General features: G+C 41.6%; 2 protein-coding genes across 3 annotated transcripts; both read right to left on the bottom strand.

Annotated features, from left to right (window-relative positions):
* Positions 1-24,622: 24,622 nt before the first annotated feature.
* On the bottom strand, positions 24,623-78,753 carry atp9b (ATPase phospholipid transporting 9B). 2 transcript variants are annotated; one of them, XM_031793786.1, is made up of 30 exons: positions 78,643-78,753; positions 75,760-75,933; positions 73,085-73,235; positions 71,849-71,962; positions 71,558-71,666; positions 70,180-70,238; positions 69,848-69,899; positions 67,247-67,341; positions 65,703-65,783; positions 64,559-64,634; positions 62,717-62,793; positions 51,678-51,838; positions 48,603-48,745; positions 45,041-45,153; positions 43,301-43,573; positions 39,896-40,057; positions 37,191-37,283; positions 36,293-36,376; positions 35,865-36,035; positions 35,536-35,634; positions 35,325-35,414; positions 32,780-32,924; positions 32,376-32,440; positions 32,055-32,210; positions 31,905-31,969; positions 31,643-31,751; positions 31,417-31,474; positions 29,082-29,285; positions 28,600-28,632; positions 24,623-28,196 (listed from the first exon to the last, which is right to left on the bottom strand). In XM_031793786.1, the coding sequence occupies exons 1-30, from the start codon at positions 78,720-78,722 to the stop codon at positions 28,060-28,062; spliced, it is 3,429 nt and encodes a 1,142-aa protein (XP_031649646.1). In that variant the 5' UTR covers positions 78,723-78,753; the 3' UTR covers positions 24,623-28,059. The 2 variants fall into 2 exon arrangements, with proteins under 2 accessions (XP_031649646.1, XP_020361315.1); XM_020505726.2 differs by lacking the exon at positions 28,600-28,632 and having other exon boundaries at positions 25,084-28,196; positions 78,643-78,734.
* Positions 78,754-80,094: 1,341 nt separating this feature from the next.
* sall3b (spalt-like transcription factor 3b) lies at positions 80,095-92,342 on the bottom strand. The gene is made up of 5 exons (XM_020504759.2): positions 91,566-92,342; positions 91,358-91,492; positions 81,272-84,301; positions 80,722-81,065; positions 80,095-80,545 (listed from the first exon to the last, which is right to left on the bottom strand). Exons 2-5 carry the CDS (start codon positions 91,437-91,439, stop codon positions 80,174-80,176), a joined length of 3,828 nt encoding a protein of 1,275 aa, XP_020360348.2. The 5' UTR covers positions 91,440-91,492; positions 91,566-92,342; the 3' UTR covers positions 80,095-80,173.
* Between the last annotated feature and the right edge of the window lie 39,264 nt (positions 92,343-131,606).

The raw sequence follows: 131,606 nt of genomic DNA, 5'->3' as shown, positions 1-131,606 counted from the left end.
GTTGACATTAATCTATTCTCTACAGTTGCAGGAAATAGATCCACATCAAATATACGGACCCTGTCCTTTCCATGTACTTGATTTTGTGTCCATGAGAATATCATATACCTATTTACAAGCTTGTCTCTTGGGCTGTAAAAACAGTGGGCAGGACCAACATTAAACTTTAATACGGCGATACCCTTAACTAATATTTTCAATGCTTGTATTATTTTCACTCCCCCAGATACCTGGGTCATTCGAAACCCTCCCTGCTCCGAGTCATAATTCACCCAGCATCGTTCCATCTCTTCCTTCTGGCATCACACACAACGTCTGAGCAGTCATTCATGCCTCATGGTATGATGGAGCGTGACATTATACAGAAGGAACGTTCTTAATCAAGATTTGCAAGCAGCTTAATCCTGGCAAATGTTTTACATTTCAACCACTGCCATGTTCACCCTGATACAGACATTCATCACATGGCAGCAGGCAGGTGCTTGTCTGTTCAGTTAAAGAGCTGCATTAAAGAGCCCCGTCTGCTTACCTCCTCCAGAGGAAGGAGTACAGCGCAGTATGAGGACCAGCTGAACCAAACATGCATGAGCTTCGCTTGGCTCTGATCTGAAGCTGAAGATAAAGATAAATCTGAAGATAAAGATGGCTGCTGCATCTTCAAACATCATACAGGATGACTTCCTTTGGATTTTCTTATGGACGTTGCTGAACTTACAAGACCATTCCCACTTCCTTTGACTGAACAACTAAGTGTATATCTGCTGGGCAAGAAACCCATCATTATCTGTAGTTACCAACGGTATAAGGGACGTATAAAGTTAGTGCCATACCCAGTCATTTGGCATTTGGAATCTTCTTTTTTTCTTATTTCCATAGAGAACTATCTATGGTGGTGTACTGTACACTTATCCAACCTCATAATGCAACTTCATAATGCAGTCAGATGTCGTTGGCAGGTCTGGACATCTCAGGGCTTTGGGAACTGCTTCTGTGACAACACACAACATTAGTCACGTCTATCACATGGTGGCTCTCAAGAGTCTGTGTAGGCCTTCGTGATGCAGAGGTGCCATGCAGTAATCACCTTCAATAGACACTATGTGGGTGTCTTTCAGAACACAGCACAGCTTGCCAACAACGTTTGCCTCATTCAGATGTTGAAGTTGCACTTTTCAGAGTAGGTTATGAAAGTGGTACTTCACTCAAAGTATTTCTCTACACAACAATGCGCTGTGAATGCCAAATGTACAACAACAAAAATGTTGGGTCAATTATGACCCAATTTGGGTCCTTTCTGTGACCCAACACTGCATTATTTTAACCCAGCACTGTTGGGTTATGTGAATGACCCAACAAATTGAGGCATTTCTTATTGCTCAGAACATGTTATACTCCTATACAGTCTATTGCTCAGAACATGTTATACTCCTATACAGTCTATTGTTCAGAACATGTTATACTCCTATACAATCTATTGCTCAGAACATGTTATACTCCTATACAGTCTGTTGCTCAGAACATGTTATACTCCTATACAGTCTATTGTTGTGTGCAGGATGTTGATATGCATTGAGTTGAGTCCAGCCACTTTGTGTGTTGTTTACAGCAGGGGTGGGAAGAGTAATGAAATATCCTACTCAAGTAAAAGTACTGTTACTTCAATGAAAATGTACTCTATTAGAAGTTTTTAAAAACTACTCAAGTAAAAGTAGCTAAATAAAAACATTGACCTTGACAATTAGCACATTTCACTAAGGTTACCTGAATGTTGTTACACGTGGTCTTTTTCATGCATTAAATTGAAAAATGGAGAGGAAATGAATGTACATTAGGAACTAATGTTGCAATTAGACATCTATCTGTATGTCTAAAAAACAAAGAATTTGTCCAAAATAAACTATTAACATTTGAAAATAGAATAAACATTCAAAGAAATTACAATCAGTGGTGGAAAGAGTACTGAAATATCTTGCTCAAGTAGAAGTAAAATGGCTGACTTTGAAAAAGACTCAACAAAGTACAAGTGCTTAGAAAAGCTACTAAATTACCACCATTACGACCAGGAATACGTCTTTCCTGAAGCGGATCCTTTGTTCGGACCTCCATCCTGGACATGCGATCTTATCCCAGAAGCCGACCACAAACAACGCGGTCGCCGGAGGAGAGGCAGACGGCGCGGCCTCCTGGTCAGACTCAGAAGGCGAGCACACTATCCACCGCTTCTGAGAATATTTCTCACCAATGTCCAGTCTCTAGATAACAAGGTGGATGAAATAAAGGCACGAGATGCCTTCCAGAGAGACATCAGAGATTGTAACATTCTCTGTTTCACGGAAACATGGCTCACTCGGGATACGTTATCAGAGTCGGTATAGCCACCCGGTTTGCTTTCTTTGAGGACAATACAGTGCCACTGACAAGGCCCGCTACCAAAGCCTGTGGGCTCTCCTTCACCATAGCCAACGTGAGTAAAACATTTGTTAACCCTCGCAAGGCTGCCGGGCCCAGACAGCATCCCTAGTCGCGTCCTCAGAGCATGCGCAGACCAGCTGGCTGGTGTGTTTACAGACATATTCAACCAATCCCTATCCCAGTCTGTTGTCCCCACATGCTTCAAGATGGCCACCATTGTTCCTGTTCACAAGAAAGCTAAGGTAACTGAACTAAATGACTATCACACCTCGCAAGGCTGCCGGGCCCAGACAGCATCCCTAGTCGCGTCCTCAGAGCATGCGCAGACCAGCTGGCTGGTGTGTTTACAGACATATTCAACCAATCCCTATCCCAGTCTGTTGTCCCCACATGGTTCAAGATGGCCACCATTGTTCCTGTTCACAAGAAAGCTAAGGTAACTGAACTAAATGACTATCACCCCGTAGCAGGTAGGGACTAGTCAAGGACCATGTCACCTCCACCCTACCTGATACCCTAGATACCCTAGACCCACTCCAATTTGCTTACCGCCCCAACAGGTCCATTGACGATGCAATCGACATCATACTGCACACTGCCCTATCCCATCTGGACAAGAGGAATACCTATGTAAGAATGCTGCTCATTGACTACAGCTCAGCATTTAACACCATAGTTCCAAACTCGTCATTAAGCTCGAGACACTGGGTCTCGACCCCGCCCTGTGCAACTGGGTACTGGACTTCCTGACGGGCCGGCCCCCAGGTGGTGAGGGTAGGTAACAACATCTCCACCCCGCTGATCCTCAACACTGGGGCCCCACAAGGGTGCGTTCTCAGCCATCTCCTGTACTCCCTGTTCAACCATGACTGCGTGACCATGCACGCCTCCAACTCAATCATCAAGTTTGCAGATGACACAACAGTGGTAGGCTTGATTACCAACAACGACGACACAGCCTACAGGGAGGAGGTGAGCACCCCCCCGCCCCCCATCACGGCAATTGTAACGCCCTCAACCACTTGGCTCTCCAGAGGGTAGTGCGGTCTGCACAACGCTTCGACGGGGGCAAACTACCTGCCCTCCAAGACACCTACAGCACCTGATGTCACAGGAAGTCCAAAAAGATAATCAAGGACAAAAACCAACCAAGCCACTGTCTGTTCACCCCGCTATCATCCAGAAAGCGAGGTCAGTACAGGTGCATCAAAGATGGGGCCGAGAGGCTAAAAAACTGCTTCTATCTCAAGGCCATCAGACTGTTAAACAGCCCATCGTTAACATAGAGATGTTGCTGCCAACATACAGACTCAAATTTCTGGCCACTTAAATAAACTGACTTAATAAACGTATCACTAGTTACTTTAAATAACGCCAATTTAATCATGTCTACATATCCTACATTACTCATCTCATATGTACATACTGTATTCTACACCATCTACTGCATCTTGCCTATGCCGCATGCCATCACTCATCCATATATTTATATGTACATATTCTTATTCACTCCTTCACATTTGTGTGCATTTGTGTGTATACGGTAGTTGTTGTGAAATTGTTGGATTTCATTTTGCTACACTCGCATTAACATCTGCTAAATATGTGTATGTGACCAATAACATTTGATTTTATTTTATTTGAAAACGGCAGATGTTTAATGGAATATCTACATATGTGTAGAAGCCCATTATCAGCAACCATCACTCCTGTGTTCCAACAGCACGTTGTGTTAGCTAATCCAAGTTCATCATTTTAAAAGGCTAATTGATCATTAGAAAACCCTTTTGCAATTATGTTAGCACAGTTGAAAACTGTTGTTCAGATTAAAGAAGCAATAAAACAGGCCTTCTTTAGACTAGTTGAGTACCTGGAGCATCAGCATTTGTGGGTTCGATTACAGGCTCAAAATGGCCAGAAACAAAGAACTTTCTCTTGAAACTCATCAATCTATTCTTGTTCTGAGAAATGAAGGCTATTCCATGCGAGAAATTGCCAAGAAACTGAAGATCTCGTACAACGCTGTGTACTACTCCCTTCACAGAACAGTGCAAACTGGCCCTAACCAGAATAGAAAGAGTAGGAGGCCCCGGTGCACAAGTGAGCAAGAGGACAAGTACATTAGAGTGTCTAGTTTGAGAAACAGACGCCTCAGCTTCATTAAATAGTACCCACAAAACAGCCTCCTATGAACCCAAGCACCCAACCTTGCTCTGTTTAAAGAAAGCTACACATTAACCAATGCCTGCAACCAAGCAAATGGGACATTCAAAGTAAAACTACTTGTGTAAAAAAATATATATATATTTTTTTTTATAGTGCAATATTTCCTCTCACCCATGGGGAGGGGATCCCATTTCAATTGAGTATATTAGAGTATCCTTATGAACGACAACCCCTGTGTTGCAGCCTGGTCTCATAAAGTAGACGTAACATAGTAAAGTAAATCCAGGATCTCAAATTAGTATAATATGTTATGTTTGGTATGGTTACATAAGACAGATGGTTACTTAAGGCAAAAACGAAGGGGATGAGTGGGTGTATAAGGTGTATAAGATGAACGTCTAGCAACCCAATGGTTGCGAGTTTGAATCGCATTATGGACAATTTAAGCATTTTAGCTAATTAGCAACTTTCCAACTACTTATACTTTTTAGTTACTTTGCAACTACTTAGCATGTTAACTAACTCTCCCCCTAACCCTAACTTTAACCCTTTAAGCTAACCCTAACCTTAACTCTAACCTAGATAACGTTATCCAGATAACTATAATTTGTAACATATCCTACGTTTTGCAAATTCGTAACATATATTACTTTTTGGAAAATCGAATTCTAATTTCTAACATATCATACAAAATGGGTGATGAACACAAATTAATACAAACCATATGAAACGTAACACTAAATGGACTGGCATGGATTTATGTACAGAATAATGGGGAGGCAGGGTAGCCTAGTGGTTAGAGCGTTGGACTAGTAACCGGAAGGTTGCAAGTTCAAACCCCCAAGCTGACAAGGTCCAAATCTGTCGTTCTGCCCCTGAACAGGCTGTTAACCCACTGTTCCTAGGCCGTCATTGAAAATAAGAATTTGTTCTTAACTGACTTGCCTAGTTAAATAAAATAAAATAATACAAAATGCTCTGAGACCAGGTTCCAGCCAGCCATGAAATGGTAGCTGTCTATTTCATCATGGGGTCACTTCCCCATTCATTAAAAGAGCTCCCCTCTTATTTCTTTGACCTCATGGAAATCTCTCTCCCAAAGCATGGGGCCTAATTGTGGCAGAGGGTATCATTGCTCCCTCTGCTCTCAAGCCATGTGTCACTGAAACATGTGCTGCAGTAAACACTTCCCCATCTGCAGTTAATAAATAGCACCACTGTTGCTGATTGACGCGCAGCTCCAACTACGTCAGGGCAGCGTCGGATCACTGTGGTTTTCCCACCCATGCCTGCTCCTGGTTAGCAGGCACTCTGGTCAGGACCATCCCTGAAAGCAGGATACTGTAACTAAGAACAGATCATCAAAATCAAAGCAAATTTTATTTGTTACATGTGCCGAATACAACAGGTGTAGGTAGACCTTACTGTGAAATTCTTACTTACAAGCCCTTAACCAACAATGCAGTTTTAAGAAAACAGAGTTAAGAAAATATTTGCTAAATAAACTAAAGTAAAAAATAAAAAAGTAACACAATAATACAAATAACGAAGCTATATACAAGGGTACCGGTACCAGGTCAATGTGCGGGGATAAAAGTCATTTGTACATGTAGGTAGGGGTAAAGTGACGATGCATGGGGAAATACAAATAGTCTGGGTGGGCATTTGATTAATTGTTCAGCGGTAATGTCTTGTCTTAGTGGCGTAGTCGGTACAAGACCCAATACTTTGTAAACATTCTGATGTAGTAGTAGGTCTACCCCAGCAGACCCACCACTACATTATCAAAGTTCACTTTCATTAGCTGTGTCTTATGGGCTTGATACATACATTACTTACATTCCAATAATTCATGTGGATTTTGCAGATCAAGTCAAGTGCATTCCTCAAAAGTGGGACCCTCACATCTGTGAGATTTCGTCCTTCAAAAGGACTGGGACCCTCACATCTGTGAGATTTCTTCCCCAAAACTACTACACACTACAGCTCAGTATGGTTTATGGAGAATATTTTGGCTGAACCCTACAAGTGATTATTACAGATAAACAGTGCCATGTTCACAACCCCAAAACCTCCCCTTACCCACCCCTCTCTCCCTGACAGCCCTTCAGTCTGGACAGAGTAGGGCCCTTTGAGGGGGGTCTCTGATGTCACAATCCTAATCACCTCGCCTGCTGTTCCATATCTGGCCTCAACCATTTGGTGGGTTAACATCCCTGGTTATGACGTGGGTTGGCCGGCACATAGTGGAAAAGACCTTGACTCGCATTTCTTTCCATAATGCTTGCCTTAAATCCAGTGCCCGGCTTTATTTGTCTATGGACAAAAACATGGTAGAAAATGTCAACATTGAACAGATTTCCAAACAGAGCTATGATCAACACAAATGTTGGCCATGATGCTGAATCACCTGTTTGCTTTGGAAATATGATTTGGTAGGACATTTAATATCCCTGATTCTGTGTTTGTGTGCAGAGAGGTTTTCTTTCCATAACTAGCAATAAATTCATCATGACTGGGATTTTATGATGTGTTTCTTGATTTAATATCATAAACATTTTAAATGATCTTTCCACTTATAAGTACTTTAGGAAAGTTCAAATGGTTACAGCCCAATGACCCTAAAAATAGCGTAAAATGACATGTTATTTTGTCATCTGGATGGGGAGGGGATGTGGGTTAGGAGTGGATTGGAAAGGCTGGTAGATGGATGGAGGGGCTGGAGGGTGCCCTGCCCACCCTCCGACCTCCCTCCCACTCAGCCTTCCTGTCTCCCATCAATGTGCTCCATTTTTCTCTGGCGCTGTTACGGAATCCCCCAGTTAATTTCCTGTTGTGTAGGGTGGTTGCCAGGCAACAATGGCAGGCATCCAGTGGAGAGGGAGTTTTCTGAAGCAGCGATTCCCCCAAGGCTGAGAGAGAACTCACAGCTCCCTAACACTGCACTAAACACAACCTCCACTAAACACACAGTATGCTTCAGCATTTTAATAGGTGTTTAGAGATCTTCCTTTCCTTGAGCACAAAGAATGACCCTATCTTACAAAGAATAGTTTAGATACTGGCAATGTCAGACTACTATACTGAGATATCTTCTTTAAGCATCCCTAAACTGAACTCCTGCCAGAAGCCTGGACATTATATCTGGTCATTTTACTTATTTTGTACATCATTTTGCTGCTACCATCTTTTATGTGGCCGGGGACTTTAATGCAGGCTCCCTGTTAAATTCGATTTACCTCATTTCTACCAGCATGTCACATGTGCAACCAGAGGAAAAACAACTCTAGACCACCTTTACTCCACACACAAAGCACTCACTAGCACTCCATTTGGCAAATCTGACCGTAATTCTATCCCCCTGATTCCTGCTTACAAGCAAAAACTAAAGCAGGAAGTACCAGTGACTCGCTCAATACGGAACTGGTCAGACGACGCGGATGCTACGCTACAGGACTGTTTTGTTAGCACAGACTAGAATATGTTTCCGGGATTCATCCAATGAGCAATGACGAGCATACAACCTCAGTCAGCAGCTTCATCAATAAGTGCGTTGCCGAAGTTGTCCCCACAGTGACCATGCATACATATCCCAACCAGAAGCCATGGATTACAGGCAACATCTGCACCGAGCTAAACGCTAGAGCTGCTGCTTTCAAGGAGTGGGACACTAATCCGGAAGCTTACAAGAAATCCAGCTATGCCCTCAGATGAACCATCAATAATGCAAAACAGGACTAAGACTGAATCCTACTACAACAGCTCTGACGCTCGTCGGATGTGGCAGGGCTTGCAAACTATTACAGACTACAAAGGGAAACCCTACCTGACGAGCTAAATGCCTTTTATGCTCGCTTCGAGGCAAGCAACACTGAAGCATGCATGAGAGCACCATCCGTTCCGGATGACTGTGTGATCACACTCTCCATAACCAATGTGAGCAAGACCTTTAAATAGGTCAACATTCACAAGGACACGGGGCCAGACGGATTACCAGGATGTGTACTCAGAGCATGCGCAGACCAACTGGCAAGAGTTTTCACTGACATATTCAACCTCTCCCTGACCAAGTCTGTAATACCTACATGTTTCAAGAAGACCACTATAGTCCCTGTGCCCAAGAAAGCAAAGGTAACCTGCTTTGACTTCCGCCCCATAGCACTCATGTCGGTAGTCATGAAGTGCTTTAAAAGGCTGGTCATGACTCACATCAACGCTATCATCCCAGAAACCCTAGACCCACTCCAATTCGCATACCGCCCCCAACAGATCCACAGATGACGGAATCTCAATCGCACTCCACACTGCCCTTTCCCACCTGGTCAAAAGGAACACCTGTGTGAGAATGCTGTTCATTGACTACAGCTCAGCGTTCAACACCATAGTGCCCAGAAAGCTCATCACTAAGCTAAGGACCCTGGGACTAAACACCTCCCTCTGCACCTGGATCCTGGGCGGGCTGCCCATGGGTTGTAAGAGTAGGCAACAACACATCTGCCAGTCTGATCCTCAACACGGGAGCCCCTCAGGGCTGAGGGATTAGTCCGCTCCTGTGCTCCCTGTTCACCCATGACTGCGTGGACAAGCACGACTCCAACACCATCATTAAGGTTGCTGACGCCACAACATTGGTAGGCCTGATCACTGACAATGATGAGACAGCCTATGGGGAGAAGGTCAGAGACCTGGTAGTGTGGTGCCAGGACAACAACCTCTCCCTCAACGTGATCAAGACAAAGGAGCTGATTGTGGACTAGAGGAAAAGGCTGGGCCGAACAGGCCCCCATTAACATGGATGGAGCTGTTGTGGAGCGGGTCGAGAGTTTCAAGTTCCACATCACCAACGAACTATCATGGTCCAAACATACCAATACAGTCGTGAAGAGGGCATGACTCCATGTCCATGTCATCTACAAGACCCTGCTAGGTAAAGTCCCCCCTTATCTCAGCTCGCTGGTCACCATAGCATCTCCCACCTGTAGCACACGCTCCAGCAGGTATATCTCTCTAGTCACCCCCAAAACCAATTATTTCTTTGGCCGTCTCTCCTTCCAGTTCTCTGCTGCCAATGACTGGAACGAACTACAAAAATCTCTGAAACTGGAAACACTTATCTCCCTCACTAGCTTTAAGCACCAACTGTCAGAGCAGCTCACAGATTGTTTGTTTTACTCCATGTTTAACTCTGTGTCGTTGTATCTGTCGAACTGCTTTGCTTTATCTTGGCCAGGTCGCAATTGTAAATGAGAACTTGTTCTCAACTTGCCTACCTGGTTAATTAAAGGTGAAATAAATTAAATAAATAAAATGACAAAACCTTTTTCACCTCAGGAGACTGAAAAGATTTGGCATGGGTCCCCAGATCCTCAAAATGTTCGACAGCTGCAGCATCGAGAACGGTTGCATCACCGCCTGGTATGGCAACTGCTCGGCATCCGTAAGACGCTACAGAGGGTAGTGTGTACGGCCCAGTACATCACCAGGACCAAGCTTCCTGCCATCCAGGACCTACATACTAGGCGATGTCAGAGGAAGGCCCAAAAAATTGTCATAGACTCCAAGTCATAGACTGTTCTCTCTGCTACCACACACCAAGTGGTACCGGAGTGCCAAGTCTATGTCCAAAAGGCTCCTTAACAGCTTCTACCCCCAACCCATAAGACTACTGAACAATATCAAATGGCTACCCATTTGGTACTGGCCAATTTACATTAACAATGGTCAATTTACATTGATACCCCCCTTTAGTTTTACACTGATGCTACTCACTGTTTATTATCGATGCATAGTCACTTTACCCCTACCTACATGTACAAATTACATCGACTAACCTGTACCCCCGCACACTGACTCAGTATCGGTACCCCCTATATATAGTCTCGTTATTGTTATTTTATTTTGTTACTTTTTATTTTATTTTTTACTTTATTTATTAAGTAAATATTTTAACTTGGTAAGGTCTACACCTGTTGTATTCGGAGCATGTGACAAATAACATTTGTTTTGATTTGTGTTCATCTTGCCTACTTAATTCAAACAGGTTGCATTGGAATTCTAGAACAAACCCAGTCAAATGGAATAAGGCATTTGGCCATTTAGTAACAAGCTACAGTAGCATAATAGCATAATGGTAGGTATTTCCAGCGTATAAAAAGCTGTCATCGAAAATACACATTTGACAAAATGTTTCTCCACACATCTAACATTTCTGTAATGTTTTAGTATTACACCCAGGGTATGGCTAACATCATTTTGTCAAGAAATGTCAAATAGATGCATCATCCTGCAGCATTTAAAAGGATCTCACTCACAACCATCTTACAAATTATTGAAAATATGAATTCTCTGTATACCTTAAAATCCAATTTGGACACTTATTACAGCTCTTTGATAATTTGCTCCAATGAGCCCTTAGTTTGTGCTGATCATTGACTAATACTCCCTAGTACCTTCTATTTCATTATTCTTTGTGTGTAATTTTCACCCTCTAATGACCCTAATGAAGGTTATTGGGAGTAATGGGTTTACAGTAGCTTTGGCATTGTGCACTCACCCGTGTAGACATTCCACAACACGTACAGAATCTGATTTGAATCTGCCAAACCTGTTGACTAACAAAAAAAACATCCAAACCAGGGAGTCATAGAACACATGAACTAGTTGTGTTATTAAGCAAAAAAGGTCACAAAATAAACAAGCTGATTTACAGTGCTTGAAACTCTGTATTTATCTTTAGTATACTGCAATGTCAAGTAAACCAGCGGTATTGCCATTTTCCAAATAACCTCATAGAAAAGGCTATTCTTTCTACTTACAGTACCCTTTCCTCTTTGTGAATGTGAAGCTGTGTGTGAAAACAAGGGGGAGATGCAAGTGAAGGTTTCCTAACAAGAGCCATCAGACCATCATATTCATCGCTGGGTCACCCACCATCCACAGTGTTTGCTAGTACTCTCGAGGGGGGAAATTGACAACACATTGTTTTCTGCTTAGTAAGCAGCTCAAACCTGAATACTGTTTTTACAGTATATCGTAACCCCCCTCTCTGAAGGTAAAATATAAGAAAGCAGTCTAATTACTGCTTCCGCATAATGATGAGTTTTCTATTGATCAAGTCATTCCTTTGTATTACTATACATTCGGAATCAATTACTGCTTGGGAAAAGTTGATTAAATGGTTAGTCTGATTATTTGGAGGTGCCTAAGGAGGAATAGATGAGCCCACAGACTAACATGAGGCAACCTGATGGGCCCATGAGGGATGGGTACCACAGAGATCGTTGCAGAAACGTATACCACACCACAAATGTTAAGAGCATAGTCCTGCATACACTTCAGTTGCTTCGACCTCAACGAGCCATTGTTTAGAATGGCTCGTTGCGGGACGAAGCAAACACCTCAACAGTCTTCAAGTGTACTGGATTCTTAAACAACCTTTTTAGATTAATTGTCATATCTTTCCAATGTCTGGTCTTTGCCACCATCTTGTGGTCAAAAATGATTCTCCATCAGCATGAATACAATACTGAGGGTTACCAGTTTTATAACCAAAGACAGTACAGTAGCTAGGTTTTAAAAACTCTCTGATACCACAGTTACCACTCAAATCAGACAAAGTTTTCACGAGATATAAAATATCCACTTAGTTCCTTGAGCATGATGACATTAGGGAATTGTTTTTAAAGTGTGCCAATCTAAGTGACATAATACAAAACCCCATCCAAATCTGTCAGTTTAAGGTAGAGATACACTACATGTCCAAAAGTATGTGGACACATACTCGTCAAACGTCTAATTCCAAAATCATGGGCATTAATATGGAGTTGGTCCTCCATTTGCTGCTATAACAGTCTCCACTCTTCTGGGAAGGCTTTCCACTAGATGGGTCTTGCTTCCATTCCCTCGATCGGACTGCCAGATGGTGAAACGTGATTCATCATTCCAGAGAACGTGTTTCCACAGCTCCAAAGTCTGATGCTTGGCATTGTGCATGGTGATCTTAGGCTTGTGTGCTACTGCTCGACCATGGAAACCATGAAGCTCCCGACAAACAGTTATTGTGCTGACGTTGCGTCCAGAGATAGTTTGGAACTTGGAGATCACCATCGTGTTCGTGAGTTTCCCCTTTCCATAGTGGGTTCATATTAGTTCATTTTAGAATAAGGCTGTAACATAACAAAATGTTGATAAAGTCAAGTCTGAATATTCAGACCCCTCAGACGGGACTCGTCAGAAGTCAGTAACGCTGATGTGCCAACTTCTGTCTGCACTGTTTGAGCTAATATGAGCCCACTATGGAAAGGGGAGACTCACAAACACGGTGGGGTTCTCCGTTTTGCTCTCTGACCCCCACAAGTGTCATTGGACTCGTCTGAATGTAACCCATGCAAACGAATGGAAGTATGGAGGTAGTTTTGTGCCAATTTTTGAAATACATTTTAGAATAAGGCTGTAACTTAACTCAACGTGGAAAAAGTCAAGGGGGTTCAAACTGTCAGCAGGGGTTCAAACTGTAGAACCCAGTTCCTACATTTGAATATTAAAATAGATTTTATCAAACAAACTTTGCTACATTTTATCTCTGGGACCCTCAGGAGGACAAATCAGAGCAAGATTACTGAATGTAAGTATATTATTTACCTTCAGAGGTGAGTGTATCAAACCAGTTGCCGTGATAAAAGTTTTTTGTTGTTGTGCACTCTCCTCAAACAATAGCATGGTATTCTTTCACTGTATTAGCTACTGTAAATTGGAGAGTGCAGTTACGTTAACAAGAATTTAAGCTTTCTGCCCATATAAGACATGTCTATGTCCTGTGAAATTTTTGTTGTTACATACAACGTCATGCTAATCACATTAGCGCACGTTAGCTCACCCGTCCCGCGGGGGCAACACCGATCCGGTATAGATTAAACAAATGTGGTTTCTACTGACAATTGAGATGTACAAACTATTGCATAAGGGGACAACAAGCGGATAAGAGGCAATTCGTAATTTCGATTTAGACAATAATGAGCGAACTAGGACGGACGTAGTGTGACGGCCCTGGATTTTTCTGAACCGTCTCAGTGCTTCTCCTTCCAATAGGGTGTTTTCCCTTTAATTCCCAATTAAATAGCCAGCACCAGCTGTGCAAAAGTGGGGTTGTGATGGAGACGTGAATGAGGATGTGTTCAACCCTCAGTTCCGAAGCTTCTCTATTCCGTTTGTTTTGTTGCCTTTAAACGTGTGTTTTGTAGCCTCATAGAGTTTACCCAGGATCGGATGCACTCTTTGCGTCCGTGGACTACACCTCTCTGTTCTTCGTGGCCTTTCTCCGCTGGAGATCTGTTAGCGGATTGGATTGTCTGACTGACCGACTACAACCTTATTGTATACGGTATTTCATTTGTTTTGATATGATGTATACTGTGATGATTTATGTAGTTAGTTGTAGTTGAGAACTTAGTAAGAGTTGATACGCTTTAAAGTTCTGTGGTAAAATAATATTGATTGTATGATTAATACTGGGTTTACGCTACACTTGTAGGAATGGACAAACATTGCTTGACTAAGGTCACTTGAGTTCCCTGAACTTCTTTGTTGTATGTTGTAGTCTTACAACTTCAAGGTGACATCCTTGATATTCGTCGGACTCAACAACATCTCCAAACTCTAATCCACCATAAATTCAAATGTCTGAGTGAAGAGCAACAACAGAGTGCCATGGAATTCAGAAACTCACTGAGCACTCTAACCCACACACTGACAGAGCTCAGTGAGAGTGGAAGACGGGAAATTACTGGTGCCATGGACAGGCAGTTTGACTACCAACGAAACCAACTCACTGCCACTCTCCAATGGCGCCTGCAACATCACCACACTGAGGTCCTCAAAGATGTTAATTCTGTTTTTTCTCCCATGGTTAACACTGTAGACCACTTGCAGACCGAGCTCTCTAATTGTGTTAAAATGTTGGATGACATGTCTGTGGACATGGCCTCCATTAGGCACAACTCCTTGCACAGAGTTTCTCTGGTGTCCACTTCTGTTCAGACCACTGACGGCCAAGCTGGCACCTCCGAACAGCCAAGACAAGGCCATGCTGCAACCACCCCTTGCAGGATGCAATCCACCATGCATCCTGGTGTTCATTTTCATGGTCCGATAACTCCCTCCCCCTCTACTTCCTCAATCCCTCCTAGCTCGTTTGTTCATGGTGATTTGAGTAGACGTCATGTGGGGGCGATGCCCATTAAATTGCAATTTCACACCTTTGGGGAAAAAAGATGACAGTCCTGATCCGCTAATGTATCTGGAAAGATGTCGTGACTTTCTTGCCCTCAATCCCCTGGCTGACGAAGAACTCCTTGCCACATTGAGGAATGTGTTGCATGGGACAGCTCGAGACTGGTGGGATGTGGCACGTCTCACCACTACCTCCTGGGCTGACTTTGAGGCCAAGTTTTCCTCTGCATTTCTGTCTGAGGACTACACAGATGAGTTGGCAGGCAGAGTCAGAAATCGAGTGCAAAGAGAGAAAGAGAGTATCCGTGACTTTGCATACGGTTACCACTCCCTGTGCAGAAGGTGGAAACCTGGAATTGAGGAGGAAGAGGTCATTAAATTGATCTTGAAGAACATCAACCCACTACTAGCCAGTCAACTCCGAGAACGAGTCACCACTGCCGATGGACTGGTTCGCTTGTGACAGCAGTTTGAGAAGGACAGAGAATGCCAACAGCAATATGACAAAAGAAAGAAACAGACCCCCAAACAGTTACCAAAGCCAGACCATCAACAACAGCCAGAGTCTCCAGCCAAGACCCCTCCCATGTTCTGTTGGAGATGTAGCTTAAAGGGACATTCTTCAGCTACATGTCCAAGACCGTATCAAGTAAACCCTTCCAGAAACCACAAATCACAACAGGCCAACACATCTAACTCTCTTCGCAGGAATGACCATCCTACTCTGGGTGCTTTAACCAGAGCTGAAACCCCAAGAGTCACTGCCAACGCCCCCCCATCGACATCCCTTTCCTTTCAGTTAATACCGCACCAACTGGTGTTACCCCGGTCATCCTGCACACTGCTCAATGAGAAACTATGGAAGGAGGTTAAAGGTCCACAATAGAACTTGAAGCCGTGGACAGAAGGTCCACTCTATCTGGCTGATAGTGAGGCTAAACGACCACTTGGATGGAGTGAGGTAGAGTTCCGCCTGTGTAACCGCTCCTATATGATTCCTTCTGTTATCCTACAAACCAAGAACCTTGCTTTTCCTGTCGTGTTGGGAATTGATTTCATGTACTTCAGTGGTGTCCAGATTGATATCGCATACAATTGCTACTGGTTTCCATACAATCCGAGCAAGAAGCATTTCTTCCAATCAGAAGCTACAAAGTTACATGATTGGGGTTCAAATGTGGCAGTCTTCTCTGCCGTTGCTCCGGTACCACTAACCCTTGATAATCCTTCTGATGATCTCTTTTTACAGGGTGTGAGAAGAGCTCAGCTGGAACAGCCAGAGGAGTTAAGGCTGTTGGAACAGCTGCAGAATAATGCAGATGTATGTACTTCAAAGCTAGGACGCACTGGGCTCCTGAAGCACAAAATATTCCTTACACAGGAAATGCTGATCAAGCAAAAGCCATATCGTTTGTCCCCAGCGAAGCTAATCATCCAAAAGGGACTCATTAATGATATGTTAACACAAGATATAATAGAACGTTCCTCCTCTCCCTGGGCTGCTCCTGTTGTCCTCATCCCAAAAAAGACCGGTGGTCTTAGATTTTGTGTGGACTATAGGAAGACCAACAATGTTTCCCAGACTGATGCCTATCCTCTTCCCACCATCCACGAGATCCTGGAGTCATTGTCTGGCGCTGTTGTGTTCACTATCATTGACCTCAATAGTGGATATTGGCAGGTTCAGATGGACCAGGAAAGCAAGGACAAGACTGCTTTTGTCTGTGCTGAGGGCTTGTTTTCCTTTAAGGTGATGCCTTTTGGATTAAAGAATGCACCTACAGTGCCTTGCGAAAGTATTCGGCCCCCTAAAACTTTGCGACCTATTGCCACATTTCAGGCTTCAAACATAAAGATATAAAACTGTATTTTTTTGTGAAGAATCAACAACAAGTGGGACACAATCATGAAGTGGAATGGCATTTATTGGATATTTCAAACTTATTCAAAGTTTGTGTCTTTTGATGGCATTCATGTGGATCCTGAAAAGACCAAGGCGGTACAAGATTTCCCTGTCCCAACCACACTCAAGGCCCTTCAACGGTTCCTTGGGATGGCTGGATGGTACCATCGGTTTGTGCCGAACTTCTCCCAGGTGGCAGAACCCCTCAACGCGTTGAAGTGAAAAGGAGCGAAATTCCTATGGACGGCAGAGTGCCAGACCTCCTTTGAAACTCTGAAACGACACCTCGTCACACCTCCCATTTTGGGTCATCCCAACTTTGATTGCCCTTTTGTTGTTTACACTGATGCAAGTGACGTTGGACTTGGTGCTGTCCTAGTCCAACAGACTGGACTTGGCACTGAAGAAGTGCTAGCGTTCGCCAGTCGGACATTGAATGGAGCAGAACGGAACTACTCCACAACCGAGCAAGAGTGCCTTGCAGTTGTCTGGGCTTAGGAAAAGGGGAGGTACTACCTGGAGGGAAGACACTTCACTGTGGTCACTGACCATTCCTCCCTTGTGTGGGTGTTCAAGACCAACAAACCATGTACCAGACTCATCAGATGGGCTCTACCGTTGCAAGAGTTCACCTTTGCAGTAGAATACAGGAAAGGAAAATACAACACTGTTCCAGATGCCTTATCCAGAGCTCCTGCTGGTGGTAATGGTGGCCCTCATCTTACATGTGCTACTGTCCTGTCAAGCAGTCGAGACTCACCCAAAACTGACTTTCCCATCCCTGATGAGACCACTTGGAAAGCCCAACAGGATGATCCAGAAGTACAGGCTTTGTACCAGACTATCCTGGAAGATGGAGAAAAGATGGTCAATCCTACCACAAAGCTGACCATCATTGAAGACAAAGTCTACCGAGTTGTACAACTACCTCACAGAACACTCTACCAAATGTACATACCTGAACCTCTGCGCCTTCAACTGCTTTAACATTTCCATGAAGACCCATTAGCTGGTAATTTGGGCAGGTTCAAAACCTACAAGCGGTTGCAAGCATTACTGTACTGGCCACATCTGAGCATGGATGTGAAGTCACACATCCGAAACTGTCAGGTTTGTCAAATGTACAAACCAGAAGGTAGAAAGCCTGCTGGCAAGTTGCAGCAAACGGTGGTTACCCGACCTTGGGAAATGTTAGGAGTGGATTTGATGGGTTCATTTCCTAGAAGCTCCAATCAGAATGTGTACATGCTTGTTTTTGTTGATTACTATTCTAAGTGGGTGGAGCTCTTTTCCCTGTGTCAGGCCACAGCAAGGACTGTCTCTAACATCCTTACGAAAGAGATCCTGACTCACTGGGGAGTGCCTGATTACATCCTGTCTGATCGAGGTTCCCAATTTGTCTCTGATCTCTTTGAGGAGACCTGCCAAAGCTGGAACCAGAGACAGAAGTTGACCACGGCCTATCACCCACAGACCAACCTCACTGAGAGGGTAAATCGAACCTTGAAAACGATGATTGCTTCCTATGTAAGGACCCAGCACAAACACTGGGACAGGCACCTTCACGAGTTTTGATTTGCCTGAATTCTGCTGTGCAAGAGTCCACTGGAGTCACACCTGCAGAGCTGAACCTAAGTCGTCCCCTCCGAGGACCCTTGGATATGGTGCTACAGCCCCAGTAGTTTACTCCAGACGCTGCTTGCTATGACCAGGTAGTCCATCTCCATGACTTGAGAGCTCTTGTCTCAAAGAACATGATCCAGGCTCGACTCAAGCAGAAGATAAATTATGATAAGAACAGACGAGACATGCAGTACCAGCTTCGTGATCGGGTGTGGCTTCGCTCTCATCCCTACTCGAAAGCTGAACAATTCTTCTCGGCCAACCTCACTCCTAAATGTCAAGGACCATATAGGATTGTGGAGCAGATGGGCCCTTTGAACTACAAAGTGGTGAAAGAGGACACAGGTGAAGATATGCGCATTGTCCATGTCTCACGCCTTAAGGTCTGTTACCCCTCGGCTGAGGAATTGGAGGCGATTGAGCGCCGCAAGGTCCTGGATATCTTTGAAGAGGAAAGTGAGGATACTTTTCTCCGATTCCCAGACCCAGAAGTCTCACACCTTAAAGCCTGTGACCCCTCAGCTGAGGAGCGTGAGGTAGTAGTTCTGTGGTAAAATAATTGTTATATTGATTGTATGATTAATACTGGGTTTACGCTACACTTGTAGGAACGGACAAACATTGCGTGACTAAGGTCACTTGAGTTCCCTGAACTTCTTTACCTGGCTGGACTCTTTTTAGGCCCGAGGTACAGGAAATTTCTGGAGGAACCAGAACTCATTGTGTTATATTATTATATGTGTGTGTAATCATTTATGTTGGTAATACAACCCACGCAAAATAATATAGTTGTTTTTAAAGTTCTTTCCAATGTTTTAAGGGTTTATGAAAAGTTTATTTCCATCCTGACTTTTACATAAGTCCTTTTTATTGGTGTAGACTTGACGGACCAGATGAGACTCATTCCCTCCCAAACTAAAAGGAGAAACCAATGTTTTCTCTGGTAGGAACAACCTACCTCCCTATAAATAATAACCTCAAGTCAAAACCGTTACAGTAGTCAATATAACTATTTGTTCAGCACTTTTGAAATGTACAGCGACAGAATTCAGAACATGGGCCGTTCTTACAGAGTACTCCTGTACACCAAGTCAGAACCGTAGGATAAATAAAGAGGTCATATAAGCAGACAATGAAAGCTCTTACAATATTCAACGATTACATTTCTCTAAAACAGGTTATGTGCACCACCAAATTAGAACAGTAGGCGAAATTAAGAGATACAAATAGACCAAATTATGAGGGTGAGGCACATTGAACACATTGAACGCTATTATAGAATGCTGCGTGTGCTGAATTTGCATATGCAAGCCAAGCGCCACTACTACAATCAGTAGCAGTAGGAACTCTGAAAAAAAACACAGCCACCCCATTAAATAGCAGGCTAATGATTGCTTTGCAATACTTACAGTTAGCCACTGATTCCTTCCAAACCACTCATTGTTGAATTAGCGATTTCCAACTTGTTGTGTAATGTTTATGTCCAATGGCCGATGAGCACCGATACGTTTCATCTATAATTTTTCTTCCTTATTTATCTTCATATGACAAGGATTAAAAAGATCTGCCAGAAGATTGTCGACTTGATTCATGATGATGACTGCTACCTTACTAGCTAAGACTTTGAAAGAAATTACATGATCAATCCAATCAAAGCTACTGTACATATTTTGTATTTGTATTTATTATGAATCCCCATTAGCTACTGCCAAGACAGCAGCTACTCTTCCTGGGGTCCAGCAAAATGAAGGCAGTGTCTACAATTTAAAAAAAAACATTACAATACATTCACAGATTTCACAACACATTGTGTGCCCTCATGCCCCTAATCCACCACTACCACATATCTACAGTACTAAATCCATGTGTATGTGTGTATGTTTGTGTTGCTTCACAGTCCGCGCTGTTCGATAAGGTGTTTTGTAATCTGTTTTTTAAATCTAATTTTACTGCTTGCATAAGTTACCTGATGTGGAATAGAGTTCCATGTAGTCATGGTTCTATGTAGTACTGTGCGCCTCCCATAGTCTGTTCTGGACTTGGGGACTGTGAAGAGACCTCTGATGGAATATCTTGTGGGGTATGCATGGGTGTCCGAGCTGTGTGCCAGTAGTTCAAACAGACAGCTGCATTCTACAATACCTCTCATAAATATAAGTAGTGACAAAGTCAATCTCTCCTCCACTTTGAGCCAATGAGAGATTGACATGCCTATTATTAATATTAGCTCTCTGTGTACATCCAAGGTCCAGCCGTGCTGCCCTTTTGAGTCAATTGCAATGTTCCTAAGTCCTTTTTTGTGGCACCTGACCACACGACTGAACAGTAGTCAAGGTGCGACAAAACTAGGGCCTGTAGAACCTGCCTTGTTGATAGTGTTGTCAAGAAGGTAGAAACTAGGGCCTGTAGGATCTGCCTTGTTGATAGTATTGTTAAAAAGGCAGAGCAGCACTTTATTATGGACATGCTTCTCCCCATCTTAGCTACTGTTGTATCAATATGTTTGACCATGATAGTTTATGGTCCAGAGTTACTCCAAGCAGTTAGTCATGTCAACTTGCTCAAATTCTACATTATTTATTTCAAGATTTAGTTGAGGTTTAGGGTTTAGTGAATGATTTGTCCCAAATACAATGCTTTTAGTATTTGAAATATTTAGGGCTAACTTATTCCTTGCCACCCACATTGAAACTAACTGCAACTCTTTGTTAAGTGTTGCAGTCATTTCAGTCGCTGCAGTAGCTGACGTGTATAGTGTTGAGTCATCCGCATATATAGACACTCTGGCTTTACTCAAAGTCAGTGGCATGTCATTCATAAAGATTGAAAAAAGCAAGGTGCATAAACAGCTACCCTGGGGAATTCCTGATTCTAACTGGATTATATATGAGAGCCGTCCATTAAAGAACACCCTCTGTGTTCTGTTAGACAAGTAACTCTTTATCCACAGTATAGCAGGGGGTGTAAAGCCATAACACATACGTTTTTCCAGCAGCAGACTATGATCGATAATGTCAAAAGCTGCACTGAAGTCTAACAAGACAGCCCCCACAATCATTTTATCATCCATTTCTCTCAGCCAATCATCCCTCATTTGTGTAAGTGCTGTGCTTGTTGAGTTTCCTTCTCTATAAGCGTGCTGAAAGTCTGTTGTCAATTTGTTTACTGTGAAATAGCATTGTATCTGGTCAAACACCATTTTTGCCAGAAGTTTACTAAGGGTTGGTAACAGGCTGATTGGTCAGCTATTTGAGCCAGTAAAGGGGACTTTACTATTCTTTGGTAGCAGAATGACTTTAGCTTCCCTCCAGGCCTTTCTAGTAGGCTTAAATTGAATATGTGGCAAATAGGAGTGGCAATATCGTCTGTTATTATCCGCAGTATTTTTCCATCCAGATTGTCAGACCCTGGTGGCTTGACATTGTTGATAGACAACAATACTTTTTTCACCTCGTCCACACTGACTTTACAGAATTCAAAAGTACAGCTCTTGTCTTTCATAATTTGGTCCGATATACTTGGATGTGTAGTGTCAGCGTTTGTTGCTGGCATGTCATCCCTAGATTTGCTTATCTTGCCAATGAAACAGTCATTAAAGTACTTGGCAATATCAGTGGGCTTTGTGATGAATGAGCAATCTGATTCAATGAATGATGGAGCAGAGTTGGCCTTTTTTCCCAAAATGTCATTTAAGGTGCCCCAAAGATTTTTACTGTAATTCTGACCTATTCTGGCTGTGCCGGGTGGAGATTATAACAGATAAGATGTTCATAGATGATCAGCAAGGTCAGATAACAATAATCACAGTGGTTGTTGAGGGTGAAATAGGTCAGCACCTCAGGGGTAAATGTCAGTTGGCTTTTCATAGCCGATCATTCAGAGTATCTCTACCACACCTGCTGTCTCTAGAGAGTTTAAAACAGCAAGTCTGAGACAGCAAGTCTGAGACAAGGTAGCGCGACCGGTGAACAGGTCAGGGTTCCATAGCCACAGGCAGAACAATTGAAACTGGAACAGCAGCACAACCAGGTGGACTGGGGACAGCAAGGAGTCATCAGGCAAGGTAGTCCTGAGGCATGGTCCAAAGGTTCAGGACCTCTGAGAGAAAGAGAAAGAGAGAGAAAAAGAAAAAGAGATTGAATTAGAGAGAGCATACTTAAATTCACACAGGACACCAGATAAGACAGGAGAAATACTCCAGATATAACAGACTGACCCCCCCCCCCCCCCCCCAGGATATAACCCCACCCACTTTGCCAAAGCACAGCCCCCACACCACTAGAGGGATATCTTCAACCACCAACTTACTACCCTGAGACAAGGCAGAGTATAGCCCACGAAGATCTCCCCCAAGGCACAAACCAGAGGGGGGGGCGCCAACCCGGACAGGAAGATCACGTCAGTGACTCAACCCACTCAAGTGACGCACCCCTCCTAGGGACGGCATGGAAGAGCACCAGTAAGCCAATGACTCAGCCCCCGTAATAGGGATTGAGACCAGAAAATCCCAGTGGACAGCTGGGAACGGCCAGGCAGAGACAGCAAAGGCAGTTCGTTACTTCAGTGCCTTTCCGTTCACCTTCACACTCCTGGGCCAGACCAGATGAACCTGTAGCCATATTACTTCAACAGCATTTAACATTAGATCGTCTCTAAGATTTACAGGAATGTGGTTCTGAATATAGACCGCAACACCGCCCACCGTTGACATTTCTGTATTTTCGGTAGATGTTATAACCGGCTATTGCTACCACTGTATCGTCAAATGTATTATCTAAGTGATGTTTCAGAGATAGAATATGAATGTCATCTGCATCCTCCGGGTTATGATAATATGAGCTATTTTTAGCACTTTTCTTTTGCTTGGTTGTTTTTAATGCTCTACTGGGAAGCTTATCTGAAGTAGACTTACTCATGTATTGGAGCTGATAGTGCAGGGTGAGCTGCACAAAGTGGTCTTCCTACTAGGGCACACCGCCTCAGTGCAAACAGTCTAACTCTGGTTCATAGGCTAATGATTACTGCATACAATAACTGTAGGATAAACAGAGGTATTCGTGCAATTAGGGGCACATAAATTATGTTACTTACATTGTGTTTGCCAATGCCCCTAGGATCATGTACAGTTGAAGTCGGAAGTTTACATACACCTAGGTTGGAGTCATTAAAACTCAACATTCAACCACTCCACACATTTCTTGTTAACAAACTATAGTTTTGGCAAGTTGGTTAGGACATCTACTTTGTGCCAAAGCACACCCCCACAAGTCATTTTTCCAACAATTGTTTACAGACAGATTATTTCACTTAAAATTCACTGTATCACAATTCCATTGGGGCAGAAGTTACACACACTAAGTTGACTGTGCTTTTAAACAGCTTGGAAAATTCCAGAAAATTATGTCATGGATTTAGAAGCTTCTGATAGGCTTATTGACATCATTTGAGTCAAGTGGAGGTGTACCTGTGGATGTATTTCAAGGCCTACCTTCAAACTCAGTGCATCTTTGCTTGAAATCATGGGAAAAATCTAAAGAAATCAGCCCAAAATTGTAGACCTTCACAAGTCTGGTTCATCCTTGGTAGCAATTTCCAAACACCTGAAGGTACCACGTTCATCTGTACAAACAATAGTATGCAAGTATAAACACCATGGGACCACACAGCCGTCATAGCGCTCAGGAAGGAGATGTGTTCTGTCGCCTAGAGATGATCAATCCCAATCAATCCCAGAACAACAGCAAAGGACCTTGTGATGATACTGGAGGAAACCGGTACAAAAGTATCTGTATCCACAGTAAAAATGAGTCCTATATCGACACAACCTGAAAGGCCGCTCAGCAAGGAAGAAGCCACTGCTCCAAAACCGCCATAAAAAAGCCGGACTACGGTTTGCAACTGCACATGGGGACAAAGATTGTACTTTTTGGAGAAATGTCCTCTGGTCTGACGAAACAAAAATAGAACAGTTTGGCCATAATGACCATTGATATGTTTGGAGGAAAAAGGGAGGGGCATGCAAGCCGAAGAACTACTACTAGCCAAGATGATTTTGGATGTTAATCTATGCCAGGACCCAAAGGGCTTAAATGTTTGATGTCTACCCTTACTAAGGACTTACACTTGGCCTGTGACGTAGTGTTCCCATAAGTGACAGAACACTGAGCCAATCACAGCGCAATGCTCCTATTTTCTGTTGGCTTGACCCACCACCACAGAAAGCACTGAGCTAGGCTGAAACACCTGCATTTTGGAGCCGCCTTACTCAAGTAAGCAAAAAAAGAGACCATGTTTGTATGCAGCTTTATTAACTCAATGATATATCCTTTTTTACATTGTTTACAAACTTCATGTGCGACAAGTATTAATGCCAAAATAACATGCAAAATTGTCAAGACCCCACTCCCCAAAAATATATGTAGGGCTCAAAACAGGTGGGACGCTGAATGTTGGTCGCCACTGATTCTGATCTACTTTCTTTCCGGCTGTCTTTTGTAGCCATTTATGAATGCGTTTCTATGGGCTAAAGTAGTAAAGGACAAATTCAAGATTATATAAAATAAAATATTTTATACCTTAAGGTTGTTAAGCAATCACACCATATGAAGCAATTATTTGTTATAATGTCAATTTATTGCTCATTAATCAATAGTAATACCATAAATTGCAGTCTGACATAGAATGCAAGTCCTCAACAGATTAAACCTGATTAACACCATACAAACAGAGCATAAGTATCAACAGAAAACACATCATTAAACAATTGGGATCAAGTTAACTGAAAAAATATATATTTGTATTACAATGACAGCCATGTCCATACTTCACTCATAAATAAACACAACAGCCCAGTCTGCCTCATACAGCGTTGCCGTGTACAGTATGGTTGCCACAATTCTATTCAGACTATTCAGGACATACAGGAATGATTTACCTGAGATCAACTCAAATGGGATACAAAAACATGGCAACCTCATCCACAGAGAAATATACAACACTTACTGTACAGACAAAGACAATCAGGAAAATAGATCAGTGTGAGCATCGTGATACATGTATTCAATTGTGTTTGGACTAGGCATTTATATCTAACTAAACACACACACTCACATGGCAAGAATGATAAAACTCATTCCCCCAAACCACTGTCAGGTTTCGTCTTTGCATCCATAGCAGGGTGAAGTCAGCTTCATCTCAAGCCCAGAAGACATGATCAGAGGTTCATAAAGATACTGTCATATTAGTAATTGTCAGAGTATGCCTACAAAACTACAGCCTTAATATTATGTGGTTGTTTAAGATTGAGAAAGAACAGTGGTCATTGTGAAATATTGTCAGAAGTGAGTGGTTACAGCAAGGTATATATATCCCTTGTGGTCAAGCTGCTGGCCCAGGAGATCTTTCAAATAAGAAACAGAATACTCTAGCTAGTCTATCTAATCCTGTGATTGACAAATCGGAGCTATGAGAGCCGTTTTCCAAACGCAACAATCAAACAATGAGGCACAAACGCAAACTGGCATGTCCAGCAACCAGGGCTGGCAGACAATGACAAATACACATCCCGATAGCGTAATACACTATGTTCAAGGCCAGGATGCAAGGAATACAATTGCCTAAATCGAATTAACTATGGAGTGCTGGTTTCTACTCTCAGGAATTCATGAAGATATTTGATATGATATTCAGCATCTGGAAATGTAAAGGACTTATTGTACAAAGAGAGAACATCCAAAGCCAGTTGGGTGTTGTTCCCAGAACAAATAATTTGCACTTTTATTTGCAAAATGTAGCTTATTTTGGTTAGTGTACGTTTTCCCTAAGCACACTACCGGTTAAAAGGTTTAGAACACCTACTCATTCAACGGTTGTACTTTATTTTTACTATTTTCTACATTGTAGAATAATAGTGAAGACATCAAAACTATGAAAAAACACATAGGAATAATCTAGTAACCAAAAAAAGTGTTAAAGAAATCCAAATATATTTTATATTTGAGATTCTTAGCATTCTCTCAACCAGCTTCATGAGGTAGTCACCTGGAATGCATTTCAATAAACAGGTGTGCCTTGTTAAAAGTTAAATTGTTGAATTCTTTCCTTCTTAATGAATTTGAGCCAATCAATTGTGCTGTGACAAGGTAGGGGGGTTTACAGAAGATAGCCCTATTTGGCAAAAAACAAAGTCCATATGATGGCAAGAACAGCTCAAATAAGACTAGAGAAAATACAGTCCATCATTACTTTAAGACATGAGGGTCTGTCAAAGCGGGAAATTTCAGAGTTACTTCTGCTGCAGAGGATAAGTTCCTTATAGTCACCAGTCTCAGAAACTGCAGCCCAAATAAAAGCTTCACAGAGTTCAACCGGTCAGAGGAGACTGTGTGAATCAGGCCTTCATGGTTGAATTGCTGCAAAGAAACCACTAGTAAAGGACACCAATAAGAAGAAGAGACTTGGTTGGGCCAAGAAACAGGAGCAATGGACATTAGACCGGTGGAAATCTGTCCTTTGGTCTAAGGTCCAAATTAGACATTTTTGGTTCCAACTACCATGTCTTTGTGAGACGCGGTGTGGGTGAACGGATGATGTCCGCATGTGTATTTCCCACCGTGGCGCACGGAGGAGGAGGTGTGATGGTATGGGGGTTCTTTGCTGGTGATACTGTCTGTGATTTATTTAGAATTCAAGGCACATCTAACCAGCATGGCTACCACAGCATTCTGCAGTGACATGCCATCCCATCTGGTTTGCGCTTAGAGCCACTATCATTTGTTTTTCAACAGGACAATGACCCAACACACCTCCAAGGCTGTGTAAGCACTATTTTGCCAAGAAGGAGAGTGATGAAGTGCTGCATCAGATGACCTGGCAATCCCCCGACCTCAACCAAATTAAGATGGTTTTGGGATGAGTCGGACAGCAGCGTGAAGGAAAAGCAGCCAACAAGTGCTCAGCATGTGGGAACTCCAAGACTGTTGGAACAGCATTCCAGGTGAAGCTGGTTGAGAGAATGCCAAAAGTGTGCAAATCTGTCATCAAGGCAAAGGGTGGCTATTTGAAGAATATCAAATAGAGAAATATATTTGTTACTACATGATTCCATATGCGTTATTTCATAGTTTTGATGTCTTCACTATTATTCTACAATGTTGAAAAAAGTAAAAGAAAGAAAAACCCTGACCGTTATTGTAAGCGGCAGGGTACAGTAGTAAAATGGTGCATGCGTTAAGTTCGTAGGAATCAAAGTTGTAAATCACAAATTAAACCATCATACTGGTATCTCTACTCAGCACAGAGATGAATAAAGGTGAATAAAACACTTTTTAATGCAGAACTACATATTCAAAAAGTTCAACGCGGAAACCATAGTCATAGAGTTATAAAAAAAATAAAAGACACTTGAAGCAATTGGGTTGGAAGTGCAGAAGGCAAATTGACCCGAGCCTTCCCGTCCAGTGCCTCAAAGGGTTATTTGTTCTGTTTTTATCCCTTCCCTGTCCCTTTTTAGCATTTGTGTGGCGCTGTCTTTACAAGTATTACCACATTCCAGTGACATGAATCCATACAATACTCTACTCATGTTGTTGCTTCTGGTGACCTCTTTAGGTTCCCTGTCTGTCAATCACTGTGGACCAGTTCAAAAAGCGCTGAAAAGGTTGGAATCATAGAGAGCATGAGAAAGATAATTAGGAGAGTTGTGTGAGCAGGATAGAGCTTAAAATGGCTCATGAGGACAGCTTGGAGTAGCTGGGTGGTGAGAACTTGCGCTTCAGGTATTTGATGATATAGAGAGGGAGACAGCTGACGACAGTGATCACTGACACCTTCCAAAGGAAGGCTGGTGTCGTGATGAAGCCCAGGTCTGGGATAAAATAAAATAAAAAACACAGGTTAGAAATCTGTCCAAATAACGGCACATACAATATGTGCAAGGCACTAACATGTTGATATACATTAATTTATTATCACTTTATTCAAAAGATTTGGTTGATAATTATGGATCCATGCTATCTGTTTAAAAGAGCTTTGCACACATGCCTGGAATGAGACATCACTGAGTGGAATGGTAAAACAATATAAGTAGCAGGAAAATATGCTCAATACGTCACATCAAATATGGCTGCAAAAGACATGGTCAGAGTCTGGTCACTAAAGGAACGTGAACAGTGCTGAGCAGTCACAGCACGGTCAAAAACAGTGATGAGAAGAGAGTGTGAAAAGGAAGTGGAAGAGAAGAGGTAGTGTTTCCAGTGCTGCACACCTACCCAGAAATGCTCCAAAGGACACTCTGCCTATGCCTGTCCCAAGGACACATACAGTAGCAAAAGAGAGGATGAGCAGCAGAGAGAGAGAGACCAAATGAGTGCATGAGAGAGAAAAAAACAGGGAAAGTAATACAGGAGCGAGCGAGGGAGAAGGGGAGAGGGAGAGAAAAGATGGCAGACACGAACAAAGCACAGACCTCCAAGGTATAATTGGGTTAACTCATAAACATAAGTGCATCAAACTAAAACACACAAGCTGTAGTGCAAAGGGTGAGACTGTTCCACTACAAGATTAAAGTGTTCGTAAAAAACTGCCCTCCACATAACAAAAAGCAGAGTAACATCAAATAATTTCCCCTCAACACTTATCAAAACAACAGCAAACAGCATAATATTTTTAGTTTTTTTTACTTTGGCCCTAAGGGGATAAATAACATTTAATTGAGTTGTTTTTTCCCCTCAGGTAAACAACATTTGCTTACCGAAGTACTCATTGAGGAAGGCAAGCGAGGCTATGTAGCAGCCCAGACTGAAGAACTCTGCTAGCACCATGAGCCAGTGCCAGGTACGGATGTTGAGTGCCACCATGAGCAGTTCGGTGAGGATCAGCGCAGTGAAGGAGATGGCCACCACGTGCACAAACTCCGACTCAAACAACACCAGTGCGCCGTACATCAGGATGCCACCTGGGGGCGCCAAGAAGAAGTGTTAGTGACGTAGTACTGGTTGAGTAACAGGTTAACTTCATTGGCTGTTGGCAAGGGATTCCGCTACCAGACAGGTTAACCAGCTTGAGAAAGAAACTAGAGAATGATCAACTAGAATGAATTCTAGTCATCAACTACAATCAAATTGTTTCTAGTTAATAACAATAAGACCTAACATAAAATGTACCAGCTTATTATTTTAGGGAACCAAATATGACAAGTACATTAGGCCTTTGATTTGGTTTACTTCTTAAGTTACTTTGATCCCCATTGCTCACTGAAAGTCTGTTATTCAAAATATGTATTAGGATTCAAGTAAGTCTTAAGACACAGGATCTGACTCAATTACAGTATTTATGAGGGCAAACAGACAATAGGTCCAAGTGTATCCAAAAACCAACCAGGTAAACCACTGAGTACTGTAGCTTGACACTCATTCATCAATTCTATAGTGGTGCCTACTGTATTTTGATAGCCTTTCATTTAATTATAACACGGCGCAAATTGAGCTTAATGGCCTATTACTGATCACATAATTGCCTTTTCCATACAGTCTACATACAGTGCATTCCTGGGAGTTAAACTCTGTAATAAATTAAAACCGACGATCGTGGCCTGATATTTTTCTCCCCCCTCATATCTCCCTGTTTTTCATTGGACTTTGGTAATAGACCTTTAATTAAAAAACGAGAGCTGTCAGGAAGTGACGCTTCAGTGAGAACATAGATCTTTCTCAATACGCTGCATGGCTTAGCGATTACAGAAATATCGATTTACTGGACAGACAAAAGCCTGCGTGTAACTGCAGATGATGCTTGGAAACCTAAGCTACTGAGAAACAGGACTGTCTGAGAGTCAGGGAGCCAGGGGACTCACGGTATCGCACATAGTAAAAATGATGAAATATAAGTGTGGTGCCTGGACGGTCAGTAATAAAAGGTGTTTAAGCTGCGCTTCGTTCAGGTTGCTTTCAGAAGAGCTGCCTTACTGTGCGGATGGATCATTTGGATATAAGAGTTGTGCACCTGGCCAACATCTTCATAATATCCATAATGTTTAGAAGCACCCTCCACTGTGTGTTTAGTATCCATCATCTTCATTAATATCCATCATGTTTAGAAGCACCCTCCCCTGTGTGTTAGTATCCATCATCTTCATAATATCCATAATGTTTAGAAGCACCCTCCCCCCTGTGTTAGTATCCATCATCTTCATAATATCCATCATGTTTAGAAGCACCCTCCCCTGTGTGTTAGTATCCATCATCTTCATAATATCCATCATGTTTAGAAGCACCCTCCCCTGTGTGTTAGTATCCATCATCTTCATAATATCCATAATGTTTAGAAGCACCCTCCCGTGTGTTAGTATCCATCATCTTCATAATATCCATCATGTTTAGAAGCACCCTCCCCTGTGTGTTAGTATCCATCATCTTCATAGTATCCATAATGTTTAGTAGCACCCTCCCCTGTGTGTTAGTATCCATCATCTTCATGATATCCATCATGTTTAGAAACACCCTCCCCTGTGTGTTAGTATCCATCATCTTCATAATATCCATCATGTTTAGAAGCACCCTCCCCTGTGTGTTAGTATCCATCATCTTCATAATATCCATCATGTTTAGAAGCACCCTCCCCTGTGTGTTAGTATCCATCATCTTCATAATGTCCATGTTTAGAAGCACCCTCCCCTGTGTGTTAGTATCCATCATCTTCATAATATCCATCATGTTTAGAAGCACCCTCCCCTGTGTGTTAGTATCCATCATCTTCATAATATCCATCATGTTTAGAAGCACCCTCCCCTGTGTGTTAGTATCCATCATGTCCATCATGTTTAGAAGCACCCTCCCCTGTGTGTTAGTATCCATCATCTTCATAATATCCATAATGTTTAGTAGCACCCTCCCCTGTGTGTTAGTATCCATCATCTTCATAATATCCATCATGTTTAGAAGCACCCTCCCCTGTGTGTTAGTATCCATCATCTTCATAATATCCATCATGTTTAGAAGCACCCTCCCCTGTGTGTTAGTATCCATCGTTAGATTTCCAGGTATACAGTTCTAACTCAGAAAGCTGCAGTATCCTGTCATTTCTCTTACCTTGGTAAATACTGATCAACACCCAAATGAGAAAAGTCTTGAAAGACAAGGAACGACCCTAGAAGAGAAAAATACAGAATTGCAGACATCATAATCTAATTCCTGTCAAACCACAACTTTTGAATTCACTTTAACCTGTTAAACCCTTCATGTATAGAGTAAATTGAGTAAATTGACCATCCATTCCCCGTCAGCCTGTATTATATAGGAGAGGTTGCCATTTTACCTTGGTGAGGTCTTTGTAAAGCTCAGGGTATAGCAGAGCCATCTCTGGCTTCACGTCCTGGTCCAGAACCAGGGAAAATACAGGGAACATCGTGTAGATGGTAGAATACCTGCACAGAAGGGGAGAACACAGGACTGAGGTAATACAGAACACTGGACCAGTGCATCAATAGAAAGGGTCTCACCACCTCATGTTTAGATGCATGCACATACTGTACGCACCAATGGAAACAATTGCAGTAGAAATATAGACAACCACATACCCAACCATGAGAAAACCCTGGTACAAAGGGACTGATGCAAAGTAGAAAATGGAGGAAAACACTGCCTGCAAAGAGGGAGAGATGAGACACATTTCATTCAAGTCCTTCCATATTCAGTACTAGTAACATAAACATGTTCAGGTATGTTACCTGCATGGTTGATATGATCATGCCTCGGTGCATGACAAACTGGCCCAGGGCTGCTGAACGCTTGTAGCTGTTCCTGCCGTGGACCATGAGCAGCCGGCCAATGTGCTTAAACTGAGTGATGGAGAAATCTGCCGCCAGGGATGCCTGCTTCCCCTCCTGCATGGGGAGAGCATAAGTGTGTAATGTTACTCTACAGAAGGACACATCCCCATAACCGACTCAATACGGCACCCATAACAGGTTTAGCATTTGATTTGACTATTTAACGTTATAATATGTGGATAGGATAAGAGGAGTGATATGGTGATATGGGTTGTTTACCTTTCCTTCAATGCCGATGCCACAGTCTGCTGCCTGTATCATACTGACATCATTACCTCCATCACCTGGGAGAGACAAGAGAGGACCAGCCACAGGCTCAATAATATTATGTAAAAGAGCCATATGGAAATAAGGCTTACGCCCCAGGATGATGACAGAACAATGTTAACAATGATGCTTGTGCTGTTTGATTGCCATCTTGTGGACATAATAGGTGTGTGTACCTTCTCATACTGGGTCTAGTTTATTCTTTTTCAATTAGTGAGGAATTTTCTACAATTGACTTATTTAATCATTTGGCATTCATTGTACACAGATCATTGTAGCAGTTGTGTCTGATACAAAGGATGAGAGTGGTTAGTTGTTATGCATCTGGGTCTTGCCCAGGGTGCAAAGGGGCTCACCTATGGCACAGGTTCTGTTGGCTGTGTGCTGCTTGAGAAGGTGGACAATCTGGGCTTTCTGAGTGGGGGAGCAGCGACAGCAGACTACTGCTGGACACTGACACGCCAGCTCCACAAACTCATGCTCATAGTACCGTAGACACACCTGTGGGAAGAGAAACATACTGACACGCCAGCTCCACAAACTCATGCTCATAGTACCGCAGACACACCTGTGGGAAGAGAAACATACAGACACGCCAGCTCCTCAAACTCATGCTCATAGTACCGCAGACACACCTGTGGGAAGAGAAATATACTGACACGCCAGCTCCTCAAACTCATGCTCATAGTACCGTAGACACACCTGTGGGAAGAGAAACACATCCGGACCCACACAAGAACATTTACATAATGAAGTATTTACTGTACCATCTCTTCAGATCCATTATCATTATTTTTTATACCTTTTATTTAACTACGTAAGTCAGTTAAGAACAAATTCTTATTTACAATGACGGCCTAGGAACAGTGGGTTAACTGCCTTGTTCAGGGGTAGAACGACGGATTTTTACCTTGTCAGCTCAGGGATTATATCCAGCAACCTTTCGGTCACTAGTCCAACACTCTAACCACTAGGCTACCTGTCGCCCTGTCAATCAATGATGTTATAATTAAGCAACAAGGCGAGAGTGGGTGTTCAGCCAAGGGCTGTTCTTCTGCACAACGCATAGTGCCTGGATACAGCCCTTAGCCGTGGTATATTGGCCATATACCATAAATCCCAGAGGTGTCTCTGCTATTATAAACTGGTTACCAATGTAATTAGAGCAGTAAAAATAAATATTTTGTCATACCTATGGTATACAGTCTGATATACAGTGAGAGGAAAAAGTACTTGATCCCCTGCTGATTTTGTACGTTTGTCCACTGACAAAGAAATTATCAGTCTATCATTTTAATGGGATGGTTTATTTGAACAGTGAGAGACAGAATAACAACAAACAAATCCAGAAAAATGCATGTCAAAAACATTATAAATTGATTTGCATTTTAATGAGGGAAATAAGTATTTGACCCCCTCTCAATCAGAGATTTCTGGCTTCCAGGTGTCTTTTATACAGGTAACGAGCTGAGATTAGGAGCACAGTCTTAAAGGGAGTGCTCCTAATCTCACTGTGTTACCTGTATAAAAAGACACCTGTCCACAGAAGCAATCAAACAGATTCCAAACTCTCCACCATGGCCAAGACCAAAGAGCTCTCCAAGGATGTCAGGGACAAGATTGTAGACCTACACAAGGCTGGAATGGGCTACAAGACCATCGCCAAGCAGCTTGGTGAGAAGGTGACAACAGTTGGTGCGATTATTCGCAAATGGAAGAAACACAAAAGAACTGTTAATCTCCCTCGACCTGGGGCTCCATGCAAGATCTCACCTCGTGGAGTTGCAATGATCATGAGAACGGTGAGGAATCAGCCCAGAACTACACGGGAGGATCTTGTCAATGATCTCAAGGCAGCTGGGACCATAGTCACCAAGAAAACAATTGGTAACACACTACGCCGTGAAGGACTGAATCCTGCAGCGCCCGCAAGGTCCCCCTGCTCAAGAAAGCACATATACATGCCCGTCTGAAGTTTGCCAATGAATATCTGAATGATTCAGAGGACAACTGGGTGAAAGTGTTTTGGTCAGATGAGACCAAAATGGAGCTCTTTGGCATCAACTCAACTCGCCGTGTTTGGAGGAGGACGAATGCTGCCTATGACCCCAAGAACACCATCCCCACCGTCAAACATGGAGGTGGAAACATTATGCTTTGGGGGTGTTTTTCCTGCTAAGAGGACAGGACAACTTCACCGCATCAAAGGGACGATGGACGGGGCCATGTACTGTCAAATATTGGGTGAGAACCTCCTTCCCTCAGCAGGGGTATTGAAAATGGGTCATGGATGGATATTCCAGCATGACAATGACCCAAAACACATGGCCATGGCAACAAAGGAGTGGCTCAAGAAGAAGCACATTAAGGTCCTGGAGTGGCCTAATCCCATAGAAAATCTGTGGAAGGAGCTGAAGGTTTGAGTTGCCAAACGTCAGCCTCGAAACCTTAATGTGACTTGGAGAAGATCTGCAAAGAGGAGTGGGACAAAATCCCTCCTGAGATGTGTGCAAACCTGGTGGCCAACTACAAGAAACATCTGATCTCTGTGATTGCCAACAAGGGTTTTGCCACCAAGTACTAAGTCATGTTTTGCAGAGGGGTCAAATACTTATTTCCCTCATTAAAATGCAAATCAATTTATAACATTTTTGACATGCATTTTTCAGGATTTTTGTTGTTATTCTGTCTCTCACTGTTCAAATAAACATTGATAATTTCTTTGTCAGTGGGCAAACGTACAAAATCAGCAGGGGATCAAGTACTTTTTTCCCTCACTGTACCACGACTGTTAGCCAATCAGCATTCAGGGCTCAAACCACTCAGTTTATGTTTTTTTTGGCTGCATCTACATTACAATCTGCTTTGAGGGGTCTGTGAGAAGTGTTTGTGCTGTAGTACCTCCAAGGAGTCTCCAGAGATGACCAGAGCACAGTCGTGTTTCCTTCTGAAGGCATTGAGCTCCAGATGGGCCTCTCCTCTGTTGGAGACCTGCTCGAGAGCCAGGCAACACAATTAGTGGAAGGACAGATACAGGACTATTTCTTCATCCCTTTAACACTCATCAAGTGACAGATTATTATCTTAAGATGAAAAAGAAAGAGAAGCGTACCGATCTGAATACATGAATATCTTGGCTTCTGGACACCAAATGGGAGCTTTTAGCGATACAAGTAGCTGTCTCCAGCTTATCCCCGGTAAGCATCCATATCTGAAGAGATAACAAAACCATGACATGGAATCAGTGACAGCATTAAAAGCACCATTTTACCGTATTTCATATTATACAAGGACTAGTCAGATTCTGGTATGACATGGAATACATATTTTTCACAGCTAACATTATACTGTACATGGAAAGGACAGCGCAATATAAATGCAGCCAACATATAACAAGTTCGCAGGTGTAGTAAAACACAGAAGAATAGTGTGGTCTCACACCTTGATCCCAGCGTTTCTGAGGAGCTCCAGGGTTGGCCTGACGTCAGCCTGTAGTTGGTCCTCAACCCCAGTCAAACACAGAAGCTCCATCTCCCTCTCCAGACTCTCTACCACTGCTGACACCTTCAGAGCCCGGTCATGGATACTCAGCTTGGCCTGGTTGTAACGGTTCTACACAGAGGGAAAGATAGTCAGTCAGTGAGGGAGGCAGAGATGAGAAAGGAAGTGATAATGAAAGAGATAGGGAGGTAGAAATCCAGCCAAAGGGAGAAAATCAGAGAGAAATAAATAACCGTTGCAAAAGTGTGTAGCGCATAGGGCAAAAGAGGAAAGGAAATAAGTGGAATGAGGGCAAGTTGGCAGCTCATTCGGTTTGAAGATTATTTTCAATTCAGCAGGACATTAAGGAGGGACATTATGTTTTGCACCTCAAAGTCTGTATACTGCTCTTCAGACAAAGATTTCTTAGCCACCACCAGGGTCCGAAGCCCTTCCCTGGCCATGTTCCCACACTGAGAACAAAAGAGGGGATAGTTAGGAAAGTTAGGAAAGAAATTACTGAACATTTGTAGAGACAAACATACTCTATAGTCCAGTCAGATACATATTTATTAAACAAACACTATGTTTCAACAAATTTCATATTGCATACAGTAGGTTTAACATACGCTGAATAGCATACAGTACAGGGATAGATCATTTCATCTAATTGAGAGTCAGCTGCATCAGAACAGCACGTACAGTCAACCAACAAAGACAGAAATCAATGGGGAATAACGTCGCCTCGGGAGAAAGTTCAGAGGACACAAAACCACATTTTATTGTTTTATATGAAACGCCAATGAGCTGAAAGTGACGCGCTGATTGCTTATTGACATGGTACCCATATAGCACCACTGCTTGGACAGTCTACGGGATATTACAGTCAATGGAACATCATTAACACCATTGTTAGGAATATGACATACTGGATGCGTCACAAATGGCACCTTAATCCCTATATAGTGCATTATATTAAACCAACGCCCTGGTCAAAAATAGTGCACTAAATAGGGAATAGGGTGCAATTTGGGACGCATGCATTAATGCCTCCTAGGAAAGGAATCCACTTCATGTTGGTCACTAATTAAATCAAAAACAGCCCCTGGTCCTAAATGACTCAATATTGCCAATACAATTATGAACATACAGTATTGCACACCCAGTCATGGGAGGGCCTGTTGATCTTGTGATGAATGAATGTCCTGGTTAACAACAGAGGTAATTACCCTGCATGTGTTCGATACATTTTGTTCATACGTACAACAGTCTGGATGGAAGCCTTACCTCCTCCTCCAGCCAATCATTGTACTGCACGATACTCGCCATGGCAACATCAGCACCCTTCATATAAAACGTGATGTCACCTGTGGTCTCCTCCTAGAGCAGAATATGAGAGAAAATGTAGATGTATAATCATATAAAAAGCATTCCAGTACATATAGTACGAACACCAGACCTACATTCAAATATAATTTTTGTTAACATGTCTAGATGGGGTTTGCACCATTCGGACTTTTCTACGGGTTCCATTAGAGCAGGAAAGCTCAACCAAGTACAGCTTAAGTATTTGAAATTATTTCAAATAGTATTTAAACCCAGGACTGACTAACACACACACACACACACACAGTACCAGTACCAGTGAAAAGTTTGGACCCACCAACTCATTCAAGAGTTTTTCTTTATTTTTAAAATGTTCTACATTGTAGAATAATAGTGAAGATATCAGAACTATGAAATAACACATATGGAATCATGTAGCAACCAAGCCTCTTTGCTTGACATCATGGGAAAATCAAATAGAAATCAGCCAAAAACTCAGAAAACGAATTGTAGACCTCCACAAGTCTGGTTCATCCTTGGGAGCAATTTCCAAACACCTGAAGGTACTACGTTCATCTGTACAAACAATAGTACACAAGTATAAACACCATGTGACCAAGCAGCCATCATACAGTTCAGGAAGGAGACGTGTTCTGTCTCCTAGAGATGAATGTACTTTGGTGTGAAAAGTGCAAATCAATCCAAGAACAACAGCAAACAACAAAGCACCTTGTGAAGATATGCTGGAGGTAACAGGTACAAAAGTATCTATATCCACAGTAAAACGAGTCCTATATCGACATAACCTGAAAGGCCGCTCAGCAAGGAAGAAGCCACTGCTCCAAAACCACCATAAAAAAGCCAGACTACGGTTTGCAACTGCACATGGGGACAAAGATCATACTTTTTGTAGAAATGTCCTCTGGTCTGATGAAACAAAAATAGAACTGTTTGGTCATAATGACCATCGTTATGTTTGGAGGAAAAAGAGGGAGGCTTGCAAGCAGAAGAACACCATCCCAACCGTGAAGCACGGGGGTGGCAGCATCCTGCTGTGGGGTTGCTTTGCTGCAGGAGGGACTGGTGCACTTCACAAAATAGATGGCTTCATGAGGTAGGAAAATTATGTGGATATATTGAAGCAACATCTCAAGAAATCAGTTAAGTTAAAGCTTGGTCGCAAATGGGTCTTCCAAATGGGCAATGAACCCAAGTATACTTCCAAAGTTGTGGCAAAATGGCAAAGGACAACAAAGTCAAGGTATTGGAGTGGCCATCACAAAGCCCTGACCTCAATCCTATAGAAAATGTGTGGGCAGAACTGAGAAAGTGTGTGCGAGCAAGAAGGCCTACAAACCTGACTCAGTTACACCAGCTCTGACAGGAGGAATGGGCCAAAATTTACCCAACTTATTGTGGGAAGCTTCTGGAAGGCTACCCGAAGTCTTTGACCCAAGATAAACAATTTAAAGGCAATGCTACCAAATACTAACAGCTCAAATAAGCAACAAAAAAACAACAGTCCATCACTTTAAGACATGAAGGTCAGTCAATGTGGAAAATTTCAAGAACTTTTACAGTTCCTTCAAGTGCAGTCACAAAACCATCAAACACTATGATGAAACTGGCTTTCATGAGGACTGCCACAGGAAATGAAGACAAAGTTACCTCTGCTGCAGAGGATATGTTCATTAGAGTTAGTAGCCTCAGAAACTGCAGCCCAAACAAATGCTTCACAGAGTTCAAGTAACAGACACATCGCAACATCAACTGTTCAGAGGAGACCGCGTGAATCAGGCATTCATGGTTGAATTGCTGCAAAGAAACCACTACTAAAGGACACCAATAAGAAGAAGAGACTTGCTTGGGCCAAGAAACACAAGCAATGGACATTAGACCGGTGAAAATATGTCTTTTGGTCGGAGGAGTGCAAATTTGAGATTTTTGGTTCCAACCGCCGTGTTTTTGTGAGACGAAGAGTAGGTGAACCCCATTTGAGGTTCCCACAGTGAAGCATGGAGGAGGTGGTGTGATGGTGCTTTGCTGGTGACACTATGTTATTTATGTTGAATTCAGGGCACTCTTAACCAGCATGGCTACCACAGCATTCTGCAGCGATACGCCATCCCATCTGGTTTGTGCTTAGTGGGACTATCATTTATTTTTCAACAGAACAACAACCCAACAGACCTCCTGGCTGTGTAAGGGCTATTTGACCAAGGAGAATGATGGAGTGCTGCATCAGATGACCTGGCCTCCATAATCCCCCGACCTCGACCCAATTGAGATAGTTTGGGATGAGTTGGACCGCAGCAGAGTGAAGGAAAAGTGGGCCAACAAGAGCATGTGGGAACTCCCTCAAGACTTTTGGAAAAGCATTCCAGGTGAAGCTGGTTGAGAAAATGCCAAGAGTGTGCAAAGCTGTCATCTATTCAAAAGGTGGCTACTTTGAAGAATCTCAAATATATTTAGATTTGTTTACAACTTTTTTGGTTACTACATGATTACATATGTGTTGTTTCATAGTTTCGATGTCTTCACTCTTATTCTACAATGTAGAGAATAGTAAAAATAAAGAAAAACCCTGGAATGAGTAGGTGTGTCCAAACTTTTTACTGATACTGTAGTTTTGTTGACCATTACATGGATGGTAACTACGTCCATACCCTGATGATGATGCCCATCCTCTTGCTCTCTGAGGTGAAGGGGAAGATCTGCAGGATGTAGTAGGTTAGGACCTGTCCTGCTGGGGTCTTCAGCTGCAGGGAGGTCAGGTCCCTGTTCACCAGAGTCAGCCCTACGCTCTCCGTCCACCGCACCAGCGCCACCTGAAGAGGAGCAACGTACACACACACACAGTAAGGTCAATGGTCAGGAACACACCTGCACTACTACACAGACCCAGGCCCTCTGTGCCTCTCACTAGGGGCTAGCTACGGGTCCACATAGAGGGTTCAGAGGTCAAGGTTAGGGGCTCTGTGTACGCTCACAGGGTCAACTTCCTGATCGCCTTGAATCAAAGGAAACACACAGGAAAGTAACTGGTTCATTGTTAAGTATCATTCACAGCTGAGAGGGAATGAGAGACAGAAGGAGACTGTTGGCCTCATAGTAACAGAAGGACTAACTATAACTCAGTGGCCAATTATTACACAATAGAAGAATGGTGAATAATCCTGAAGTCATAGGCTATGCTTTAGATTAAGACATATGGTGAAGGGACAAATGTGTTATCCAGGACCATTATAATGGTTGATAAACTAAAAAATATACACATTTGGATCATTTGTTTTGTCCAATAATCTTAAGTATCACTTGTGGTCAAAAAGCATAAAAAGGTGACATGGCCAATAATTGAAACAGAAAGGCAAGTAGTAAAACTGGGCTCTACTTAGTTATCATAATGAATGGGGATCTTTGTGTGCGTGTCTCTTCCCCAATAATGCGGCATATGTTCAACCACAGCTTCATGTAAACAACCAACATATCCATGCTCAGTGTGCCAAAATAAATACATTCTGTGGTTTAACAACTGGTTGTATTACACATTGAACTACAAGAACATGCTTTGCATTTCACCATTTCATTGTGATGCAGTACAGCCATTTACTGGATATAACCCAAAATCCTGAAGCATCCACAGTTGTAATATTGATAGTTTGTTGCCTTACAAATACTCTGTATACAATGCTCTAGGTGCCTTATCTCTGGAGTGGAGTCCATTCACAAACAGAGGAGTGTTTTTCCTGTTGTCTTTTCCCTCCTCTCCTCAGCAGGAACTCCTGCCCCCCAAGTGAGTGTTCAGCTGCACACGACTCAATTCTCCACGGGTTCATTTTCAATTTGCTCACTCAAAGGTTGTTATTATACTCCTGACCTACAAATTGGAACTTCCTGCTAATACCCCATAATTTCTTTCTGTTTCCCCTTTGAGGTCCGTGCTAGAGCTGGCTGTATTTACTTAACACACATCTGTGAATCATAATCGCATGGGCGTACGTGCGGCACATATGTGTGTACAAATGCGTACAGAGTCAGGATTTAATACCTACCTCCTCAATCAAGTTTATCAGCTCCATGGGAACTGTTTAAAGCCATGTCAACTTTGATACACACTGTATGTAAATCATGTGTTACACAAGTAATGTAAGAGACTACCCGTGACTACTTGACGACAATGGCAGACCGGTTTAAAGTACCCAATCAATCATTTCAATAGCATTCCCAAAGTTCTAGTGATCATGTATATCAACATGGCAGAGCTGCATTTAAAATAAGCGGCAGCTAAGCATTTCATGATGAAAATGGATCTGTAATAGCCAAATTCTTCCCACCATGTCATTACCAATCAGAACTATGATTTTAACAGCACTCACTAAATATAATTTTCTTAATTGATTTAGGGTGGTCAAAATTCAAAATACTAGCTTGTAGCACTGTAGCTAACACGTGCATTTATGTAAAACATTCATACATGCCGACTCTGTAGATAAATGTCCATATTTGCAGTTTTATTTGGTCACCTATTGAAAAGGTCAATCAGGGACTTGCATATGCAAGTCAAACAGCCAAACCAATGAATTGCTCCTTTGCCTGGTACTCCCATTGGGGTCCCCTTTTTCCATTCGATATCCTATTACCTCCTATTGGAGATGATAAACTCCTACTTCATGAGACTCCACGGTCATTAAATGCCATGGTCAAACATTCTCGGGCCAGTTCCGAATGGCACACTATTCAATGTAGGCCCTGTTCCAAAGTAGTGGACTATATAGGGAATAGGGTGCCATTTGAGATTCAACCCTCCTCTGACATCACAGGGTCAGAGGTTAGAGCAGGGCCCTGTTCACAGCATGGTTGACCAGAAGGTCAACTGACCCTTGACCTCGGGTCGGCCCACTCCATCTCCTTAATGACGGCTCATTACATTAGAGAGAGTCAGCTAATTAAATATGGGCCTCATAGCGCTGCACTGACAGGGCTCTGCCACTGTTGTCAATGAGGCTGAGGCTAGAGAGAGAGGGAAAGGAGAGCTAAGGGGAGAGAGAAAGAACAAAGAGAGCGAGAAGGAGAGAGAGATGTGAGCAGAGATGGAGAGGAAAAGAGTCACAGATAGGGGTGGGTGAGGGGGAACTGAACAACCACAGACCCTTCTCACCGTCTCTCAGAGAAAATTAAATATTGATCAATCCAAGCAGTGCCAGACAACAGAGGGAGATAGAGCCGAGTGTAAAGGGAAATAAATAAATATACACATGAAGGTGGGACAGGACGGGCGAGCAGGCAGGCAATTCCAGAACAGACAAAGAGGGAAACCCAGATATATCTTTTGTAACCGTTTTATCTTCATTTGGACTGCTAGGTTGAGCTCGAGCCCAGTGCAAGTCAAGGTAAGTTTCACAAAGGCTTCACAAAATCATTGGGTCATGGGTGAGAAACACTTCACTATATGGTGGGATTAGCGATCCTTTGATATGTATTGCATATTTATGACAAAGTTATATGGCGAAGACTCCTCCTCATCCAGCAATCTGTCCCTGTGCCCTGTATATGTATTCAATATTCATCCAGGACTTTCTTGGATTTCTCAAAAAAATAGCAACCATATTTCCATCAGAATGGAAATAAATAATTGTGTAAGCAGCGCCTGGTACTCATAAACGGCCCTACTCTAGGATTACACAGACAGGCAGTGGAAGGTGACGCCATAGGACTGCCGTTGGGGTCTTTATCAGTCCAGATTCTTCCTTAATTAGAGCTATAAATTCTAAAGGACACAAACGCCGCTGATTAAAATAGCTTAACCTCTGACAACTTTATGGCCTCTGCGTTAACCTGGGCCTCAATGGAATGGCCATTATGACAAACTACAAATATAATTTCGTGTTGAAGACGGACATCAGATAGAAACCGGGGTTGTATTCAGTAGCGACTAAATGGAAAACAATGGACTGAAACAGGGAGGGGCTACATGTACTTGTCCAATAAGAAACGCTTGTTTCGGTATTCTGTTGCAAAACATTTTGCTTTGGTGTGAGTAATAAATACAACTCGGTGGAGTTAGAGCTGACCTCGTCAGGGCTGGAGGCCTGATAGGTGCGGTTGTCGTCGCTGAAGTCCTGGTCGGCCTCGGCGGCAGTGGACTCCGTCTCCCCATTGGCGCGGGACTCGTAGACGGGCGTGACGTTGTGGCACAGCGCGATGGCCTTCACTGCCTCGTGGATACGGCTGCTGACGCTCCTGCGGACCTTGGGGGCCGCCGCCTTGGGGGCCTGGGCTGGCTGGGGCTTCCTAGATGGGGAGGAGCTGTTGCTGCTGTTGGACTTCTGGGTCTGGGAGCTCGGCTGTGGAGGCAAAGTACACCACATTTATTATTATTCTGCATACAGGGAGTGGACTATGATGACATGAAAAACAGACATTCCCTATAGGGAATTCCAAATAGCACTGGGCCACATTCAGTTGCCAAACATTCTCGAATGTTGCAGATAGAAATGCCATGACTAGAATCGACATGACTCCTTGTTCTACATGTCGGATTAGCATGCTTGTTCTACATAGCATATTTCTATCTGAATGTTCCAAAACATGTTCTCTGACAACTCCCATCAATTCAACTCAGTGGCGTCTCACGGCAGCCTACTGTGCCAGCTAGGTTTGACAGAGTTCAGTGGAACACATCAAGCGGATGGTTTCGCCTTATTAACCCTTATTGCTGCTAGAAAGAGAGACTCCTACAAAGACGCAAAATGGAAACACTTCAGCAAGCCTACTACAATGGAGTGCTCACTTCACTATGAAGAATGGGAGAGGTGGTCAGTCAAGTTATGAGAGCTCCTTTTATTGCCAGCTGCCATTAACATCATGTTTCATTTCATACCTCTCTCTCTCTTTTCAGAAAACCCTTCACTCTCTCTCTGTTTCAATCACTTACACCGGGGGTGGGTAAAAAAATGGTCTGATTAAAACATAAACATCTATTTGATCTATTTGATGTCTACATTGACATCTGTAGTTAATAGATTACTTCCACCGAGTTGGCAGATCTGTACACAACTGCACGCTATAGTGTACATTCAATGTAACAATGGCATCACCATAGCTTTGCACATGATGTTAAATTGATTTATTCCTATGAATTACATAATGTTTACAGATGCCTGCATAATTCAATTTCACACATTGATATCTATATGCCCTTTGTTTGTCACAAACCATTACCCGCAGGGACCTATAATGAGGTTATGATAGATTTCCACGTAACGTTACAATCAACCTCTGACCCTCTCTGTCATCTCAGTAATAAAGGGAACATGAAACACACCAGCACGACAAATCAATGGCGCTGAAGCGCTAGCTGCTATTGAGTAATGTGCTAAAAAGACTCATCTTTCATTAGCCAAGCTTAAACAGAGTGCAGGCAGATGGTTCCATCCTCAGCACAGCTGTTAGGGGCCTGCCTGAGTGTGAACAATATAATTCAGTCATGCCTTCATCTAGAGATCAACCACCTAGAGGGAACGCTGTATTTTACTGTATGTCAGTGTAACGCTCAGGGACTGAGCTTGAATGAACAATGAAAAGGCCAAGAGGAGAAGTAGTGGAGAGAGAGGTTCAACTAAGTGTCTCTTTATGAGGAGTTGTGAGCCATGATCTCTCCTGGTACCTATGAAAGTTAATAAAACAAAGAGATCAATAGCTAATCTTTCTCCTGTTTATTCCCCTAAATGACAGGTGATGTTTGCACATGTTTACTAAAGTTTCTCAAATTCAGTGAACCATTTAGGACAACACTAAGAATGTGGGATCACCTGTGCGTATGACTGCCCTATATGGCTCTGGATCTCGTCCATGGTGTCCGTCCCATAGGACACTGTCCCCAGGTGCAGCCGCTTGAAGATCATCTCGTTCTGTGTCAGAGTGCCTTCAATTCACAAAGCAGAATGAAGTGAGATTTGTATTAGAGGCAAACAACAGGTTAATGAGCGAGAGTCTCTCAGAAGAATGCCTAATGACCACGTACCATCATGCATCTCATTAGCCGTATGGACTCCCTGTCCTCCCCAACCAACCCAACACAGCATTCAAGAGATACTGAGTGTTCCGACTAAAAACTACTGAAAATGGAGGCAGCGGCTCTCGTTTAATGGATGCTGCTTGCCAGAATGTGTATTGATACAGCGTAAACCTGATTAGGGGGCAACTACCTTCCAATAACATCACGGGCCCACAAGGTTATCCAATTCTAATGGATTGATCGTTTTTTGCTTCCTTTCCATGTGGTTTAACTATCAACTGGGATAAATAGGTAAGGAGGCTGGCTAATCTATTCCTACTCTGCCTGGTAAGACAAAGAAGCATGTCGGGACCACCCCCAGAGTTGATCACTTTGATATAAGGTTTGGTTCTTGGAAAGGACACTCATTTGTTCTAAAAGAGTCAGAGAAAGAAAACATGTAGAATAAACAAAAGAGAAATTAACTAACAATCTCATGTGAATTCTATATTTTCAGGGGTGCAAACAGGTGAGGGCCCCAAAAGGTGACCACATTTTTTGGGCACGGAAATGAGTGAAAAATCCATGTGGAGTGCAAGAACATTTGAGAATAACAAGTCCGTAATACAGATATAAAAATAGTGTCCAGGTGTAAGGGGGAGTAGGGCTCATCATGACATCGCCGTAAATATACTATTCTTCAGATATACTACATATTCTATCCATATACTGTCGATATTGTCTATACATTCCATATACACACATATACAGTACCAGTCAAAAGTTTGGGCACACACTCATTCCAGGGATTTTCTTTATATTTTACAAATTTTCCACATTGTAGAATAATAGTGAAGATATCAAAACTATGAAATAACTCATATGGAATCATGCAGTAACCCAAAAAGTTTTAAACAAATCAAAATATATTTTATATTTCAGATTCTTCAAAGTAGCCACCCTTTTGACATTCTCTCAACCAGCTTCACCTGGAATGCTTTTCCAACAGTTTTGAAGAATGCCAAGAGTGTGCAAAGCTGTCATCAAGACATACATATACACACACACACACACACACACACTCGAAAGTTTAAATGCACTTAGATTGGAGTCATGAATTCATTTTTCAACCACTCCACAAATTCCTTGTTAACAAACTATAGTTTTGGAAAGTAGGTTAGGACATCTACTTTGTGCCTGACAAGTAATTTTTACAACAATTGTTTACAGACAGATTATTTCACTTACTCACAATTCCAGTGGGTCTGAAGTTTACATACACTAAGTTGACTGTGCCTTTAAACAGCTTGGAAAATTCGAGAAAATTATGTCATGGCTTTAGAAGCTTCTGACAGGCTAATTAACATAATTGGAGGTGTACCTGTGGATGTATTTCAAGGCCTACCTTCAAACTCAGTACCTCTTTGCTTGACATCATGGAAAAAAAATGCCAAGTCCACAGCAAAAACAATTGTAGACCTCCACAAGTCTGGTTCATCCTTGGGAGCAATTTCCAAAAGCCTAAAAGGTACAATAGTATGCACGTATAAACACCATGGGACCACGCAGCCGTCATACCGCTCAGGAAGGAGACTGGTTCTGTCTCCTAGAGATGAACATACTTTGGTGCAAAAAGTGCAAATCAATCCCAGAACAGCAGCAAAGGACCTTGTGAAGATGCTGGAGGAAACAGGTACAAAAGTATCTATATCCACAGTAAAACGAGTCCTATATCGATATAACCTGAAAGGCCGCTCAGCAAGGAAGAAGCCACTGCTCCAAAACCACCATAAAAAAGCCAGACTACCGGTTTGCAACTGCACATGGGGACAAACATTGTACTTTTTGGAGAAATGTAGAACTGTTTGGCCATAATGACCATCATTATGTTTGGAGGAAAAAGAGGGACGCTTGCAAGCCGAAGAACACCATCCCAACTGTGAAGCACGGGGGTGGCAGCATCCTGTTGTGGGGGTGCTTTGCTGCAGGAGGGACTGGTGCACTTCACAAAATAGATGGCATCATGAGGTAGGAAAATTATGTGGATATATTGAAGCAACATCTCAAGACATCAGTCAGGAAGTTAAAGCTTGGTCGCAAAGCGGTCTTCCAAATGGGCAATGACCCCAAGCATACTTTCAACGTTGTGGCAAAATGGCTTAAGGACAACAAAGTCAAGGTATAGGAGTGGCCATCACAAAGCCCTGACCTCAATCCTATAGCAAATGTGTGGGCAGAACTGCAAAAGCGTGTGCGAGCAAGGAGGCCTACAAAGCTGACTCAGTTACACCAGCTCTATCAGAAGGAATGGGCCAAAATTCACCCAACTTATTGTGGGAATCTTGTGGAAGTCTACCCGAAACGTTTGACCCAAGTTAAAAAATGTAAAAGACAATGCTACCAAATACTAATTGAGTGTATGTAAACTTCTGACCCACTGGGAATGTGATGAAAGAAATAAAAGCTGAAATAAATCACTCTATTTTTCTGATATTTCACATTCTTAAAATAAAGTGGTGATCCTAACTGACCTAAGACAGGGAATTCTTACTAGGATTAAATGTCAGGAATTGTGAAAAACTGAGTTTAAATGTAAACTTCCGACTTCAACTGTACATATATTCAGGACTCCGACATTGCTCATCCTATATTTCTTAATTCCAATCTTTTACTTTTTATATGTGTATTATTGTGGATTGTTAGATATTACTGCACTGTTGGCGTTAGGAACACAACTATTTCGGTACACCCGCAATAACATCTGCTAAATATGTGTATGCGACCAATACAATATTATTTGAAGTATTTGAGGGATTTAATAATAAGACATGAAAGTTAATGAATAAAAGGTTTTGAGTGTTCCATGCTCAATCAAGCACATTGTACCCTCAAATATGAGTGACTTAGGTGAGAAACAAAATGTTCACCTGCCCCTTTAAGGACGGTAGGTTGCCATGGTAACTGTCGAGAATCTCTGACATCTCTTGGTTAGTTAGCAGTTGCATCAATCGCAAACTAACATTGAAAAATAACCTAGCAAAACTATGTAAATAGCCAAGAAACTCTATAACAAAGTCACACTTTAATAGACCTTCTGGTAAACCCGACCAACTATGCCTATGTGCCAATTTGTTTTATTTCAGCACCACACTCACATCACATATCTGACAACCCTTTCTTTGACATTCTTTTTGTAGGATGCGTTGGGATGCATTCTGCGCACAGTCAATGATTTCGAAATGAGAAATTACACAGATCTACACAATTCATGTGGATGGCCTATTTTGACATCAAAACAGTGAATATCGCTGAAAAGCGACATGCTTGCATCCCTGATGGTTACATTTGGTCATACTACAGTGGCTGTGTCCTGTCACCTGTTTTGTCAGTCAGTAGGTACACCAGGCGGCCCAGCTCCTCGGGAATGGTACTGGTCCGTACTACAGTACCAGGGATGTTTTCATCTTTCATGATCATCCAACCGTAGGCCGACTTCCCCATGTCCAGATTGACACGCAAGCTGCAGATACAAATAAACAGAGGTCAGTGTCAAATATGTGTTAACCTTTTGCGTGTAGGGGGCAGTATTTTTGTTTTTGGCTAAAAAACGTACCCATTTGAAACTGCCTATTTCTCAGCCCCAGAAACTAGAATATGCATATAATTGTCATATTATGATAGAAAACACTCTAAAGTTTCCAAAACTGTAAAAATATTGCCTCCATTTAAAGGGATATCAACCAGATTCCCTTTTCTATGGCTTCCCTAAGGTGTCAGTCTTTAGACATAGTTTCAGGCTTTTATTTTGAAAAATGAGCAAGAAAGATCACATTGCGTAAGTGGATAGGGGGTGGCTCTTAGAGTGGGTTTTGCGCTACAGAGTAAAGCGGCCATTGTTTCTCCTGGTGTGTTTGAAAAACCTAAACACCCGTTTGATATATTATCAAATATATATTTTAAAAACAACCTGAGGATTGATTATAAAAAAACGTTTGACATGTTTCTGTGGACATTATGGATATTATTTGGAATATAGTTGTTGTGACGGCTCTTTCCTGTGGATTTCTGAACATAACACGACAAACTGAGGTATTTTGGGTATAAAAATAATATTTATGGAACAAAAGGAACATTTGTTGTGTAACTGGGAGTCTCATGAGTGAAAACATCCGAAGATCAAAGGTAAACGATTAATTTGATTGCTTTTCTGATTTTCGTGACCTAGCTACTTAATGCTTAGTGTACATGATGTTATGCCATGCTATCGATAAACTTACACAAACGCTTGGATTGCTTTCGCTGTAAAGCATAATTTCAAAATCTGAGATGACAGGTGGATTAACAAAAGGCTAAGCTGTGTTTTGCAATATTGCACTTGTGATTTCATGAATATTAATATGTTTTAGTAATATTATTTGACTGTTGCGCTATGCTATTCAGCGGTTGCTGATGAAAATTATCCCACTAACGGAATGGGTAGCGTCAAGAAGTTAAGCAAAATACACTGCTCAAAAAAAAGGGAACACTAAAATAACACATCCTAGAGCTGAATGAATGAAATATTTTTATTAAATACATTTTTCTTTACATAGTTGAATATGCTGACAACAAAATCACACAAAATTTATCAATGAAAATCAAATTTATCAACCCATGGAGGTCTGGATTTGGAGTCACACTCAAAATGAAAGTGGGAAACCACACTACAGGCTGATCCAATTTTGATGTAATGTCCTTAAAACAAGTCAAAATGAGGATCAGTAGTGTGTGTGGCCTCCGTGTGCCTGTATGACATCCCTACAACGCCTGGGCATGCTCCTGATGAGGTGGCGGATGGTCTCCTGAGGGATCTCCTCCAAGACCTGGACTAAAGCATCCGCCAACTCCTGGTGATGGAGCGAGACATGATGTCCCAGATGTGCTCAATTGGATTCAGGTCTGGGGAACGGGCGGGCCAGTCCATAGCATCAATGCCTTCCTCTTGCAGGAACTGCTGACACACTCCAGCCACATGACGTCTAGCATTGTCTTGCATTAGGAGGAACCCAGGGCCAACCGCACCAGCATATGGTCTCACAAGGGGTCTGAGGATCTCATCGCGGTACCTAATGGCAGTCAGGCTACCTCTGGCGAGCACATGGAGGCCCCCCAAAGAAATGTCACCCCACACCATGACTGACCCACTGCCAAACCGGTCATGCTGGAGGATGTTGCAGGCAGCAGAACGTTCACCACGGCGTCTCCATACTGTCACGTCTGTCACATGTGCTCAGTGTGAACCTGCTTTCCTCTGTGAAGAGCACAGGGCGCCAGTGGCGAATTTGCCAATCTTGGTGTTCTCTGGCAAATGCCAAACGTCCTGCACGTGTTGGGCTGTAAGCACAACCCCCACCTGTGGATGTTGGGCAATCATACCACCCTCATGGAGTCTGTTTCTGACCGTTTGAGCAGACACATGCACATGTGTGACCTGCTGGAGGTAATTTTGCAGGGGTCTGGCAGTGTTCCTCCTTGCACAAAGGCGGAGGTAGCGGTCCTGCTGCTGGGTTGTTGCCATCCTACGGCCTCCTCCACGTCTCCTGATGTACTGGCCTGTCTCCTGGTAGCGCCGCCATGCTCTGGACACATGGCTGACAGACACAGCAAACCTTCTTGCCACAGCTGGAATTGATGTGCCATCCTGGATGAGCTGCACTACCTGAGCCACTTGTGTGGGTTGTAGACTCCGTCTCATGCTACCACTAGAGTGAAAGCACCGCCAGCATTCAAAAGTGACCAAAACATCAGCCAGGAAGCATAGGAACTGAGACGTGGTCTGTAGTCACCACCTGCAGAGCCACTCCTTTATTGGGGGTGTCTTGCTAATTGCCAATAATTTCCACCTGTTGTCTATTCCATTTGCACAACAGCATGTGAAATTTATTGTCAATCAGTGTTGCTTCCTAAGTGGACAGTTTGATTTCACAGAAGTGTGATTGACTTGGAGTTACATTGTGTTGTTTAAGTGTTCCCTTTATTTTTCTGAGCAGTGCATGTTTTAAGCAAGCTAAATTAAATCCAACTACCATGATTCTACTCAAACAATGTCACCCAATAATATACGATTAGAAAGGTTAAAAATGTAAAACATCACAGCACAACTGAAAAATATATGGCACATGGTGATAGGTGGGATGGGCTGAGAGTGGCTGAGATTAAAGAGCTTATGTTTGGTAATGTATTATAGTTATGTGACTGCTTTATTTAAAAGTACCATGTGTGTGAAATGTATATGTAGCAAAAAAGCTGTAAAAAAAAACTACGAAATTTGTCCTCCGAAGAGGGGTTAATAAACAAAAAATAATAATGTTACCCAACAAGAGTCAAAGACTAATTAGAGCAGTGAAATGGATGCCATGCTGTACCATAGTTAGATACACCATCTATACTGTGTGTACCTCTATGTGCTGTACCTGATGGGGATGATGTAGGAGAATAGCACGATGAAGCGGAACAGGTTCCGAAACCAGGGGCCCACAAAGCCCTGCAGCGCTACCATGACAATAGACAGGACAACCTGAGCCAGGAACAGAGCCTTGGTAAGGCGGTTCAGCTCCAGGTCCAGCAGACCCACCTGTTGAGGTGAAAGAGGTCAGGGTTCAGAGGTTAAAGACAGACAAATCCTCCACTGGGACTAGATATGCTTGGTTTTGTTGACTCTTTATGCATGCATGTATTTATTATGGATCCCCATTGACAGCAGCTACTGTTCCTTGGGTCCTGCCATATTAAGGCATTTATATACAATTAAAAACATTACATTTCATAACACATTAACTGTGTACCCTCAGGTCACTACTCTACTACCACATATCTGCAACACAAAATCCATGTGTACGTGTGTGTATAATGCTTATGTTATCATGTGTGTGTCTTCACAGTCCTCACTGTTCCATAAGGTGTATTTGTATCTGTTTTTTAAATCTGATTTAACTGCTTGAATGCGTTACTTGATGTGGAACAGATTTCCATGTAGTCATGGCTCTAAATAGCACTGTGCACCTTCGAGACTGTTCTGTACTTGGGGACTACGAAGAGACCTCTGATGTCATGTCTTGTGGAGTATGCAGGAGTGTCTGAGCTTGTGTGCCAGTAGTTTAAAACAGACCGCTCGGTGCATTCAACATGTCAATTCTTCCCACAAATACAAGTAGTGATGAAGTCAATTTCTCCTCTACGTTGAGCCAGGAGAGATTGACGTTAGCCCTCCATGTACATTTAAGGGCCAGCCGTGTTGCCCTGTTCTGGGCTAATTGTAATTTTCCTAAGTTCCTCTTTATGGCACCCGACACGACTGGACAGTAGTCCATGTGCGACAAAACTAAGGCCTGCCTTGCTGATAGTGTTGTTAAGAAGGTAGAAACTAGAGCCTGTAGGACCTGCCTTGTTGATAGTGTTGTTAAGAAGGCAGAAACCAGGGCCTGTAGGACCTGCCTTGTTGACAGTGTTGTGAAGAAGGTACAAAATAGGGCCTGTAGGACCTGCCTTGTTGATATTGTTAAGAAGGTAGAAACTAGGGCCTGTAGGATCTGCCTTGTTGACAGTGTTGTGAAGAAGGTAGAAACTAGGGCCTGTAGGATCTGCCTTGTTGACAGTGTTGTGAAGAAGGTAGAAACTAGGGCCTGTAGGACCTGCCTTGTTGATATTGTTAAGGTAGAAACTAGGGCCTGTAGGATCTGCCTTGTTGATAGTGCTGTTAAGAAAGTAGAGCAGCACTTTATTATGGACATACTTCTCCCCATCTTAGCTACTGTTATATCAATATGTTTTGACCATGATAGTTTATGGTCCAGGGTTACTCCAAGCAGTTTAGTCATGTCAACTTGCTCAATTCACACATTATTCATTACAACATTTAGTTGAGGGTTAGGGTTTAGTGAATTATTTGTTTTTGAAATATTTAGGACTAACATTTCTTGCCACCCATTTAAATACTGACTGCAGCTCTTTGTTAAGTGTTGCAGTAATTTCACTTGCTGTATTGACTGACGTGTATAGTGTTGAGTCATCCGCATACTTAAAGCCAGTGGCATGTCATGTGCAAATATCAAAAAAAGTAAAGGGGCCTAGACAGCTGCCCTGGAGAATTCCTGATTCTAACTGGATTATATATGAGAGGCTTCCATTAAAGAACATCCTCTGTGTTCTGTTAGACAAGTAACTCTTTATCCACAATATAGCAGGGGGTGTAAAGCCATAACACAAGTTTTCCCAGCAGCAGACTATGATGGATGTCAAAAGACACACTGCGCAGCAAAACAGCTCCCACAATCTTTTTATCACCAATTTCTCTCAGCAAATCCTCAGTCATTTGTATAAGTGCCGTACATGTTGAATGCCCTTCCCTATAAGTATGCATAAAGTCTTGTCAATTTGAATACTGTAAAATAGCATTGTATCTTGTCAAGCACAATTTTTTCCAAAAGTTTACTAAGGGTTGGTAACAGGCTGATTGGTCAGCTATTTGAGCCAGCAAAGGGGGCTTTACTCTCCTTAAGTAGGAGAATAACTTTTGCTTCCCTCCAGACCTGAGGGCACAGACGTTCTTGTAGGCTTAGATTGAAAATATGGTAAATAGGAGTGGCAATATCGTCCGATATTATCCTCACTAATTTTCCATTCAAGTCGTCAGATCCAGGTGGCTTGTCATTGTCGATAGACACTTTTTGCACCTCCTACCCTCACTTTACAGAATTCAAAATTACAATGATTGTCTTTCAGAATTTGTTCAGTTACACTTGGATGTGTAGTGTCAGCGTTTGTTGCTTGCCAATGAAAAACTAGTTGGCAATATCAGTGGGTTTTGTGATGAATTTATATAATTTACAGTACAGTTTATTTTTTTGTTAACAATAAAAAAAACATTGTACCGCATAAAAACATTGAGCATGACATCCAGGCATATCCTCCAACATAGCACACAGTCAAATAGTATCTCACAAGCTACAATACAGAATTAAAAGGGTTCAAGTCATCAACTCCCAGTCTTAGAAATAACATTACAAATAAAAATGTATCCAGATTCTAGAATTGTTGTTTCTACAAGTGATCCTAGCAAGCATTTGTTCATAAGATGTTAACCTCCAACATTGATTATATCCACTGTTTCAGAGTAAGAGTGGCATGACCCTTCCAAATTCTAAGGATTACTCTAGCTGCTGTAACCATACCAACAATGATCAGTGCAAATTCGTCACACAAATTCATTAAGTAACTCTGTTCTATCGCCCAAGAGACATACAGTGGGGCAAAAAAGTATTTAGTCAGCCACCAATTGTGCAAGTTCTCCCACTTAAAAAGATGAGGCCTGTAATTTTCATAGGTACACTTCAACTATGACAGACAAAATGAGAAAAATCCTGAAAATCACATTGTAGGATTTTTTATGAATTTATTTGCAAATTATGGTGGAAAATCAGTATTTGGTCACCTACAAACAAGATAGATTTCTGGCTCTCACAGACCTGTAACTTCTTCTTTAAGAGGCTCCTCTGTCCTCCATTCGTTGCCTGTATTAATGGCACCTGTTTGAACTTGTTATCAGTATAAAAGACACCTGTCCACAACCTCAAACAGTCACACTCCAAACTCCACTATGGCCAAGACCAAAGAGCTGTCAAAGGACACCAGAAACAAAATTGTAGACCTGCACCAGGCTGGGAAGACTGAATCTGCAATAGGTAAGCAGCTTGGTTTGAAGAAATCAACTGTGGGAGCAATTATTAGGAAATGGAAGACATACAAGACCACTGATAATCTCCCTCGATCTGGGGCTCCACGCAAGATCTCACCCCGTGGGGTCAAAATGTTCACAAGAATGGTGAGCAAAAATCCCAGAACCACACGGGGGGGACCTAGTGAATGACCTGCAGAAAGCTGGGACCAAAGTAACAAAGCCTACCATCAGTAACACACTACGCCGCCAGGGACTCAAATCCTGCAGTGCCAGACGTGTCCCCCTGCTTAAGCCAGTACATGTCCAGGCCCGTCTGAAGTTTGCAAGAGAGCATTTGGATGATCCAGAAGAAGATTTGGAGAATGTCATATGGTCAGATGAAACCAAAATAAAAACTGGTAAAAACTCAACTCGTCGTGTTTGGAGGACAAAAAATGCTGAGTTGCATCCAAAGAACACCATACCTACTGTGAAGCATGGGGGTGGAAACATGTTTTGGGGCTGTTTTTCTGCAAAGGGACCAGGACGACTGATCCGTGTAAAGGAAAGAATGAATGGGGCCATGTATCGTGAGATTTTGAGTGAAAACCTCCTTCCATCAGCAAGGGCATTGAAGATGAAACATGGCTGGGTCTTTCAGCATGACAATGATCCCAAACACACCACCCGGGCAACGAAGGAGTGGCTTCGTAAGAAGCATTTCAAGGTCCCTGGAGTGGCCTAGCCAGTCTCCAGATCTCAACCCCATAGAAAATCTTTGGAGGGAGTTGAAAGTCTGTGTTGCCCAGCAACAGCCCCAAAACATCACTGCTCTAGAGGAGATCTGCATGGAGGAATGGGCCAAAATACCAGCAACAGTGTGTGAAAACCTTGTGAAGACTTACAGAAAACATTTGACCTCTGTTATATACCCTTTGTTGGCAATGACAAAGTATTGAGAAACTTTTGTTATTGACCAAATACTTATTTGCCACCATAATTTGCAAACAAATTCATAAAAAATCCTACAATGTGATTTTCTGGATTTTTTTTCTCATTTTGTCTGTCATAGTTGAAATGTACATATGATGAACATTTCAGGCCTCTCATCTTTTTAAGTGGGAGAACTTGCACAATTGGTGGCTGACAAAATATTTTTTTGCCCTACTGTATCAGTGAAACTGGAATTGTTAAGCCCAACCATTTCTCTGGATATTTCAAAATATCCTTACAGAAAGGTAGTACATTCCCATATTGCATGTAAAAATGTCCAAGTTTCTTTTTGGCATTTCCAACACAGAGAATTGTTGGTCAGTCCCATCTTACGAAGTCTTAGTTGGAGTCCAATAAAATCTACAGTGCATTCCGAAATTATTCAGACCCCTTGAATCTTTCCACATTTTGTTACGTTACAGACTTATTTGAAAATGAAATAGTTTTTTCCACCCTCAAGTGACACAATATCCCATAATGATTTTTTAAAAATGGTTGCAAATTAATTACATTTACATTAGTATTCAGACTCTTTACTTAGTACTTTGTTGAAGCACCTTTGGCAGCGATTACAGCCTCAAATCTTCTTGGGTATGACGTTACAAGATTGGCACACCTGTATTTTGGGAGTTTCTTCCATTCTTTCTCTGCAGATCCCCTCAAGCTCTTTCAGGTTGGATGGAGAGCGTTGCTGCACAGCTATTTGCAATCAAACTACTCCCCATAGACAGATCGAGTGGTTTCAGAGAGACGACAGAGAAAGACATCTACGTGTAAATATATGTTGCATTTGTAATCTGAATGAGCGGTTGTTAGGGTGCTAAATGTTCATATTCCAGTGAGCGTAGCTTCCAAATGTATGTACAACAAGTTGACTCTTTTTGTCGCCCTCTCTCCTTACCACCCCTCCTTTTCCATGGTGTAACCAAACGGTCATGCTTTTGCTAGTCCAGTAGGGACCTATTAACATTCTATTATGTTAGTAATCAATAACCTATACAGTGTGTTTATGCATTTCTGTGTGATTATTTAGTTAGTAAATAAGTAATTAAGCCAATTTGTGTATCGCTGATTCATCACTTAAGCTAGGGTTTGTGCAGATATCCAGAATTATGCGATGTTCAGATTGACACTGAGGTAATAATTCAGAATGGACTGTTATTAATGTAAGAGATATTTATAGATCTTTAGAGTTTAAGTCGGGAGATAGTAACTCGGTAAACAACCTTTCCCGTGGTGCCCCAAATTCCTAATAAGTTGTTACATGATTCATTTAATAAAGTAATAATTAAATGTAGTAGGCAATTATTCGATAAAGTGTTCATCACAATATTAATAATCACGTCACAACATGTGACTCCATTTCTTCTTTTTATTCAGTTTAGTCACATGATTTCTCAATTTGAAGTACGTTTGCCAATCGTTTGTGCAGCCAGACTTATTTGCCATACAACCTTCAATGTTATATCATAATTATGTACAATTCTGGCAAATTAATTACGGCCTGTGTTAGGAATAAATGGTCTTCACACGGTTCGCAATGAGCCAGGCGGCCCAAACTGCTGCATACACCCTGACTGTCATCGATAAAAGACATTAGTGTGCAGCCATATTCATCGACCTGGCCGAGGCTTTCGACTCTGTCAATCACAACATTCTTATTGGCAGACTCGACAGCCTTGGTTTCTCAAATGATTGCCTCGCCTGGTTTACCAACTACTTCTCTGATAGAGTTCAGTGTGTCAAATCGGAGGGCCTGTTGTCTGGACCTCTGACAGTCTCTATGGGTGTACCACAGGGTTCAATTCTCGGGCCGACTCGCTTTTCTGTATACATCAATGACGTTGCTCTTGCAGCTGGTAATTCTCTGATCCACCTCTACGCAGACGACACCATTCTGTATACTTCTGGCCCCTCCTTGGACACTGTTAACTAACCTCCAGACGAGCTTCAATGCCATACAACTCTCCTTCCGTGGCCTCCAACTGCTCTTAAACGCAAGTAAAACTAAATGCATGCTTTTCAATCGATCGCTGCCCGCACCTGCTTGCCCGTCCAGCATCACTACTCTGGACGGCTCTGACTTAGAATACGTGGACAACTACAAATACCTGGGTGTCTGGTTAGACTGTAAACTCTCCTTCCAGACTCACATTAAGCATCTCCAATCCAAAATTAAATCTAGAATCGGCTTCCTATATCGCAAAAAAGCATCCTTCACTCATGCTGCCAAACATACCCTCGTAGAACTGACCATCCTACCGATCCTTGACTTCGGTGATGTCATCTATAAAATAGCCACTCTACTCAACAAACTGGATGCAGTCTATCACAGTGCCATCCGTTTTGTCACCAAAGCCCCATAAACTACCCACCATTGCGACCTGTACGCTCTCGTTGGTTGGCCCTCGCTTCATACTCGTCGCCAAACCCACTGGCTACAGGTTATCTACAAGTCTCTGCTAGTTAAAGCCCCGCCTTATCTCAGCTCACTGGTCACCATAGCAGCACCCACTCGTAGCACGCGCTCCAGCAGGTATATCTCACTGGTCACCCCCAAAGCCATTTCCTCCTTTGGTCGTCTTTCCTTCCAGTTCTCTGCTTTCCATGACTGGAACGAATTGCAAAAATCTCTGAAGCTGGAGACTCACATCTCCCTCACTAGCTTTAAGAGCATTTTACAGATCGCTGCACCTGTACTTAGCCTCTGTAAACAGCCCATCTATCTACCTACCTCATCCCCATACTGGTATTTATTTATTTATTTTGCTCCTTTACACCCCAGTATCTCTACCTGCACATTCATCTTCTGCCGATCTACCATTCCAGTGTTTAATTGCTATATTAATTACTTCGTCACCATGGCCTATTTATTTCCTTAACTTACCTCATTTGCACTCACTGTATATAGACTTTTTGTTTTCTTTTGTTCTACTGTATTATTGACTGTATGTTTTGTTTATTCCATGTGTAACTCTGTGTTACACGTGTGTGTCAAATTGCTACGCTTTATCTTGGCCAGGTCGCAGTTGCAAATGAGAACTTGTTCTCAACTAGCCTACCTGGTTAAATAAAGGTGAAATAAAATAAAATAAATAGAGAAGTGACACAATTTCCCTAATTATAAGAAATTCATGTTAGCAGGCAATATTAACTAAATATGCAGGTTTAAAAATAAATAATTGTGTATTGACTTTAAAGAAAGGCATTGATATTTATGGGTAGGTTTGGTGCAACGACAGTGCTAAATCATCACCCGTTTAGCCCCCCCCAACCCCTCTTTTACGCTTCTGCTACTCTCTGTTCATCATATATGCATAGTCACTTTAACGATACCTACATGTACATACTACCTCAATAAGCCTGACTAACAGGTGTCTGTATATAGCCTTGCTACTCTTTTTTGAAATGTATTTTTACTGTTGTTTTATTTATTTACTTACCTACACACACACAAATTGCTCCTAAGGATGATTCAGACTTGTGGAGGTCTACTATTTTTTTTCTGAGGTCTTGGCTGATTTCTTTTGATTTTCCCATGATGTCAAGCAGAGGCACTGAGTTTGAAGGTAGGCCTTGAAATACATCCACAGGTACACCTCCAAATGACTCAAATGATGTCAATTAGCCCATCAGAAACTTCTAAATCCATGACATAATTTTCTGGAATTTTCAAAGCTGTTTAAAGGCAGTGTATGTAAACTTCTGACCCACTGGAATTGTGATACAGTGAATTGTTTCTTAGGATACATATGTTGATCTGGACAATGTTTTAGCACTTTTCTGGGATTATTGATTGTTTTTATTGCTAAACTGCTAGGCTCATCAGAGAGAGACATGACGGTGATGGTTGTGTTTGAGCTGATAGCACTGAAGTCCACTGTGTACTAACAGTATAACTCAGGTTCATAGGCGCATGATTACTGCTGACAATAGCTGTAGGATCGACAGAGGCATTCATATAGAAGTATTCCTTCATATAGAGACAGCAGGCTCCCTAGTGTATGAACTTATAAAGCTAGTTACTGATAGGCAAATAATGCTTAAGCCATTCCTTAAGTCTCACTTTCAAGAGGACATATTTTTTTTATCCCCTCCTAGCATAATGAGTTCCTCAACCTTATTACGTCAAGGGTGAAGAACACGAGAATAATCAAGCGAAAGTCTCCACTGCAGTCTTTTATCATGCAAACCGTGTTGTTGGGCAGAGATGAGTTTCTTGGTGGCACTTCCTGGTAAACCATAAACTGAATTGTCACAAACCTCCTTGAATACCACAAAAAGAAGCCAAAAAAGAGAAAGTTCCCATATTGAAATGGCTTTTCCTTCAAAAGGTCCGAAGTTTTCTTTTATTTCTCAAGTGCATCGCTCAGCCAATGGAGCATGTGGGAAAATGATGTCAAAAAAAGAAGTGCCCTTCCCCTCTCTGGCAGGGCTCGCAGCAAAGCACCGAACACAGAGGTCTTTCATCTCCGCACCATGCAAACAAAAACAGCAAACCATAACATCTCCCCCTAAATAAAGGAACTTGGATTGAAAAGGGGGGAGGAGGAGGATGGGGTGTGTATATAAAGCAGGTGAATTCCAGTGCTGCTAAGCCCCTACCAGCCCCATTCCCCAGAGAACTGAGAGCACTGAGAGAGCAGTGAGTGACTTATCTGCTGTAGTTAAACCCCCGCTGTAAAGGGGGGAAGAAATATCCCCCCCACCCCAGTGCCTCACTACAAGGTTCATGCTTGAGCTATTGAGAAAAATAGGGGGTTTGGTAGATTAAAATTAAGAAAAATTTAAGACAGAGGACACAGTTTAATGGCTGAAAAGCTAAGGATACCCTTTTGCCTGAACAATGGACCAACCTTCATTTTCTGAGGCTCGCTGAGGATCAGATGAAGTCACTATTCATTCAGTCAGGGGGGGGAAAGGACTCAATTACCTCAACCTAAAGATGCTATCAATGAATAAAAGTGCATATTTTACTCCATTCATCCCAAACCCATTAAAAGTGAAAGGAATTATTTAATCTGGCTGCACGGCTGTGTTTGTGTGAAATTTGATGATGAATTACAGCCTTGAGACATGCATATTCATTGAGCAAAAGCAAAGAATCCTAACACTAAGACCATGGCAAAAATAACAAGCAGGTAGTATATTCAGTAACATTCCACATGATTGTGCATAAAAGAAAAGGGAAAAAAGACAAAACAGCAGAGAAAGCATTTCGGATCTTTTTGTATATCATGTTAATCATTCTAGAAACTGCCAATGTGCTCTGTGAAGCACCAGTGGAAATAATAAGTACAGGGTTCAATGAGGAATAGACGTTGGGGAATGTCTCACATCACAGAATGTTGATGTTCTGTTTTAACAACATCCAAATAAAGAGAGAGAAGCTACACCTGATGTCCTGTCACTCAGATCAAGTGCATTGTGCTGGCTTGTGTCACAATAGATTATGAGGCAAAAACCTTCTTGTGACTTTAGCCACACTGTATTGACTTTCTCCCCAATCTCAGTCTCCATATTGGCACTTCTGACATCTCCTTGAAATATTGAATTCCTCTCAGCCGCGGAGCTTACACAAAACACTGGCCCTTGCTGTTCGACCGGGAACATCAGCAATCTTATTAAAAGGAACTTGTGTCAAAAAATGTCCATAGTGAGGAGTGTGTCAACCAACAAAAAGGTTAACACAGAAGAGTGTGGTTGTGGCAAAGATCTTTAGGTAAGAACTCTGTACACATATCAGTGCATGCCAGAGATATTCTTCCTTCTACTGTTGCCAAAACAGTGCCAGACAGCGGGATCTAATCGATAGCTCTCTATCAGTTGACCCACGTCCATCTAATCTGAAGATCTTGGGTTTGAAATCTTATATTTAGAAACGCGTTTTCATTAATCTCCTCGTTCTGGGGAGAATAAACGCTCAATGGGGATTCTGCAGGATTAACTTTGTGCTGAAAATGTAATTTAAATCCTGGGTTGGTTAATTTCCCTCCAGGTTAATTAGCATGGGGGTGACCTTTAGAATTGACAGGTCATCAGTGATTGATTACTGATTAGAGAAAGGCAGCGGAATGGAGAGAGGAGTTCTGTGGTTCTCAATGCTGTACGGGCCTTGAAACTTTTGAGGCTTATAATCTTACAAATCTAACACCACTGAAATTTTATAAATGGTATGACAACATTTAAGTTTTTTTGTAGCTGCTTACTGTACATCTTTAATAAAGGGAGCCTTAAAGGGATACTTTGGGATTTTGGCAATGAGGCCCTTTATCTACTTCCTCAGAGGCAGATGAACTCATGGACACCATTTTTGTGTCTCCGTGTCTAGTATGAAGGAAGTTTGATGTAGTTTCAAGAGCCAGTGCTAACTAGCGTTAGCGCAATGACTGGAAGTCTATGGGTATCTACTAGTATGCTAGCAGACACCCATAGACTTCCAGTCATTGCGCTAATGCTAGTTAGCAATGGGTATGTACTAGCATGCTAGCAGACACCTATAGACTTCCAGGCATAGCGCAATTGTTAACTAGCATTAGCGCAATTGTTAACTAGCATTAGCGCAAACGCTAGTTAGCAACTTCCTTCAAACAACATGCAGACATAAAAATGGTATCAATGAGTTCATCTCACTCTGGGGAAGTAGTTAAAGGGCCTCATTGCTAAAACCCCAAAGAAACCCTTTAAATAAAATAGAGGGGTTATATTTGGTGTAATGTTATGGGTTATCTGTTCATACAACAAGCACATATAAACACACACAAATCGCCAACTTCTTTCTGCCTGTACACAAAAAACATTTACCTTATTCTTGGGCGAGGACGTGTTCAGTACACTCCTGGTCTCTTTTCCTGTGTAGATCACCACCCCTATCACTGTGCCTGTCAAACAGAGAGACAGGAAAGCAATGCTGCTCATTAACTGGAACACACACACATTTCAGACTCATCTTTGTCAAGTAAGCGGGCGGCAGGTAGCCTAGTGGTTAGAGCGTTGGACTAGTAACCGAAAGGTTGCAAGATCGAATCCCCGAGCTGACAAGGTAAAAATCTGTCGTTCTACCCCTGAACAAGGCAGTTAACCCACTGTTCCAAGGCCGTCATTGACAATAAGAATTTGTTCTTAACTGACTTACCTAGATATTTAAAAGGTAGAAAAAAACAATGCAAAGCGCAGAGAGCGGCTATGCTCTATGGTTGTAGCCTCACAGACAGAGGTTCAATGTGCTAGGCTCCTGGTCCCTGGCCGGACTTCCCATGGAAGCAGCTCTTAAAAGCCAATCGATACTCCACCATCTTTATTTGCAGATTCATTAAGGCACCCTTATTACAGAAGACGAATGTGCCATTAATATTAAATGAGCTTAAATGGGAGAGCAAGACCACTAATAAACTTAAATACAGCCCATGCAATCCCCCAACTAAAAAGGCTAAGAGGAAGAGAGAGAGGACACGACTGGGTGAGAAACAGGGTAAAGAGAAAACTATTGAAAGATTAGGAGAGAACATTCGGTGAGGAAACAAATCAAATGTAATTAATCACCTTGACTGAAGATAAAAGGGCAAAAATGTGACAAATGGTTTTGGCACAGACAAGATTTCATTTAAATACAGTGGGGCAAAAAGGTATTTAGTCAGCCACCAATTGTGCAAGTTCTCCCACTTAAAAAGATGAGGCCTGTAATTTTCATCATAGGTACACTTCAACTAAGACAGACAAAAAGAGAAGAAAAAAATCCAGAAAATCACATTGTAGGATTTTTTATGAATTTATTTGCAAATTATGGTGGAAAATAAGTATTTGGTCACCTACAAACAAGCAAGATTTCTGGCTATCACAGACATGTAACTTCTTCTTTAAAAGGCTCCTCTGTCCTCCACTCGTTACCTGTATTAATGGCACCTGTTTGACCTTGTTATCAGTATAAAGGACACCTGTCCACAACCTCAAACAGTCACACTCCAAACTCCACTATGGCCAAGACCAAAGAGCTGTCAAAGGAAACCAGAAACAAAATTGCCCCAATGTATGTGAATAACTTCTCACAACTTGACTCATCACACCTAATAGAGCAAAATTGTGATCATCTGAGGAGTGCTTTACCAGTCCCAGACAAAGACCTAAGTCTATCGAGTGTCCTTCTGATGAAAGCCAATGAGAGTTATGTGGTGGACAATGACAAAGCCTTACAAGAATGATGTCAGAGGTCTAAGTTAGGTGTGTGTGTGTGTGTGTGTGTGTGTGTAAGTAAAGGTGGGTTGGGGGCAATAAAGGATGTGTGTTTTTGTGTTCAAGGTCAGGCCAAGGGAGAGAGGGAAACCGCAGATCAATGGTGTGGAGAATGACTGAGAAAGTGTCAAACACTTTCTACAGAGACAACTGTGGTGTGGGGAATTAAGCTTAGCAGGCTGAGGTAGGAGAAAGTTACACACTGTAAGCTCACACATTTACTTTAAATGAATTTAAATCTCCCATTTCCGAATCATTGTATCTCACTACAAAAAGTAATTGGGTTGGATGGAAAATGTGATCCAAGTCATAAACAACTACACATCAGAAATGTCCTAGATAATTTTCATTTTGCATCCAAAGTTTGCAATTAAGCTTTAAGAGTCAACCTATCATAAAGTTTTTTTTTTTACTTACCAGATGCCACAATAGTGCTGGCCCAAAGGGTGTGGTCAATGCTCAAACTCTCATGGATTTGTGGATCACCGTCTTCCTAGAGGGGAAAATTCAAAAATATGTTTATCTTCGCTCAACATTCAAGAAGTAAAAGGTTACTTTATAGGGTAATACCTGACCACCCATCCTCAGATGGTGCAGTCAGAATACCAGACTGCCATTTAGTACCATTCTTTTCCATAAACACCTGCTACCATGGGTCCGAGCTACATACTGTAGCTACATACTCCCTTATCGATACTTTCACAAGATGTGGCAATAGTGGGGAAAGAGACTCCTTTAAAAGAGTCCTGGGTGGGGTTGCAGAAGAGATTTCAGTGATACATAAGCCCCCGATTCAGAGTAGTACCCCCACCCCCGATGCTCTTAAATAAAGACGTACGCTGAAAACAGCTCAAGTCAGAATGAGTGCCGAGGCCGAAGATCCGATTTCAGCTCAAATTGCATGCCTGATATGATAACTATGATACCCAAGCGCCCACATCTGGTCAATTAATTAAAACAGGGGAAAAAGTGCATGAAAAATAAAATGGCAGGTTGGCTGAATGCTTGCCCACTCTGACATTGACATAATTTCCCACATCGTTCTCAGTGTCTGGCCACTGAATGTAGAAGTAGGGAACACTGAAAGAAACAAAGCTTCATATCCGTCTTGAGGAAGGAAAGCCTCATAAATAGGTACGTTTAGTTGAAGGGGGTCAGTGGGAATGGCCGGGACCTAAAGTACAGGTTATGCAAAGGAAGGCCGCGGAGGATGAATGAGCAGAGGAAGTGCTCGCTCACTAAGCCTGGTGTGGCGCCAAGAGTGAAGGCGATACACAAAGCCCCTCTGTGTTGGGGCTCTACTCTCTCTGGGGGCTGCACTAATCTGCTATTAATAAAATAAAATAAGTGAGGGGACGGATGGAGGAGAGCAGGCAGGACCTTCCTGTGATGTCAGCACTCAGCACCATGCCTCCTGGAGATACTGCTGCTGCTCACACTATTCTTTATTGTTGCCATTTGTCAACGTGGTATATCCCTTTGTGATGTTGATCCTATTTTTGTGTTCATGTCATGTACCTTTCACATTTGTTTGACAGTGTGATGTCAGTGAGCCACTTACCCTTGTGAAGTTTCCCTCAAAACTGTGGATGTCCAGCTGAGGCTTCTGGGCATAGACATAAGCATTGATGGAAAAGAGGTCCTGAGAGAGGGGTAGAAATGACCTGAATAAAGTAATCAAGTAAATATTTCCCTTCATAAAAAGCCTTCCTAACTATCCCAGAGAGTATCAAAGTGTCAGGAGTTGAAGAAACCTGTGAGGCTTGCCAAAGATAACACCTGCTATAAAAGGATGGGATTATCGTGTCAGCAAAAAGAAGTGTGTGTGTGTGTGACACAGTAAAAAACAACCCAAAACGTAAATAATATGTCACTGCAAACACACATACAGTACAGACACTCCCTTACTCTCTTCTATTATCCCAACCCCCTTAAAAACTGTATCAAGTTGGAGAATTTTTCCTTAACTGACTTGCCTAGTAAATAAAGGTGCAAAAGCTCCATTTCAGTTGTGTGACCTGTCGCCGATCTTACTGCAGCCCACTCCCCTTGTGGAATAGAATTGATTGTAAACATTAAATTATTCAGCCAGGCTGCCTCTATGCACCAGGTACCCTCAGTTATGCTCACATAGTGCTCTCAGGGTGAGAACATGCAGGGAGGGGACGATTATCTTACTCAGCCCCAGTGTAGAGCTGTTGCCAGTAGATGCCTCCCACGGATGAAATACAGACTCTCTAGAGCCAGACACAATAGAGTCACTTTCTGAGACACAGTTGCAGCAAGTGTCTTACCACATAGACTAAATGTCTCATCAAGATAGGAAATGAAAGAGGAAATTAATGGGGTTCCGAATCAAACGTTCAAATAAATAACTTGCTTATGTGGACAAGAGAGTTTTATGAGAAAAGTGTATCTGAAGTTAGAATTTGTAACCTCGATTAGTAATCTGGTCAAATAGCGATACTGAATAATGTTGTTTTCCCACTCTGTCCACCATAATTTCAATTCACTCTCAAGTGTTATTGGGTGAAAGGTTATCCCTGTATAAAGATCATTCAATCATAACACATGGGACATATAACTAATAAAATAGAACCAAGCAGCTCAATAGACCTCATCAAATTGACAGAATATGATTTGGTTAACAACTGTATGGCTCTTCTCAAAAGCTTGTCACAATTCACTGAACGTTAAAATGACCCCACAGCCTTCTAAAAATTATCCTGTTACAATAAGTAGGGAGGATGGGTTTAATTGGGGTAAAAAGTAATAAAGAAGTGATTGCCATCCCCCATCGACTGGAAACCTTATATGGTAATGAAATCGTTCAGTTGACTTGCTGAAACTTGAATTCTGTGGTCACATTAAGTAGTGACAGAAAAACAAACATAAATATGAAGTGTTTAGTATCATCTCATCGTAGAGAAAGAAGGTAGTGTTCTATGGCATTCTGGCTATCATGAGGATAAGGTTTCCATGCATCATTAAAAACAACCTAATACTGACAATAATGTTTTTAATAACACAAAATATAATCACTGAATATAACATGACATTTATCAGTTATATTAGTCACATACTGAGAACAGGTAATGTACATACCCCAAGAGCAGGTAGTCTTTGTGTGCAAATAACAGCAACTTTCAACTTCCAGTCTGTCTCTCCGTCTAATTGGTCCGTCCTGATGAAACATGAACCTAGAAAAACAAAAGGTTTTACAGTAGGTATGCTTTTAATCCCTCGTAAAAAAAAACTGTGTGTAATCAGAGACGTTTGGGTTTAGTCAGTACCTAAAATATGAAAGATATGCAGTACAGTGAAAGAAGATGTATACATATTATAAATATCAGTTCTTAGCCTGAAAGTATTAATGTACTAATGGTCAAACCATTACAGTATGTCTGCTTTCAACATGTACACGATATAGAGCCATGAGAAAGCCACTTAGCCGTCCACAAGAGCCTAACAAATGCTTAGAGGTCATGAACTGTATGGATCTGAGGTAATATTCTATATGAAACTGATGGACGAGGACGGCTATTTGACAGAGAGGCTAAAGGTCAGCTTTAAATGGGCCCAGGGGGTTAAGCATGATGGAAAACATATCACTGAGGATGATTCATGGCTGCTATGATGACTCTGCACACATAACACCACTGAGATGTTGTGAGGGCATAAAGACATCAGTGCTCCCTGCGAGGGCATATTGACACATAGGAGATCGATGGAAATTATGTCCAGAGCCTTTATTTCTCATGATACCTCTCAGAGAGGAGCCCGAGACCCGATGGAACCATTGATTAATTGATATTTAAATCATCAGTCACTGGAGGAGTCTGGCATATGGTTTCCATTCCCCAGCCAATCAGCTGATGGTAGAGAACACAGAGGCCTCTGATGAGACGAGCCACACTGAGCTCAATACTGTCCCTTATCGCCAGTCAAAGGCTCATTTCACTCATTTCATTCTGTAGTACTGTATCTATAGTAAAATCATGGATTGATGTTGAGGTTTCTTTATTAGTTCTATTCAAAAAGGTGGACATGCTTGTTTTATTGCTTGTAAATGCAAAATAGTTAAGATTTTGATTAATACTGTACTTTTGTGGGCAGGGTTTTTCATTACACATATAGATCACAGGACAGTCCCTAAATCTACGATAAATTATAATCTGTGTTTTTCTGAAAAGAGCCAGATCTAGGTTAAATCCTGCTACTTTACTATAATGTAACAAGAAAGGAGTATTTAATTCTGTGAGAACAGACTTTGGCAGTCCTGTATTTGAATATCTAATTTTTAATTTTTATTTTAATTTTACCTTTATTTAACCAGGCAAGTCAGTTAAGAACACATTCTTATTTTCAATGACGGCCTGGGAACAGTGGGTTAACTGCCTGTTCATGGGCAGAACGACAGATTTTGTACCTTGTCAGCTCAGGGGTTTGAACTCACAACCTTCCGGTTACTAGTCCAACGCTCTAACCACTAGGCTACCCTGCTTTGGAAATTGGAATGTGTTTATATCAAATACATTTCTTCACTATCATAACTGTAAAGAATTTGTTTGGGTCTTTATCATTCCCAAATCCGATATCTTTATTCAATCTACAGTACTTTTTTCTAGTAAAAGTTGTATGAAACTTTTCAGGAAAGGTTTGTTTCAGTGAGCTACAGCTGAATTAGATAGAAAGACAAGGTGGGATATTTGAACTGTCATGACTTTACTTTCTCTGCTCTATTGTATAACCGAAATTGCCCGTAAATATTAGCCAAGATAAACATGACAGTGGAAAGCATAAAGTTACTGACTGGAAAATGTAATAACACTACTATAATTGAACAATCCCTTCCCCTAATCATTTATATGGACTACATAACTTTGTAGTCTTAATGTCAAACTTTATTATCTACACTATAAATGCCCAATGTAAAGTGTTGGTCCTGTGTTTCATGAGCTGAAATAAAAAAAATGTAAAAACTTTTTTTAAATCACAGAAATTCTTCATGCACAAAAAACGTATTTCTCTAAAATGTTGTGCACAAATTTGTTCACATCCCTATTAGTGAGCATTTCTCCTTAGCCAAGATAATCCATCCACCTCACAGGTGTGGGATATTAAGAAGCTGATTAAACAGCATGTTCATTACACAGGTGCACCTTGTGCTGGGGACAATAACAGGTCACTAAAATGTGCAGTTTTGTCACAACACAATGTCACAGCTGTCTCAAGTTTTGCAGGAGCATGCAATTGGCATGCTGACTGCAGGAATAATTTCTCTACCATAAATTGCCTCCAATGTCATTTTAGAGAATGGCAGTACGTCTAACCACAACAGCCCAGCACCTCCACATCCAGCTTCTTCACCTGCGGGATCATCTGAGACCAGCCACCCAGACAGCTGATGAAACTGAGGAGCATTACTGTCTTTAATAAAGCCCTTTTGTGGGGAAAAACTCGTTCTGATTGGCTGGGCCTAGCTCCACTCCCTTGCCCAGTCAAGTGAAATCAATTGATTCAAGCCTAATTTATTTATATCAATTGACTGATTTCCTTATATAAACTGTAACTCAGTAAAATCATTGAAATTGTCATATGTTGAGTTTATAGTTTTGTTCAGTATAATTACACTGATGGTATTTGTTGTCCTTTGGGAATGTTGTGTTTATTCCATGTTACAGACACTGAGACCCTACAACCCACCAGTCTTCTCTGATGTCCTTAGAAATATCATATCTGCAGGGATCCTTTGGTTCTGCAACAAAACATTATAATGAGATAAAAACAGAAAAAGATGAGGTGAGAACTAGCTAGTCAACTAAGGCCACTAAGTGAGCTTAGTATGGTTGTCAAAATGTTAGCGAGCGCAGTAACAGTAGTCCTGGGATATTCCTGAATAATTGAACAAGGTCACTTCCCTGACTAGGCAGTTACGGTGATCCAGTCATATGAATCACTTAGGGCCATATGATACTCAAACACAAAGTGAATTTACAGGATTGCAACATTGCTCACAAGAGCTATAAGAGACCCACCTTTTCAACTATGATGAGGTCTCCAACTTGTATATCAGAACTCTTCACTTGAACTTTACCTGAGGGAAAAATAAAGAGAACCAAGATCAAATGTCTGTAAATAGACAGAAACACAGAAAGCAATCTCTAAAGTGGCTCCTTTACAGACACATTGACTGTAGATTGACTACCTCATAAGACACACTATGAATGTTTAAACAGAGGTGAAATAAAATGCATGTATTGATCTTTGGTCATTGAAAGTGATGCTGACTCTTAAAACCACAACCCTGTTTTTCCATCACTCTTCTTCTCACTCCCTCAACTTTGAAGAGATTGATTGCCTTGCCCATGCAAATGTAATACCCTTCTGTTCTGATCCCTGGTCAGAGGCATAGACAAAAACATGGGCACACCAGGTCACTCTCAATTATATCCATTCAATACCCTCTTTCCGACACATAGACACACTAGACAGAAAGACAGAGAGACAGACAGACAGACAGACACACACAATAGACCAGGTGTGGGAAACTGTCGACCCGCATTCCTTTTGTGGGCCGAGGACCAATTACAACAAACAAAACATTAATTCATTCATTTTTGGGGGATTTCTTTTTTTTTGGGGGGGGGGGGCTCTTGAGAGTTAGAAACAAATACACGTGCAATTTCAACATTTGATTGCTGATGCACAACCAGCAGTCACTCAATTTGCCCATGTCAGCTAATATGTTTTAGATTGGTAAGTTAGTATAGTGGCCAGCTATCTAATCATGTAGTAAGCATGGTCGAATTACCGACTGGGGTGGGGCCCACTGATCATCAGTTATCATATTAAAAACTGAAAATATTTGCTTCCATCCTATGACAAAATATGTGGAATTGCAGCGAACAACAACATTTTCTCTACACCACATGGCAAAATGTGCAGAATTTCATGAAACTTAAATGCTGTTATCATTGCTGTCACGAGGGCGGCCGCTAAAATGTTTTTCCCGCAAGGTGTGGGGGGGATGTGTGTATGCAGACCCACGAGACCCTTTTTTGTGGCCCCCACCCAAGTTGCCCATCCCTGCACTAGACACACACACATTCTGTGTGTGAAACTGACATCCCTCTCCCGTGTCATGGATATCACACTAGAGGATATCCTCACACACACAACAGTTTGCAGTCTTGGAAAGAAATCAATGCAATTACAGCAAGTAGAATGACTTTCGTTAGAATGCAGAACCCTGTGAGTGTTTTTCCTTAATTGCATGGGGCAAGCTTAAGTACAACTACAATATCATTCAGCATCATGTGACCAATCAAGTGTGAGCAGAGGAGTAGCCATTGCCATAACAGTTACAGTAGTGTCTTCATCCATACGGAGGAGGAAACATGTTTTGTTATGAACCTCGCACTGTGAGCTTGCTGTAGAGCTGGGAGTTCATCTCCTTGTCCCGCTGGTACCGCCGGACCTCGTCCACGGCCTCACGTACCATTGTAACAGCCATCACAAAGCCCTGGGTGGCAGAAATAAAAACACACCGTTGACATTTAACACACATAACAAGTACTGACCGGATGTAATAGAAGTGTGTTCATATTTAGGACTGGGACAACATCAGTTTGTGTGTTCAAAAACACAAAGGTTAGCCTACACAAAGCATTCACACTAATCCTGAAAAGTGAAAAACACATTTACCAGAGGTGCCCAGTAGGTGTACAAGTACCCTATTTTTAGGGATGGCACGAACTGGGAGCAGGCCACCACTAGAAAGTACAGGTTGAGGAAGAACTTGAACTGCTGGTAGAGAACCTGAGAAGAATAAGAAAATGATGAGTGAATATCTGCACAGAAGAAAGAACGCAGATAACAGTCATAGCACACCGGATGGGTTATATCAAATCAAACTGTGTCACATGATCCTAATACAACAGGTGTAGTAGACCTTACCATGAAATGCTTACTTACAAGACCTTAACCAGCAATGCAGTTCAAGAAAGAGTTAAGAAAATATTTACCGAAGTAGAAAATTATAAAAAAGTAACAATAAAATAACAATAACTAGGCTATATACAGGTCCTAGACTTGGCGCTCCAGTACCGCTTGACGTGCGGTAGCAGAGAAAACAGTCTATGACTTGGGTGACTGGAGTCTGACAATTTTTGGGGCTTTCTTCTGACACCGCCTAGTATATAGGTCATGGATGGCAGGAAGCTTGGCCCCAGCTTCCTTGGGCACAGGGACTATGGTGGTCTGCTTGAAACATGTAGGTATTACAGACTCGATCAGAGAGAGGTTGAAAATATCAGTGAAGACACTTGCCAGTTGGTCTGCGCATGCTTTGAGTACACTAGTCTCCCATTTGTGGGAGTTAGACTCCCACAGATAGCCAAATTCATTTTTTTGGTAATGATCACAATGATGAGCACTTGCTTCCAGTCCCAGATTATTAGAGCCAATGGGATCAATGAATGACACTCTATAGTTAATGAACTCCTTGACCTTAAGGATAAAGCATACTGCTAAACCATTTAATAATTCAAAGTGTAGGAGAAAAGCAGAGGGTTTGGCTCAATATGGATGAGAATAAGTTTCTGAGAGACAGTTTTATGACACTGGCTGAAGACCAGTCTCTTAATCATAAAGCCATTTGGTAAATAAAACTGAGCTTTGGTTGATCTGAGCTTTGTTGGAAACCTAACATTACACCTCAGTTCGTGACAGCAATTTCTTCACAGCATGTTCTTCTATAAATTTTTCTAAATATATGTTGGAATTGTATGCACCCTGAACTATTATAAATTGGTACATGACACATCTAATATAAAAGTTCGTAATAAGTTTTAACTTTGTCCTTTAGAACGACACATTTCAAATATGTCGAAAGCGCATCCTGATAGATAAGCTAACATTCAGCACTGTGTGTAAACTCACCCCAGGCACAAAGGTGAAGAAGTTGTACTTCTGGTTTTTAATGGCGTTCTTGGGGTACTTCTCCTCACACTTCTCCGGGTGGCCCAGCCACACTGTCCGGGCTTTCAGCTCCTTCGTCCTCCGACACATACGAGCCAAGCAGTCACAGCAGCTGAGGGACAGAATGAAGAACGTCATCACCATCACTAAGAAATGTGCTGTGAAAAACAAGCCACGGGTGACGTTGTCATGAGAATCCCTTATTTCCCGTGAGTAGTAGTGCAAGAACAGATGAAACAAAAGGTGTTCCAGACAGGTAATCCAAACAAAAGGAGAAAGAATGACATCTTAAGAAACATAATTGGAGTATAACTACATACGTCCCAAACAAGGTTTTTGCTTTCATGGTTATCTTCAATTAAAACAGAAAACCCTAAATAAATAGCATAACACTAAACACGTTTTGTTCAGACGGCCTTCCTCATGGATGGCCTTTGCAAAGGTCTGAAGTGTGGCATCTCTGCTATGGAAATAAAATAGGTCAGGTGAGCTACCAAAGAAAGTTGCGTAATGTTTACAGGTAGATTTTATAATGTAAATAAACCTCTTGCTATGGGACGGTTACTTTACACAATTATCATGGGATTTGTACTGTATTACTGGGGTTCAGCCTGGATACTGCAAAGTAGAGACAAGTACAGATTCTTGAGTACACATTCACATTCTCCCAGAGCAGGCTAGGTCTCTCATCGTTCATAGCGTCGCTGAGGAGAAACAATGTGGTGGTCCAGCCTGCTAATTATATCCTAAGCCATGTCACTGTTAATTAGATCTACTGGGTTGCTTTGACACAATTTATAAGAAAGCTCTTTTAGCACTTTAAATGAACTGAAAAGGTTAGGAGCACTCCAGGGCGGATTCCCATGTGAATGTTACGGCAGCCAGACTTCATTGCCAGCTGAAGAGAAGAGTCAAGTCTCACTCAAGAGCCAGACATATGGAATAAATGCTTTTTAGGCCATTATGTAATAATTGCATATAGTCTACTCCATTGGTTCTTTGTGAGTTTTGCCTTGGGTGGCTGAGTGGCACTGGTAACATCCAGAGATTAGCCATTTCCCATGCATCTGAGTCTACAAGAGGTTGCAAAGAGGCCAGAATATCGGTTTCAGTACAGTCTCTGCAAACACATTTGACATGCATAATGGCTACTTCATAATGGCTGAGTGATGTGGACTGTGTGTGATACAACTGCTTGTCTTTAGACAACTAGCTAGTGGTAGGGATAGCTAACACGTATGGGTCTATATTCAGATGCATCTGACTAGGCCTCTGCCCTAAACTCTGGCACTAGAGAGAAGAGAAAGTCTGGCCTCATGGTGTACACCGTCATGCTGATTGCCTTGGCATTTACACTCTTTAAGCACATTGGCAAAACACAACATAAATCAACTTTGAAAAAAATATGTGTTTGTGTTGGCTTCTATGTAACCCCTCTCTACATGCCACCGTCCAGATTCATAAGTGAGATTATTTGCACAAATGAATACTATTTAAATAATAGGACATTTGAATAAGCAGGGGTTATTCTGCGTGAATTATTTGTGTTTTATAATCCTCGGCTAAGCATACATAAAATTACTGGAAAGCATCAAACTGGTCAGCTGTGAAAAATCCGATTTGTTCATTAGGGAAAAGATCAATACGCAGTTTTGGGCTGGAGATGCACCACTGATAACCAAACGACACTGAAAATGTAGTATTCTATCAAATTCATACATAAACATTGCAAAAAGTTATTTGTTTAGCATTAAAATATCCCTCTTCCATTTGTTTACACACCTTATTACATTTTATTGGTGTTAGTGCTGATAAATATTTCACTCTAACACATTGTAAATTGTATTTTAGTAGAGGACAAAACCCGTCAAATAAATCATTAGCTGGATAAGCCGCATTGTATTGTTTGACCTCAAAGTATTTTGGGACTGGTAGTGCGTATCGAGGAACTCAACCAAAAACATCCCCTCTGCTCACTTCATGCACAGCTACCAGTGCGTTGGAAATCCAAACTGAGCTTCTCTGGCATATAATACAAATATACCAATAATGCCCTCTCCCCTCTTCCCCAACACACACACTTTGGGGCAGGGAACGACTATATTTTTGTGATTTGAAATGAAGTCCCTAAAACTACATCGCCATATAGGGCTCTCGAGTGGCGCAGCGGTCTAAGACACTGCCTCTCAGTGCAAGTGTATCACATCCGGCCGTGATTGGGAGTCCCATAGGGCGGGGGCCAAATGGCCCAGCATCGTCCGGGTTTGGCCGTCATTGTATATAATAATTTGTTCTTAACTGACTTGCCTTATTAAAAACATTTCTTTTTTTAATAACCAATTTAAAAAATATATAGTATAGCTCATCTTTCAATAAAGCCACTGGTTGCTTGATGAAAAAACTAAAACCTTTTGAGAGCTCCTGGATGACCAAGGCTGAATCCCAATTCTGCACCCTCCTCCCAAAGTATGCACTTACACATTCAGGACATGGATATAAAAGCATTGGATTTGTGCAAGCATTAGCTAGAGGAAGTTTCCAACATTGTTAAATATTTGACAGGGAGTGTGCAAGTCAGGAGAAGGGTGGAGAATCGGGTTGCAGCCCAACAGTTAGTGGTTCCACTTCCCACCTACCTGCCACAGAGGATCTTCCAGCCTCCCATGAGGAGCCACCCCAGGCCTCTCTGTCTCTGGTTGGCCCTGGCCCGAGGCAGGGTGTGGTAGTCACTCTCATCATTCTCAAAACCTTCCTCAGACATCATCAGGGGCATCTCGTCCAAGTTAGAGGGTTCATCTTCTAAAGAATACCTGGAAAGGAAAAACAACATGGTTACTGTAAATAATACAGCTATATACAAGTTCATTTCAAGCAGGTACAGATACTAACAAACCTGCAGTGAACATGTTGACAGAAGAGACCTTACAGCAAACGCATGCATGCCTATAAAATACAGACATTTGATAACTGGGCTTGTTGTTACAGCAAAATATTTACAAAAACAGGAAGGAACTCATGGTAAAAGTGAGAACTTGGGAACTATCAATAATGAAGACGAGGGCAGAAAATTCTAGACAATTGTTTACCCAGACAACAACAAAGGCCTATCAGGGTGAGGATCTGTATTGATTGCAACCTTAAAGCAGGGGAACTTGAACATTTGTCAGTTGGTTTCACTGATTCACTACCACTCTGATAAAGAAAAGGTTCAATTAATTAATTTGCTGACACATTCCTCCTACTTTATTGCATTACATCGATTCCACTGGGCCACATTTTTCACTTAACAAATAGGATCCTAGCATCCAGATCCAAACATGTATGGACCCTAACAGTCTTGATGCATGTAAACTAATCTCTACTGTATTTTAAAGCTTTAACATCGCTGATGTAGGAATGAAAGACTACTGACAAATATAATTAAGCCAGAGGAGAGGTTGGCTTGGTTCCTATGTCCTGGAGTAGCACACAATTCACATGAGCACTAAGAGCACACAGGAAAGTCTCCTGGGGACATAATGTCTTATGCATAAGGACTTAAGGAATTAGGAAGCAGATCTACTACAATACCAGGTAAAGGAGGGCCTCTCAATGAGCTGGACTAACTACACAACATACTGTAGATTCTGTTCATCCTGCCTCAGTCATTGAATGGGTCCACAACTCTCCAATGCAACACAGACACATTTTGATAGATAAGCTACAATGCAACTGGTTTAGTCCCATGAGGGTATCAGATTCCCTAACACTAGGCTATACTGGTGATTAGAAGAGCTTCTCCCCTGGTTACTGTAAACCCCTTGCTATTTTCCTTTCTGTATTCATGTTATTCTATAAGTAGGTAATAGCTATTCTATTTCTTCAATTGATGCTTTGTAAAAAATAAAATAAAAAAAAGATTTACAAACCACTTTGCTTGAGTAATAATTGGCCAGTTCAAAATATCAAAGGGATAATGGATAAAAATTGAAAGTTGCTAACAAGTGCAAAGGACCCATCTAATTTGGGTCAGCCTATATTGTCTAGCATTTATTTTCAACAATGCATAGTCTCATCATGAAAACGTGCAAAATATGATACCTGCACTGTATCAATTCCAATGCATAGCCAAGGCCTACATAGTGCAACATTGAAACAATGGTTCCCCTACATTCAAATGGAGAAGTGAGGAGCCATGCCCAAGACAAATGCTAGGCCTTGCATAATAACCTGGCCAAGCATTTGTTGATTAATCGTCTCATTCCACCAACAACTACACAAAAATGGACAAAGGCAACAATTGATGATGAAAATGTGGTGTTGTTGTAATTGTAAAATATATTAACATGAAGCGCAGATGGAGGGCTTTAGTACAATCGCAGGGCCAACCCATCCAGTAGCACTTGATGCATTTAAACTCTACCGAGCAGTGCAATACGCCAAGGCAGACGATTCTATGAACTGGGAAATCAGGGAGATTCCCTACTAATGTTCCTGCTTATCAGAAATGTAAGATTTTCTGTCAGACATATGCTGTGGTAGAGAGTTTGTCTAGTTGGAAGTCATTCCAAAAGAAACTGCACTGCTGACATGGATTTGATTAATTGGAAAACAAAAATGATTAGGACTAAGCTAGGCATATATAATAAATATCTAGAAAAAAAATGAAGTGTGACGTTCACAAACTCAGACCATGCTGAATGTCCATGGCTAGATGAAGAGGAGTGAAAGTAAGGGACAACACCTTTTCAATATAAACAACCTACAGAGATTCAAAGAGCCATGGAAATAGGATTGTGATGGTGTAAAGAGGTAGGGAAGCACGTTTGCTGGCATTGCTTTCTTAAAAATGCACTAATAGACTCAGCAGTGAATGTCTTTATAATGGCCACATTCGGGGTCCATTAGCAAGGACATATCCTCAGCAGCAGGTTATTGATCAGTGAGCTAGTCACGCACTCTGCCTCCAATTCTCTTCCTGCTCCGAGCCAACCCGGACCAGCAGATGGGGTCGCATTGTATTTCATTAGGTAAATCATAAGTTATCACTTGGAAATGTGGAATTATAAGCACTGTTTGCCAATAAATAAGAATTTGTTCTTATGTCTTGTCTAGTTAAATTAAGGTCAAATGTAAAAAAAATATTTAAAAAATGTAACTAGCCAACCTAGATAAATAACCACACGACAAAAGAAGGGGCGAAAACGTCATGTGACGCTTGGCGTGTCAGCAAAGCTGTTCTGTTATCTGGCGGTGCTTGGCAAATAAAGGGCTCCTGAGTCCTAGTCATGCCTAAAAAAGCAATAGGTATTGTCTACTTTTCCTAGTCAAGAGAGATTATCGGTTATCATACAGCTAACATTAGCTAGCAAAGAAGCCTGCTTCGTTTGTTGAAGCCAGAGGTAAGAATTGCTTATTAGCTCACGCGGCTAGTCACAGAACAACTAACGTTATTGTATCAACGTCCCAAAGTACTGAAATGCAAAATAAATACTTATAACGATGTCTCCACCGGTTGAACAAAAAAACGTGTCCCATACCTAGAATGTCTTGGAGTGTTGTAATAAGCTACTTTTTTCGAGCCCTTCCGCATCGAGTTTAGCGGGATGCTGTCAGCCATCTTGGCTGGACTATACACATCTTGACGTCACTGCCAGCACCGGAAAATGTTTTTCTTACAGTATGCTGTGTTCAACGTATCTGGGAACTCGGAAATCTCTGACCTCCGACTTCAGTGCGTTACGAACAACTGGGAACTCGAACAAAAACGAGCTCCGAAAATAAACAAATATTTTGAACGGTCATCCAACTCGGAAATCCAACTCGGGAACACAGGCCTCTTTCTTGAGCTCCGACTTTCCGACTTGAACATCACTGACTGACGCCGTGATTTCACCTAGCATTTTTCCGAGTTCCCAGTTGGCTCGAATGCACCGTTATTCGGATTGACAGATGCGAATGTGGGATTTTATTAGCTCAGTTCGTTTTGTAGTCAAAATTATGAATTAATGTCGCTACATGTTAAGCAGTAATGCTTAACACAGTAAAAGTTGGAAAAATCACACTTCTCAAATTGTAGATATTTATTTAAAGTAGCATGAAATATTGTAATCTAGACAAATAAATTATTTTCTTTCAGTAGATGTCTGTCAGCCCAGCAACTTTTGCTTGTAAAAATATTTGCTGAGATTGAGAGGATCCACTTCCATTGCTTTTTAGCTCATCCTACCATATGCACACTAATTTTTTGTTGTTGTCTGTAGCCTTCATGCAGAAAAGAGGCAAATGTCTCTAGTTTGTATCTGTGATGCCTCTTCTGTACATCAAATTCAGAAATCTAAAAAACAGTTCTCAGTGGAGGAGATAAAATGATTCAATCTCTAACAACAAGATAAACAAAAAATGCAACTTTTTGACTAAACCATATCTGTAAGCCAATTGATTGTTTTCACATTTTTATCTAATATACATTTTGGATGCAGAGAAAATAACCTAAATGATGAAGCTGAAATAAATGCTGATAGACTGCATAAAGTCAAGAGTAAAGTCCAGTGAAGAAATGGGACATGCAATTTAAGCTGAAGTAAATTCAATAAATGATTGTCCAACCTTAGGCTTGCTCAATTACTTGCACAAATTCTTCAATTTGAAATGCTGCAGGCCTACATGTGAGGCCTCGTTATAAAGACATTTGTGCTTTGCACCAACTAGCAGCAGTGAGTAACCGACAGATTCATCTCTTTGCATTTCTATATCACATTTTCCACGTCACATTTTCCCTTTTTAGAGTAATAGAGTGTGTGTCTATAGTAAGCACCATGGACGAAGTGAAACAACCTGTTTGTGTGGGCAAAACCAACATTTGCATATGGACAATTCAATAAAAAATGAATGAAATACTGTAGGTCTGTGAATTAATAAAACATGTTTTATCTCTATATAATACATAGTCAACTTGTTTTTACAAATAAATCAATCATTTATTCTCTACATTGTTTGTATAATCTATATATTTTATTAATCTGCCATTCAATTTATTTAAATTGATCTCAATCTCTTTACTGTCACCAATTAACATAGAAAAGTGTTGGGTCGGTTAATTCCAAGGTCCATGGCTGTCTTTCCAAGACTGGTCATTGGTGGGCTACCCCCAGTGCTGACTCTGTCCATGCCTGCCGTCATGGGATAAAGCTGTAGAATCCCCCCATTCTGGATCACTGAGATCTCATTCTTCTTCATGGCTAGGCCGTTGGTTATAGCTGATGCGTAGCGGTTCCAGAACCCTGGATCCACGTTCATGGCCCGTTCCGTCAGGTCCTTCTGAAACATCTCTCCGAACTTCATGGCAGCTTCCCCACCCAGCAAGGCCAAGGGGTTCTCCACCGACAGACGCCTGCCTCTTCTGGCTGGTGCGTTGTTCCACATATGAGTGCCCATGTGTACCTAAAGAGAAATGGGGGAGAGGGGATGGAGGACATAACACCCAAATACATGAACATTAGTCATAGCTATTAGCTAAGCTAAAAATATGCTGAAATAGTTTGAACAACAGGTACTGAGTCTTAAGAGTGTTTGGGGAGAAAATACAGTCATTATAATCCCATTAAAATGTGTAGTACCTTCAGGTTTCCTTTAGTTGTGAATGCCCTGCCACAGATGGAGCAACCGAAAGGTTTCTCCCCTGTGTGGGTCCGCTCATGGATCTGTAGAGCGCTGGCTGAGGAGAAGTTCTTTCCACACGCATGGCAGTTGTGTTGCTTCGGGGTCCGTCGAAGTTGAGGTGGCCCAAGCAGAGAGGTGATTCCTGGGCTCACCAGAGATGGAGGAGCAGCAGGGACCTGGAGGCTGAATGGATGATGCAGCCCCTCGTTGAAGTTCATTGGTCGATGGTGCCCATTCATTTCAGATTTGATCATCCTTGGCGCAATGCTGGTAATCAGGCTAGGAATGCTTTGGCTGGAACCTAAAACAATTAGATAAAGGGATGTTTAGAGTTTTAATCAGTTGTGGGGATAACTTAATAAGATCGACATTTGCTAGATAGTGAAGGGGGAAAACAACATTTTCAACAGTTGTAGTGATAAAGAGCATTTAAAAAGGGAACACCTTTTTACATTGTTATTACACCTACTCTACAACAGGTATTATCAGTTGATATTGTTATCTTACCACGTTCTTTACTCAGGAACAGCGTACTGTAAGGACTCTCCTGTTTCACACACTGCCTGTTAGGTTGCAACCCTCTCAGATCCAAAGTCACTCCATTTTCCAGTACCGGAGTTGAGGTGGGCGAATCAAATAGCTCACTCTTCACTGAGGCTGTGATCTCTTGGGACTCTCCACTGTGCTTCCCAGATGGGGAATTGCAGAGGTGGACCTCAGAATTGCTTTGCGCAGGTGACACTGGTACATGCATACAGGTGGACGATTCAGACACGGTTGGGCTGCCGGCTGCATTGTGATTCTGTCCTTCTCCCACTATAGAGGAGTGGATAGCAGCACGGCGCTCACTGTCCATAAAACCATTCATCATTGACTTTAGCCCAAAGGAGTGGTTTAGGTTCATGGTGGAGTCTATCATTTTCATTTGGTTCTCCAGTGCAGCTATGCTGAAGACAACAGCATCAGAGTTGGGAGGAGAACTAGAGACAGAGCTCAGGGGATTAAGGGTATCAACACCCCCCTCCATATTTTCTACCTCTTCTTCTTCTTCATCATCATCCTCTTCCTCCCCCATGGAGTTGTCATACATGAGGTCATTGTCATAGTTATTCAGGCTGTCAAAGTTCTTCTCGTGGAAGGAGAGATCATTGTCGAGGTCCTGTAGGCAGTCCATTAAGGGTGAGTTTGAGATCTGACCCCCCATATGCATGCGGATGTGCTGCTGTAGAACTACAGCGTTGGTGAACTTCTTCTGGCAGATGGGGCATGAATGTTGAACCCGGAGAGGAGGGTTTGCTCTGTGGACACCAATGTGTGTATTCAGGTTTCCTTTGGTGGTGAAAGCCCTGCCACACACCTTACATTTAAAGGGCCTCTCCCCAGTGTGGATACGGTAGTGCATCTTCAGCGCGCTTTGGCAGCTGAGCACGCGGTGACAGAGGATACACTGGTTGGGGTCTGTTATCTTCTTGTCTATGTTCTCCACCAGCTGCTGGAGCTTTGAGGTCTCTGACGTTTGCATAGAGTCCAGGAGGCCACCGAATGGAAACTTTGCTTTGAACGGGTCAGAGGCCAGGGAAAGTGGTGAAAAGTTGGAAATCAGAGCACTGGGCTCAGGTGTGGATGTGGTAATAGTCATGGCTTTATTTGTTGCCACAGTAAGTGGACTCACCCTGGGTCTAGTCATCCAGTTCTGGGACAGATGAATTTCCTCTGCTTTCAAGACATGGGAGGATTCCCCCTCCTGATTAGACTGTGGAGACTCTAAAGCTGTGGGAACACTAGTTTCATTGCCTGTAGTGTTCAGCGACAAAGACACACATTCACTTAAGGCTGGGGAAGGCCTAAAAGGAGATTTGATGGGTGGTGTGACACTTAGAGATCCACTTGAGCTTCCCATAGTAGTGAGAGTGAAGGGAAGCTGAATACCCATAGAGGTGGGTACCGTCGCTGAAACAGGCTTGCTATCCAGCCAAGTGGCTCCTGTTTTTTCAGGAGGGAATGACATGCCATAGGGAATGCCAGAGCTCGTTGGCACATTGTCTAAATATTCCGGCACTGGATAAGGGTTCATCTGAACACGGGGATACTTTTCTTTGTGTCTCTGGAAGTGGACTTTCAGGTTCCCTTTAGTGGAGAAGCGATTGCCGCAGAGGTTGCACTTGAAGGGCCTCTCCCCGGTGTGAGAGCGCAGGTGGATCTGCAGCGCGCTGTCGCTGCCAAACACTTTGGCGCAGAACCTGCACTTATGCTTGAAAAAGGGCTCCTCGGGACTGGGCTTGGTGTCGAACATGGACACACTGGGCAGCTTGCCATTCCGGTGGTGCTTCATCAGGGCGGAGAGGGGGTCGAGGGCATTAGTCGTGGCTGCGATGCTGGCCAGGGGGTTGGGGAAGATGACACTGCTGGGGGGGCTCTGAGGTAGAAACGGCAGGCTGGATGGTGAGCTGAGGAGACTGTTGCTCTGATCCTGCATGGAGAGTGGGCTGGACGAGGTCAGGGTCTGAGTACAGCTACTGCTTGTGTGTGAGTATGAACCTCTGCAGGGAGGATGTACTGAGGAAATATTGTTGCAGCTAGTAGGGGGAGGGGCAGAGTTGTCAGAGGGAGCTGAGGTACATCTAGCGTCTCTCATGTGGGCCTGTCCATATGAAGTTTGTTTGGAGAGTGTGTGGGACCTTTCAAGCACAGATGCTGAAGACACAGACGCTTGTCCATTAACAGCAGAGGGTATGGTCCCAGACAGTGGTAGGACAGGGGGAACGATGAGGCCTTGGGAGGGGAAAGGGTTTGGTGCCAATGATAGGGCCCTGGAGACTGGGTTTAGTGCTGTTTGTGTGGGCTGTCTGTTCATGATGGCCACCTGACTACGGATCTGCTCAATAAGCTGCAACTGGTGGACCTGTTGCTGCTGCAAAGCCAGCAGGTGCTCTAGGATCACTGGGATGGCCGCTGTGGCCGCCTTCCCTCCTGCTCCACTACTGTGGAGGCTCTGGGAGAACTGGGCAACAGCCACCCGGGTACCGTGGAGGATCTCCAGCGTTACGTTCGTACTGGGCATGCTGCTAGTCACAGAGGACGACTGAGCTGAAGGGATAGCCAACTCAGTTATATCTGGGGGATTCTGGGGGCTAGATGACTTATATTTGTCGTGGTGCTGCTGCTCCACCTCCATGGATTCATCCTCTTTCTCACCCATGTTCATCTCCTCTAACATATCTGTGCTGTCATTATCAATATAATTCATAGGCTCCACCAGTTCAAGGCCCCTGTCCGCTGACTCCATGTCTGCTGAGTCCCTGTGGGCCAGGCTAAGAATGGCCAGGCTGAGGGTTGGAGAGGATCCAGCTGGGGACCCCTCAGGTTCAGGGATCCTCTCATCTTCCTTCACAATGAGGACCTGAGGAAGGTCCTCTGTGCAGCTTCTCTGGTGCTCATACAGTTCGGCCCAGGTGAAGTACTCAGCAATGTTTCTACACACATGGGTTTCCTCAATGCCACTGCGGCGCTCCTCCTCATCCATTCCCTCCAATAGAGCTGCATGGAAAACAGGGGGAGAAGAAAATAATTGTTAGTTAATATAACTAGGATGACAGACTATAACCCCACAACTACAGCAAGAGTAAACATTTTCAACGATAAACTAAATCTAGAGTTTTCATTCTAAATGTGTAGATTAATTGCATCATATTAGACCCAGTTTCTACTCAATTCAATCTCCTTGTATGCAGCTGCTAATTTGATTTGGTTAATCAATCAAATTATGTGACCTACCAATTGTGCATACTGAAACTTAATGAAATGTATTGATTATTGATTCCCAATGCATTCATACAGTTAAAGTGCCATGTCCGTTGAGTACAAATTGGGTCTTTGAATGGCTCATTCCCTATTGCAATCAACCACTCTAATTTCCGCAGCAGGAATTTCAAATGCTATTCCACAACGCTTGGCTCTGTCAAACAAACGAATCACTGTCTATTAGAGCATGCCTGGGAAAAATGCACCATTATCTTTGTGAAATTGTTTACAAAATGACCTTCTGTAAACAAGCTGAAAACAAGTTCATAAAACAGCAATATTTCCAAATAATATTTCATAGTTCATTCGAATTACTACATTCTGTGAATTCATGTGAGATTATATTTATAGTGTAGTAATTTAAAGAACAAAACAGGAAAATTCCAATAATTGATCTTCATTTAATAAATTCTATAGGAACCTTTTAAATTATTCATCTATAATGCTGCTTCTATTTGAAAGTAATAATTAGTTTAACATGTTATCAATGTAGATCATTAAAAGATGTATTTATTGGTCTGATGTTGATATTAAATAACTTCACTAATACCTAGCTACACAATCCAGCTATAAGCACATGGCAAACCATTTTTTTAAATTCCTGGCTGCAAATACCTCCCTTGCACACACAAAACATTATATTTTAACATGATATTTATCTAGATCTTGGACATGCAATAGCTACAGCTATGTTGATGTAAATTATATAAGGAATAAACAGACGTTTCTACAATCTCATGGCCTCTTGTTCAGTATCCTCAGTGATATTCTAGCAGCTGCAGTAACTGTAAAAAGTCTAGAGAGCTTAATTCTTTTAGACATTAAGCTTCTCCTAAATGCCCTCAAATCAATGCAGTTGACAGGGAAATCGCCATGGCATCTGTTAAAGCTGTGTGTTGTTAGGAGGCTGGCTGATGAGCATGCCAGCTGGGTAATGCTGGGAAGTTCCAGCGAAACAATACTTTATGTGCATCCAAAATGGCATCCTATTTCCTATATAGTGCACTTTTGACCAGCGCCCATAGGGTTCCATTTTCAATCTTTCTTTTATTGCACATACACCCAAGTTGCTTTTCAATGTGCATTGAAACAACTTTTCAATGGGCATTGTGTGATGAATAAATTCAGTCTATAAATCTATAAAATCAGAAAAAAAGGGAAAACTGTGCATGTTTACCCTTCTATAGAATAAGATAGAATGGAGATATGGCTTAAATTTATCATCGAAACATGAGTGCTGTGATCTATCCAAGGTTTAGTCTTTTCAGTACAACAAATAAATAAAATTGACATGTTTTTTTGATCACTGTTTGTTAAAAAACTAAACATTGCAGCAAAAACATTTTTGGGGGGTGCTTAAAAACTTGTTTCTTACACTTTTTGAGTGCCTTCGTGGCACTGGTTGAAAAACAGGGCCATTGTGACAGCGCATACACAAAGCAGCTTTGATAATGTGCGTGTGTGTGTGTGTGTGTGTGTGTGTGTGTGTGTGTGTGTGTGTGTGTGTGTGTGTGTGTGTGTGTGTGTGTGTGTGTGTGTGTGTGTGTGTGTGTGTGTGTGTGTGTGTGTGTGTGTGTGTGTGCGTGCGTGCGTGCGTGCGTGCGCGCGCATGTCCAACAATGTCTGGCATACTGTGTTGTAAATAAATTGTAGTTCTGAGGGATTAGTGATGAGTGCTTTTTGAAGTCAGTTCGGTTTCAGTTTGATAATTTAAAAAAAACGGTTATCAATTTCAGTTCCTATTGTTTAGTTTTTTTAACATTAAATGCACTATGCATCATGAGAGTGCAATGCTGTAACAACACATAATAAAATAATTAATAAAAGTCCCATGATGGTAGTTACTGCTTATCTCTTTATTAACCATAATTTGTTCACATTACTTGACTTTCATAAAATATTTCAGTTGTGTTTATTACATTTGTTTTATTTGAAGACTTTATTATTTCATTCCGAGTCATCATCTCATCTCTATAGATCTGCTGCCTATGCTGTCTGACAAATCACTATTTAGTAGTTCTTCAAAGTAAATAAGACACACTTTTATGACTGCTGAATACCAACTAACAATCAGATCATGTATTTTCAGATACCTTAGATATTTTCAGGTAGAGATACCAGCGAGACAACTGCTCTCTAATCCCTCTTGATCGCACATTCTTCTCTCACTGTCAGTGTCTGGACCACACTAACCTAACGTGCCAGGCGTAAAAGAAACACACAGACTGAACAAGTAGGTGTGCAATGGATTATGGGCATTGTAGTTAATTAACCTTGTTTCCAACTCGAAACTATGTAGAATATTAGCCTGTTGGAAACTACAACTCCCTACTACATGACACAGTTTAGGATTGATCTGAATATCTTTAGAGAAACTGCCAATGTGAGCATTGAGCTCACAGGAAAAAAATAAACGAAGGCGAATAAAAATAATTGAACCGATGTTGGTCAATTAGTTGTTTAAAACCTAGAAAATAGCACACATTTCTGCACTAATTTATTGTCACACCAAGTTCAATAATAATTGATCGTGGACTACAGGAAAAGGAGGGCCGAGCACACTCCCATTCTCATCGACGGGGCTGTAGTGGAGCAGGTTGAGAGATTCAAGTTCCTTGGTGTCCACATCACCAACAAACTATCATAGTCCTTGCTTCCTGCCATCCAGGATCTCTATACCAGGCAGTGTTAGAGGAAGGCCCAAAAAATTGCCAGACTCCAGCCACCCTAGTCATAGACGGTTCTCTCTGCTACCGCACGGCAAGCTGTACCGGAGCGACAGGTCTAGGTCCTAAAGGCTTCTTAACAGCTTCTACCCCCAAGACATATGACTGCTGAACAGCTAATCAAATGGCTACCCGGACTATTTGCATTGACCCCACCCTTTAAAAAAATATATGATCTATTATCTATGAATAATCACTTTACATATTACCACGACTTACCTGTACCCCTGCACATTGACTCGTTACCGGTACACCATGTATATAGCCTCGTTATTGGTATTTTATTGTTGCTCTTTTATTTTTTAAATTGAGTTAATCTGTACATATTTTAACTGCATTGTTGGTTAAGGGTTTGTAAGTAAGCATTTCACGGTAAGGTCTACACCTCTTGGATTTGGCACGTGACAAATACAATATTATTTGTTTTGATTTAATAACCTAAACAGCATACAAAACATTTCAGTAGAGAATCAGTGTCATTGGCTCATCTAAGTGGGGTGGCCTCAAGATCACCAATGGTAAGTTACTTAGCAAACAGAAGTAAGACAACGATGCCATGATTAGCTAGAGTTGGATTTTCTATAAAATATTACAAATATTTTTCTAATTGATAATTCAAATACTATCATTCTTCATAGTTAATATAGCGAAAGTTGTTGCTGTATCAGAAAGCTACCTCAACAACAAAAACAGAAACACTTTTGACAATCTAGGTGGATATATGATGAGTCTGACGGGAAATAAATGACACAATGCACTATCCAAACACAGGAACAAAGGATGGCCAAAATATATTTGTATTGTTTGTTTACAGTGGAGAGCAAAATCATTCACAGCAATTGATATTTTGATATGAAAACAAACAGATCAGAGTGAGGAATCAGTTTACACAGCAATACATGCTTCAGAGGTCAATGGCACAGATGTACTAATTGCATTATGATTCTGACATGCAGCACTTGCCCCTTGTAGGGTGAGGTGGACAAAGGTTAAATCAGCAGGCTCAATCAAAGCTCATCTCAGAACACACCCCCTGCCTGGTGGGGGAAGGGACAAAGAAGAGCCTTGTTGGCACTCAATGCAATCCCACCTTTTCATCCTACTAATCTGCCACATTTGTCAACAATACAGGCCAAGCACGAAGACCCTAGAAAAAAAATGGCCTGATGGGTTGCCTAACATTGAATAACGGATAAATCCTACACAATCTTTGACTGAGGTGGGGGGAAATATTTCAAAAGAATTACTCAAATAAATACCGTGCAGATAATGTAATAAACCTGATAGTAATGAATCATTTTGAGTTTAAGGACCTCTGAGCAAGATTCTGATGATTCTGATTTAATCATTGTGCCAAACCCTATTACAACCCGTTTAACACCATAACACTTCTAAAACATATCAAAACTAGATTATTTAATTATCACAAATTAATGTTACCATGAAATATATAATATATTATCATAAGGATAAATGTGCTATTACTGTAAAATATATTTATTTAAGTTGATATATCCATCAGCCATATGAGAACAATATTGGCCTACACTTATGTGCTGTCCAGAAAACTTTAAAAACATTTAGCCTTTGATTTGGAGGGAGGGAATAGCATTGGTACAAATGACGAATATCTTAAACAAAACAAAAACTGTCATCTAGAATTTGTATCTATGGAAAATGGAAAAAAAAATACTTTAAGACTATTTAGGAAATGTGTAGAAAGCATAAAATATGTTGTCTCAAATAGAACTCAATTAAAATAGTCATGTTTGAGTGTGGCTCAGATAAATATTTAAACAATGCAATTTCTTGTCTTGAATGGATTGAATAGATTAACGGGATAAATACTATATTTTTGTTGATATTCATATTTTATACATATAGGCTACTGTATCTGTAAAATATGAATCTAATCAGGGAAACATTTTTTGACCATTAGCCTCCCACTGGGCACACCACGTCATTTCAACATGGATAATTTGGTAATATTTGTTTGAGACATTGATCAATGAGATTACAACCTATATTCCTCCACTCAAAAAGACAGCCAAAAGTTAGTTGAATTTCCATTGTGTTATCACTACGCTTTCAACCATCTAATAGCACAACCAAATTCCATTGTTAAAACAATATCAGATTTTTGGTTTAGTTGCCACCCAAATGTCTATCACTACGCTTTCAACTATTTAAAATCACAGTCCTATTGTTTAACTTTTTGGATGAGATGGAGATGTGATTCCAACATATACATTATTCATTTGTAGACAAACTGGAACGAAGTCAGTGGCACAGAACTATCTAATTAGAACATGCATGGCCTTCAAATGTTGATATTTGGTTGCGTTGACAACCAAACACAATTGAATATCACTAAATATCATTACATTTGAAATCAACCCGAGCTTGAAACCCTAAGCCTCTGTATTGTTGATTGTTTTTGGTTGAATCCTGGTGAATTGAAACAATAGCTGTTGACAATTTTGCAAATGCTATATAGGCCTAAATAGCATAATTGATGATGTGAGTGATAAAGTATGGTCACACTTTGTTTGCTCTATTTTAAACTAACCCTTTGGAATGACATTGATAGCAACAGAAAATCTATTTCATTTTTAAGTGGAGATCTCTCAACAATCATTCTCTCCATAGCACATTGGTCATAGTCAGTGACAAATATCATAGCTCAGCAGGGCTTGTTTAGAACCTTTGGTGGGAGATCAGAGGGTAGCTGTAGATAGATCAATTCTCCAGTAGGAGGTGCTGCCCAGCCTATTGTTTTTGTTGAAATAATGTTGAAGATCTGACATTTTAAAGGTACAAATTCAACATATTTTATACTAGGTTTGTCTATGTTCATATTTGGTTACCATGATGACATCCTGTGGTTTAAATTTCACCCTCAAAACAACAGCTTACTTTTATGCTTTTTTTCAAATACAATGTATTTTCCATGTAGATTTTACGTCACTATATGTTGACAAAATACCTTGAAACAACGTTGATTTAACCAGTTTGTGCACACTTTCAATTGCAGTAGAATATGAAAAAATATATGACATATAAGTTTTATTTTCCACACCCGAAGATCAATATAGTCTAATAAAAAAAACTAAAATAGCCTATAAAGCCAACCTCTTTCAAAAAACGAAGTAGGCTAGTGGACCTGCCCTAATTATCTTGGACACTTCCATAATCCAAAACCGAACTCTCATTCTAGACTTATAACTCCTGTTGTAAATCATATGTCAATTGTACCATAGTTGCTTACCATATGTGTGACAATAAAACATTTTTATGACATAGTTTTTCATTAACATTATACAGTTACACTAATGTATAATATACACAGACAGGGAGCTGACGTGGATCCTCTTTGAAACTACTTCCTTTTTATAAATGGGTCAAAATAATGTCATATGACTTCATGATAAATGTAATAACAACAATACATTTTTTATGTACATGTAGGGCCAAACTGTTTCAATATTCCTTCACATCGAAAGGATATAGCCTATAGATAGGCTACACATCTCTCAGGACACATTTCTACCATTACCTGTGGGCAAAATTGCACGCATAGCTCATGAAAGTGTGCTTTTGATATCGATCAGACAATAATCTATCCGGAGTTATCTTATCATATCCGAGGGCTTTTTAATGTATTTATGCTAATGTGTATTATTTATCCAGGCTATAAACGACCATTTATTTATAACACTTTCTTATATTGAATAAGACATATCACACCGAGGTGCAGGATAAAGACCGTTGAACATCTGCTCCCATTCACAGTAGTCCTGAATTTTTGTAACAACTTGGGAAGTAAAGGAAATAATAAAATCGTTTTTTTTAAGTCCCTGACTCTAATAAAAAAAATATATATAAGGCAAAGGGTTATAATAATATATGAATGGTTAGGAAGGATTATAATAAGATGTTAATTAATAACTATTCAAGCTAAATAGGCCTGCTGTAGCCTAGTATGGTCTGGCAATCAAATATGCATATGAGAACTTGTTTTAATGCTTTTTTTTGTTGGATAAAAGTTTGTGTGAATATCACGTACCATGTTCTGTGGCGACGTCAGTTTGCAACGCTTCTTCGTCCAATTTGAGATGTTGTGGCTTCGCTTGCTTGCGGCGGGACATGTTGTCAGTTCTCTGCTAGTTGCTCTTGTTGCCTTTGGCGGATACATCAGCATCTAACAAATAAAACCCGTCAGAGAGAGTCGGGTCTGTGAAATAAGGGATAACCTATTAGCTGGTGTTACTTACCCATGTGCAGATTGCGCATGTCGGTGTAATTATGATGGAGGATAATGCTTGATGACTCTTGGTGGCTTTCGATGGGGGATTGGCTGAGGTCCAGCTGACCCACACTAGATATGGAAATGAGGGATGGATTTGATAATTACACTATACTTTGCTTCCTATCCACCTGTCTTTCCGCACGGTCCACCATACAACAGTGATGGACATTACTAAGTGGAGAACATTTCTCTCCCTTCTGGTTGGTTTTGTTCTGTTTTTACCCGCCACACTTTTGTAAATGTATTTGTGCCATTCGTTTTTATTGTAGCCTACCTTTTCCCCAACGCGTCTTTAAGTTTAAGTCCCATTGTTATCACAAGTCCTTTCTTTTAATTTACTCCACTTCCATTTCTGTTTTTTTCCCCACGCATTGAGTATTGTACTTTATTTTGGAGGTCTACACATGGATAAGAAAGTCCTGGCTGGAAAAGTGTTGCCCATTGCCTTTATCCTCCTCGTCTTCTATTTCTCATGAAGCTGAGCGGAGGAGGGGGAAAGTAAAACAAAAAAAATGAAGATAGCAAGAGTCCGGTTCAGGTGCATAAAAAGATGTCACGGGGCCGTGATCGAATCCCTATCTCTGTTTTCGTGCATAACAATCTAGTTATTGCGTAAAAGTAATGTTTCTATTCCCAGACCGACGGCGAATCTCATTGCGATGGTCGTTCCGTGGAGCGGGTTCTTGGTCTTCCTTGCCCGCAGCTGCTATTCTTTAGAAGCCTCCGCCTCTAGTCCATTATGAGAAGCCCTGCAGCCGAATGTGATAGGCGACCGCTAGGATGCCACAGAAGGTGTTGGAAGCGTTACTTCAGTTTCAGCGACCTCCCACAGCTGATGTTTCAGTTGGCTTATGGAGCCATTTTACTGGGTTGATAAGTTGTTTTCCCAAACAATCAAACTGAGTGTAACTAACATTAGCCTATATATAATTAAATGACAAATGTCACTTTTGAGGTTTCATGTCTTACTAACAATACACTGTTGTAAGAGTTGTGTGGATATAATTCACTAATTATTCCCTGTCTGAGATAATATTATGTTTTAAATTAAATGTATCAAAGTGGGTGTTTTAGTTATGGCCCTCTCATCAGCTATTGTTTAAAAGTCTGTCATTATGGTGTTAAAATATGTGGCCTGCCTGGAGAGGGCAGAATCAGCTGTTAATAACTGCATATAGGACTACTACACAACAGCCTTGTATTGATTGCCTTGTCTCCCATTCCCTTGGTATAGAGAGGTAAGAAGACCCACTCCTTGAGGAATACAATTTATTTTGACCTATCAGCTTCCTACAGACTTCTGATGAGTAGCGAGAGTGGTTGAGAGCTGTCTTATCTCGAAACTTAACCCTCCTTGATATAATATTGATTCTTTATAACTAGCTCGGCACACAAACTACCTACTTGACCACTATCATGTACAACTACAATGCTGGAACACTGATCTCCTGCTTCTGCAAAGAAAATCCTATTTTGAAACAGTTTGTATGATTTAATTTCAGTACTGTACTTTTACCAAAGAGAAGCACAATACACTACAGACACAGATCAGCCTACTTAAGCTGAATGTATGATCCTACTTATCATGAGTAAATGATTTAATCCAATAGGATAGTGCATCACATGCATGCTATGACAAAGAAGTGCATGAGCTCCAGTAGAGGGAGGGGTTTAGGGAAGTGTTTCTTTCCCAGAGACCAGGGAGATTTGTGGTGTTCTGTTCGTTCAACCTTCTGATTATTTAGATATTATTTTTTTACAGTATCAGCCTACTTTAGATTGTTTTCACCGTGGGGCACAGTTAGACTTTCTCAATCCTAATATGTGCATGCGGAAAAAAATAATTTTCCAAAATACATCGTTATAGATGGTAAACAATCGTATGTGTATAAAAAAACATGTTTACTGCATTTTGTCTGTGCCACTAAAGTCTCAACGAAACAAGAAGCTTGTTTCAAGGTAAACAACGTCTTGGAGGCCAGTGCTCAAGTGTACATATGGAAGTGCTTCCTGTGGCATGCTTTTGTGTGCATTGATTACAGTGGGGTGTGATTTACTACTGGCCAAACGGATGAGCAGATTTTACCCCCCTCGGTCAGGATCTGTCAGCTGAGGAATGTGTGTACTATGTGGGTTTGGTGACCTACAATGAAGATATGACATCCTGTGACCCCTGTCCCTGTCCCTGTCCCTGCTCAAAGACACTGATCAGCAAGACAGCAACCGCAAAATGCTACGCTTTGCATTATGGGTTAGACAACAGATGACTGACACCAACAGGCCTAGTGAGGGCTGTACAAGGAAGAACAATTGAATTATTTTGGGACACTTTCAAATCTATTTGGAGAGACAACACCATTTCTCTGACATTGAGCAACATTGTAGGTGTTTTACTATTTACCACATAAGGAACACATTACATTAACTTGCACCTGTGTAGTAACGCTGTAATTACTATTGCAGCAACATTACATAAGCATGTTACATATCAGTTTGGCACTATTGATAGTAAGCTTCTATAGTTATCACTTGCTATTACTTATTTGAAAATATCATTCCACAAAAGGGTTATCAGAGGAGCACCATGTTTGGCAACATTCTGTGCAGTCTGCCTGCACGCTACACCGTTACAAAATAGATAACAAAATAATTACACACATACTGAGGGTCTGTTTCCTCGTATAATCACACAAAGAGATTTTTCTTGAAAATGATCATCAATCACAGCCTGGATCAATACAGTGGGGCATGGCTGCAATGGCCTGATAACACAATCAATACTGGGTATTTGGATTTTAATTAATACATGACAGAGAGTCAGACCTTATATCATGAAATATTATGATCTAAGCTCTGTCCCTTTAGTGCACCAAAGGTGTTCTTGATATCTGTAACCGTTAATCAGATGTAGTTGGGATCAAGAACCTATAGGTGTAAAGAGTTTGTGAAACAAGAGTCGGTATAGTGTGTGTGTGCTTCTTCAGCTCTGCCTTCTATAAATGATGGCATGTGCGTGGGAAAGAAGGGTTTTGTTTTTGTCCACACATCCCTTGACATGAAAGTGGGGGGCTCCAGAGTGGTGCAGCGGTCTAAGGCACTGCATCTCAGTGCTAGATGCGTCACCACAGATCCTGGTTCGATTCCAGTCTGTATCACAACCGGCAGTGATTGGGAGACCCATAGGGCGCCGCAAAATTGGCCCAGCATCGCCTGGGTTAGGGTTTGGCCGGTGTAAGAATTTGTTCTTAACTGACTTGACTAGTTAAATAAAGGTTAAAAAAAATATGTATACATATATTTCTCCCAGTAATGAAACCATTATTTTAGAGGAGGCACAACAGCCTTTTCCTGCATTCTAGAGCCATAATCATTTCATAATTCATAATCATATTTCTGCATACGTTATCTAAGTATACCTCTTCACCTGTTCAATTATCATTTTAATGAGGGTATCATTCTGACCGTTGTAAATCACACATCTCAATATACTGCACTAATGCCTAGGATATTTCATTCAAATTACAACACAGTACATAGAATCACAACATATGCTATCAATAGAGGCATATAACATGGCATCATAATTAATACACAAATGTGATATTGTCATAACGTGCCAGATTACATTTAAACCAAGGATTTTTCTGCATATCTAAGTATACCTATTGAGCTGTCTGTATCTTCCTGACTGGTGGTTATTATGTTTTTTAAAGAAAATAAATATGCTTCTCTGCATCTCTGCTAAAATCTGGGGAAAAGATTGAAAGGAATGTGAGTCTTACTCAGTACATTTAGTAATTGCTTGCAAAGTCTAGCAACCTTTCCAGCAGGCATGCCAGCTAAGATAGTTACACAAGCTACTTGATTGATCCCTGAATTGGCTTGATAGCTACACTAATAGAACCATATAGGGTTCTTCGGTTTGTCCCCATAGGAGAAACCTTTTTGGTGTTATGTAGAACCTTTTGCAAATGGTTCTACCTAGAACCCTATATGAAGGGTTCTCCATAGAACCCTCTATGAAGGGTTCTACCAGGAGCAATTGCTGGAACCATCTATGAAGGGTTCTACCGAGGAACCATTTTATCTTTGGAGGGTTCTTTCTAGAATCGTCTATGGATGGTTCCACCAGCATTATTAGCCTTTAAAATAAAAATATTTATGACAATAAGTACAAAAGGCTTTTCTTTGAGGGCCTAGTTCTACTCTAGCACACTGTTCTGCATGCGTCTATGTAACCCTGACTTGTTCACCGGACGTGCTACCTTGTCCCGTACCTGCTGTTTTAGACTCTCTCTCTCTCTATCGCACCTGCTGTCTCTGACTCGGCTATGAAAAGCCAACTGACATTTACTCCTGAGATGCTGTCCTGTTGCACCCTCTACAGCCACTGTGATTGTTGTTATTATTTGAACCTGCTGGTCATCTATGAATGTTTGAACATCTTGGCCATGTTCTGTTATAATCTCCACCCGGCACAGCCAGAAGAGGACTGGCCACCCCTCAGAGCCTGGTTCCTCTCTAGGTTTCTTCCTAGGTTTCTGCCTTCCTAGGGAGTTTTTCCTAGCCACCCTGCTTCCACATCTGCATTGCTTGCTGTTTGGGCTTTTAGGCTGGGTTTCTGTATAGCACTTTGTGACAACGGCTGATGTAAAAAGGGCTTTATAAATACATTTGATTGATTAGGAAACTCCCGGTTTACAGGCCACATCAGGCCTGCAAAGTGATGTATAATTCCTATTGGAATCCAGCCAGAGTTAGGATATCAAACAATTTGATTTTTTTTAATCACTTGCAACTTGCATTCAATATGACTGCCAGGATATGAAAGATTGAATACTTAGACTAACTCAATCATATAAACTGGAACAACCATCCCCAGTACCAGGTGCAATAAGTGGTATAATTACTAACAGATTGGATTAGTTTAGAATTTATTTATTTATTTATCTTTGTGTAGCATTAAATGAATCAACAAATCAATGCACATGTAAAAACACAATAGAGCATACTGGGAAATATGGCTAAATGTAGAACCCTTCTTGCCTTCCCAAAAAATTATTATTGCCTTCTAAATAATCATCAAAGAACCCTTTCTTCCAAAATCAGTTCTTTGGATGTTAAAGATTCTGGGTAGAACCCTTTCTTCCAAAATCAGTTCTTTGGATGTTAAAGGTTCTGGGTAGAACCCTTTGCCTTACAAATAACCCTTTTTTCCCTAAGAGTGTAGTTATGAGGTTGGGAGATTGGGAACCTATCTAGCTGGCTAGCTAAAGCCAACTTCATAACATTGCTAGGTGGCTAGTATTACAGAGAAATAACAAAACATTTTTGTTTTATTTATTCATCAAGAAGGAATCAATAGGCTACAAATTAATTTACAAACATACCTCCTGCGAGTCCTGTACATCACCAGCAGCTAAAATCAAATCAAACGCAGTGTGTGTCACTCTACACTCTTTCTCCCCCACTGACAACACTGTCTGCACGCACTAGAGTATGTAGCGCCCTGCCAAGCATATCTTTGCTCTGTGGTGCACCTTGGAAGGAACCACTTGCTAGGGAGAATAGGGGAGGGTACTTTTTGTCTGGTCCAACTAGTGTGCCCCCTCCGCAAAATACCACTGACAAATAGTTGTATAAATAATTATGATCGTGGGCTTAAAAATGAAGTCTGGAAGTTAATTTAACATGTGAATCTTTTTTAAACAGGACAGATCTGAGGGGACACGTGCCCTTGTGCCCCCTATTGGCATGACTTGTTTGAATGAAACTGTAATGTTGTTTTATGCTACAGGTACAGTATGCCTTTGCCCCAACAAGGATGAACAAGAAGGAGAACTACATATGTTTTTCAAGACCCCAATATAATATTGTTAAGTTGATTATACAGCTCAGAAAGGCAAGCTAATATACCAAACCTTAACTAATCTGCCATTGAAACAAAATGGGTGCAGGTACTGTACCTCATCACAAAGCTCAAAAATAAATCACAAGTGAACAAAGAAGGGAAATGAACAAAGAGTGATAGACAGCTTTAGGTTATGTAGAGCGGGGCTGAGTGGACCAGACATTTCTGATCGCTTTAATTCACCATATCCGACCAGGGAGCCTCTCTCTCTTTCTCTCTCACCCACTGCTTTTATCTGGCACTGTGTTACAGTATTGATTTTCTTTTTTTATCTTTAATGCTGGATAACAGGACAGAGCGCTAAGGGAGCCAGAGTGAATGGTGAGCTTTCCTCCAGATTGCTGCTATTCTCCACCTTATTGCCTCCTGTCGTTCATGGTTTCACATGATGTCCAGTGTGTCAGGATTGCCTTCCAGAAATAAACAAGCTGGATGACGATACCACTGGCCTGGGATAGAGATGATGAGAGGAGTTTAGATGGAAACTACAACAAAACAACTTTTTACACCTAAATCTACGTTCTACCTCTGCATGGGACATGACTGTTGTAAATAGTTGCTTTGACTCTATGAGTAGAACTATCCTGGGACATTGTTATTTCAATTCACAGCATATGGTCATGACATTGTCATGTATTTGTCAATGTATCAATCAAATGCCCAGTTCCAATTATGACTATGCAAATTCCTTATAACTAACATTATGGTTTATTTAACATACAGGTGTGATTACCTCAGAAATATACAACACTTTTCTAATTATTAAGTGAGTGGATTTCCTCATTTTGTAGTTACACAAGAGACAAGGCGTTTAGCTAATTCTCTAATTTAACACATCTAGTAACAGACTGGATAAACATTATAACACCTCTAGGACTGACATCCTCAAACAAGTAGGTGACTTTTTATGATAGGGTTGGGAGTTTTGTTGGCATTTATGCCTGCATAACAACCCCATCTGAAACAAAATGGTGGATTTATGGAAATCATTCATTTTAACCACCTCCAGGGAGTACATGGAAATGACAACAATGTAACAATGTGCAATGTAACAGTGGTTAAATAAAGCCTGTGATCATATAACATCTAACAGTGGTTAAATAAAGCCCGTGAGCATATAACATCTAACAGTGGTTAAATAAAGCATGTGAGCATATAACATATAACAGTGGTTAAATAAAGCCTGTGAGCATATAACATCTAACAGTGGTTAAATAAAACCTGTGAGCATATAACATCTAATAGTGGTTAAATAAAGCCTGTGATCATATAACATCTAACAGTGGTTAAATAAAGCCTGTGAGCATATAACATCTAACAGTGGTTAAATAAAGCCTGTGAGCATATAACATCTAACAGTGGTTAAATAAAGCCTGTGAGCATATAACATCTAATAGTGGTTAAATAAAGCCTGTGATCATATAACATCTAACAGTGGTTAAATAAAGCCTGTGAGCATATAACATCTAACAGTGGTTAAATAAAGCCTGTGAGCATATAACATCTAACAGTGGTTAAATAAAGCCTGCGAGCATACAACATCAAAAGAAGACTCAAGGCACAATATAATTCAGACACATTTTAAGACTTGAACTAGTAAAAACCCTGTTATTACAGAGAACGGTTAAAGTATGGGAAGGTATCAAATCGTTTATGTGTTGATCTCAGTGTGTCTTAATGTGGCAAAGGTTATTTAGTAGCACCCTATATTGATACCATGTGAGACCAGCCTCTCCAAAAGTTACAGGATATATAAGGTCATTGTAACTATTTTGAATACTACAAATGAGAGTATTGTAGACCTTTATCATAGCTGTTTTCTTGGAGAAAAAAGGGGAATATATTCTTGGATGTACCAGTAGGATGTCGTTTGTGTTGTTTCAGGATGTCCCGTTAATGTTTTTCAGATAAAAGGACAACCAAGGAGTCCTTTCGTAGCCTTCCTCAAAAAGCATCCTACACTCTTAGAAAAAAAGGTGCTATCTACAACCTAAAAGGGTTCTTCGGCTGGCCCCATAGGAGAACCCTTTGAAGAAAGGGTTCCATCTAGAAACCTTTCTAGAGAGGGTTCTACATGGAACCCAAAAGGGTTCTATCTGGAACCAAAAAGGGTTTTCCTATGGGGACAGCTGAAGAAGCCTTTTGGAAGCCTTTTTTTCTAATAGCGTACCTACTGATATCCCTTTGTTGATTTCTAGCTTTAGCAAAACCACGTTTTTATACCAGTCCAGTGGTAATTTAGCTGTCAATATGTCCAGACAAACTTTTTAGAGAGGGCTACAAAGTCAGAGAGGGCTATTGCAAGAAACTACATAAGATATCTTTTCAGTTAATATTAATTATTGCTTTTCTGGAGAGTTTAAAATTGGGATCCTTTGCTCCCGAGAAGGGCATCTCTGGGCATAGAGTCGACGTGGAAATGAATAATATAGAAAATATTTAGAATATTTCAAAAACAGATCTTTTCCCTTTTCCCTAAAATTCCACTACATTTATTTTGTATCTCAAATAATGCAAAATCAAAATAAATCAAGTTAACAATTAATGTTCCCTGCTGGATAAGGATTGTCCTGAATTTCAAGAATCCTACTATGTTTTCAATGTCGACATTGGCATATGTCATTGAAATGGAAACTGTGAAACATTTACTGAAGTTGTAACGCTACACTAACTAGCATCTTTGACACATTAAAGCAACATATGTAAAGATTCTGGAGCCTCTATCCAGCATGTGAGTCTCAGTAGGAGACAGGGGACAAGATAACGATTTGGAAACTCATCCCTAAAGCATGCTGGGAGAAACACATAACCATTTTTAAGTACTCATAATTCACCTATACAACTGTCACCTGATTACCCACATAAATGAATGACTCATGAACGAGGATGGTATAGCATGAACACCGGAAACTAACCAGAATGAAACCACTCCTGCACTTTTACATACAGAAATGTCATTCTACATTCGTACATCTACACTTTTCAAGTACAGCAAAAGTAAATCGTAGTGCATTTCAGATGCATATAATAGTTTTTTGTTTGTTTGTTGAAATGCTCGACAAGATGGTGTGTCGGAAAATAGTTCCCCCTACTTACATGCCACTGGTGTGAGATCACAGATGCTTGCATTTGTAGTTTTGAAGCTCTGTCCCCCGATCGGGAATAAACACGGTGGCAATGATGTGTCTGAATTTATGAATTAGCTGGATTCCTCTCTGCCTGTAAAATGTCCTCAAACAGACATTTTAAACAACACAGAACCTGGGAGGACTAAACAATTATTTTAGTAGGATTGCATTTATTCTTCAGGGAAATTAGTGTTACCTTGCCCCCCAAAATATGTTGAATTCGTGTAGATTATAAACAAGAGATGGCTAGGGCAATTTGAAAATAAATAGAATTCAATGAAGTTCAGCAAGGCTGGCAAACAGATAGTGATTTTACTTTTACTTTACTATTTTACTGCCCATTCAAACGCTTTTACACTCTAAAACTTTTGCCACTGTCTGCATACATTGAAAAAGAGGCATGAAAAAAGTCTCAGACCCATTTTTATGTGAATGTTGACTAAGAATGGTCTCCATCTGTGTAAACTGTCTGAAACGGGGACTTCCTGTGAGTCAGTCTGAAGCCTGAAGCAATCAAAGATATTTATCATGCAAGATGGCACACATTCCCATGGTTACGCTTTGTTACTGGTCTCCAATACATTGAGTCCCAAATATATTCTGCAGTGTTGGGAGTTGGGACAGGTCAGTGTGTCTTATACCTCTAAAATGCCCTATTTAAATCAAAGCTCATTTTTAAAGCGACAATCAGCAGTTGAAATAATAACAAAGCTTACTCCCACATCACTGTTTGGCAAATGTTTTTGACCACTCTCAAATTCCTACACAGAGCTATGGAGTCAAGGAGTCACCATGCATGATAGCAAAAGTATAGTTTTGACCATGTTTTGAGGCTATAGAGTGGTTGTTTACATTTAGTTTGTTTACAAACATTGGAATAAAACAAGTAAATGTGAACAACCACTCTATAGCCTCAAAACACAGATTGCCCCACTAAGGTTGTAAGTATGACATTTACTCTACATTTCAGTGCCTGGAAGACATCTTTTTTTATCAAAAAGTCCAAAGATATGATCATAACGCTGCCTTCTCATATACATTTGAGATAAACAAGAACATGATTCATTAATATATTAGTCTCATATACAAGGTAGGGTCATACCTAATGTTTCAGTGATCAAGAGAACTCAATAACAGGTTCAACAGCAATGTTTTCCCATATCCCCTCATTCTTACTATGGACATTTACAGTGCCTCTATAAGTCTGTCACAGGCCATCCTTCACATGTTCTTCTGAATATCCTCATTAATGCAAGCTTTGTTTTATAGGGTTCCACATAATGACATGTTCGGCGGTTCAGAGAAAAAGTGAACTAGTCCAAACAAACCCAGGGGATCATAGGACGGAGGGGGACGGAGGACAGGAGCCATAAACAGCACGACGGCTTCCCAGGGTCTCTTTTCCTCTCCCTTGCTCTCCTGTCGTCTTCGGTGATATTAGTGTTTCTCTATGACACCACCTTTAAAGTTAGCATCCTCCATTTATCAGGGAGGATACTGGAGTGATGGGTTTCTGCAACTACTTATTGAGATTGTAAATAAATGCCACAGCATCAAAGGGCTAAGAAGATGGAGACGAGATTAGGAGAGATTAGGAGAGACTGTAAAGGTTCCATCCATAGACTTTATGACGGTTTTCCTCTGCTACAGTGAGATGTTCTTCTTTTACAATCCCACAGTAAAATATATAACTTGTTTGTTTTGGAAAATTCATAAATTGGGGTCATCATTTCTCAGTAGGAGTTTTCTTTTTTATTACCTGTGAATTTCGCATATGTTGTGCAATTTAAGAGCGGCTGCCCCTAAAAAGCAACTTCTCGTTTTGAAATGGCCTATGGCGAATCAATATGAGTCTGAAACATTTATTGTAATGTCAAAATTGACTACAAAGTGTAAATGGGATAATTTTCAAGATGATAGGAAAAAAGTGTATGTCACAGGATGAAGGGTACTGTACAGTTTTCCTTGGGTTGGGTTTATTTGAATCCTGCCCACATACCCACAGTTGGCAGCACCCAAGTAATCATCAATTCGGAGAGCAGCTACACACGACCCGATTGTAATGCCCTCTCAATTGGGTTTGCGATTCCATATCCCTATGGGGCTAGTTAGGGACCATCAGTAAATTATACAATGTATGTATAAGGGACAATATTTTTAAAATGTCAATAGCTCCAAATTTCAATGACTTAAAAGCCTCAAACCAACTATAAATTGTAAAAATTCATATTGAAAGCATTTAATGAGGTAACTTAAAGATGTGCAACATGAAAATATTGTTCCGTTTACATTGTGTAATTTATTGACGGTCTCTAACTAGCCCCAGAGATAGGCTATGTAATGTCAAACCAACTATGTCACGGTTGCACACCAGCAGGCTGAAGCTAATTGGCTAAAGAGGTTGGCTAGCACTAGCTAGTCTAGGCTACTTCAAGACACGAGACCTGGTTAGACTGGTTAGACTGTTTCAAGCTATCTAGAAGGTGGAGTTACTGTGTACTGTTTTGGCAGAGGGACTGTACACTTACCATGTATGAACACACATACACAAGAGACACCCACATTAAACCACCACCCTAAGACAACTCTCGTCATGGCCGCTGCATTTCTTAACGACCAAAATGAAAAACAAGACCAAATCAGGAAGTTCAGCCTCCCTGTGGGCATTTTTCTCTGGCACTTGTAGTTTTTCTTGGGTTGGGTTTAAACATGTGTGTCAAAACATATAAAGACAGACTTTTAGAAAAAAGTATTAACGTCAAACAATGTAATCTTCTATCTTCTATCACCACAAGGAGTCCCTACATTGCGATGAGCCAAGTAAATGACCAATCATCATCTGGGTCAAAATATATTCACAACATCTGACCTGTCACTAGAGGTTAATCAAATAAATCATACTAACTCCATTTACCATTACTTTTTTACCCCCCTATATTTTATTGGATCATCAATGCGTGTGTGAGCTAGACAGAGGTCTAAATTAGTCCTAAAGATCAAATAAAACATGTTTCTTTACTGGTTTTAGACCTCTATCTAGCTCACACATGCATTGATGATCCAATAAAATATAGGGGGGTAAAAAAAGTCATGGTAGATGGAGTTAGTATGATTTATTTGATTAACCTCTAGTGACAGGTCAGATGTTGTGAATATATTTTGACCCAGATGATGATGGGTAATTTACTTGGCTCATCACGCTGTAGCGACTCCTTGTGGTGGGCCGGGCGCCTGCAAGCTGACCTAGGTAGGCAGTTGAACGGTGTTTCCTCCAACACATTGGTGCAGCTGGCTTCTGGGTTAAGCAAGTGGGTGTTAAGAAGCATGGTTTGTTAAGGCATTTTTTGGAGGACGCATGACTCGACCTTCGCCTCTCCCGAGCCCGTTAGGGTGTTGCAGCGATGAGACAAGATTGTAATTGGATCGCAATTGGATATCACATAATTAGGGAGAAAAAGGGGGTAAAAATAAAAAAATCCAGGGATAGGCAGCTGGACAGCATAGACTGCTTGGACAAAGTCTGTCATCAATGTAATGTTTACAATATGTCCGGTCATCCTGCACTGGATGTGTGAACACCAGTAATATCACACCACCTTGACATATGTTTTGCAGGACTGATGCTTCGTGAATGCCGATTTAATCGCTACGGCCACACACATCCACATGCACACACTTGCACGCATGCATTCTTCTGTAAAACCTAAGGCAAGAACCACTGATGTTTATCTCTTGTTACCTGGTTATATGCCTTTGCTCTCATTTAAAACACGGCTGACAAACACACAAAATGGCAGCATATGTGTCAAAGAGGCCATTTACCAGAAAAGAAGGGAAGAAAAAAAAACGTTACGTGATGTAAACAGTAAAATAGTCCAATATACTTTACAACAGTTTTACAGCACATCCTGGGCTGGATCTGACTGACTGCCTGCAGTCAAACCCGCCTCATATCCGGCCCCCTTCAGAAAAACAGCAATGTGTTGTTCTCCGCCTCTCTGAGCCATCCTCACTGGGTGCTACACTTAAACCGCCACCCGCTTTGACTTCCTAACGGTTGTAAACAAATGCAATTTCACATTTCCTGTAGTCTAGACACAACAAAGGAGGTAGAGGCATAGTATAGTAGGAGTGCACTGCAAATCTTTGACAGGCAAATTACAGTAAAAAAGGGAAAATGAAAGAAGAATCGGAATAAAAAATACATAAACAGCTACGCCATTTGTAAAATGTTACGTAGAATGTAATTTGTTTATTTTCTGTCTTTGACATGGCTCACTTGTCAACGGCTTACTTTACTCAAATGTAATGTTTTTAAACATATTTTCTATATTCCCACACATTAATTCATCATATACTTTTGACAGAACCGGTTGATGTTATCTGCAACAAAAATGCATATTTTTTTGGGTGAATGATACCAACATCCTTGCTTTTTACTGAGGCAAATTGCTAAGCCTCAGAACTACACAGGAATGAATCAAGGAGCGATCATTGATTTAATCACACAATCAGCTGCATCCACTTCAGGCAAAAGTAGCTAATCCATAACTTCCTTCGACCACTAATAGATTTACAACTGAATTTAACAAACCCAGGTCAGCTTGGCAGATTCACTAGGGCTACATCCATATGTAGTGGAACAGTACCTATGTAGTGGAACATTACCTATGTAGTGGAACAGTACCTATGTAGTGGACTACATTTGACCAGAGCCATCATTTTTTAAAAATATATCTTTGTCACCTTGTCAACTTTTTGTGACAATAATAATTTAATTAAACATAGTTGTTTTGCTAGATATTCAGAAAAAAAACGTGGATAAAGATAGAGCTCAAATGGTGTTCAGGGCACATACTGTAAGATGATAATAAGAGACATTCATGAAAATAAAAAAAATTGCAGTGGCTTTTGTTTAATATTTTCACTTATCTTATGCTTACACATATATTTGTTATACATGTTTATGTTGAATATGTGAGACAAATAAAGTAACACCTCACGGCACAACGCCTTGCAGGTGACCTACTTGGTGTTTGTACAGTATGTACTGACATGTATGTGCAATTGATAACTGCACACACACACACACTACATGTTAAAATGTTTTTTGAAAGTACAGTACGAGTCAAAAGTTTGGACACACCTACTCATTCCAAGGTTTTTCTTCATTTTTACTATTTTTTACATTGTATAATAAAAGTGAAGACATCAAAACTATGAAATGACACATATGGAATCATCTAGTAACCAAAAAAGTGTTAAACAAATCAAAATATATTTTATGCTTGAGATTAATCAAATTAGCCACCCTTTGCCTTGATGACAGCGTTGTACACTCGTGGCATTCTCTCAACCAGCTTCATGAGGTAGTCACCTGGAATGCACTTCAATTAACAGGTGTGCCTTGTTGAAAGATAATTTGTGGAATTTCTTTCTTTCTTAATACAATACCACCCCTACCTTGTCACAACACAATTGATTGGCTCAACAGCATTAAGATAGCCCTATCCTCGACTAGCCTGTACCGCCGCACATTGACTTTGTACCGGTACCCCCTGTATATAGCCTCGTTATTGTTATGCTATTGTGTTACTTTTGATTATTTTTACTTTAGTTTATTTGGTAACTTTTTGATTAACTATTTCTTGAACTGCACTGTTGGTTAAGGGCTTATAAGTAAGCATTTCACGGTAAGGTCTATATTGTTATATTCAAATAAGCAAAGAGAAATGACAGTCCATCATTACTTAAAGACATGAAGGTCAGTCAATCAGGAAATTTTCAAGAACTTTGAAAGTTTATTCAAGTGCAGTCACAAAAACCCTCAAGCACTATGATGAAACTGGCTCTGATGAGGACTGCAACAGGAAAGTAAGACCCAGTTACCTCTGCTGCAGAGGATAAGTTCATTAGAGTTAACTGCACCTCAGATTGCAGCTCAAATAAATTATTCACAAAGTTCAAGTAACAGATACATCTCAACATCAACTGTTCAGAAGAGAATGCGTGAATCAGGCCTTCATGGTCGAATTGCTACAAAAATTCCATTACTAAACGACACCAATAAGAAGAACAGATTTGCTTGGTTCAAGAAACATGAGCAATGGACATTAGACCGGTGGAATTAAACTCAGCAAAAAAATAAACGTCCCTTTTTCAGAACCCTGTCTTACAAAGATAATTTGTAAAACTCTAAATCACTTCACAGATCTTCATTGTAAAGGGTTTAAACACTGCTTATTCAATTAACCATAAACAATGAATGAACATGCAACTGTGGAGTGGTCGGTAAGACACTAACAGCTTACAGACAGTAGGCAATTAAGGTCACAGTTATGAAAACTTAGGACACTAAAGAGGCCTTTCTACTGACTCTGAAAAACACCAAAACAAAGATGCCCAGGGTCCCTGCTCATCTGCGTGAACATGCCTTAGGCATGCTGCAAGGAGGCATGAGGACTGCAGATGTGGCCAGGGCAACAAATTGCAATATCCATACTGTGAGACGCCTAAGACAGCACTACAGGGAGACAGGATGGACAGCTGATCGTCCTCGCAGTGCCAGACCATGTGTAACAACACCTGCACAGGATCGGTACAGCCGAACATCACACCTGCGGGACAGGTACAGGATGGCAACAACAACTGCCCGAGTTACACTAGGAAAGCACAATCCCTCCATCAGTGCTCAGACTGTCCACAATAGGCTGAGAGAGGCTGGACTGAGGGCTTATAGGCCTGTTGTAAGGCAGGTCCTCACCAGACATCACCGGCAACAACGTCGCCTATGGGCACAAACCCACAGCCGCTGGACCAGACAGGACTGACAAAAAGTGCTCTTCACTGACGAGTCGTGGTTTTGTCTCACCAGAGGTGATGGTCGTCTGGGACCTGTTGGATCGGAGGGTGAGAACTAGGGCCATTCCCCCCAGAAATGTAACTTGCAGGTGCCTTGGTGGAAGAGTGGGGTAACATCTCACAGCAAGAACTGGCAAATCTGGTGCTGTCCATGAGGAGGAGATGCACTGCAGTATTTGATGCAGCTGGTGGCCACACCAGATACTGACTGTTACTTTTGATTTTGACACCCCCCCCCCCTTTATTCAGGGACACATTTTCCATTTCTGTTACACACATGACTGTGGAACCTGTTCAGTTTATCTCTCAGTTGTTGAATCTTGTTATGTTCATACAAATATTGACACATGTCAAGTTTGCAGAAAATAAACGCAGTTGACAGTGAGAGGATGTTTCTTTTTATGCTGAGTTTATGTCCTTTGGTCTGATGAGTCCAAATTCAAGATTTTTGGAGGTGTGACGGTGTGGGGGTGCTTTGCTGGTGACACTGTCAGTGATTTATTTAGAATTCAAGACACACTTAACCAGCCTGGCTACCACAACATTCTACAGCGATACGCCATCCCATCTGGTTTGAGCTTAGTGGGACTATAATTTGTTTTTCAACTGGATAATGACCCAAAACACATCTCCAGGCTGTGTAAGGGATATTTAACCAAAAAGAGAGTGATGGAGTGCTGCATCAGATGACCTGGCCTCCACAATCACCCGTACCTCAACCCATTTGAGATGGTTTGGGATGAGTTGGACCGCAGAGTGAAGGAAAATCAGCCAACAAGTGCTAAGCATATGTGGGAACTCCTTCAAGACTGTTGGATAAGCATTCCAGGTGAAGCTGGTTTAGAGAATGCCAAGAGTGTGGCCGCCGGGCCAAAGTGAGGAATCGGGTGGAAGGGCCTTGGGTACCTGGGGAAGGGTATCAAAAAAATTCTGCAGGAATGAAGATCCCCTAGAACACAATGGTTTCCATCATTCTGAAATGGAAGAAGTTTGTAACCACCAAGAATCTTCCAAGAGCTGGCCGCCCGGCCAAATTGAGCAGTCGGGGGAGAAGGGCCTTGCTCAGGGAGGTGACCAAATAGGGCTATCTTCTGTATACTATCCCTACCTTGTCACAACACAACTGATTGGCTCAAAGCATAAAGGAAAGACATTCCACAAATTAACAAGGCACACCTGTTAATTGAAACGCATTCCAGGTGACTTCATCATGAAGCTGGTTGAGAGAATGCCAAGATTGTGCAAAGCTCCCATCAAGGCAAAGGATGGCTACTTTGAAGACTCTCAAATATAAATAATATATTTGATTTGTTTAACACTTTTTTTGGTTACTACATGGTTCCATATGTGTTATTTCATAGTGATGTCTTCACTATTATTCTACAATGTAGAAATAGTCAAAATAAAGAAAGACCCTTGAATGAGTAGATGTGTCCAAACCTTTGACTCTTACTGTATGTAAATTGTAAAGTATTTTGTCAGTAATGTATTTTTTATTATGTGTTGGACCCCAGTAAGACTAACTGTCGCCATTGGCATCAGCTAATGGGGATCCTAATAAATCAAATCAAATAAATTATGTTTTCTATATTAAAATCCTTAATGTCCTATTAGTTACTCAAGACTAGAAAAAGTCAATTAAAAGAAGAAAACAAACAATCTGAGAGCAAGAGAAAGACTCCTGCCTTCCTATCTGATCTATTAAATTGAATCTTGGGTGGAAAATATAGTCCTGGGAAAGCTTAGGTTAATATTGGACATCCATTCTAAAAGTATTTTTGAACAATTCAGTGTTGTACTCCAACACAAAATCTATGAATACTTCTCAGGGGTGGAGGACAAAGCTAGGCTTGGGTCGTACATCTCGGAGTTTTGAAACAATGGTTTGTTTGTGTGCCTCGATCACTTGTGCTCATGAAAGCAGACACTTGAAAAACTTTTTTTTCAGCAAAACACTCTAAACCTACATCCTGGTATAAATTTGCAAAACGCAATACAGACCTTATTGTGTGTGGAGTAGACGCAGGATGCATACAAATAGAAGCCCCTTTAAAATGGCCCATTCCTTGCATGGCTCAGTGGTTAATGTACAATAAATCAACAAAAGAGGGCTTTAATACGAGCACTGGGCAGTGCCGAGGCTACTGTTATTTTATCTTTTTGCAGTATTTAATTGGAAGGTTTTCCTGAAACATTACACCCCGCTTCCAAATGACTTTGCCCAAATCTAAGAGGAGCTTGATAAGAATTTCCTCCCTCCCCCTTCACTCCTTCTCTCTTAAAGTTTTTCTTTCCCTTGTCTTTCACGAGAGAGCAAGTTTTTACCCAGGGAGAATAAAGTTACAAGTGTGTGGCATTTTGCAGAGGGAGAATGAAATCGGAGGCTCAGTGGGATGGATAAGGACAGGCTGGGAAAAAGGGAAGTTGGCAGTGGTGACGGGTCAACAGCCCGCCTCAGAGTCTTAGCCACTGCACCAGGTGTCCACTTAATTCAAATGATACTATTATTCATAGAGACAGAGGCAGAGCATTTAAACACCCCCAAAAATAATTTGCAACTGAATACAGATATAATCCTGGAAATATAAGTCTCCATTAAGGCTATCCCATTTAAGCAAACAAGGCTCCCTTTGTGCAACATGTTGTGGATATAAATCAAGAGGCTGAGAACAAAATGGGGTGAAAGAAAAACACTCTCTCTAAGATGAGAACTGAGAAAGTCACGTTCCCTTGATATCAGAATTAAGTTTAGTTCTTAAAAATTGTATTATAACATAAAGCAACATTTAGAATGGAAATCTCTAGCATCCTATTATAGACATTTTTGAATATCAATTATCATTTTTTTCTGGTCAGCTTGATTTAGTCATGGTCTTAATATTTTTGCTTGTTTTTAAAGTGATTATTTGTTACTTTTGTATAGTTCTTAACCAGTGCGGTGCATTTGGAAAGTATTCAGACCCGTTGAATGTTTCCACATTTTCTTACGTTACAGCCTCATTCTAAAATTGATTTAATATTTTTTTCCCTCATCAATCTACACACAATACCCCATAATGACAAAGTGAAAAACAGGTTTTGAGAAAAATAAATACCTTATTTTCATAAATATTCAGACCCTTTGCTATGAGACTCGAAATTGAGCTCTGGTGCATCCTGTTTCCATTGATCATCCTTAGATGTTTCTAAAACCTAATTGGAGTCCACCTGTGGTAAATTCAATTGGGGCGGCAGGGTAGCCTAGTGGTTAGAGCGTTGGACTAGTAACCGGAAGGTTGCAAGTTCACATCCCCGAGCTGACAAGGTACAAATCTGTCGTTCTGCCCCTGAACAGGCAGTTAACCCACTGTTCCTAGGCCGTCATTGAAAATAAGAATTTGTTCTTAACTGACTTGCCTAGTTAAATAAAGGTATATATAAAAAAAAATGATTAGACATGATTTGGAAAGGCACACACACCTGTCTATATAAGGTCCCAAAGTTGATAGTGCATGTCAAAGCAAAAACCAAGCCATGAGGTCAAAGAAATTGTCCGGACAGCTCAGAGAAAGGATTGTGTTGAGGCACAGATTTGCGGAAGGGTAACAAAACAATTCTGTAGCATTGAAGGTCCCCAAGAATACAGTGGCCTCCATCATTCAGAAATGAAAGAAGTTTGGAACCACCAAGAATCTTCCAAGAGCTGGCCGCCTGGCCAAACTGAGCAATCGGGGGTGAAGGGCCATGGTCAAGGAGGTGACCAAGAACCCGATGGTCACTCTGACAGAGCTCCAGAGTTCCTCAGTGGAGATGGGAGAACCTTCCAGAAGGACAACCATCTCTGCAGCACTCCACCAATCAGGCCTTTATGGTAGAGTGGCCAGACGGAAGCCACTCCTCAGTAAAAGGCACATGACAGCTGCAGAGTTTGCCAAATGCACCTAAAGGACTCTCAGACCATGAGAAACATTTTCTGGTCTGATGAAACCAAGATTGAACTCTTTGGCCTGAATGCCAAGCGTCATGTCTGGAGGAAACCTGGCACCATCCCTATGGTGAAGCATGGTGGTGGTAGCATCATGCTGTAGGGATATTCTTCAGTGGCTGGTAGACTAGTCAGGATCGAGGGAAAGATGAACAGAGAAAAGTACAGAGAGATTCTTGATGAAAACCTGCTCCAGAGCGCTCAGGATCTCAGACTGGGGGCAAAGGTTCACCTTCGAAGAGGACAATGACACTAAACATACAGCTAAGACAACGCAAGAGTGGCTTCGGGACAAGTCTCTGAATGTCCTTGAGTGGCCCAGCCAGAGCCCAGACTTAAACCCAATAGAACCCGATCGGATCTGCAGAGAAGAATGGGAGAAACTCCCCAAGTACAGGTGTGCCAAGCTTGTAGTGTCAGACCCAAGACTCGAGGCTGTAATCGCTGCCAAAGGTTCTTCAACAAAGTACTGGGTAAAGGGTCTGAATACTTATGTAAATGTAATATTTCAGTTGTTTTTTTATATATATATATTCATTTGCAAACGTTTAAAAAAAACATTTTTTCACTTTGTTATTATGGGGTATTGTGTGTAGATTTATGAGGATAAAAAAATAAATCTATTTTAGAATAAGTCTGTAACGTAACAAAATGTTGAGAAAATCAAGGGGTCTGAATACTTTCCCGAATGCATTGTAGTTCTGAAAGTAGCTCATGAGCCAAAAGTGGTCCCCAAACATTGTGTACTGTACTATGTCACATATGTGCAGATATGTGCAACACATCATTGCTCTGTCTCCGAAGCCCTAATGTGGCTGTATCATCTGCATCTTGCTAGTTGCATCTTGAAGTTCATTGGTTGAACTCGAATTGCTACTGTATGGGGGTAGCCCACGTAGGGGAAAATGTAGGGAGAAGGGCTTCCAGAAAAACAGTTACATTCAAACTAGAGATTCCATGGCTAATTGAGGTTCGAGAGTAATTCTGCTCATAGATTATGCATGTACTGTACGAACTGACAAATCCAGGCCAAAGCGGGAGTTTGAAAAAATACTTAGTAGTCGCCAAAGTCATGTCTTTAATGCCAAAGGGATCTTCTTCAAGCCATTATGTGAGACCCAGAAGCCTACAGTATATCACTTTACCAGGCCAGCACAAGTCAACCTATAGGTCCGGACTGTGGACAGTGTTCACAGTTGACCCATTTTCCCCTCCCATTCTCTAGAAGAAAAAAAACTTACCACCAACACAGATAATATCACCACTTCCTAAGCTGATTTTCAGCAGCCTTGGCTCTTCAGTAATAAATGTTTGTTTGCAACTGAGGGCAAAGCCAACTTCTCTCAGCCCAGCTATGGTAAGGACTAACTAAGGAAGCAGAGCTGAGCTGTCCCCTGTAGCTGTTGTCCCCCACCAAAGTTACCCTTAAAATCCTCTATCTATACCCTCACCTACATACAGTATGGAGACACTAATGATCCTGAGAAATAAAGTCCCTCTAACATCATTACTGGATCAATTCAGTTCTGAAGATAAGTGTTTGACAGACTGGTGCAATGCTTCAATGATACCAAACAATAGGCATATAGAGGTCTGATAACCAGGCCTAGTAATTGAATGTTGAAAGGTAGGAAAGGGGGAAAGACAGACACAGACAGCAAGGTGTAGCAGTAAGAGTAAAAATCCTTATCTGACTTCAATCCAAATGAATCATTTTGAAGGAGTTTTCAAAAATAGAGTGTTTTCAGAAAGCTTTAGAGAGAAATGAACTCCTCACACTATTGACAGTGACTTATACACTGCTAAGATTGAAAAGACAATGGTTGGACCATATCTGCTACCGTTTCAAGGGGCTGTAGAATTCAATGATTTTACCCCAAAAATCGCCAGTTTCTAATGCAGTTTTAATTCACTACCTGCCAATGGACACCAACACTACAAAAAAAACACAATTTGGTTGCGTATTGAAAACATTTTTCATAATGAACACCGTACTAAAAGAAAGCATTCTTAATGTTGCCACAGAAGAAGCTGGAATTGACCAAGTGGACATTTAAGTGTTCTTAACAGCCATTGGAGAGGTGATGAGAGCGGGATGGCCTAAACACTTCATAAATCAATGAGGGATCCAGTATGAGGCTGTGTGAATGGTGGAGAATGAAGGTAATCCATCTTTTTTACTATTGACTCTTCTCAATTCCACTCAGGTAATGTTCTTTTCTCCCCCTCTGTCCTTCTCTTTCAGTGTATGTTTAATGTATTAGTAAAGAAGTTAAGCGCAAAATAAATGAACTAGTATGTAGTATATAGATCAAATAAGCCTAGATTTACAGGTACTGATGTAAACATTTAAGCGCATATTAAGTATACAATGTAAACTCTGTTTATTACAGGTGTGACTGTTGCATTTATTCAATACAGTCCAAAAAATCATGACTTCGATATCAACAAGTCTCCTTAATACAGCCTGGGCATCCATCAAAACAAGTATGAACATGTATAAATTAGGAATGAAATATGCTCCCTTAGCTGTCAATTTCTCTGTCTTTTGTGAATAGCTCTCTCTTCCGCCCCCCCCCCCCCTCCCTCCCCCCACAAAAGTTGACGTTCCCATGACCTATCACAATACAGTGATGAAGTATTCAAGCAGTGATGTATGAAATTCACGCAAATAATACCTTTGTCCCTCCACACCGGCTAATTATTTGACAGATTGGAACCGTATTGTGTGTGGATATTGTGTAGGACCCATTGGTTTAAGGCCCTCACCCATCCCCCACCCAATAAAGAGGTCACTTGCAGAAAAATTCCTTTATAGGCTCCTTTTCTATTCTTTGTCAGAAGATTACATTTTTTCCCCCACATTTTGGAATGGCAAAATGAGGGAGAACTATGGGGCTTGGAGGAGGCTCTGTGTGCAGAAACAATGACAGAGGGGCCAGGACAGCAGTCAGCGACAGACTTAAAAAGACTTTCTCAAGCAGAAATATTTCATCTTTTTTCGAGAAAATTAAGTGGGGAAAAAAGTACGGGGACAAAAAAAAGAAGCCAATCACCCACAGGATGTCCTCCCTCCTTAAAAGTATGTTAAGAAAACGGGAAAAAAAGACAATATGTAAATATAAATACATTTGCATATGTAATTGCGATACCTTCCCACATTACAACATGCAACGAAAGTCAAATGTTTTATAGTTTCACCTAAAAAAAGACACAATGAGTACAAAAATGTATGTGTTGAGGGAAAAAAGTGGGAGGATAAACTTAAAAGTGCCTTCAGAAAGTATTCATGCCCATTGACTTACTCCATTTTGTCTTATGGCCTGACTTCAAAATGGATTAAATATATATTTTTTAAATCTCTCATCTACACCCAATACCCCATGATGACAAAGTGAAAATATGTTCAGAATTTTTTGCAGAAATATCTCATTTATGCCCTTGAGTCAATACTTTGTAGAATCCCCTTTAGCGGCCATTACAGCTTTGAGTTGTCTTGTGTGTCTATATCATCTATGCACATCTGGATATGGGGATTTTCTCCCATTCTTCCTTACATATTTTCTCAAGCTCTGCTAAGTTATATGGGGAGCTGTGGTGAACAGCAATCTTCAAGTCTTCCCACAGATTTTAAATAAGACTCAAGTCATGGCTTTGGCTGGGCCACTCAAGGACTAAATCTCCACCCCAGTCTAAGGTTGTTTGCGCTCTGAAGCAGCTTCTCATCAAGGATTTGCCTGTATTTGGCTCCAGTCACTGTTCACTCTATCCCAGCATTTCCCAAACTTGATTCTCGGGACCCCAAGGTGTGCACATTTAGTTTTTTTCCCTAATACTACACAGCTGATTCAAATGATCAAAGTTTGATGATTAGTTGATTATTTGAATCAGCTGTGTAGTACTAGGGCAAAAACCAAAACATGTACCCCTTGGGGTCCTGAAGACCAAGTTTGGGAAACGCTGCTCTATACCAGTCTCCCAGTCCCTGCAGCTGAAAATCATCCCCATAGCATGATGCTGCCACCACCATGCTTCACGGTGGAGATTAAGTTAGACAGGTGATGAGCTTGCCTGGTTTTCTCCAGACATAGCGCTTTGCATTCAGGCCAAAGAGTAAAATGTCTATGTCATCAGACCACAGAATATGTTGCCTTATCCTCTGAAAATTCCAGGTGTGCTGTCATGTGCCTTTCTCAGGAGTGGCTTCCTTCTGGTTACTCTCCTATAAAGCCGAGATTGGTGAAGTGCTGTATAGACTGTTGTCCTTCTGGCAGGTTCTCCCATCTCAGCCAAGGAACTCTGTAGTTCTGTCAGAGTGGTCATTGGGTTCTTGGTCACCTCCCTAACCAAGCTCCTTTCTGCCCAGTTGCTCAGTTTGGTCAGATGGCCAGATCTGAGAAGAGTCTGGGCAGTGCTACATTGAGACCACTGTGCTCTTGAAAATGTTCAACAATCCAGATATATGCCTCATCATAATTCTATCTTGGAGATCTAGGGACAGTTCTTTGGATTTCCTGGTATAGTTTCTGTTCTGACATCCACTGTCAACTGTGGGACCTTATATAGACAGGTGTGGTCCTTCTAAATCATGTCCAAACAATTGAATTGGCTACAGGTGGACTCCAATCAAGTTGTAGTGACATCTCAAGGAGGATCAATGGAAATTGGATGCACCTGAGCTCAATTTGGAGTGTCATAGCGAAGGGGTGTGATTACTTATGTAAATGAGATATTTCTGTGTTTCATTATCAATACATTTGCTAAAATGTCTAAAAACATGTTTTCACTTTGTCATTATAGGGTATTGTGTGTAGATGGGTGAGAGAGAAAGAAATCTATTTAATCCATTTTGAATTCAGGCTGTAACCCAACAAAATGTGGAAAGGTCAAGGGGTACGAATACTTTCTGAAGGCACTGTATATGAAGTGTTCAGAATTGAAATCACCAATGAATCTGTCAGTACAGTTCCGCTTCTCTTCTGCTCTTCTAGAACGGTCCTCACAATCTTGTCTTGCCCAACAGGGGGTATCAATGCCTGCTGATTTCCATTTGAATATCCCTAGTTGCACTTCTTAATCTATAGTTTAAGACTATTCTGTTGAATATGATTAACTAAACAGATGTTAAAACATTGTCACACGTACAAAATCATCAAAGACAGATTAAATGTTTGATCATGTTTTGAAACTGGCATATACTGTAGGTGTGTATTAGCAGGATAATGATTTGGCTTTGCCTTATCAGTTGTTACATGTGATTGTGCTAATGCTAATGCCATGCAAAAACTAATAGCGTCACAAATTAAGCTTGCTGCAAATGACCTGTATCGTGGCATTCAGTGTTATTGGCCACAACTCCAATATCCTGGTCCTAAAATTACCTGGGGTTGTACTGTTGGCATCTGGTTACTAAGTACAAGGGACTGATTGAAAGCATCTGTATGGCCCATCCCACACCAAGCCACACGGGGAGGCAGGGTAGCTTTAGTGGTTAGAGCGTTGGACTAGTAACTGAAAGGTTACAAGTTCAAATCCCCGAGCTGACAAGGTACAAATCTGTCGTTCTGCCCCTGAACAAGGCAGTTAACCCACTGTTCCTAGGCTGCCATTGAAAATAAGAATTTATTCTTAACTGACTTGCCTGGTTTAAAAATAAAATAAGGTTGAAAGAACACCTGGCATTGGCCCAAGGAAGAGGTGGCTAGAGTAATTGCAAAAAATGGCCTCCAAAGAAGGTTAAACAACTTGATATACGTACCTGATAGTGTGAATGTAATAGAAGTGAGAATCTCACCATCTAAAGCTACCATAACTTTCATTCACACTCCCTTCTCTATTGCCAAAATAATTATTTTTTACAAAGAGGAAGTTAATGTTGAATTGTAATATATACATCTATAATACATCTATAATACATAGTCACTTAAACAATACATTTACCTTTTTTAGTTAACAGATGTCCGAGTTCGCCATTTGAATAGGGAGACCAGCAATGCTAACACACTGTGAATTATTATGAACATATTGTTCTTATGTTAGTGATGGCACTAAGTGACTGGGAATGTGTGCACATGTGTAAGTGCCTGCATACGTGTGTGTTGGGGCAAAGAGTGCATTATGCCCCGATCCAGGTCCTGACCTTTAATTTCAGCCTAATTAGTATCTCATGTCAACTGAGAGATGCTTAATCACCAACCATCATTCCTCAGCTGTTCTACTTGCCACACACACCGCGCGCACACACACACACACACACACACACACACACACACACACACACACACACACACACACACACACACACACACACACACACACACACACACACACACACACACACACACACACACACACACACACACACACACACACACATCATGGAGTCAGGTGAGGACAGACAAGTTGAGTCAGGGAGGGTAAGGACAACAGCCTACTATGGGAGCAGTGGTATTCCTCGGGCCCATTTGTGTATTGAAATGTATCTCTGGATGTTTTACTCTGGCTAATGGCTGTGTCAGCTCGTTCATCTGTGTCACACCACTGGCCAGGCAGGCTCTCGGCAGGGTGAGGGGGGTACGGATGGAGGGTCCATGGAAATGAGACCCATTCATTCATCCCCCTCATTGGCATATGGCATGGCATTGTCCTTGGCCTCTTAGCCAGAAGTGATGCAATTTGTTGGCATGTCCTGTCATTTCACAAACTAACCATCCCACTGAGGGCCCCAGAAAGCAACAACACAAGACATGGAAGGGCAGACAACACAAAAATGTGAGATTACAGAGAATTTGAGTTTCAAAGATGCTCTAAAATGTTTGACCGAAGAAAAAAAAAGGGAAAATCTATATGAATGGACATTATGCCAATCCTCAGTTCAATTTTTATTTATACGACGGAAGAAAATTAAATAATGGACACTCCCTCTTTTTGCTGATATGAATATTTTTCATATTTTCATTCATTGACTGTTTTGTATTGGTTGTGCAGATAATCTTATTTGAGACAGTTATTATTTGGGACATATGCCTTTTTTTTGTTTTTGAAATAGCCATAACCTATCATATTAAATTAATCCACAACAAGAGTTTCAAGTTCACATGTACAAGTACAGTTCCGTTTTTGCAAGCTCTAAACACATGATAATAATGATGCATGTGCTGCTAAAGTTTCCAGAATTTAGTCTTTATTTTCATCTGTTCCAGCCAAGGATGTTGAACCCCAAGCTGGCTGTTGTTTAATTAGCCCTCACAGGGGGAAACAAAATCTTCAAAGAACACAGCTCTGCTTTGTGGAACGTTAAATCCAGTTCCAGCTCCTATTGTCTGGAGTTTTCTTATAGTTGACCTCACCTTCTGGTATGATCTCTTCCTGAAAGGAGTGGCTCACGATGACTGCGGGAACAAAGGGGCTCTCCCTCCAGGGAAGCCCTGAGCTGTCAGTGGGAGATGGTAGGCCACGTCACGTCACAGTGACATTAGCTCTGCTACCCTGCACCGGAGATATAGACACAACTTGTCACAAAGCATGGGTTCACTGTAGACACAACTTGTCACAAAGCACGGGTTCACTATAGACAGATGTATTTAAAATATACCTCGAATATGGGGGGGGGGATATTCAGAGGAGATAATGCCAGAGAGAAAGAGAGAACGAGAGCGAGAGAGAGAGAGAGGTGCTGCGGTGGAAAAGTGTAAAGATCTGCCCTCTGAGAAGCCTTCAATTACTCCTGTCTAGTGTCAGGTGATTAGCTTGGTTCTCAACTTCATATTCTATTCAAACACAGTCTAGCTCAGTTATATCCACCGTTGCACAAGTTGTTTGCGCAAGACTTTAGTAGTCACTTCATCAGTGCTAAGAAATGTCAAGTGAAAGTAACTATTGATAGAGAGTTGTGCATGAGGAAGATCTCTGTCCAACTTTGTTTAAATCATTGTGTAGAATACAGAGTAAGTCATTTAACTTGATGTAAATATTCTTGCTGCTCAGTCCTACCTTGAGAGCAGCCAAAGCCATGCTGGAGGTCCAACAGTCACAATTAACAACATCCTTCCTGCTCCACTTCTGCTGTTAAACATCAGAGCTGCTACTGCCCCTGGTGGAGATGGGGGATAGCTGTTTTAGATCTACACTGCATGACCAAAAGTATGTGGACACCTGCTCGTAAAACATCTCAGTAATTGCTGCGGGGACTTGCTTCCATTCAGCCACAGAAACATTAGTGAGGTCGGGCATTGATGTTTGGCGATTAGGCCTAGCTCGCAGTCGGCGTTCCAAGTCATCCCAAAGGTGTTCGATGGGGTTGAGGTCAGGGCTCTGTGGAGGCCAGTCAAATTCTTCCACACTGATCTCAACAAACAATTTCTGTACATACCTCGCTTTGTGCATGGGGGAATTGTCATGCTGAAACAGGAAAGGGCCTTCCCCATTGGAACACAGAATCGTGGTTCCAAAAACTGTAATATAACATTGACATAAGTATTCATACCCTTTACTTAGTACTTTGTTGAAGCACCTTTGGCAGCGATTACAGCATCACATCTTCTTGGGTCTGACACTACAAGCTTGGCACACCAGTATTTGGGGAGTTTCTACATTTCTTCTCTGCAGATCCTCTCAAGCTCTGTCAGGTTGGATTGGGAGCGTTGCTGCACAGCTATTTTTAGGTCTCTCCAGAGATGTTCTATCGGGTTCAAGTCCGGGCTCTGGCTGGGACACTCAAGGACATTCAGAGACTTGTCCCGAAGCCACTCCTGCGTTGTCTTGGCTGTGTGCTTAGGGTTGTTGCCCTGTTGAAAGGTGAACTTTCGCCCCAGTCTGAGGTCCTGAGTGCTCTGGAGCAGGTTTTCATCAATGATCTCTCTGTACTTTGCTCAGTTCATCTTTCCCTTGATCCTGACTAGTCCCCCAGTCCCTGCCGCTGAAAAACATCCCCACAGCATGATGCTGCCATCACCATGCTTCATCATGCTTCACCATGACACTGATGACCGATCCATCGATCCTACTCCCATCATTCCGGCTGCCAAGCTGGTAGCACCGGTAGTATGGGAGGTGGACACGGATATCGAGCGGGCACTAAGGGAGGAACCTGCACCTCCATAGTGCCCGGAGGATCGTAGGTACGTGCCGCTCGCTGTTCGTAATCAATTGATTCAATGGGCACGTAGTCTACCCTTATCAGGTCACCCAGGTATTTTGAGGACGGTGCAAAATCTTAGAGGGAAATACTGGTGGCCTACCTTGGTGACAGACGTGCGATTCTATGTCTCCTCCTGTTCGGTATGCGCTCAGAGTAAGGCTCCTAGGCATTTGCCACGAGGGAAATTACAACACCTCCCCGTTACACAACGGCCGTGGTCCCATCTATCGGTGGATTTTCTTACGGATCTTCCCCTGTCTCAGGGGAACACGACGATCCTGGTCGTTGTGGATCAGTTCTCTAAGTCCTGCCGTCTTATCCCGTTGCCCGGTCTCCCTACGGCCCTACAGACTGCGGAGGCACTATTCACCCATGTCTTTCGGCACTACAGGGTGCCCGAGGATATCGTTTCTGATCGGGGTCCCAGTTTACGTACAGAGTATGGAAGGCGTTTATGGAGCGGCTGGGGGTCTCGGTCAGCCTGACCTCGGGTTATCACCAGGAGAGTAATGGGCAGGGGGAGAGAGTGAACCAGGAGGTGGGTAGGCTTCTGCGGTCGTATTGCCAGGACCGGCCAGGGGAGTGGGCGAGATACATCCCCTGGGCAGAATCGGCCCAGAATTCACTAAGCCACTCCTCTACCAACATGTCACCGTTTGAGTGCGTGTTGGGGTACCAGCCGGTTCTGGCACCATGGCATCAGAGCCAGACCGAGGCTCCTGCGGTGGAGGAGTGGGTGCAGCGCTCTAAGGAGAGCTGGAGAGCCGTCCAGGAGTCATTGCGTCAGGCGAGTGGACGGCAGAAGAAGAGCGCTGATCGTCACCGCAGTGAAGCCCCCGTGTTTGCACCGGGGGACAGGGTCTGGCTCTCGACCCGAAACCTGCCCCTCCGCCTGCCCTGCCGGGAGCTGGGTCCGCAGTGTGTAGGGCCATTTAAAGTCCTGAGGAGAATAAACGAGGTGTGTTATCGATTTTTACTCCCTTCGTATTATCGTATTAACCCCTCGTTTCATGTGTCTCTCCTCAGGCCGGTGGTAGCTGGTCCCATGCAGGAAAGTGAGGTTCCGGAGGTCCCTCCGCCCCCTCTGGACATCGAGGGGTCCCCGGCGTACACGATACGGTCCATTCTGAACTCCAGACGCCGGGTGAGGGGCCTGCTGTACCTTGTGGACTGGGAGGGGTACGGGCCGGAGGAGAGGTGCTGGGTCCCGGTGGGGGATGTATTGGATCCCACCATACTAAGGGAGTTCCATCGCCTCCATCCGGATCGCCCTGCGCCTTGCCCCCCGGGTCGTCCCCGAGGCCGGTGTCTGTCCGGGGTACTGTCACGAATACCACCGAAGGTGGCTCCCCTTCCTGCTCGGGTGGCGCTCGGCGGTCGTCGTCGCCGGTCTATTAGCTGCCACCGATCCCTTTTTCCTTTTTGTTTGTTTTTGTCTAATTGTTTTCACCTGTTCCTTGTTGGGATTTTGGGATGGGTGTTATTTAAGTTTGTTTTGCCCGCTGGTGTTTGTGCGGGCTTGTTGGTTTGTTACGTTTGGTGATGTATCGTGTTTGTTTCGGATTTTCACTGTCCAGTGTTTGTAACTAGGTTTTGGGTTTGTTTAGCGCCAGTGTTTTATGGCATTCACCCATGTTTTGGATCTGTTACATTTTGAAGGACATTAAAGCATTTTCCCCGTTCACTTCGCTCTCTGCATTTGACTCCTCACTCATCACTCACCCGACGTTACAGTTCATCATAAGCCCCTGGTGCTGTTCTACTGACACAAGTGCCACAAAGAGCCAATCACCTCATCATTTTTCAGGATCAGGGCCTGTCGCCTGACTGAGAGGGTGGGCTGAGGTCCTAGCTCTCAGCAGCCCCCAGACATACCTCTCCAGAACAACCTGCCTGACTGACTGCAGAAACTGAGACATTAGTCTACTGGAGGGATTGTCATTCTTACCCTGATGTATGGTTCTGGGGACACTTGTCACATTATTCTTGGCCCCTTGTTGACCCTAACATTATCAAACTTAATGTTGCTGAGTCAATAAATCCTGTGATTTTATTTGAGAGCTGAACAATCTCAAGTACACAGTTAAAAAACCTCTTCTGATTACGTTTCCCCTTACACAAATCATCTGACATTTTTGTCTGTTATATATTGATATTCAACCATTCTCTCTCCCCATGTTCCATGTTTTCTTTGTGTGAAAATGAGAGAATACATTTGGCATGAACTCCATCATGTTGATTATGTTGTTAATGTTATCACCACTGTAACCCAGAGTATTTAAATCAGAACAAATTAATAAATCATCTCACAACTGTCACCTTTATTTGATTAAATCAGGGTCACATAGAGTGATTCTTAGTAGTCTAAAACAAATCTACTTTTAAACTCGGACTAAAGAGAGATGCTTGTTCTAGGTCCCAAGAAACAAAGAGATCTTCTGTTGAATCTGACAATTAATCTTAATGGTTGTACAGTCGTCTCAAATAAAACTGTGAAGGACCTCGGCGTTACTCTGGACCCTGACCTCTCTTTTGAAGAACATATCAAGACCATTTCAAGGACAGCTTTTTTTCCATCTACGTAAAATGGCAAAAATCAGAAACTTTCTGTCCAAAAATTATGCAGAAAAATTAATCCATGCTTTTGTCACTTCTAGGTTAGACTACTGCAATGCTCTACTTTCCGGCTACCCGGATAAAGCACTAAATAAACTTCAGTTGGATAAAGCACTAAACTTCAGTTAGTGCTAAATACGGCTGCTAGAATCCTGACTAGAACCAAAAAATGTGATCATATTGCTTCCTGTCAAGGGAAGGGCTAATTTCAAGGTTTTACTGCTAACCTACAAAGCATTACATGGGCTTGCTCCTACCTATCTCTCTGATTTGGTCCTGCGCCGTACATACCTACACGTACGCTACGGTCACAAGACGCAGGCCTCCTAATTGTCCCTAGAATTTCTAAGCAAACAGCTGGAGGCAGGGCCTTCTCCTATAAGAGCTCCATTTTTATGGAATGGTTGGCCTACCCATGTCAGAGACGCAAACTCGGTCTCAACCTTTAAGTCTTTAATGCTGCAGAAATGCACGAAGCCTCCAGTGATGATCCATTGCACAAAGCCTCCAGTGATGATCCATGGCACGAAGCCTCCAGTGATGATCCATGGCACGAAGCCTCCAGTGAGGAGTCATGGCACGAAGCCTCCAACGATGGTGTACAGTCCGGAGCCTCCAGCAACGGCTTCCAGTCCGGAGCCTCCAGCGAGGGTTCCCAATCCGGGGCCCGCAACGAGGGTGCCAATTCCGGGGCCGGCAACGAGGGTGCCAAGTCCAGGGCCCGCAACAAGGGTACCCAGTCTGGGGCCCACAGCGAGGTTGCCCAGTCGGTGGCCTGCAGCGAGGGTGCCCTGTCCGTGTCCCGCAGCGAGGGTGCCCAGTCCAGGGCCCGCAACGAGGGTGGCCAGTTGAGGCCCGCAGCGAGGGTCCCCAGTCCGAGGCCCGCAGCGAGGGTCCCCAGTCTGGGGCCCACAGAGAGGGTCCCCAGTCCGGGGTCGGCCGCAAGGGTCCCCACACCAGAGGTGCCACCAAAGTGGGGTGAGCCAGAGGTGAAGCAGGGTTTACGTCCCACACCAGAGCAGCCACCGCGGATAGATGCCCACCCGGATAGATGCGGCCAGAGTCCTCACCTTTGGGGGGGGTCTGTCATGCCCTGACCTTAGAGAGACGGTTAATTTCTCTATTTGGTTAGGTCAGGGTGTGATGTGGGGTGGGCATTCTATGTTTTGTTTTCTATGTTTCTTTATTTCGATGTTTTGGCTGGGTATGGTTCCCAATCAGGGACAGCTGTCTATCGTTGTCTCTGATTGGGAATCATACTTAGGTAGCCCTTTTCCCCTCCTTTCAGTGTGGAAAGTTAACTTTGTTAGAGGCATCATAGCCCTGTTAAGCTTCATGGTCGTTTTGTATTGTTTATTGTTATTGTTGCCGACATTCTAATAAAGAGCCATATGTACGCTCACCACGCTGCACCTTGGTCCGCTTCTTACAACGTCCGTGACAACCAAATGCACAGCCTGTCCATTTAAAATAGTTCACCCATCTAACTCCACTCTATTAATACAGTTAATGTCGGAAGTTCTCATACACTTAGGTTGGTGTCATTAATACTTGTTTTACAACCACTCCACCAATTTCTTGTTAACAAACTATAGTTTTGGCAAGTTGGTTAGGACATCTACTGTGTGCATGACACAAGTAATGTTTCCAACAATTGGTTACAGACAGATTATTTCACTTATAATTCTCCGTATCACAATTCCAGTGTGTCAGAAGTTTACATACACTAAGTTGACTGTGCCTTTAAACAGCTTGGAAAATTCCAGAAAATCATGTCATGGCTTTAGAAGATTCTGATAGGCTAATTGACATCATTTGAGTCAATTGGAGGTGTACCTGTGGGTGTATTTCAAGGCCTACCTTCAAACTCAGTGCCTCTTTGCTTCAGCTAAGACCTCAGAAAAGGAATTGGAGACCTCCACAAGCAATTTCCAAACGCCTGATGGTACCACATTCATCTGTACAAACAAAAGTACGCAAGTATAAACACCATGGGACCACGCAGCCGTCATACAGCTCAGGAAGGAGATTCTGTATCCTAGAGATGAACGTACTTTGGTGTGAAAAGTGCAAATCAATCCCAGAACAACAGCAAGGACCTTGTGAAGATGCTGGAGGAAACAGATGCTGGAGGAAACAGGTACAAATGTATCTATATCCACAGTAAAAACGAGTCCTATATCAACATAACCCGAAAGGCCGCACAGCAAGGAAGAAGCCACTGCTCCAAAACCACCATAAAAAAGCCAGACTACGGTTTGCAACTCAACATGGGGACAAAGATTGTACGGCTCTCCAGAGGGTAGTGAGGTCTGCACAACGCATCACCGGGGGGGGCAAGCTACCTGCCCTCCAGGACACCTACACCACCCAATGTTACAGGAAGGCCATAAAGATCATCAAGGACAACAACCACCCGAGCCACTGCCTGTTCACCCCGCTATCATCCAGAAGGCGAGGTCAGTACAGGTGCATCAAAGCTGGGACCGAGAGACTGAAAAACAGCCTCTATCTCAAGGCCATCAGACTGTTAAACAGCCACCACTAACATTGAGTGGCTGCTGCCAACACACTGACTCAACTCCAGCCACTATAATAATGGGAATTGATGGGAAATGATGTAAAATATATCACTAGCCACTTTAAACAATGCTACCTAATATAATGTTTACATACCCTACATTATTCATCTCATATGTATATGTATATACTGTACTCTATATCATCTACTGCATCCTTATGTAATACATGTATCACTAGCCACTTTAACTATGCCACTTTGTTTACATACTCATCTCATATGTATATACTGTACTCGATACCATCTACTGTATCTTGCCCATGCTGCTCTGTACCATCACTCATTCATATATCTTTATGTACATATTCTTTATCCCCTTACACTGTGTATAAGACAGTATATATTTTTTTGAATTGTTAGTTAGATTACTTGTTGGATTATTACTGCATTGTCGGAACTAGAAGCACAAGCATTTCGCTACACTCGCATTAACATCTGCTAACCATGTGTATGTGACAAATAAAATTTGATTTGATTTGATTACTTCTTGGAGAAATGTCCTACAGTCTGATGAAACAAAAATAGAACTCTTTAGCCATAATGAACATTGTTATGTTTGGAGGAAAAAGTGGGAGGCTTGCAAGCCGAAGAACACCATCCCAACCGTACAAAATAGATGGCTTCATGAGGCAGGAAAATCATGTGGATATATTGAAGCAACATCTCAAGACATCAGTCAGGAAGTTAAAGCTTGGTCGCAAATGGGTCTTCCAAATGGACAATGACCCCAAGCATTCTTCCAAAAATGTGGCAAAATGGCTTAAGGACAACAAAGTCAAGGTATTGGAGTGGCCATCACAAAGCCCTGACCTCAATCCTATATCTGTGGGCAGAACTGAAAAGCATGTGCGAAAAAGGAGGCCTACAAACCTGACTCAGTTACAGCAGCTCTGTCAGGAGGAATGGGCCAAAATTCATCCAACTTATTGTGGGAAGCTTGTGGAAGGCTACTGTAAACGTTTGACCCAAGTTAAACAATTTAAAGACAAAGCTCCAAAATACTAATGGAGTGTATGCAAACTTCTGACCCACTCGAAATGTGATGAAAGAAATAAAACCTGAAATTAATCATTCTCTCTGCTATTATTCTGCTATTTCACATTCTTAAAATAAAGTGGTGATCCTAACTGACCTATTAATTATTATTTAATCTGTAAATGCTAGAATCCTTAATTTGACTAATTGATGATATATACCCATTGATTCTTGAAGAATAAAATGTTTGCCTTATGAGCTTAGTTCAACTGTCGCACCCCACCAAAACTTTGTAAACACTGTAAATGTTAACAAGGCTGTATATAGACTCAAGACATGGTTATAACTATAATTTTGATAACATGGACGGTCAGACCTTGCATCCATAGGTCTGTCTATGAATGTGACAGGCCTATCGCTCACCAATTTACAAAAACAGTGGCAAGGCGAACACTTTGTTATTGTTTCAACTACGGATTCTTGCTTTAATGCCAAGATGAAGTGGTATTTCTCCATTTCTACTTTAGAGTTAAGGTTAGTCATGTAAGCTGCCACAACAATGATAGGCTTTAATAACTTATTACTGAACTGTTGTTACTGTAAATGGTTAACTGCTAACTGATACACTACATGACCAAAAGTATGTCGACATGTATTCATCGAAAATTCCATTACAAAACCATAGGAATTATTATGGAGTTGGTCCCCCCTTTGTTGTCTTAACAGCCTCCATTCTTCTGGGAAGGCTTTCCACTAGATGTTGGAACATTGCTGAGGGGACTTGGTTCCATTCAGCCACAAGAACGTTAGTGAGGTCGGGAGCTGATGTTGGGCGATTAGGCCAGGTTTTTGATGGTGTTGATGTCAGGGCTCTGTTCAGCCCAGTCATGTTCTTCCACACCAATCTCAGCAAACCAATTCTAATTGGACTTATTTTTGTGCACAGAGGCATTGTCATGCTGAAACAGAAAAGGGCTTTCCCTAAACTGTTGCCACAAAGTTGGAACCACAGAATCATCTAGAATGTAATTGTTTGCTGTAACGTTAAGATGTCCCTTCCCTGGAACTAAGGGGCTTTGCCCGAATCATGAAAAACAGCCCCAGGACATTATTCCAGGTATCGTTCTCCTGGCATCCGCCAAACCCAGAGTCGTCCTTCGAACTGCCAGGTGGTGACGCATGGTTCATCCCTCCAGAGAACACCTTTCCACTGCTGCAGAGTCCAATGGCGGCAAGCTTTACACTGCTCCAGCCGATGCTTGGCATTGCACATGTTGCTCATAGGCTGTGTGCGGCTGCTCGGCCATGGAAACCCATTTCATTAAAACTTGTTGGGGATAGGGGGCAGTATTTTCACTTTGGATGAATTGCGTACCCATAGTGAACTGCATCCTACTCTGTCCTAGATTGCTAATATATGCATATTATTATCACTATTGGATAGAAAACACTCTGAAGTTTCTAAAACTGTTTGAATTATGTCTGTGAGTATAACAGAACTCATAGGGCAGGCAAACAGGAAGTGAAATTCTGAATACATGTCTAATTTCCAGTCATCGCCTATCCACTTTAAAATAAGATATGGATCTGGTAGCACTTCCTACGCCTTCCACTAGATGTCCTCATTCAGTAGAACGTGGAATGGAGCTTCTGGTGTGAACTTTGACCGAATGGGAAGGGAAATAGTCACTGTCCCGACAGAATGCCATTTTCCTGTGGCGCATTTGTCTGTGGGTGTTACCATTGTTCCATTTGGCTGCAGATGAAAACATATGATCTGGTTGGAATGTTATTGGATATATATGAAAATAACATCCTGAAGATTGATTCTCTACTTAGTTTGACCAGTTTATTCGACCTGGAAAATATATTTTTGAGGTTTTCGTCCGAGGTCGCCTGGACCAGCTTCAGCTTTTTGGCACGGAGCTGAAAGTGCTAGCAAATGCAGCTAATTGGACACTAGTATTGGACATTATGGAACAAAACAACGATTTATTGTGGAACTAGGACTCCTTGCACTGCATTCTGATGAAAGATCATCAAAGGTAAGGGATCATTTATGATGTAATTTCGTATTTCTGTTGACTCCAACATGGCGGAGAAATACTTTTACGTCTGAGCGCTGTCTCAGATTATTGCATGGTAGGCTTTTTTCGTAACGTTTAAAAAAAATCTGACACAGCGGTTGCTTTAAGAACCAGTGTATCTTTAATTATATGTAGAACATGTATCTTTAGTCAAAGTTTATGAGTATTTCTGTTATCTGGCGTAGCTTTCTATAATTCCTCTGGATATTTTGGAGGCATTTCTGAACATGGCGTCAATGTAAACCGAGATTTGTGGATATAAATATGCATATTATCGAACAAAACATAAATGTATTGTGTAACGTGTCATATGAGTGTCATCTGATGAAAATGGCTGTTTTTCCTTTGATTTGGTGGTGGTCTAACATAAATATATGTTGTGTTTTCACTGTAAAACATTTAAAAAATCAGACATGATGGGTAGATGAACAAGATGTTTATGTTTCATTTTCTGTATTGGACTTGTTAATGTGTGAAAGTTAAATATTTCTAAAGAATATTTTTGAATTCTCTGCGCCACCTTTTCAGCTGAATGGGGGGGGGGGGGTTCCCCTCGGGGATCGCCTTGCCATAACAGGTTTTAAGCTCCAGAGGAACAGTTATTGTGCTGACATTTCTTCCAGAGGCAGTTTGGAACTCGGTAGTCAGTGTTGCAACCGAGGACAGCACTTGGCGGACCCGTTCTGTTAGCTTATTTTTTTAAATTGAATTGAACCAGGAAGGGCTCATTGAGATTAAAATCTCTTTTTCAAGAGTGCCCTGGCCAAGGTAGGCAGCACCAAGTCGTTACAAAAAAAATACAGACAGACATCTGTCACGGCTGATTTCCTCCTCTTCTTCTGAACCATTTAATTCACAAGAGTATAAAACAGCAAATTAAAAGCATTGACAGGTCAGGGAATCAGCCTCAAAATCCTTCATCAGTGATTTAAAAACACCAATCGGGACAAGTTCTTCCAGTTTAAAAGTGTTTTGTAAGGTGTTCCAAGACGATGGCGCAGAGTCCATAAAAGCCCTTGTACCAAGGATAAAGTCCAGCGAACGAAGAGAGTACCCACCACATTTCTGAACAATAAAAATGCACAAATAAAAAGGTGGTAAACCCAAAATGGCTTTGTAAATAAAGTATACCAGTGACTGAGCCTACGAGTGACTAGAGAAAGCCAGCAAACCCTGGTATACAAAGTGCAGTGGTGCGTAAGGGTTTTGCAGTTTAAAATAAATCTCAAAGTGCCATTGATCTCAAACACTGAGCGGAAGCATTCATATATAAAATATCCCCATAGTCTAGTAAAGGCATAAATGTAGCTGATTACTAGCCTCCTTCTGGCTTCAAAAGAAAAACAGGCCTTATTCCTAAAATAAAATCCCATTTTCATCTTAAATTTTGTGGAAGTTGTGGAATATGCAATTTAAAAGAGAGGCCGTCATCAATTAAAATTCCAAGATATTTATATGAGGTTACAACCTCAATCTCCTTGCCCTGACAGGTAGTAGTACGTGAAAGGTTCAGAGGTCTATTTCTTGCATTAGAAAACACCATTAGTTTAGTTTTGTCAGTATTGAGGATAAGCTTCAATTGACACAGGGTATGTTGAACAGTATAAACAGTATACTTGTGTGGCCTACCACTTCGCGGCTGAGCTGTTGTTGCTCCTCGACATTTCCACTTCACAATAACAGCATTTACAGTTGACCGGGGCAGATATAGCAGGGCAGAAATTTGATAAACTGACTTGTTGGAAAGGGGGCCTTCTATGATGGTGTGAAGTTGAATGTCACTGAGCTCTTCAGTTAAGGCCATTCCACTGGCAATATTTTCTATGGAGATTGCATGTCTGTGTGCTCTATTTTATACACCTGTCAGCAACGGGTATGGCTGAAATAGTCAAATCCACTCATTTGAAGGCGTGTCCACATACTTTTGTATATATAGTGTATATCCCAGCTACCAAACATGTATGTAGTGCGTCCTTAATAGACCCACTAGAGTCGATTGACACGTTGCATCTCAATCCACAGCATCCGCTAAGGTCGGCCTTCAGCATCTGTGTTGGAATGTGGCAGAGCTACAGCGTGTTTGTCAGACCAGGAAACATCCCCAAAACTGGTCTTCTCACGAAAACTTCTTTATCGTCTGAATGGTTTGGTCTACAAACTAATATTACCCCCCCACCATCGAAAGCTGAGCATCTCATGAACATGTACATGTTTTGCTCTGTGACGCCCACAAAACTCATCTGAAGGTAACCCGGTACCAGTTTAAAAAATGATTGAAAGAATGGAAGTACTTTAGTGCCCCCCCCCCAAAGAGGTTAAAAATGGGTCAATTTTTTATATTTTTTATAAATCCTTATTTCTCTCAGATAAAGGACAGACACTTCAAAACCTATTTCCTTTCAATGTATTTGTTTACTATCTGTTTATAAGTATGAATATGTTATTCAATGCGTTTCTATGGGATAATACCAGTAAGGCCAAATTCAATATTTCATTAAATAATACAAAAATAGATATATTTATACCTACAGTGGCCCTAAAATTACAAATCAAATACCTAAATGATCCTTGGTATGACCATCTTAAATCCAACAAAAATCTTTTGTCTAAAATACTTTTTAGTCTTAGTCCCATTTTAGTCATTTCATCGTTCATAGTTGTCGTCATTATCAATCTACTTAAACTCTGAACAATTTTTGTCTGGTTGTAGTCACAGTCGTTTTAATCACATTAAACTGTTCTTT

Source organism: Oncorhynchus kisutch, linkage group LG17 (genome assembly GCF_002021735.2).
Source record: "Oncorhynchus kisutch isolate 150728-3 linkage group LG17, Okis_V2, whole genome shotgun sequence".
Classification (NCBI taxonomy): domain Eukaryota; kingdom Metazoa; phylum Chordata; class Actinopteri; order Salmoniformes; family Salmonidae; genus Oncorhynchus; species Oncorhynchus kisutch.
The sequence above is the reverse complement of the archived record's forward strand: the minus strand, read 5'-3'. Positions and strand labels throughout refer to the sequence as shown.

Bases quoted from the DNA above. Each gene is read 5' to 3' on its own strand.
- sall3b (XM_020504759.2), bottom strand. From the start codon at position 91,439: ATGTCCCGCCGCAAGCAAGCGAAGCCACAACATCTCAAATTGGACGAA. The intron at 84,302-91,357 runs GTACGTGATATT...TTTTCCATGCAG, and splicing joins TGACGTCGCCACAGAACATG to CTCTATTGGAGGGAATGGAT. The intron at 80,546-80,721 runs GTACTACACATT...ATTTCTCTTTAG, and splicing joins CAACTAAAGGAAACCTGAAG to GTACACATGGGCACTCATAT.
- atp9b (XM_031793786.1), bottom strand. From the start codon at position 78,722: ATGGCTGACAGCATCCCGCTAAACTCGATGCGGAAGGGCTCGAAAAAA. The intron at 69,900-70,179 runs GTGGGTCTCTTA...GTTTTGTTGCAG, and splicing joins ACCTCATCATAGTTGAAAAG to AACCAAAGGATCCCTGCAGA. The intron at 67,342-69,847 runs GTGGGTTGTAGG...TTGTTTTTCTAG, and splicing joins AAGGACATCAGAGAAGACTG to GTTCATGTTTCATCAGGACG.